General features: G+C 44.1%; 5 protein-coding genes and 1 pseudogene across 15 annotated transcripts; 2 read left to right on the top strand and 4 right to left on the bottom strand.

Annotated features, from left to right (window-relative positions):
- The first annotated feature begins 13156 nt into the window (after positions 1–13156).
- On the top strand, positions 13157–21519 carry GP9 (glycoprotein IX platelet). Of its 2 annotated transcripts, XR_015806126.1 has the most exons (3): positions 13157–13309; positions 14676–18951; positions 20218–21519. XR_015806126.1 is itself a non-coding variant. In XM_088171710.1 (2 exons), the coding sequence occupies exon 2, from the start codon at positions 14682–14684 to the stop codon at positions 15366–15368; it is 687 nt and encodes a 228-aa protein (XP_088027836.1). In that variant the 5' UTR covers positions 13157–13309; positions 14676–14681; the 3' UTR covers positions 15369–21519. The 2 variants fall into 2 exon arrangements, 1 of the variants encoding a protein (XP_088027836.1); XM_088171710.1 differs by having other exon boundaries at positions 14676–21519.
- Positions 21520–26206: 4687 nt separating this feature from the next.
- Positions 26207–40940, top strand: RAB43 (RAB43, member RAS oncogene family). Of its 2 annotated transcripts, XM_014869784.2 has the most exons (3): positions 26207–26499; positions 34661–34844; positions 35735–40940. In XM_014869784.2, the coding sequence occupies exons 1-3, from the start codon at positions 26290–26292 to the stop codon at positions 35986–35988; spliced, it is 648 nt and encodes a 215-aa protein (XP_014725270.1). In that variant the 5' UTR covers positions 26207–26289; the 3' UTR covers positions 35989–40940. The 2 variants fall into 2 exon arrangements, with proteins under 2 accessions (XP_014725270.1, XP_088027835.1); XM_088171709.1 differs by lacking the exon at positions 26207–26499 and having other exon boundaries at positions 26568–34844; positions 35735–35889.
- Positions 40941–42977: 2037 nt separating this feature from the next.
- On the bottom strand, positions 42978–55226 carry LOC106849149 (haloacid dehalogenase-like hydrolase domain-containing 5). 2 transcript variants are annotated; one of them, XM_088171702.1, is made up of 8 exons: positions 53560–55226; positions 51047–51256; positions 50271–50383; positions 49481–49574; positions 48306–48339; positions 47265–47436; positions 46012–46200; positions 42978–45151 (listed from the first exon to the last, which is right to left on the bottom strand). In XM_088171702.1, the coding sequence occupies exons 1-8, from the start codon at positions 53602–53604 to the stop codon at positions 44755–44757; spliced, it is 1254 nt and encodes a 417-aa protein (XP_088027828.1). In that variant the 5' UTR covers positions 53605–55226; the 3' UTR covers positions 42978–44754. The 2 variants fall into 2 exon arrangements, with proteins under 2 accessions (XP_088027828.1, XP_014725063.1); XM_014869577.2 differs by lacking the exon at positions 53560–55226 and adding an exon at positions 53185–53313.
- A 451-nt stretch (positions 55227–55677) lies between these two features.
- Positions 55678–63805, bottom strand: ISY1 (ISY1 spliceosome associated protein). 2 transcript variants are annotated; one of them, XM_088171703.1, is made up of 11 exons: positions 61827–63805; positions 61354–61376; positions 60654–60705; positions 59837–59902; positions 59361–59403; positions 59077–59189; positions 58778–58895; positions 57998–58120; positions 57708–57811; positions 56689–56775; positions 55678–56413 (listed from the first exon to the last, which is right to left on the bottom strand). In XM_088171703.1, exons 1-11 carry the CDS (start codon positions 61827–61829, stop codon positions 56306–56308), a joined length of 840 nt encoding a protein of 279 aa, XP_088027829.1. In that variant the 5' UTR covers positions 61830–63805; the 3' UTR covers positions 55678–56305. The 2 variants fall into 2 exon arrangements, with proteins under 2 accessions (XP_088027829.1, XP_088027830.1); XM_088171704.1 differs by lacking the exon at positions 61827–63805 and adding an exon at positions 61557–61622.
- On the bottom strand, positions 63441–72324 carry CNBP (CCHC-type zinc finger nucleic acid binding protein). 6 transcript variants are annotated; one of them, XM_014869781.2, is made up of 5 exons: positions 72184–72324; positions 66125–66244; positions 65763–65858; positions 65388–65586; positions 63441–64509 (listed from the first exon to the last, which is right to left on the bottom strand). In XM_014869781.2, exons 2-5 carry the CDS (start codon positions 66225–66227, stop codon positions 64392–64394), a joined length of 516 nt encoding a protein of 171 aa, XP_014725267.1. In that variant the 5' UTR covers positions 66228–66244; positions 72184–72324; the 3' UTR covers positions 63441–64391. The 6 variants fall into 6 exon arrangements, with proteins under 6 accessions (XP_014725267.1, XP_088027831.1, XP_014725269.1 ...); XM_088171705.1 differs by having other exon boundaries at positions 65388–65590; positions 65764–65858; XM_014869783.2 differs by having other exon boundaries at positions 65763–65855.
- A 7796-nt stretch (positions 72325–80120) lies between these two features.
- Positions 80121–95368, bottom strand: LOC148222517 (protein BUD31 homolog; annotated as a pseudogene). Its single transcript, XR_015805929.1, has 3 exons — positions 95281–95368; positions 94032–94094; positions 80121–80785 (listed from the first exon to the last, which is right to left on the bottom strand). The product of XR_015805929.1 is annotated as a protein BUD31 homolog (transcript).
- Between the last annotated feature and the right edge of the window lie 31320 nt (positions 95369–126688).

Genomic DNA, 126688 nt, shown 5'->3' with positions numbered 1-126688 from the left:
TGCAAACAATGAAACAAACTCTGTTCAGTGGTGGTTTACCTCATTGGGTTTTTTTTGTGTTTTGAGGTTTTTTTGTGGTTTAGCAGAGGAAGATGTTAAGAATATATATTGTTAATGTCCATTTTTCTTAAAGATACATTATTTAGACAGGACATATATACATAGAACAATATTCACCCTCCATGAAAGAAAACTGCATCTTAATGCTAAATCTATTACTAACAAAATGCCAGAGCATAATATACTGTTACTGAGTTTATACTGAGGTATATGCTAGTATTATATCCTAAAGAGACAGCCTGAGTTGTGCCACAGAGAGTTTCAATGAGCAGAAATGGGTTCATTTGCTGAAATGAAAAACCCCTTTAAGTGTCAGCTTTTGTTTTGTGCAGCTCTCTCAGACTTTAGCAAGAATATGGTGAAGGTGTAAGGAGGGAAAATGCCAGGAAATCATGAAATGAGCCTGATGTGTGTGTTCAGGTGGGACATTCAGGAGTGGGATTCTAATGCAGGTACAGCCCTGGCTCTGGATCCTCATTTACTGCAGGATTCTTGCAGCATTTGGATTTGGAACCATCTGGACCCTTTTTCCTCTTCCCACATCCCCCCAAACCTGGCAGTCTATTTCTCACAGGCTTTGCATTTCCTTAGATCCCCACAAACTCACTTTTAGTTTATTGGTTTTCTATTAAAACCACAAACTGGCCCTAAAAGTTTCCTAAAACGAAACTTGGATATTTTCTCCCCTGACCTCCACCAGAAAGTTTTTGGGCTTTTTCCACAAAACAAACTTTCTGATCTGACTTCATCCTCAATGTCCTTTCCCCTCCCAGCACCCTCTTCACTTCCCATTTGGCAAATTCCTCCCTGGGATAACCTCTGAGGGGTTCACACTTATAGCACAAATTGCATTTTTCAAGGAAAGTTTCCTCCCATTATTTTTTAGTTTATAGGAGACATTAACTATTAATAAAGTCCACCTGATCTGTAAAGTTGTCTAACAATTGTCCCACTTAGTTATGAAGCTGTCTCTGGAGTATTTGGCAGTGAGGACCCATCACAGATGTTGCTGTGAGTCACAGAATTTTTGCAGCAGATCAGAGAGGCAGAGCTGCTCCGAGGGGCTCAGGGCATCTGTGCACACTTCGGGAGGAAAATCCCTTGGCACCAGCACTGGTGGAATTAAAACTCCTCCCTTTCAGGATACTGTCCTTTACTCTGTTACACGGTGACAAAAGGAACTGGGATTAGGAAGAAAGGAGCGTTTTTAAACTGTGCTGCACAAAATGGAATTGCTCAGTGTGAGAGTGACACTAAACCTTCACAGTGTGCATGTGGCATTACCAGCCACAAGGCCTCTCTCAGATTTATATTTCATGGAGTTTAAGTCACTGAATCCTTTAGTATTTGCATTGTCTTCTTTTCTTAATAATTCTATGTATAATTCCCGAAAATACAAAAGCTGTAGAGTATGTTTCCTAGTGTGAAATTAAATTAAAATCATCATTATGTCCTTAATTACACTTTACTTTCAAAAGTCTGGGATTTTGAGAGGTCTTGTGTTTCTATTCTCCTTTTCTGTCTCTTCTTTTTGCCTCAGCATGCCAAAATAGCTCAACTTCTTTTTGCCTCCTCAACTTTTTTCAAATCAGCTTGAGGCTGAAAGCATCACACCCCAAATCTGGACAGAGGTACCCATCGAAGAGCTCAGCTTAGCAAAACAAAACCCCCCCTTGTTTTGTGCAGCTCGCTCACTTCTTCACTTAGAAGGGGTGTCTGAATTATAGCAAACTTTCCTGAAGTGAGAATCACTTCTTAAGTGACATTATTTCCTAAAATTCTTCTATTTTTCTCACTGTAACCATTTGAGAGTCTGTCTGGAGAATTGCCTGCTCCTAGACTTGATCCCCCACCCATTTCCAGACTGTAGGACAAAAGAAGAGGAGGAGAAGGCTCAGAGGAATTATAAAATTCCTAAACTGGCATTTTAGACCCAGTCACCAGCTGGACAGCAAATTCAGTTCATGGCCATTTTTCCTCCTGCCAATACAACTGCATTTTTGTCTAATGAAACTCCCAAAATGATAGCAGAGTGTCAGAACCAGTAGGAAAAGATCTTAAATTCCCACCTCTGCCAAAACCTGCAGCACAGAATACGGCCAGCTTTGGTTTTAATTTCAATAATAACCCAGGAAATAAAGCAGGATTAACTCTGCATGAAGGGGAGGCTTTGGGGAGAGCTGAGAGCCCCTTCCAGTGCCTGAAGGGGCTCACAGGGAGGCTGGAGAGGGTGGGGTGAGACCTTTCCACGGAGGTGTGGGGTGAGAGGGCAAGGGGGATGGCTTTAAGCTGGGAGTGGGGTTAGATGGGATCCTGGGAAGAAATTCTTTACTGTAAGGGTGATGAGGCACTGGAACAGATTGTCCAGAGAGCTTGTGGATTCCCCTGGGAATGCTCCAGGCTGGGCTGGATGGGGCTTGGAGCAACCTGGTCCTGTGGAAAGTGTTCCACCCATGCAGGACTTAAAGCTCCCTTCCAACCCAAACCATCCTGTGATTCCATGAAAATTCCACCAATTGTCCTGTACTGCTCCTGTGAGCACTGCTCCTACTCTGGGTGTAACTCCTCCCTGAGTGGAGTTACTCACTGCTCCTACTTGGTGTAACCCCACCTCATCCTCACTGCTCTTGCTCTACTCAGGGTGTAACTCCTCCTCATCCCCACTGCAGGGATGGGCAGCCCAAATTCTTCTCTCCAGGCAGCTTCACCTGGGTCACAGCGGGCAGGACTCAAACCTCACCGAGTTCTTTGTGCTCCCTGGGGTGCACAAACCAAATTACATTCTAAATTATTGCTTTATGATTCTGCCTCAAAGAGCTGTGAGGTAATTCATCTCTGTCAAGGAGTAAACAAGGACTGCAGGATGACATTGAAAAATTATCAGTATTCGAGTGGTTTCACCCACGTGCACCCTGCAAAGCAGAAAGGTCATGAGAGCTGAGGGCTTGGGCATTACAGTTCGAGATAATTTCTGTACTTCAAGGTTTTATTGTTTGATAGCCTTGGTTTTGCTGATTGTTGTTCATTGATTTTTTTTTTCCACAATTACAAGTGGAAAAATGGTCTCTAGCAAAGGCAAGGTCTAGTCTTCTGTGAGGAATTTTCTACCTCCTAAGGTTGCCAACGACAGATAAAGAAAAAAAAAGAGAGAATATGTGGAGGCTGATACTATTTGACTTAAAATACCATTTAGATAAAAAATGTTGCTTTTGAGTAAAGAACATGCAATACCCATGGGAGGATTTTTTTGTTTCTGAGCTGACTGTGGGAATCAAACACGTTGCACAGGCAGTGCCAGCCCAGCACACAGCAGCACAAATCGCTTTCCTGCCAGGCTCTGCAGCTCCACCGGCAGAGATCGGCTCTGGGGACAGCAGGAGTCAGGACAGGCTCTGATTGCTCATGAACAAACATCTGCCAAGCCCAGGGCTGAGACACAGCCCTGGCTCATCCACCAAAGGATTGATGGGCACCCAAAAACCTCTCCAGGTTTTCAGAGTCATTTGAAAGTCGCGGAAGGATGGGCTCAGGTTTTCAATACCGTTTTCTTCTGCCCTGCCATGACGAGCAGAGCACATGGAAACCATTCCCAGGTCACCCTCACATCCCAGAGCAGGGGAAGCAGCCCATCACCGACCCCACCACCGCAGCACCCTCCTGGCAACGAGGATTGCAGCCACAACTTCACATTCCTGTCATTAATGTGACACAGACAGGGACCCTGTCCCCAGCCTGGCATGGGCAGGAACAGCCCTGCAGGCTCCAGCTCTGCCCTTCCACTTGGAGCCATTCAGGAGGGAAGCAAAACCATTGCCTGCTCCTCTGCATCCCTTTGTAATGGAAATGGAGCAGTTTGGAATTCGTGTTCTCCACTAATTGTGTGGAGAGCACCATCAGCTCTGGAGAGAAGCTACCCAGAGGGAACAGAGGTGCAGCTGGAGCTGCCTTCACTCATCTGACCGTGCCACATATACATAAAACTGACAGAACCTATAATTCAAGTCACCAAATCAGATTTAAGGAGCTATTGAACTGAACAGGAATATATTGAGGGGAGAGAGAAAAGAGACAGGAAGAATTTCAAATCCTGAAATATGGAAATATTTCAGGACATAAGAGGTGAACAACTACAAGGGTGGTTCTTCTCTGCTCAGAAAACACCAAATAACAACTGATGCAGGAAGAAGCAATTTAATTTTCACATCAACTGTTAGTCAACATTAACCTTAAGTATGAAATCAGGATGTCCAGATCTGCAAAGGAAGTGTCTTAACTCTATGGAAAGGGAAGAAAGACAGATTTTCATATTGCATTGATAAACCTGGAAATTTTCATTCTGTGATAATTTTGACCACAATGAGCTGCTCCCAAGAGCTAAAGTCTGAATTTATACTGCAGGTCTCCTAGTTTATATGCAGGGCACAGTTTCCATCCCAACAGCCACAAGTGACATTGTTTTATAGCTACCATTTGTTTTCTTTTTTGCACTTCTACTGACTCTACAAACTCTAGTGTGTTGTGTGCTTTTCCCCCAATAAGGAATAAATAGTGCATCCAGCAACCCCCATTTCATCAAAGGAAATTGTTGCAAGTCACAGCAGACTGACCTCAACCTGTACCAATATTTCATTGACTGCACAAGTCATTCCCAAACTCCCGAGTGCTGGGCATGGCCACGACCACAAACATTGAAATGCACAGGAAGAGAGGAAAACAGCAGGGCTGAGTCTCTGAAATAAATCATACTTGGCAATTCTGAGTCTACAGAAAAGGAGATTCTACTGACAAGAACTGTAAGAGGAAAACCTCTCTAGAAGGAGAGGAGAAATCTAGAAGGATGCAGGAGAAATCTGCATCCCTGCATCACCAGAAACTCTGCCTTTGACAAAACCTCTCTTTCAGTTCAATTAAACTCTTCCACTTCCACTGAATCTCATTGTGTGATGTAAAAAAAATGTCGTGAGAACCTAACCTGGCTTATAATGTAGAGGCCTTTAAAACCTTGGTTTATTTTATTCCTTTGCTCATGCAAGAAAACAGCAACTCCAAGCTTGCTAATCTGTTCCTGTTTTTTAAGCAGAAGGGAACCTAAAATTAAAAGTTAGGAAGGTTTTTCAAATCTTACAGGACATTTGACATTGCCTTGTAATCAGAAGGAGACTTAATTGCAAAAAATCAGCATATAGATCCAGAAACTCCTGCTACTAGAAATGGAAAGAACTAATTCCAGCAATTTTAATGGAATCTCTGGAAATTCCTCCTTGCAGATTCACTTCATTCCTACACAGATGAATAAACACCACAAATAGTTTGAAAGCTGCATCTGCTGTTGAATGATAACATTATGGAGACCTGGTCATAACTCCTGCTGAAAATAAACAGCTGGAGATCTCTGAGGGACAGTGCAATTGTACTTCAAGCTATGGCTGACTCATAAATTGTCACACAAGCAAAGGGCAAATAAAAGTCACACTTTCCTTTCTTTCTTTCTTCCCCATCACTCCTTGTCCAGCCACTGCCAAATAAAAATTTCCATACAAGTTACAGCAGGTATGGACACAGAAATGCTGATTAATCCCTTCATGGCCCCACTACAACCCTGTTACAGTGTAAGAGTGGTAAATAAAGCCTTGGAAAAAGTCTTGGAAATATTTTACACAATTATGAGAAATTACCTCAGTGCAGAGATATGAACCCCTGCTCACCTCAGCAGTGAGGTTATGAGTGCACAGTGTGTACATAGCCAGGGGCTCTGGGGGCACCCCAATCCAGGGCCAGCAGAAAGCCAGGGCACCCTAAAAGTTACCTCAGCTTGTGTGAAAAAAATACATTAATTGCTTGCATTTAAAAAAAAATCTGTCTTGAATAATGAAGAGGGAAATATTTAATTCAGTTCAGAAAGCTGGAAAAAAAATCAAGAAGAGGAAAAAAAATCAAAGTTACCAGACAACAGAGGAGAAAATGATGTCACCATTTCAACAGAGTTGACACTAACAAGAATCCAGTCTGGCAAGTGAGTGTGCCCTAAATTAATCCTGCACATGGCAAGGATTGCTAAGCACATCATCATGGAAATTGGGAGCTCCCAGCAGGAGCTGGGAGTCTGAGAAATGTGGAAAATCAATGCAGTGCAGGCTGGGGAGAGGAATGATCCCAGCAGAGTGACCTTTAAACAAGGGGACAGGTGGGGACAGGAGGGAGGGAGGCACAGGGGAGGCACCAGGGGACAGGGGGAGAGCAGGACAGCACAGCCACACTGTCCCCTTGGACCTGGCACCCCAAAAATCCAGCCTGGCTGTGGCTCTGAGGAGTAAAAATAAGGATTTTTTTTTTTTAACCTGTGTTAGTGGGCAGCTATTTACCAGCAATGCATGATTTGAGAGGAGAGACAGGAGAGCAGCCTGCAGGACGGACCAGAGCAGCCCTGGTGGATCTGGCAGAGCCTGGGCTGTGCCTGTGCCTTCCAAGCACCCTCCAAGTCCTGGGGCAGAGGAGGAGGAGGAGGAGGAGGAGGAGGAGGAGGAGGAGATGATGGTGCATCAGTCCCTCCACACAGCTGGAGCAAGGACAAACCTGCAAGCAGAACAGGAATTTTCCTGAAGTGAAATACTTTGACCAGAAAAAGTGCATTTCATCAAACTACACTCTATGCTGTTGGTATGCATTGCTCCAAGGGCTCTGCAGGCCAACCAGCACTCCAGGGGTTCTCACCCAGGAGGGGAAGATTGGATTTAACTGATTTGGACTCTGGCCTCCCACAGCATCCCAAATTCCCTGCCCTCTGCACTGCTGGCCTGCTGGCTTCTCTTCAGTCTTCCCCTTGGAGCTGCTCCACTTTGCACCAATAACTGCATTTTATGGAATTAACCCAGTGCTGTCATATCCTGAATGAAAGCCCTGATCAATGGGGCATCCACCTCAACTTTGAATCCACCAGTTTAAATCTGCTTTTGAATAAAGAAAAGGTTATCTCTATCAGATCAAACAACTCCAATCTGAAATAATCAGATGGTTAAAATGAACTTCCTATTGTTTCAACTATTTTAAATACTTCTACCTTCATTTACATCTACTTAAGTACGTCTATTTAAGTCTATTTAAATGCCAGTCTGGTTTAGATTTCCTCTTATCTGTAGCATACATGGGGTGTTTCAGGGTTAAAACACAGTAAACATCCTTTAAAATACCTCTATCCATAAAGAAATGCAATTTATTGAGAAGTTTTTCCTTCTCATCAAGAACTCCATCCTGTAGAATTATAATACATGCTACAATCATTTTAAAAGCTTCTAATGTGTATGTTCTAACATGCTTCTAATATGTATTTCCTTTTTGCAATAAAGTACTTTAAATACAGTCTCCAAGTAAGAGCATTGATCTTCACTGCATTTAATAAATGCAAATCTCTGATGACAGAAGTTGTATAGATTCTTATGAAGCTGAGATTTGTAGTAAAAGCTCTGTTCAGCTGCAGCAGGGCTGGAACTGGAGGCAGCACGGAGGGAACTGGCCCTGGATTCTGGACAGGGGATCTCCCTGCTACAAGCCTGGTTTTATTCATAGAGATTAATCAGAACTGCCACTGAGTTGGAAGGAGAAGAAAAGGAAAAATAATTCTGTTCACTAGGAAACAAATTGGAACATCCAAAAGAATGGAGATGATGAGTCAAGGCAAAAAGCAAAGCATGGAAGCAAAACCCCAGGCAAAGCACTCTGCTCTCACAAACACGCTTAGATCACAATGAAAGGTCCTCAAAACCACAAAGTGACACTGAAGGGAGGCAGTGAGCAACATTTAATGGCAAGGGGAATCCCCAGGATTTCTCTTTCCTCATCCTTTTAGCTCAAGACACCTCGTATTTCAGAACAGTTCATGGGATGACTCCTTATTTAAAAAAAAAGTGAAGCTGACAGATTTTCTGTAGTCATAAAACCTGAGCAGTGCCCTTCAGCTGGAGCAGCTGAAGGTGCAGAAACAGCCAAGGCAGGAGGCAAACACTGGGTGAGTTCAGAGCTGCAGCTTGGAGGGGACAGGGAGCTCTCCTCTCTCTCCAGATTCCCTGCTGGAGGCAGAGATGCTGTGCCTGTCACCCTGCACAGAATGACACCACGAGTGGCACTGCAGGATAGCATCAAACCACCAGGATCATCCAAACTGAGCAGGAAATAAATTGTAAATAACCTCCAACCAGCTCCATTAAATGTAGACGTTTCACTGAATGCAGTCATCAACACTGGGCTAGAGACACCAAATGAGGGCAAAGAGATAATTGGATAATGCACGAAGAGCCTTGCAGCATCTTTTAATGAATGTACAATTCTCCTCAGAGCAACTGCTGCTTATTTATAGCCTGCTGTAAGTGACCATGTGATTAATTCAGCTGCTAGCTTGATCAAACTGACTCTCCTAATTGTTTGTATATCAGCATTCACTGATAGGAAATAATAGGATTAGCACAGCAGCATTTTCAGCTCCTGAGATTTTATCACAGGTCACACTCTATAAAGGATTTCTTTCAGAACCCAAGGCACTTGATCAGCTTTCATTAGCAATCTGCAGCCTTAAGGACCAGGACTTGCAAAATGTGAACTTGAATGGCTCAAAATATCAACCTCATTAAAAAAAGATATATCCTACTTTGCTTTGAAATGCAAATATCAGAGTTTGAGGATGCAAAGCAAGAACTGGAAACTGGGGTTGGCAATAATGGTACCTCACATCCTGCAGCAAACCCTGTGTGGTTGGAGAGCTGGAGATTGCTCAGGACTCTCCTGCCAAGCCCAGGACAGCTCTGCACTCTGACATCTCCTGGATGAAACATTCCCGACCATCCAGTTGCTGGCAGCAGGAATTCAGCAGAAGGGGACCAGACCTGTTTGCAGTGACGTTCTGGGGCTCTCCATGGGTGATCAGGAGTCTGGGCAAACCCTCCTGCAGTCCACTGTGCACAGCAAACAGCTGGGCACATCTGCAAGGGTGGGCCCTTGTGTGTAAATCAGGGTGTAAACAGCATTACTGGGGCAGGAGCAATGGGACTGGAGCTGCTCTCACTGGGGAGAACTAATTCATCACTGGATATATTCCCAGAGTTGACTGGTTTATTTCAAAACCCATGAAGTCTTAGCTTTGGAAAGGACAGTATAAAAATAACCATTTTATCAGTTATGGACAGCGAGTGACATTGTACAGTGGGTTCCCATGGTAAACTCCTCACCTGGGCTTTCCCAATGTAGTCTTTTACATCAGACACTAATTAATATCCAATTGATCTCTCCAAGAACAGCTGCTCAGTGTGGCCATAAAGTTCAATGCCCTGCCATCTACATTTCCAACCCTTCAAGCAGAAAACAGCAGGGTTTAGCCAATAATTTATCTGATTTTTTTGTCACCACTCCCCTTCCACCAGGCCCACAGCACTCAGTGATGAACAACTCAAGCATTTCCCAGCCCTACCACAGCTGTTGTGCAATAAATTGGTGAAGATGCTTGGACACCTCTAGCAGGCTTTCCTGAAGAGTTAGCAGAGCACTGGAACAAGGCACAGTGCTGGGCAGCTCCTTGTCACTCTGGGAATTCAACAAACAATGGCCCAAGCAGCTGGAACAGAGCAGTGAAATAATCTGGAGCTGAGGGTACCACGTGCACCCATTTATACCAGGAGAGGAGGGGATGATTTGGATTGTCTTCAGCCTGGTCCAAGCACTGAACCTCCATTAGCACCAATCCCAGGTATTTCCAGAGAGAATGCTGCAATTTAATTTAATATAAAACGCACACATGGAAGATAGAGAGCAGGAGATCTGCTGTGACAGCTCAATCCCAACCCTAAATAAAACATTCCCATAAATGCAGTGCAGTGTTGTGCCTGCCTGCAGCACTGGACTGTATTTTTAATGACAGTGACTGTGCATAAAGAGCTAGGAAAAAACCTGCTTTTCTCTAGCAGGGCAGAGAGGGGCACAGAGCCTCCAGTTTGCCCAGCCCAGGGCTGTGTAAATCCAAACCAACCACGAATATTCTCATTAACAGCCTCAAAACCCTCTGAGTTCCATAAAACACAAACAAGTGTTTTTAGCCCTCTGATTTAGACAGATCACTTAATACACACATTTTTGTACCTCGGATTTATTTGTATTTTAAAGACGACGGAAAATAATATCCTAAAAAGAACTCAATATTTCGTTCTTCAGGCAATTCTTTTGAGTTGAGGAACTATAGCTCAAGGGCCGATTCAGGGAATGCTCAACATTTGAGAACAAAATGACTTGGATGACATCTAGTGGGAAAATAAGCAATCACTGCCTGAAATTCTGAATGGGGAAAACGGCCAAGAGGGAGGCTCTTCATGAAAACAGGCGGGAGGAGAGAGGATTTCTTGATAAAATCAGTGGAGTACAATTTAGGAGAAGAATTTCCTAAATGACAAGACTTGATCTGCCTGTTGAATAATCTGAGGAAATGGGATTTTTGATCTGACAGGCAAAATTACATTAAGCAAAACCCAATTAGGCAAAACCACGATAAATGTGCAGCAGGGAAAATATAGACAGGAGGAAGCTCTGAGTCCTCCTATGTGGAAATACTCAGAAGGCTCTCACAGCCAGTTCTGCAGAGTGAAGTAGGTGAGAGGAATATTTTGGCCTTCAGGCAACTCCTGATTTGAGAGAAACCACAGTTTTTCTTCAATTCATTTCTGCCAGCAATATTCCTTGATGTGAGAATTAATTTTGTGATTGATTTTTTTTACCCTTCTTCTTGCTTATTTGTAGAATTCATTAATTACCAGTGACTCACACCCAATTACAAAGATATATTTTGGTTAGCCTGCTCTCACCAACCTATTTAAAAGTACAAAAGAACAGAATTAATCAAGGTGAGAGGTTTTAAATGAGAAGCTGTCCATTGGCAATGTGAGGTGAGCAGGTTTTTCACCATTGGAGATGGAAACAATGCTTGAGAAAACTTCTGCCTTTTTAGGTCAAGAACAGGTCACTGACAGCAATAAATGACTGTAACCCCTTAACAGTGACTAGAAAACATAATGGCATCTTCTGCCTGAATTTGCTCTCAGCAGGTCACACGTTTGATCTGCAGATTTATCTCCAGCTTGCAGCTTTTATTCTGAACCACAAGGAAAGCACTAATCTCCCCTCAGCCCTTTCCTCCCTGAATAATCATCACAGCCCCCACAGAGCTGACTGGGGAAGCCAAGGCCTCCAGAAAAAAGGAATAGAGAAAGGAAATATTAATGCCATTGAATTGAAATAGATGAAATTGTGTTGAAGTCACTCAAAATACAGTATTTAACTTGGCTTACCTGTGTTCAAAAATGATGACTCCAACTAGTGAAAGGAAGGTTTCTGAAATGATCTCTGTGTGTTTGGCTGCAAAGCCAGTAAAATAGGATCATGCAAGTTTATAATAGTGCTCATGTAAACAAAGAATGCCATGTCTGTGTGAAGGGACAGCAAAAGCGGGATTTACTTTTCACTTTTGACTGGGTATGCAAAGTCCTGGCTAGAAGTTTTCCTTTGCTTTCAGGGGGTGAGGTGAGGAGAGCAGGGTTGTTTGAAACAGGAGTTCCAGAAATCCCTCTCTACTGAGAGGAGACAGAGCCTCTCTCATTCACAAAAACTTCAAATGGATTCTCTCTGTGGAAATAAAAGTACTTTCATACCCTAACAAGATTATAGCAGATTATAACTATTTTTTTTTCAAATTGGCTCTTAATAAATCCTCTTAAAAGAAGAATCCTCATTTGGCCTACAAAAAGCTATAGCCCTAAAATCAGAAATGCAGATGCCTGGTGCTTCTGCCAGATACTCCCTCACCTCCACACATATGTTCTTTTTGGTTTTTTTTCTCATAGAAAAGATCAAAATTCAAATGGGGTTTGAAGTATTTTTGTCTTTTTCCCATGGCACTGTCTGAATTGCCTTTTCAAATGCTAAAAATAAGATATAACAATAAAGCATTTTCTTAAGGAAGTTCCTTACAAAGTTCAGGCTCTTGGTAACTCATTAGAGCTAATGAAGAAAAATTCTTTAAAAATAAGTAAAAGTTACACAACAAGAATTGGAGCCAGGATAATTTATACACCAGAAATTTCCTCTCCTCCCAGGAGCAGCCTGTTATAAAGAAAGGAGAGCTCAAAAAACACAGCTCTGCTCCACATCTGCAACATGAAAACCTCACCTGGGCTTTATTTCCAAAAGCACAACTGAGCTCCAAGCCTGTTCCCAAAACACTCCACAGAAGTGGCCTGGATGAAACATAAGATCCACAACCAGCTGGGTTCCCAAATGTCAGCTGCCATCAGAATTCCTGTGCGTTCATGGCTGGTAACTAAAGCAAAGGAAAACGTATAGTTTATAAACTTATAGTTTATAAACTTAATACTTAGTTAATATAGTTTATAAACTTATAGTTTATAGAACTTTGCATACCCAGTCAAAAGTGAAAAGTAAATCCCGCTTTTGCTGTCCCTTCACACAGACATGGCATTCTTTGTTTACATGAGCACTATTATAAACTTGTATGATCCTATTTTACTGGCTTTGCAGCCAAACACACAGAGATCATTTCAGAAACCTTCCTTTCACTAGTTGGAGTCATCATTTTTGAACACAGGTAAGCCAAGTTAAATACTGTATTTTGAGTGACTTCAACACAATTTCATCTATTTCAATTCAATGGCATTAATATTTCCTTTCTCTATCCTTTAATGATGTCACCTGACTATTATGGTTATTTTGATATTATGCTGTGCTTTTATAATTTTTATTGAAATGGTGAGAAGGCAGATCTTAAGCAAACCTGGCTGACTAATACAGAAAAACTCAATTTCACAGGCCAACTTCATCTCCCTCATCTGCTGGGGCTTGTGTGTGTGAGCAGCTCAGGCCCAAACTATCTTTTATACCTGGAGATTTTTTGGAGAGAAAAAAACTCACAAATTTCAAATTAGTTTTTCCAGATCCTCTCAGATCCAATAAGAAAAACACATTAGGAATAAAACAAAAATCCCAAAGCATTTCCTCTTCCTGCCTGCAGCAAACACAAGACCCAGCCCCAGCACTTCATGCCAGGCACAACCATAAATAGCAGCTTGCTCTGAGATGCTGGCCCATCCTGCACAGGAAAAAGCTCATCTTCCCTGCCACACTTCCCTGGGGACTCTGAGCACTGCCATCCTCACTGCAGCACTCCAGCAGGCAGAGGGAAAGGGATCAGGAGGAATCAAAGAGGGTAAGTGTCAGCCAGGCACTTCCCCAGCTCTCCCTTCTGCATTTCTGCCACAGTTCTTGTTCCTGTTTGAGTTTGGGTTTCTTGCTGTTTCCATATTAAATCACAAGAGTTCATCTTTTCCATAAATATCACTTAACTTTTTTCAGCCAGCTGTCATAGTCTGTCCTTCTAAGATGTTTACTTTGGGAAAAAGAGCTCTGGTAGATTTCTTGAAAAATCACAGATGAGTATCTGGATTCAGAGCAAAGATTCTCAGAATAACTCACTGGCAAAGACATAGGAGATGGTTAGGATGAGTGTTTCAGCTTCAGAAAGATTTTCAGACATTTACAGTTATTCAATCCCTTAAGCTACATTTTGAAAACCGGTTTAAACACACAATTTTAATGCTAGATCTATGATGATATGGAAGCAGAATAGAAACCTTTGCCTAAAACTAAACTGGTTTTCCCCATCATCTCGTGGTGACATTCCGTCCCAGAATTTTGATCGATAATATTTTTTGTACAATTATGAAGGGAAAAGAATGAACCAGAGAGGAAAGGGAAGAACTGTGCTCTGTCTTCAGCATTTGTGCTGAAACTGGTTGTTGGGAAGAATAAAGATTTGACAAGAAGGTTTTATAGATATGTATATATAACAAAAAGATCTTTGAATGTAGAATCTGAAGAAGGAATAGAAATGATAGAAGTTTTGATATAGAAGAAAAGAATTGCTGAGCCAGTCTTACTGGAAGACAAAGAGCAAGTGAGTTAGAAGGGGCTTTTATGACTTAGTGCAAAGGATAAATCCACCTCAAACAAAAGATGTTTTACCATGCAAAAAGATTTTTACAGGCAAACAAGAAAGCCAGTGTTGCAAGTAGAGAAAAGATTTCAGAATTTTTTATTGCAAGAAAACTGAAAAACAGCTTTTAGCTTAAACTGTAACACACTAACTTTTTGTGATTGGAACATAGTAACATGAATATGGTAATGTCAGTGGTTAGGATAGGCTATAGGTAATAGTAAAGGTGTTAATTGGGTGTTATGTTTTAAGATTCTCTGCAATGAAAAGTGTAGAATGCATTGTAACTAAAACTAGAGGGGCTTCAGACGAACCTACAGCTGTGGCTGAAAAGGCTGTGGGCTGAGCTCTGTCACCCATGACCCGTGAATTGCTGTATCATTTGGATATAACAAACAGCATTTTAAAGATTCACCTGGACCCTCACATCCCTCATTTCAGCTCTTACAGCTGGGGAGAGCGGTTCTGTGGGACATACAGAAAGTTAAAGATTTTATTTCACAAACCTAAACCTGGGGAGTGGGGGGATAACTGCCCTTAGACCCAGGGTGATGAACGTGACTCGTTGCTGTTTGTGCAGGTGCGGATGGAGCTGCTGGCCGCGCTAGGCTGTGCCCTGCTGCTGCCCGCCGTGCTGGGGCAGGACTGCCCCTCGCCGTGCAGGTGCTGGTCCCTGGCGGAGCCGGGAGGGATGCTGGAGCCGGGAGGGATGCTGGAGCCGGGAGGGATGCTGGAGCCCGAGGCGATGCTGGAGCCGGGGGCGATGCTGGAGCCGGGGGCGATGCTGGTGGACTGCAGCTCCCGGGGGCTGCGCTCCGTGCCCGCCCTGCCCCGCCGCGCCCGCAGCCTGCGCCTGCACAACAACAGCCTGGCCTCCATCCCCGCCGGGGCCCTGGACAGCCTGCGGCACCTGCGGCACCTGCAGCTCGGCGACAACCCCTGGCACTGTGACTGTCACATCCTCTACCTCAAGCTGTGGCTCCAGGATTTCTCGGCGCCCGCTCTCGCCGGGCTCAGGTGCGCCAGCCCCGCTCACCTGCGCGCCAAGCCCCTGGCGCAGCTGAGCGGCGGTGACCTGGGTGTGTGCACCAGGCTGCTCCCGACACAGTGCCTCCAGTTCTTCTGGAGAGACCTCATCCTCATTGCTGGAGCCGTCATTACCCTTCTTCTGGCGGCCTGGGCGCTGAAGTTCTCCAGGAGGCTGGTGTGCCGGCTCACGCTCGGCGGCCGGCGGCGGAGGAGCAGCGTCCCCAAAACGCGCAAGACACAGTGAGCCCGTCCCTCCCGGCACAACCTTCCCTCTCCTCCACAACAAAACAAAACAAGAGCACTGGTAACACTGGTTGGAATAGTCAATGCTAAAAATGCTCATAGTCTGGGTCCTCTGGCGAGTTTGATGTGATTTTTATGCAAAAAGAAGCTTGGTGAGGTTTGGACAGGCACCTTTCATCCTGCTGCCATCTATTCGTGTGAAGAGCAGTTTCCACGTGTAAGAAATCATTTAACTTAGTGCTTTCCCACTGAATTCTCAGCTCTTACAGAAAGATTTACGCCCCCACATCCTACACTTTTTAATATCTGGAGATGAACACCGACTGTATTATTTTAACAACTCTTTTCTCACTCAGGCTCTGTGAGTTTACAGCCCATCACCATCTCATGGTGTCCCGGTGGGCTCGCAGGACCATTCCTGTGTGCACAAAAACTCCGCGTCTTTCCTCAGGTTCAGGAGCTTCCTGCCACCAAAACCAGCGAGATTACATCGACCAGACACTGAATGTATCCCTTACTGAACGCAGGTAAAGATGGACCCGTAAAGAGAATATAATCTGCAAAATAATTTAAAATCTTACTGGATTTCCTGGAGGGTGAACAGTAATAAAGCACTCTATGTGAAACTGGAATAATGGGTGCTTATTGAACATTCATATTGACCCAAATTTGATCTCTTTCACGATTCTAAACATTTCTGATTAGATTTCTTAGATATTTCCAGAACTTGTCCTCTGGAGACAATTTTAGAATATTTCACTTGCACTGAGCTTGTCAGTTTTTTAAAAGATAACCACCATTCTGTAGGAATGCAGAATATTACAGAAGAAATGCGCTCTGCCATCCCTCACAGAATTTCCTACATGGTATTTCTTGTTTCCCCAAAATGAAATAAATGATAAACACTAAAAGCTTCTCACTCTTTTCTGTGCCTATAAACGAGATATGCATACAATAGTAGAATGCTTTACTCCATGGCTTCAATAGTACAAATATTTTTAAAATGAGCAATCAGCAAACATTTCCGCTTGCACCAACACATCAAATAAGATGCACAGAATGCAGGAAGAAAATAATTGAGAGAATTTTTCTGTTCTTATGAGAGGAAAGAGGAGAGAATCTCCTCCATGCCAGTAGTTCACATTCTACCAAAACAGCGTTGTATTTATAACTTTTCATCCATTTGAGTTTTATCTGAAAAAAAAACCCCTCTGCAAAGGGGACAGCTGGAACTGACTGAGGGCTCAAAAGCAGCACTCAGTGTTTATCTGGCAGGGCCACCGTGTCGTGCTTCAGCCACACACTCCATCAAAGTGCACGAATAACACCACAGCCTCTAGCAACGTGCAAAGGCAGGGAAATACATCAGCTATCAGAATGAAACACGCAGGCAGCACTTCCAAAATGGGTTTGGAACACCCCAGAAACTGTCACTGCATCCTGCCTGCAAGGGACAAACTGCTGGCTGTATCTGTTTGCATGGTCTGGGAATACAGGTGTGACTGCTGGGATGATAAAATATAAAATATAATAAAAAGATAGAAAATAAAATCAAATAAAAATAAAATTAAATTAAATTAAAAATAAAAATTAAGAAAGACTAAAATAAGAAAAATAAGAAAAAGTAAAATAAAATAAGAAAAAATAAGAAAAATAAAATAAAATAAGAAAAAATAAAGTAAGAAAAAATCAAATAAAAATTAAATTAGAAATAAAAATTAAGAAAGACTAAAATAAGAAAAAATAAGAAAAAATGAAATGCAATAAAATGCAATATAATATAATATAATATAATATAATATAATATAATATAATATAATATAATATAATATAATATAATATAATATAATATAATATAATATAATATAATATAATATAATATAATATAATATAATATAATATAATATAATATAATATAATAAGGTTTGCTTCCACACTGGGCAGGACAAGTCATCAGAGTCAGCATTATTGACCAAAACCTCACAGTACCCCCAGGGCAGGTTTGTGTGAACAGCAATTCTGTGTAGACCGAAACTCAATTGATATGAAGAATACTTGCAGGTTTCATTTATTAAATAGCACGGTATGTGAATCACCTTTTTGCCTATAAATTCCCTATATTTTGTTAACACTGGAGCAAACAGCATTGCTCAAGCTGAGCGACTCCAGTTCAGCTCCTGCTTGCTTTCTGCCAGGCTTTAGTCAGAGTTTATTCCAGGTGTGTTGGTTGAGCTCCTGCACCTGAGCATCATCCCAAAACACTGCTCTCCTTTGTGCTGCAAGGCACCATCCTGCCAGAACGGGATTATTATGAATATTATAATCACCAGTCAGCTCTGGGGCTCCCTGAAACACGAGGCTGCTCCTTCCCTAAGAACCACCGTGTATCAGCTCAGAGCAGGCTGAATAAAACAACTCAGGGCAGGCTGAATAAAACAGCTCAGCTCTATCTGATGGAATAAAACAGCTCAGCTCAGGGCAGGCTGAAGAAAACAGCTCAGCTCTATCTGATGGAATAAAACAGCTCAGGCTGAATAAAAGAGCTCAGCTCAGAGCAGGCTCAGTAACACAGCTCAGCTCTGCCCAATAAACGTGGCCCTGCCTTGTGGAGTCCACCTGTCTGGCTTTGCATCACTGATGTCACTCCTCTGGGTGTGAATATTCTTTTCTGTACCAGAACTGAAAGATTTGAAGCATTTCTGCTTGTTTATAAGACAGAAGAATTTCCAAATCCAGAAAAAAAGCAACAGCAGGATTGTCCTTGGGCAGCAGCAGCTGCTGAGATCACTGGAACTCCTGGGAATGCACAGCAGGAGCAGGGGAGAAGCTGCCCAAAGGATGCCAAGCTGGAGCTAAGCAGGTGGGGAAAACAGTGGCATTGCCATGGACACTTGATATGCTTGCTTTTTTATATATGATTTTTATTTTTTAATGGAAAATACCTTCCTCCTACCTGCACAGGGCAGTGGCTTTTTTTTTTTTTTTTTTTTTTTTTTTTTTTTTTTTTTTTTAATTTTTATTGGAAAATACTTTCCTCCTGCCTGCACAGGGCAGTGGCAGCTGCCAGCAGCTCCAGTCCAAGTGCCACTGCCAGGGAGGGCTGGCCACCCGGACAGTGTAGGAAATGACATGGCTTGGGGGATGGAGCCAGCTCGAGCCCTCCTGCCCTGCAGGAGCATCTGCTCACAGCACAGAAGCACAAGTGCATGCCTGTGATGCAAGTTATTTTAGAAGAGATGCTTATTCGGAGTAAAATTGGAATATTTGCGCTAAAAAGCACCTACCACTGGTGTGGAGTCACTGAATTTGCATGTCCTAAGGATGTTGGTATTTTAAGAACATACATTTCTCATGTGTTTCAAATCCCAGCTCCTGCAGCTGAAGGCTAAATGGTGCATGAGATCTAAGTGTACTCCACAGCATTTTTTTTCTCCCACGAAGTAAAGAGGAAGAAATCTGAAAACAGCTTTTTGTTTCACCCTGGAGTCTCCCACATGCTTTGAGAGTCAGCTCAGCCTTTCCCAGGAGCAGCTCCATGATGTGGATACATGGAATTTTTCTGTTTTGACAGTCTTCTCTTAAGGGTGAGTGTAGGAAGTAGATTTGAATTTACACGTCTCCATGGGCTCACACTCGTATATAACCTGAGAGGATTTTGACTGTAAATCTGTCCTAAGGTTTGCTCAGCAGCCATGTAAAATCAATTCACACTAAATTCATACTGGAGACTAAGCACAGGAACAAAACACATTGCAAAGTTAACCAGCTTCTTCTGTATTTATCATTTGGTTAAGCAGCTGTGCATTTAAGGATTCAGATTTAGTGCTCCCTTTCAAAGAATTTAACTACACAGAAAATGAGTATTGCAAAGTAAAATATGTCTTTCTGTTCAAAAGTTCACTGTTGAAATTCTGTTCACTGTTTCTTCCTTCAGTTAAACCTCAGCTATGTCATAAGAAATACGTCACATAATGACAGTAATTTTCCTTTTTTGTTGCACATCTTCTGCTTGCACTGACCAGATATGGAAGTGCATTAAAAACTACTAGAATAACTTATCCAATAAAAAGAGAAAAACTCACCCAAGAAAAAGTTTCAAACAGCAGAAAACCAAGACTATTCCTAGCCTAATAGGACAAGACAGAAAATAGGCATTCCCTCAGGTGAACAGGAAATTTCTTCTAGTTTTGAACTAGCAAACATAAACTGTAAGAACTAAACACAAATCCAATGTACAAAATACACACAGAATGCAGTGAAACAGGTTGTTGCTTGGTCTGTGCTGCCACTCTTGTATTCTAAATTAATTAGCCAATACACATTAATTCTCGTGCTGGTTTATGTTTAAATGTACCCTTTGGGGTATTATTAAGATAGAATTTGATTTTTTTTTTTATAAAACTGCTGTTGTTCCTGGATTCTTAAGATCCACACATTTGCATGTTATGATTTATACCTAATGACAGGATTTTCCTTTGGCTGCCAGCAGGTGAAATGCCAGCACTGAAATATTAACAATTCCAATGACTCCTTTGATGGTGCCAAGTTTACTGCAATGCTTAGTAATGCTAAGTTTATTTATCTTAATGCACAAAAGAATTTCCCAAAGTGCTGCAGCTCTGTTGCTGGGACCCACGTAAACATTTTGCCATTTCACTGACTGCAATGAAATTCAGATTACACTCAATAATGGGTGTGTGTGACAACAAATTGCTCCAGTTGCATAATGTTCACATGGCTGCTATTTATACTGAGCAATATCCAGGGGCAATTTGATCCTCTCCAGTGCCTTCCCAATGCCTGTCCCAATGATGTCACAGCTACTGCCTGACCTGCCATCTTCATTTCAGGCAGAAGAAATGGGATGTGCCTGGCAGAGTTTTGCTCAGATTTCTTTTGGCTTGGCTTGTCTGACCAGCAAGCATCCAGCTCTGCAGCAATCCAGAGTTATGAAAGTTGAATGGTGCTGTTCTGCATCAAGACATTCCCTGGGAAAAGTGGACTGAAACCTCTTGCCTCAGAATAGTATTAAAGAATAGGGCTACAGAAATACAGAGCATTCCTCTTAGTCCAAGGGGAAAAAATTCAAATGAAGCCTTTTCTCAAATGACCTTGATCTCTAGGGAAGGGAGTGTCAGCAGGGATGGATTGCAGTATCACTTTTCTCCTTGAATCATCCTTCTTGTCTCCTCTTTAGGGGTCAAAAGGGTTTTACCTCTTAAGTAATAATTTATTTATTGACAAGGATTCCTAGATTGGCTCTTATGGCCACGGAGAAGGACTCTGGAACCTGACACATCCAAATAAAATCGACTTTTGCCACCCTCTCCCATCAGCAGCAGTGCAAAGCAGAGGAAGGCTGTGGCAATGGCCACATCACCAAAGGTTTCCCCCAAGACAGCAGAGCATTTAGAACTGAGGGCATTTGTGACTTCCCTGAGTTTGCAAGGACACTGCAAAACCCAGTAATTTCACGTTCAGATGCACTCCTCAAGAGCTGGATTACGGAAAGACAAAACGAAGGCAGCAGCTGTCACAACCTGAAGGAAAGGGGCGATGAAAGGACACAAATCGTGCCCAGCAAAATCTCAGAGCCTCCAAGGGACTCCTCTGCCCCCAACGCTGCTTTGAAACTGCTGCTCTGAAACTGGACCAACATTGGCACCTAGTGGCTGCTAAATTCAGCAGGGACAGAAGTTCCCTGAAGTTTGTCATCCTTTCCAAGACCTCAGGGGTGGGCTGAGATTTTCCAAACAAGCTGCCAATTATTGCCAGAGTTTCCCTACAAGTCTTCTGTCCTGAAGTGTCAGAAGCTGCAAGACATAAATTGTTTTCTGTTGGCAGAAACGTGAAGTTTTTATAATTCTGGACACTGGGCAATACAATCTCCATTTGTTTTTTTCACTGTGATTAATCGTTTTTAGACGTGCCTGGAATTTTCTGCTACTGCAACTCCCAAAGTCACAGCTCAATATTTATAGTGAAACTTGACTGAGGTTTTATTCCTTCTGTTTTCCTAAAGTCATTATGAACTTCAATGTAAATTCAAATTAGATTAACGACTTTGGTACTATGGCTTCATCCTACCAAAGTGCAATAAAACAGGAAAAGAAAAAAAATTTTATTAAGTAAAACAAAATAATGAAATCAAATCCCTTTGTGTGTCTTTTTCCCTGCCATTCCCCTACCTAACTGATGTGCAGCATCATAATTTTTAAAGGCTCAATTATATCAAAACAACTTGAGCTCCCTTATCATGTGTATCAGGGAAAAGTTACGATCCAAAAATCCAACTGTTGTGACAATATCAGGAGATCCCAAACACACACGAGGAGAATGAAAGCCCAGATTTTAGGATGTCTGATAAAAAGAATAAAGACCCAGCAAATGCTGCAGATTCCCAAGTGTTTCTTTACTGAGCCTTTAGCACTTTGTGCAGTATTTCATGGCCATGCTGGTAAATCCCAGTTCCCTGCTGCCCTGTGGGACTGGCTGCACTGGAAATGCCTGGCAGGAATCCTGGTGGGTGCAAATGCTGCTGAAGGCACCCAAAAACTCCCTGCACTCCTGAAGGTGCAGCTCCAGCCCAGGAGATACAGGAGCTCAGGGAACTGCAGAGATACCCAGAACAAGGGGAGGTGAGGATTGCCCAAATTAACCCAGGGGTTTGGTTCCATCTTTGGTGTCTGAGACTGATCACCAGCTGGGTTTGGGAAATCAGTTCTGTACTTGGCATGGCTCTGAAGTGGGGTTTGTGTCCTCACACCCCTGAGATAAAACCTGGGCAGTGACTGCCTGCCATCCTCTACAGGGCAGGGAGAAAAGGATGGCTGACCAGGATTGATAAAAGCCTTCAGAAGCCCAGCAGAGGAGGATTTGCACTTCATTCATTCTGAAGATGATTAAGCTGTGTAGATGAATATAGTATTTCAAATGACAAAGAGGCCAGTCTCCACAACTGAAAGGAACTGGAAATAGCTGATGGTTTTTAACATGCAAAATGCCTAACTTGGAAAATTTCATGAATACAATTACAATTTTTTTTGTTCCTCCCAGCTTGTTCTGGAGCTTGGCTGATAACAAATGTGACACTCGTGCAGGGTGAGGAGCATGTCACACTGACAAAGTCACACACTTTCTGAACAGAAACTATTCCATTGTAGGAGTCACCATGAGGGAGACATTTTCCATTTTTCTCTCAGCAAGGGTAGGCTCTGCAGGCTTAGAAGAAGTACTCAAAACAAATCCTTGGCTGGAGAAGTTGTGGACACCGAATTCATCCTTGTTTATTTGTCAGTAATTTCCTAATAGCTTGATGGTTCTGCTGCCACTCGTGCTACTATAGAAAAAGGACACCAGGCAGAGGCAAAATTTCTGCTAAAAGGGTCTAAGTGACATCACTTTCTGAGATTCCAGGAGTCCTCCAAGTGCTGGGACCACAGCTGCTCGGAAGGACAAAGGGCTGAGTGTGAGAAAGAGCACACAAGGAAAACCCCCCTAACAATTCCAACTAAACACAATTCTTACCATCACCCTAAAGAGCATCTCTATCCACATGCTGCTCCCCAATTCCTGCTCACAAACATGGGAAAGAGGGAATTCCAGCAGGATTTCCTGCATTCCTGTACAGCAGGAATATCTGTTCACTGGTGATGGGCTTCAAAACACCCATCCATTTGTGTCAGCCCTCTGGGAGTTAAAAGCTCCACACCCCATCCACAGAGAGGACAAAATATTGTTTCCTGTAAACACAAACACTCACGTACTCTCCTCAAGAAGGAAAGCTCAAAATATTTTAAAAATTATAAGATTGGAACAAGAGCAGTTTGCTTTCAGAAACTCAAGAGTCACAGAGCATGTATGATTTAATAAGCACAAGTAAGAATTTATGCATTAAATCTATGGGGTTATGTCAGGTAATGCTGAGTATGGGAACATGGTTTTATTACTTAAAAAAAAACCAACCAAAAAACCCCAAATAAGTTGTTACATTGCATATATTATATTTATTATAAAAGGTGGTATTTATATATTTAACAAATAGCTCTCTTTAAAAAGAAATTACAATATATCACTACTTTTGTTGTCTGAAAGAACTCAGTCCATTCCAGCTGACTCAGCTGTAAAATCAGCAGGCCATAAAATTATATCAAGAACTACAGATGCTTAAACATTCTCTTAACCAAAATCTAACCAGGGAAAGGCTGTACCACAAAAGGAGCATTACCACATCAAACAACATGCCTGCATTGTAAATACAAAATGTTGAAATTTGGTGGAAAATTTCTTTTGGAACACAGTATAAACAATGTGCCCCCCAAGCCATAACTCAAGTCATCTTGGTTTTCATGAACAATTTTGGTGATTGTTCTACATCCCCACTGGAAGCCACTGGGAATGAATGCTTGCTACTGCAGAGAATTCAATAAATAATAAATTCAGTAAATTCACTGTGTCCTCACAGAGTTACAGAACTTGGAACCTCTGCCCTCGGCTCCTTCTCCAGATTTTAGGATCTTCGTTGTGTTTTTTTCTGGTTCATATGAGATCACTGTAAATGTTTATTTAGAAGGCCAGAACATAATTAATTTCCTTTTTAACTTCAAGAGTCCAGCAGCTGCTTTGAAACATAACCCAGTCCTACCCCCAAATCCAATGTGGAAATTACCAACAACTTCCACCTGCACCCAGGGCTCTGCAGCTCAGTTTGGTGGAGCGGAAATTTCACTTTCCCCATGGAACTGAGAGAACGGGGAACTCTGACTAAGGCCACTTCAGGGGATTTCTCGAGGTTTTAGTGCTGTTTTCTAGGTACTACTAGAGTAGTGCCAGGTAAGAGACTCCTACAGAGTGTTCCCAGCACTCTCAAATACAGCCAGATACAAACTGGAATTGACTCAAACCCCTTTTGTTTTTCCTGATCTTTGCATGAAGCAGGTGTTAACCCCAATGGAGTCTGGGGATTAATCAAAGAAAACCAAATATTTTAACACTCAAACCACTACTTAGAGCTTTCAAAACGTGAGAGCTCATCACAGATCCCTCACATAAGCCTAACAACATAATGAGACAATTTGTGAGTTTTGTGTGAGGAATTTTTTATTTTAAAAGCAGTCAAAGGCTCGTGATGACAAACAGCAACAGTAATAGCTAATAGGAAGATGTTTGCAATGACCTCTAGCAAGAATAATGAAATACCTGATTTATAATTATCTTCACAGAAGTAGCACCTTTAGTTTTCCATTAAAATAATGGGGTACAATGAATTATTAATATTAAAGACTGACATCTCTAGCAATGCTTCCTCCTAACTACCCTAAGTGTTTTTCTCAGCCCTGAAAATATAATTAGCATGAAAGCATACACACAGTGATGCCTCATTATCTCTTTAACACCTGTTCTGTCCTGGCTGACCAGTCCAAGGATGCAGTGTCCTGCTTAATTCAGAGCTGCAGGAACAGAAAACCTTTGGTCCAGCCTGGCTAAGGACACAAACCTCTGCTCTTGGCTGGAAGGTAACTATGGATCACCAAAAATATATATCCAGGCCTGGAAAGGAATAATCATGGAGCCACCCAAAAATAAATGGATTTCAGAAGCAACTCAAGCCAAGCTGGCCTGGTTGGCTGTGCTGGCTCAGAGATTGTCAGGTTGCTCTCCTCCTGCACAACTACCTACAGGACAATTTAACTCCCACTCTTTGCCATAAAACAGTTTTGTTTCACAATTTTATAACCTGAAACGATGAGGATGGAATTTAGCTGATCTTTGGTACAAAGAACAGAATTATGAAATGCGCTCTATCAAAGTATTTAATTAGTAAAGCTTATTTTTATTAGCATCTTGATTTTCCATGTAACCTAAAGGAGAGTAGCTGTTAAAGAGCACTTTGCTTTGTAGATAACCCAGACAGCAGTTAAAACAAGAAATTCCAGACTCCTGAGATATATTTACCTTGATACACAGAAGCAGTGTGATGTAATAGTCACACACATCCGTGTGCAGATGGCAGACACGTGGCTGGATGTTATCAGCCCCGGAGCCATCTCTCAGCAGCACAGGACCTCGAGGGGTGAAAAACCAGAGCCCTGAGCCTCGGCCTGTGCAAACAAACCACACCCAGCTCAAACCTGAAAATGAAAACCCAGCGGGGCAAGGCAGCTGCACTTCCTGGAAGCCTGAGCGGCAGCTGCACCTGCTTATTTCTGTAAAAGGAGTAAAAACACAGACTCGGCAAAACACAACACAAAAATGTCACCTCAGCGAGGATGGGGATGAACACTGCCAAGGGCAGACTGTCCGCCCAGGCAGCGATCAATGGCTCATCAGCACCCCAGAACCACTGCCCATCATCATCATCATCAGCACCCCAGAACCACTGCCCATCATCATCATCATCATCCCAGAACCACTACCCATCATCATCATCATCATCCCAGAACCACTGCCCATCATCATCATCAGCAGCACCCCAGAACCACTGCCCATCATCATCATCATCACCCCAAAACCACTGCTCATCATCAGCACCCCAGAACCACTGCTGATAATCAGCACCCCAGAACTGGAGCAGTGACCCAGCCCCACTCAGTGACCGATCCCTGCCCAGTGATCGATCCCGGCCGCGGGCGGTGCCGGCTTGGGGCAGCTTCGGGCAGGGGCGGTCCCGGAGCGGGGCGGTCCCGGTAGGGGCGGTCCCGGAGCGGTGCCGGGCAGGGGCGGTCCCGGAGCGGGGCGGTCCCGGCAGGGGCGGTCCCGGAGCGGTCCCGGAGCGGTGCCGGGCGGAGCGGGCCGGGCAGGGGCGGTCCCGGAGCGGCGCGGTCCCGGTAGGGGCGGTCCCGGGGCGGTGCCGGCGGTGCCGGCTGCGCAGAGCCGAGCCGAGCCGAGCCGAGCCGGCTGCCCTCGGCCTCAGCCTCCCCGCCATGCCCGGAGCGGCCGCGCTGGGCGCCGGCCCCGACCCTGAGGAGAGCTACGACTTCCTCTTCAAGCTGGTGCTGATCGGCGACGCCAGCGTGGGCAAAACCTGCCTGGTGCAGCGCTTCAAGACCGGGGCCTTCTCCGAGCGCCAGGGCAGCACCATCGGCGTGGACTTCACCATGAAGAGCCTGGAGATCCAGGGCAAGCGGGTGAAGGTGAGAGAACGGGCCGGGCAGGAGCGGCTGCGAGCCCAGACCGGGCCGGTTCCGCCCAGAGCCCCGGTGCCGAGCCCCTCAGCCTGCCTTGCCCCCTCTTTCCCCCGGCTCCCTTCTGGCCCCGGGCTGTTTACAAGGCAGAGGAAAGCTCAGCTGGGCTCTCGTGTTTCCAGAAAGGGATGTGCAACTGGCAGATTGAGAGAAGGTTCTTAAATTAGGCGTGTTTTTATCTTCAGACACTGCTTACAGGGTGTCACAGGAAGTGCCGTTTTTACGGTTCTTCTTCATAGGACCAATAAATTCTAAATTTGACATCTGCTCTTTTTTTTTTTTTTTTTTTTATGCTGGAGGAAATCAGCTGGTTGTTAAGGTTAGAAAGAGCCTAGACATGCAGGATCTATGCTCAGATTCTCGGTGGCACAGATTCCCTAAAACTGCGCTCACCCTCTGAGCACGGCAGTGCAAGTAAAGAAAATGTTTAGAGCATTAAATGCGGAGAAAATGTTTAAAGCATCTAAGGTTTATAGCAGATGCTTTAAACTCGGATCAATCCCTTCACCAGCCCCTCCAGAATGGGGTCGTGCAAATATCCTTACCCCTAGTTAGACTAAAAATCATTTAATTCAGTCACTTCCTAGAAAAAGATGGGGGAAATGTAAAGTTTTTGGTGACACATAAATACAGTGATGCGGTCAGGTTTGGCCTGTGTTTACCAAAGTAGGTGCCAAAGTCCTCTGTCATTTTTTTTTTCTTATAAATTAACTTCGGTGAGCAGAATATTGAAAGTTGCAGGAAGCAGAAGAAATGAAGGCTCGCATTTTTTAGGAAAAGAGAGGGATTAGCAGTTCCACACCCAGCAGCAGTGTTTATTTTCTTGTTGGTATCACACCTTTGCCTGTCAGTCTGGCTGGGGCTGAGGAGCTGAAAAGCAAACTCAGGTTTTCTGTTGGAGCTGTCAGTGCCTCTTCCACACTTCTGGCAAGTGAGGAGTGGGGTTCTGCTTTAGGAGAGCCTCATTTTAAATACCAGGCTCATAGAAAGGGACAAATGTGTCTGTTCCTGGTGCCAGGAACTTCAGGAGTGCCCCAGGAAATCAGCCAAACTTCCTAGGTGTGCTTTTTCAAATTGTCACCACTTACACCTGAATGTCCCTGCCTGTCTGTAACTAAACCTGTGTGTTATTTCTAAGTATTTTATGAAAAACAAGTAAGAAAGTGCAAGGTCTCGAAGCTTCCTTTTTCTTTGGGTTGTTCTGTATTTCCACTTAGAAAAAAAAATGAGGAATGCACATATTGAAGAATTTTAAGTATTACTTTAGGGAAATTAATCCAACACTCTTGCTGATTTACCTTAGAGATTCTTTTGTCAGCTGCTGAGTCAGGGACACAGCCAGAATATGAAAGCATTTACTTGGAGGGGTTTCTTTTGTTTGGTCTGTTAAGGTGTGGGGGGAGTGTGAAGTTTAAATCAGACTTTTCCAGTTGGATTGAGATTTCAGAGCAGCCCATATAACCTGGATTAGGTTTGCTCAGTGTGCTTTTGGAAACAGGAAATAAGGAAGCATTTTCTGACACTTTTTTGAGCTGCCTTACACGCACTACTTGCACTTCTTGCCTTAAAAAGCAGGCCAGGTAATTAATTGTCTGCTACTTTGATTTTGTTAGGGGTTTATACTACTCAATACAGTATTGTTTTCTATTTAGCAAATTGTGCAGGAATGAGAAAATTCCTGGTTTTATAATGTCTTAGAGGCTCATATTTAGAAGTTCCCTCAAAACAAATTGTCTACAAAAACTTTTTTCACCTCCCCAGTGGCCTAAACTTCATTTTTAGTCTGGCTAAGAGTAGTGTTGCAACCCAACAACACTTATTTTGAGATTGAAACAAACAATTTAAGGTTAAACGTGCCCCTTTCTGTTTCAAACTTCAAATGTTCCATCACAGTTACATAATGTTTCTGAAACATTTGGAACCCAAGGATTTTAGATCTCATTTTCTTTTGATGTGTTTTGTTTGTTGGTTTGGTTTTTTTTGATAAGGGAAAAGATGCCTGTTGGAATACTGATGGTTAAGGTGCTCCAAATAACTTTTTCTAAATTATTTATGAAACTTGAGGCTTTCCTTGCACCTTGAAGCTGTATTCTTTCAAGTGTCTCACGTGGTGCTCCATCCTCTGCTGCTGAAGCTGACTAAACTTCATATGGAAAGAGATCAGCTTTATGAAATGTCTGCAGGCTGTCTTCATTTAAAGAAATGTTCTAGTACATGCTGGTTGAAATTGTGGCATGCTGCTTTCTCTAAAAGCCATCCTTCCTAGCTGGCTGAATTCTACAGTACAGACTGTAGAGTCCAAAAGTTGTCTTGTCAATCACTCAGAAGGGTTTAAAAGTGGTGTTAGTCACTTAATGCATAGTGATCAAAGTCCTATTGATAAAATAATTACTTGTTCTTTGAGTGACAGAAAAAATCTGGCAAACAGAACAAAAATGTTTTATAACTGTTATGTCACTGTAAGAAAAGATATTTATAAAATGCTGGAACCAAGACTTTACATAATGATAGGCAAGGACATTTCTAAGTCCAAGTCCATAAATCATGGTTAGTAATAACAAAAGTCTTTTTCTTTTGATGAATTGCCTCCTGTAAGCTGATTAATTGTCTTTAATTTCTACATTATGCTGTCATTTCATAGTGTTTTGCATAAAGTATTTTTTCCTCTATGCCGTAATTTTTCTCTCTCAATATGACTTTCAGAAAGTAGCAGGAGAGAACAGTTGAAAACACATTCCTTTTACAACAAATACTTCTTTATGTACCATTGCACTTCTTCATTTACAAGCTTTTTCAGCCCATATGTTATCAAGATTACTGGCTTTGATTCAGGCCTCGTGGCTGTGAGCTGTGTTCCTTTCAGAATGGCCCAAAATGTATTTTGTGTCATGACCTGGCCAAATTTCCAGTAATACAAAGCTGTGACTTGTTAACTGTCTTGTCTCCTGACTGGGGATTTAATAACTTTGCTGCACAGATTAAAGCAGAGCTACTGGCAGCAATATTCTTTGATATCCAGAGGAAAATGTTGCTCTCTGTTAACTCACTTTGACACTCATACCATGGACCAAATGGGAATACTGCATTCCCAGAAAAGAGGGATTCCTCATTCTCTGAAAATCGTGTAGGGAAACATTTGAATGGAACAGTTTATCCTGATTGTCCTGTCTGTGAATATCACTTTAAATTGAAATACACTGCCACAGAGATGTTGCTTTTGGCAAAAACTGCATGGATTAAGTTACAAGGCAGTTTCAATAAATGTTTTTAGGAGCAAGTGGTGTGATTTGCCAGCCTACAGGAATGTATATTATTGTCTGCCATTTGAGATGACAGGATTCAGACACAGTTTTAGCACAGTCTTTAGGTCCAGTATTTCACTGCTGGGAAATTTTATGGAATATTGCTGCAAAAGTGACATTTCTGTTTTTGTAAAGGAAGGTATCAGCTGGAAGATGTACTTAGTCATTATTTATGCTGCTCCACAAGCAAAAGTACACCTGAACTCCTGTGATACTTTAGAAGAATCAGGAAAGTACTTAATAAATTATGTAAGAAGTAAGGGAGGGAGAAATTATTTAATGTGTCTTGGGGCCATCTGTTAAGAATTAACCTTTGAGCAAGAAGCAGCCACATTGGCCCTTTTGATAATGATAATTTACTGTGCTCTTTGGCCAACCTGTCACTCACCATCTTCAACATTTTATCTATTTCTGTAGTTCAAAATCTGCTTTCTGTGAGCCTGAGCAGACATCCCAGAATGATCTTCCAGAGAACCTCCATTAATTTTATCAACTTCTGTTTTCCTCCTTACATCCAATTGAAACAGTCCTTGTTACAGATTTTTCCTGGTGTCTCTCACTGTTCTTTATGTTCCACCATGAAGAGGATGGCTGTCCAAAAAGCTCCAAGCTAAGAGCAGATCAAAATAATCAACTTCAGTGAATAAATGAGTATTCAGTGGTGAAACAAAGGGCACAAGAAAGGTGGCTCCTTTATTCTGCCATATTCCTTCTGAACAATGAGTATTTATTCCCTGGTCTTTACCCTGTTCTCTTTTGTTCCTAGCAGTGGTCCCCCTGAAGGCCTGCCACCAATCTCTGATTCCAGAGGTGTTTTTAATTAGTAGTTCCAAATGAATTCAGCACAGTTCTCCAGCAATCCCAACTTCTCTCTGCCTTTCCTGCACCAAAGGAGTTTCCTGAGTAATTACAAAATCAGGAGCTGCTTTAAAAGGTTTCTGAGTGACAGACATGGCTACCATCATGTTATTTACAAAGCCTGAAGCACTTTAAATCAAGGAAATAAATAATTAAGAACTTTGTGTCATTTACAACATATGTCACACACTTGTAAAATACAAAAGAATACATGAGTATGTTTTCTTTAGTAACCTGTGGCTAGTACAGCTCTTTTTTATTTAACTTTTCACTTAAACTGAGGGACTTTTGAATGAGAAATACTAAGGCTACATTTTTTGTCCAAAGTTTTCAACTGTTATTTACATGAGTTACATGCTTGTAAATACAGCTTAGCAGAAATACTATATAAAACTTTTACTTTGCATGAGCTGGTTAAAGTTGTAGTTGTGATTGGTATTTCTGTATAGTTGTCATGGTTCTTTTTCAGTAGAATTCGGTGAAATTTGTCTCTGTAGATATGCTGGAGAAAACGGTGTTTATTTAGGATCAGAACTGGTATTTTTGTAATTACTTAAATTTTATTTTTAACCATGTATCAGTCTGATTAATGTTACATGGAAATATTTATCTTAGAATTTTCTAAAGATGCTGTCGAGCAAACTAGCTGTATTTTTCCTTTATACAGCTTGCTTTACATTAAGTAATCTGCTTCATAAAACTTCCTTGCTGTGTCTGTAGTGTGTATTCTTAATGATAGAAGACATTATTTAAATTGCAAACAATGTGACAAGGTTTTCAAGCTTCCAAACTATGGGGGGAGTTGTTCTTACCTCAGTCACTCTGCACTTTTATTTACACCACATGAAAAGTGTGAGTGAAAACAATTTTATTTTTTAATTCAAATGTTTCCAATTTGTCTGTATGCACAGAATCCCTCAGGCCCTTCCCAAGAGTTGAGTGATCATCATTAACCTTTTCTAGCACTTGACCTAATCAAGTATTGAAATTTAACAAACACAAAGGTCTGGTGGGAGATTTGAGTACAGAGATCATCCATAAACCTGGCCCCAATTTCCTTGTCCTTGGTAATTGCTGCTGACTGCTCTGCACTGTTATCTGTTTATTAATAATCATTGCTCTGTGGTTTTCTGAGTCCATTACAGAGCAGTCCCTGCTCTGAGAACACTCTTACCAGAACTGAGAAGTCCTTTTTCCTTGGCTTGATTCCTTTTGGGCTGTACATATATCAGCTGGGATCTGAATGCTTGCTTAGCACAGGAAATGAGATCTTATCAGCACTGCCTTCTCCAAAGTGAAATTTGCTGCTCAAAAATGCAGCAGAGTCAGAAGATACAAAGAAAACACCAATGTGCAGAAGAGATAAAAGGAAAAATGATTCCATATTATTTGGTATAAAATAGCACTGGCACATTGTGTTAAGTTTTTGACGACACTTTCAAATAAGGAGGTTCAGAGAGAGAGGGGAAACCATGAATAAAAGATCCATGCTGTGGGAGGATTAAAAGCCCCAGTAGTATTTGCTTATGTCCTGTTTCAGTGGAGATGCAGAATATAAGGAATGGCACAAAAAGACAAGCAGTGCTCTCTCTGTTATCATTTGGGGATAGAGCATGAAAATGCAACAGAATATAAATTTATAAAAGGAAATTCTTTAGTTTCAATGTGACTATATAATGAAGCCAAGAGCTTTGGAAGACTCAGAAAGAATTAGAGATTTATATGGAGGATGAAAACATCCACAGTTACTTTGGATTAAACGATCCTGGAATATAAGCCATCATGTTCCAGGACATTAGACAACCTATAAAACAACAGGATTTACAAAGAAATTCCCTAGGAGCAGGTGTCCACTCTGAATTATTTGGTTTCCTCCTCTGGAACATCTAGTACTGGGAACTCAAACTCTGGTTCCAAACCCATAATTCTCATGCTGCTGGATTTAGGCAGAAGTATATAAAGCAAGCATTTCTTCTTCCTGCCCAGATGTGATGTCTGTTTTAGCACCCAGGAAAGGACAGGTGATAGACTGACCAGATCCTTGACTGGCTTTAGTGACACCTAGGATTGCTGGCATACACTCTTTTGTCTGTATTCTTGTCATTGTCTCCTGTTTCCTTCTAAAGCAGCATCAGTGCTCTCAGATGATGTGCCCACATCCTGCTCCCTTTGTTCCTGCCCTGTGGCAGAACTGGCAGAAACACAGGCAGTGTGGTGGCCAAAACCCACCTGTAGTTCCAGTGACACACCAGATGAGCTTGGCTGCAGGCTGGCACCTTGTTCTGCTGCAGAGGGTGACAAAGGGTAGGGCTGGGCACACAATAGAATTCCAAAATCTGCCACAGAAGGAGCTCACTGGCAGGAAAAACCAGGGTCCCAACTGATGCAGGTACAAACTTTGAGCAGCCAAGTTCTCAGCATAGATTACTTATATATAATTATTTTATATCTGTTTATATCAAGGTTCTCAAGCACATATTCTCATCCTTAGATCATGAACAAAAGGCTAGATAAGCACAGGGCTAGAATGTATTGGATATACAGGAGTTTTGGATCAAGGCTCCTGGATCAACTCTTCTTTCTTGATGCCTTAAGGGGAGAAATGATACCTTAAGTGTTAGCTTTTTTATTTTCTAGATTCTGTACTGCATTAGTGGATAACTATGAACTTCATATAAAGTGTCAGCGAATTCTCCTCACAGTTCAGTCAGACAAAAGTCCTTTTCCAGCCCCAGAACCAAGGACACTGCTGCAGCTTCAGCCCCAAAAAGTGCAAACAGCAGCGAATTGAGGAGAGAATCTGGGAGGGTGGGACTGCAGAACCTGGAGCTGGGATTGGACAATGAACCCCAAGATGGAAATGGACCAAAATTTAGAAAAGTGTGAAAACTCCTGACTCTGAGTCCATCTTGGGTCCATCCTGGATGTGTAGCCATGGCCAGGCTCTTGCACTGCCCAAGGTGTATCCCTTGAAGGGCTTTTAATAAATCCCTGCTTTATTCCTTTAATTCTGTCCAGCCTACTCCAGGGAGCCTCTCCAGGCATCGCTCCTGGTTGAGGAGAGCAGCTACTGTGTGTCCCTGTGTGCTTGTGTCACCGTGTCCTGTCTCTCATGCTGTGCTGTGTCACTGGTGTCAGTGTGTGCTGTGTGTCACCTGTGTCAGTGTGTGCTGTGTCACTGTGTCCTGTCTCTCACCCTTTTCTGTGTCACTGGTGTCAGTGTGTGCTGTGTGTCACTGTGTCCGTGCTGTGTCACTGGTGTCAATGTGTGCTGTGTGTCACTGTGTCCTGTCTCTCACCCTGTGCTGTGTCACTGGTGTCAGTGTGTGCTGTGTGTCACCTGTGTCAGTGTGTGCTGTGTCACTGTGTGTCACCGTGTCCTGTCTCTCACTGTCTGCTGTGTCACGGGTGTCACTGTGTGTCACTGGTGTCGCTGTGTGCTGTGTATCACTGTGTGTCACATCTCTCACGCTGTGCTGAGTGTCACTGTGTGTCACTGGTGTCGCTGTGTGTCACTGGTGTCGCTGTGTGCTGTGTATCACTGTGTGTCACATCTCTCACGCTGTGCTGGGTGTCACTGTGTGTCACTGGTGTCGCTGTGTGTCACTGGTGTCGCTGTGTGCTGTGTATCACTGTGTGTCACATCTCTCACGCTGTGCTGGGTGTCACTGTGTGTCACTGGTGTCGCTGTGTGTCACTGGTGTCGCTGTGTGCTGTGTATCACTGTGTGTCACATCTCTCACGCTGTGCTGGGTGTCACTGTGTGTCACTGGTGTCGCTGTGTGTCACTGGTGTCGCTGTGTGCTGTGTATCACTGTGTGTCACATCTCTCACGCTGTGCTGGGTGTCACTGTGTGTCACTGGTGTCGCTGTGTGTCACATCTCTCACGCTGTGCTGGGTGTCGCTGGTGTCACAGTGTCACATGTCTCACGCTGTGCTGTCCCCCCAGCTGCAGATCTGGGACACAGCTGGCCAGGAGAGGTTCAGGACCATCACCCAGAGTTATTACCGCAGCGCCAACGGGGCCATCCTGGCCTACGACATCAGCAAGAGAGGCTCCTTCCAGTCCATCCCTCGCTGGATCGAGGATGTCAGGAAGTATGCTGGCTCCAACATCGTGCAGTTACTCATTGGTGAGTTGGAAATGTCACTGCTGGCTTAATATGGCCACAGGTTTTAGTTTTGGTTGAAGTTAAGGTGTGTGCAACAGACCCAATTGGAAATTTTACCAAAAGAGCTGATTCACTGAAGCAGAGATGTTCTGCCTTGATTGACTTCTGTTAAGAAGTAGACAACTTTGAGTTCTTTGCATCTCGTTTAATGGAGAAGTAGGATGCCCAGGATTGCCCAGTTTCGAAGCACAGTTGCTGTGGAGTCCTTTCTTCCCTTTTCCTCTCCTCTCCCCTCCCTTCCCCTCCCCTCCTCCCCTCTCTCATTTTTCATTTCATCATAAAGATCTTTAGGTTTCCAGGGCCCAGGGAAGCTCCATCATAGTAAGCTGATATGTTTTTGTTGGAACACACATCCACTTCAGCAGACAGGATGTTTTGGAAGGACTTTGGGGCAATCAGAGTTTGTCAGTTCTTTGCTGGAAGTTCTGCTTTCCAGCCCAAGTATTTTGGACTCAGATGTGGCTCTTGTAGAGCTGCTAATACAACAGCAGTGCCATTCTAGATTTCCCTAGGAATCAGCAGACAGCTGCTGTTTTCACAGAATGGTTTTAACTTCAATTTCTAGCCTATTCTCTTCGGTTAGAGTCTGCAGCCACTCGTCAGTTCCTTTTCCTGTTCTTTATGGGTAATACAGAAACACAGGTTGGAAAGGGCTGGGGAGATGATCCAGTCCAAGCTCCTGCTCAGAGCAAGGCCAGACTCAGGTTGGTCAGGGTCCTTTCAGTCACATTTTGAAAACCTACAGAATGGAAATTCTTCAGCTTCCTTGGACAACCCAGAACCTCCTGCCTAACGCTTCCTGTGACACAAACAGCCATTAAAAATCCCTCTGTTGTTTCCTTTCCTTGCAGGAAACAAGTCTGACCTAAGTGGCCTTAGAGAGGTTCAGCTGGCAGAAGCTCAGAGCCTGGCTGAACGCTATGACAACATCATCTGTGCCATTGAGACCTCTGCAAAGGACTCCAGCAACGTGGAGGAGGCGTTTGTGAAGATGGCCACGGAGCTGATGATGAGGCATGGAGGGCCCATGATCCGTGAGAAGAACACTGACAGCATCAAGCTGGACAGCAAAGACGTTGGGGAAGGCTGGGGGTGTGGTTGCTGATAAGAGCTAGCTGATATCCCTAACTTTACTGGAATTTAGATGGTGCTTCACCCTAATGCTGAGTAGCATGGTAGCCATATTCTCCTCCTCCTCCTGTGAAACCAGCAGTTTTGTAGAAGTTAGACACAATCCTGTTTGCTTCGGTGTCTTATTTTTAGAAAGGGACTTTGGAGAGGTGGTCCTAAAAGTCAAACCCTCTGAAAAACTTGCTCAACGTTTGTCCCCACCATTTTATTTTCTGTAACCTTCATACGAGTTACAAAAATGGAGGAAACGACTTTGAACTTGGTATTTTGGGGAGGGAAGACATCTGTTTGGGGAAGAGACTGATGCAAACCCAAGGGTCTGAGCATTAACATGGGGCTGGTGGCAAAGGAGGTCACTTTTGGAATAGGCAATCTTGACAGTGTCTCTTCAAGTCCTTAGCACTCCACCAGTGACCAGAAAGTGTCAGTGTCTTTGATAATGGTATTTCAAGGGCCATAATAGCCCAAGTTTGATTACAGGACCAAATAGCAGTCACCTGGCCTAGGACATGTGAATTGCTAGGTGCTGTTGGAGCAGGCCCAGGTGGGGGAGCTTCTCTCAGGTTTTGTTATCATTTGAAGTTAGTGTTTTAACAGAAAGCAAAACCAGCCTGAGCACTATCAGGAGCAGGATTGGACCAGGGTGGTGATTTAAAACAGCCTTGAGGAGAGGGAAGATGCATTTCATTTGTTGTTTGCTCAGTGATAGCTCCTTTTTCCCAGTGGAAGCATCACTAGGATTTTACCCTCAGGTCTCCACCATTTCATTCCACAACTCAAGACCTGCACCACTGGAAACAGGAACTGAGAAACCTTGAAGTGACTGTAGCCAAGACCTCAAGATCTCTTGCCATGTGCCTAACGGTCAAACACAGGGTTCATTCTGGTCACACTTTTGATGGTTTGTTACCAGAGTGCATAAGTGGATTTGAGTTTTTTATTGGTTTTGTTTTTTAAACCTTCTCTTTAAGTACCACATGGGCATATAATGGGAAAGAAGAGCTCAGAATAGCTGAGAACTGGATGATTGCAACTTCTTGGTTGTGAGAAACCAGTGGCTTTTTGAGTGGTTCCCTCCCAGCTTTGTACCCAAATGTTCCCCTCTCCCTATCACGAGTTACCAGTTGCTTTTCATTTCTTGAAAACACTCAGCAGGAAAAATCTCTCATAGTGGATCAAAAGTCTACATAAAGTAAAATAGATTTCATAATCCAGTTCTTTCAGATGCAGCTCTGTAGATTATCTTGTAGATGTGGCTGAGGTCCTGATGGATTCCTCTGCATTTACACTCTCAGGCACCTTACAAAAGTGGATTTGCAAAGAGAGCAGGAGCAGCAATATTTTAAACTCTGCAGATAAAGCAAAGATGTTCAGGGATGGCAAGTGATTTCTGTGATCCTGGTAATATGAAGGAGCTTGCTTTTCAAAAAGCTCTAATTTGAAGTCACTTGACTCTGAAAAATCCAGAACAAAAAGGACTTGAATTGTTTTGCTACTAGGCCTGCACCACTTTAGTCATCCAACATATCCAGTGTCATGAAAATTAGGAACATTTAGGAAAGGGCTAATGGATACCAATTTTAGTACTATTCATCTTCCTGTAGCAAATATTAAACCATTCTCTGCTCTTTCTGGTTTTTTAAGCTGTGAGGTAGATAACTGAGCAGTAATGTGTAGCCTGTTTGCTTCTATCTAAGGGGTTAGTTTTCAAATTTTATAGTTGTGAGAATGAAAAGGCCTTAAATTTTTCAACTAGTATAGTTTTCATAATTCTGGTATTTTCTACAGAAGGGCAGGCTGAGCTGCAGCTCTTGGTAGTGTTTTTGGGTAGTTTTCCAGGATATTCCTACTTCCAAAGACAGTAGGCAATAAATGTCCAGCTAGACATTTGGGGATTTGAAATTGGGAATGAGAATGAAAATGGGAATTTTCCAAATCCTAGAGTTGTTGGTGTGTTCCCTGTGTTCTGCTCTCAGGAGAAACTCTGAAGACAGTCCAAGCTAAAGCTCAGTGCTGGTGACTGCTTCTCCTCCTGGTGAGATCCTTAAGGTTCAGAATATTTGCAAACATTTGACTTTGTGTCATGACCCACTGCAGTTTTTATCTGTAGGTCATGGTCCTGCAGTTCTGCTTGAACAGGGACCCCCAGATGAGCTCAGCCCCCCACTGCCTGCAGGATTAGTGCCAAATTATTTAATGCTGACAAAAATCCACATTCATTTAAGGACAGTATTGCTACTCCTCAGACTGAAACCCATCGTTTACATAGTAACTCGTCTTAAAACTGGAACAAGAAGGAAAGTGAATATAAATCCTGCTTCCAGTGCAGCCAGTGAGTGACTGTGTTTTTATAATAGATGAAGAATGGAGGAATTAGTGATTCATTTACTTCATTTTGAGGTTTGTTTAGTGAATAAGTAGAATTAGACCAGGCACTACACTTTTAATTACAATTTGCCTGGATTTATCTCTTAAACTAGGCTTGAAGGATGGGACTCTGTCTGCAGGTCAGTCTGTTCAGTCACAAAATGTGCAATACAGCAGCAGTGATTTGTTTGCTGTACTTTAAATGAAGGCACCTATTCCAATTAGTTTTTCAGTTTCCTGCAGAAAACTAAAACCATGGCTTTAAATCTTCTTTTGTCTTTTAGCTCTTGGCTCTTCTGTGTTGTAATAAGAGTACAAGTTTGCATGCCCTCCTAACTTAACAAAAGAAATAGAAGACCTGGTTTATTTTTAATGTGTTTTTTTTTCAGAAGAAACCTGAAGATTTGGTTATTTTTAAGGTTAGCAGCTGGTAGTGCTTGGGCTGTCAGTAGTTAAAGTTTATTTTGATTATCAAACCCTTCTTTTTTTCACTGCCCTGCTGAAGACTATCAAACCTGGGACTCACACAGAGCTGTGAAATTCAGGCATTAAAAAGATTGTTGGTTTAACTCCATTAATCCTATTGAAACCAAAAGGATAGCTGGGTGAAGAGAGTGAGGAGCAATAAACCTGTGATTTACTGGTAAAAACCCGGGTTTCAGCTCTCAGGGTACAAATGGGCAGTGATGTACATCAAGTGAATAATGCAGCAGTGCTTGTTCAGAGTTCACAGCAGAAACATTTGCCAAGAAATCTGTTTACTGCCAGTTGAACATTAACAAGACTATGGTGCAGTAATTGCTTTTAAGCAGATCCCCTTGGCTGCTCATGTATTTGCATTAGTATTTATCATTTCTTTTTGGCAGTACCAAAGTGTGCAAAAATATTACAAAAGCACAGGAGGGGACATTGATCTCTGCCTTGTAGCACTTGGGAGTGGAATGCAGAGGCAAATACTGAAATGAAATCATCAGCAGAATGTGGTTCCCAGGAGCCTTTGTTACCCTTTATATTGATTCTAAGCTAATTTTATCTCCAGTTTCTCATCCAGTCCATCACAGATGGAACTTGTACAAATATTTATAATTATGTAAATATAAAACCAAATAAATGTCGGTCCAGAAACCTGCTAACGTTTGCTTTGCAAAACAAAATTTGAGAAAAATGAGAATACTTAAGAACAGAGGAGAAGTCCTGATGATTTTCTTACTCTCAGTGTACTGGAAAAAGGTTTTTTTTCAGGGGGAAAAACCTAAATGAAGCCCAGCTAAAACCACTAACAGCTTTCCTATTAACTAATACTGGTAGATTTCCAAGGACTTCACCAAAAGTGGAGCTCTTGCTCGTTTTGGGTGCCTGGACAATCCTATGTGAAAACAAGGGTTGGGAAGATTGTCCTTTGGACACAGCATGCAAACTTGTATTGGAAACTTGAAGGCATTTTTAAAAAGTGAGCCAAGAGCTGAATTTACACAGACATGAAAGCTGCAGGCAGATGCCTCCCAATGTCTTCTAAAGCATCTCGGTACCATTGCAAATAAAGCACAAAATTTGTGTGGAAATGGTTTTTGCACTAAAGGGAAATAATTATCAGAGAAAAAAAAATCATTAATGTGAAAGGCAGAGCATCCTGATTATTCTGCGTTTTTCATGTTCATTTCCTATTTCAATGCTGTGCATAAGTAAGATTTTTCCCTTTATAAATGTTATTAAAATAGGTAAAAGTGTGAAAAGTTGTTTGATACTTGACAAAATCAGTGCTTTCTTAAGAGAGTGATAATAGTGATGAGGAGAATAATTTTGCTGATAGGGTTTGGTGGTGCAGCATCAGGGAATCCCCACAGAGTTATGTTGGAATGGTGTGGGACACAAAAACCATTCCCAAAAGAGGGGAAGCCAGTGGGGGACACCCGACCCTGTCCTGCCAGACAGAGAACAGATCCAGGCCTGTACTGAGCAGAAGGTGAATTTAGTTCTTTGTGTTGAAAGATTGCTGTTTCAGATTTCTGATAGGCAGATGTGCTGTCTGCCAGCTTTTCCCTCTTCTGTGCCTCACTTGCTGAGATCTGACAGGTAAAAACCCCACAGCTCCAGAGCAGGGAGCATCCCAGCCAGTCTGGCTCACACACACCTCTTGGGGGGGAAGGAAAAAAATCTCTTAATTCATATTGAATTCATTCACTTCATTCCAAAATTATCTGAGGGGTTGGGTGATAACAGTGTTAAAATGGTTCTGCATTTTCTAGGACAAATCTGTTGCTTTTCAAGGTTTCTTCAAGAGATGCAGGCTGTACATTTCTAATCATCAATAACTATTTTGCTTTTAAACTTTCTTATCACAATACTGACTATAAATGATTTGGAATATGAGGAGACAAGGGAGCAAGCTTGCATACTATGGTAATTTTTTATACTTTACCTTCATCTATTTATGAATTTATTATGAAAAGTATTTTTAAACATGAAACCTGCTTTTGTTGTGAATTTTAGCAAAGTAGTGGATACATTGTACTGTGTATCATTAAAAAGGTTTAATTAAAGTAAACATTTGGCAATTAATACCTTTTGTTGTTATTTTATGCACGTACCTTGCTGTGGTATATGATCAGAAACAAAATCAATTTTAAGAAATTATGTATCCTATCCTACACTGATGTATGGTCTACTTTTACACAAGATATGACCTAATGTACTCTTAATTAAACAAATGGTGCTGAACTGACTTCCTCTTACCCTCCCAAATGTCCATCACTTCCAGAAATGCATGCACTTTCCATTGTTCCCAGTTAGCAAACTCTCCAGCAGAGCTGTCAGGAAGATGAAGAATGAAATCCGAAATGCTCGCTGTTGGGGAAGTGCAAATAACTTTTCCAGTGCTTGCAATTAAGTGTGAACAATGTAGTTACAACTGTACCTCCCCAAGGGAACGTTTAGATCCTGGATTTTATTGAAGTGCTGTCAATGAAACAAAGCAACACCCCTTTCTTTTTGCTTGGCTCTTTAACCGGAACGTCAGCAGATGGGTATTTGTGATCCACAGGGGCCAAATATTGAATTCCTCGGTTTGCATGGTCTGCTGCTGCAATAACAGCCTCAGGTAGCTAAAGAGGAGCTGGCAGTGCAATGGCCAGGCTCTGGGGCTGGCTCCTCGAGTGCTGGGGGGAGCTGGATTTGTCACTTAATGCTCTTTAAGGACATGTTTTTACTGCTGAAACATTGTGGCTGTGACTGTACTGGTGAGCTGCAGAGAGTCCCTGTGAGAGGAAAATAATTAACAACCTGCTCTTGGGAGGGACAGACCTGGATTTTCTCATGGCTTCTACACATTTATACTGGAGTTCCTAAATCTGTGTGAGGAAAAAACCCAACTTATCCCTTTTAATGGGTTTTTCTAAGTGCATGTGATGAGCACTTAGAAATTATTTCTCATTTCTGGGAACTCTTCCCTGGAATTCTCTAAGAATGTGAAAGAGTTTGGATACAAGGGATCTACACACACTACAACCATTTTTCATTTGCTGTGATGAACTGACCTTTCATTATGTAGCTTGTACCTGCAAAAAAATAGCTCTATGTTTTATAGTTTAGGTTCAATGAATATTTTTTCTCCACATCTATGGGCAGGAAGTTAGCTGTAAAACCAGCCAAAAGAATTTTCCCAGATACAATTCCATAAAACAAGACACCAATCCCAAATCCTATGGAAAATCTGATTCTGAGATTCTTACCTGTACAACAAGTGCTGCTTCTTCAGGAAGAGGTCAATAAATAAACCAATAAATAAATAACTCAATAACCTGCTGGGTGTGAAACTGTAAGGCATGTTTAACATGGTCCCAGATTCCAATACTGGATTCTGAGCTTGGCATACAAAACCAACACAATGAGGAGAACTTTCAGTTGAGACCAGCTGAGTCCCTGGTGGCCTGAATTGGACAAATGGAGCCAATCTTCACACCAAGAAAACCCTCCTGTGCTGTCTGGAATCTTTTGATTGAATCTTTTTGTTTGATTCCCAGAAGTGACCACACAAACACTTTCCTGAAACTTGTAAGTGTGCAGCCTGTTTCTTTCAAGGTTGAACACAGGATATATTTCATCACCCAAAAATTCATCCTTGTCCAGACAAAAGATTTTAATGCAGACTGTGAGATATGCTGTGATACCTGTTAATACCCATTTCTGTTCAAGTTACAGAGCATACAAGGACACCACTGAATTTCAGAGAAACTCCTGTCATCCCAGCTTCTCCCCTCCACACTGATGGAAAGAGATTTCCACCTCTCTTGGCAACTGCTTTCTGTGTGTAGTGTTATCCAGGTCACTATTTCTAATTTCATTTATTTCCTTCATCTGCTGTTTTTTCCAGCATTTCGGCTTTTGGAGGGTCTGCCAGTCACCAAGCTGGAGGTCATCCATGGAGCTGGAGAATCTGGGATACCCTGAGGCTTGGAGAACTCCATTGGGGGCAAGGATTTAGTATTTTACTGGTGATGTGACAGAGAAAAGGGGACTGTCTTCCTTTTATTTCTATAACCACATTTTATGTTAATGTTTCCATGAGGGATGAGATTTAAGAGGTCTGCATACAGTTCCTTCATGAACCTTTTGAAGTGTTTATTCACATTGTAAAGAAAGGAGAAACAAACAGAACATTTTCTGTTCTTCAGCAACTTCCAGCATTTTTATTCCTTGTTTCACTGATTCTGGTAAAGTTAGAGAGTTCTGCAACTTCAGTACTGAAACAATGTGATTTCAAATCATGGTGACCTTACAAAATTACAGTCTTTACTTGGATTTGGCATTCTCAGCAAATACTTGGTATTTTACAGGAAAGTGATAAAGAAACAGGTGGATATCTGTTTGTTGTACCAACAAAAAGGCAAGAACGTGCTGCTATAAATACTTTTCCAGTGAAGAAGCAGGAAATAAACTGTTTAGAGCAGTGTCCTTACACTGGATCCAGACACTGAAAGCTACTTAGGAAACATTACAAGAGATGAATCAACACTCCTGACAGTGGAGAGGGGATTACAGTGCTTTGCAGAGAGGAAACAACAACAAAGTCTGACTTCACAGCAGCTGTGAGCTCTCAGAGCTGCTGTTGGGATAACAAGCAGTCAAGGATTTGGCCAGGAAGTCATTCTGCCAGCCCTGCAAGAACCTGGGAGAAATGAACACCCAGGTTTTTGTTTGCACAATTTCTAATTTGAAAAAAAAAATCCTAAAAAAAGCCCAACACTAAAAACCTGACTAGTCTCTAACTGATCTTTGTGTGTAAGTTGACTTTGGTTTTAAAACAATTAATTGGGTTATGTTTTCCAATCTTATGTCACAAGTACAACACATACTGTGTTATAACAAATAACACAAATATTTTCAAAGACATTTTTAGGATGAAAACTTTAGAAGTATTTTACAAAAGTAACAAAAAATAAATTACTTTCTTTTTTTAAATGAACAGCTATAAAATCCATGAACCAAACAACATATAACATTGACATGAGATGAAATATATTACACTAAAGGCAGTTAATTACCACAGTGGTATGAGGCTTCAAGTAAATTAGGAGGCACTTTTTGGCCAAGCAGTAGTCACTGATTCAGTGGAAAGTCCCAACTCACAGGAACACCTGAAACAAAACTGCTAAAGCTTCCTAAGATTCTAAATTCAAAAAAAAAAAAAAAAAAAAAAGCGCACACAGAAAAGCAAAGAGCAAACAAAAAGGCCACAGAGGGCACCCAGGTCTGCTGCTTCCCTTCCAGGATTATGGAGTTCCAATACAATTAAGGCTTCAACAGCAGAGAGGAGCAATAAAACTCCAGGGACAGGGGAAAACAGACACAAGGAAAGGCAGCAGCAGGTCAGATGAGAGCAAGTCCCAAGTGGAACAGACTGAACTGCACTCTGAAGGGAGCATTCAGCACTAACAGGTGCTGTGCTCTGTAAGCCCATGTGGAATGGACTGAGTGACCCCAGCACCACAATGTGATCTCCTCAACACCCGAAAGCTAAATCTTCCAGCAAACAAAAGGAGGTACTGTTGTGGAGGGACTGAAGTACCAGCACATGAATAGGCTACTATGAAATATTGCTGTTAAAGTACCTAACAAAGAGGAAGACAATAAAGGGCAACTCAGGCCCGAATCACATATTTAGAAGGGCTATATAAAAAGCATTATTGATATTTAATATACTTAAACACACACATGTACCTACTTGTACTACTTATAAGCATACCTAATACAAGATTGTATTAATTTAGAGGTTAAAAACTTTAGAAAGCAGCAGCTTGTGGCACTCTTGTAAAGCACAGTGTGTTTGGGGGAAGAAAAGCACAGCACTGAGTGGTCCCTGAGAAACCCCGGCACCTCAATGAGGTGCAAAGTTCTCCAGCTGGAAAACCAGGTCCACAGCAGCATCCACATCCGGCACGATGTGATCGGGCTCCACCAAGGCAGGGTCGAAGCTGAAATCCCTGTGCCCGTGGAACACGGTGTGGGTGACGCAGTCCGCGGGCTCCGGGGCCGCCCGGGTGTGCGGGCTGTACACGCCGGTGCACACCAGCACAGAGCTGCAGCGGGCAGCAGCTGCACCGGCCAGCTCCTTCTCCCACCTCAGGCACATCTCGTGGTCCTGGGACAGCGTGGCAGAGCCTCTGCCTGCAGACACCTGGGCCTGGAGGCACGGTGTGGAGCCAGCCCTGCAGCTCTCCTGCAGGTAGCGGTTGTACAGGTTGGCACCGTACACGTCTGTCATCAGATTGTCCCTGCAAACGAGACATTCAGTCAGCACGGCAGCTTCAGCTCTCAAAAGACATCTTTACGGGATCATTTCGCAGTTTATTGTATGATTCACACAACTTTATGTGGAATTGGGCAGACAGCGAGAAATCCAACCCTGCAGCTATTTTATTGCATCATTTTCGTGAAGCATGACACGATAAAAATGAATCACTCCATGTTGCAGACTGGGGTGAGGGGGAGAGAAAATCAAGGTATGAGCAGCCCATGAATGCTGCTTATTATATTTCCAAACATCTTGGAGATTCTGGAACAGTCTTTAATACAATACAGCTTTATCTTCTTCTCTGAAAAGGATTCTATGATGTGGCAGCGTAGGCAATAGCATATGACCAAACCTAAATGACCTCAGAGATAATGTCCAGCTCTACAGTCTCTAAATGTCCTTTCCTCAAAGGCAGTTGCTGTTACACCCCTAAATTTAACAGAATAAACACCCAGGCAAACCCTTTGTGTTAGATTTGCACAGCATATTACAAAAAAAGAAATCAGGGGAAATCTTAGCTGCATATAAAACACCTTTTATGCCTCTGTAGAAACTACACATAAAGAGAGCAAAGCATCATGAATTTTTAAGATCAGAAACATCATAAAAAATATCATAGCACCAAGAAAGTTAGATGATCTTAATGGTAGGAGAAACAAGCTGGTAAGAGTTGTGTGTTTTTCTTGGCTGGCATTTACACTGTGTATTTGTCAGGCTCAGCACACCTGACCCCACAGCACAGAGGGTGTGGGATGTCCTGCTGTACCTGTGGGGCTCAGCACACCTGACACAGAGGGTGTGGGATGTCCTGCTGTACCTGTCAGACCCAGCACACCTTACCCCACAGCATAGAGGGTGTGGATGGGCTGCTCCCAGCTCCTCTGCAGGGCCTGGGCCCGGATCAGGTGCTCTGCATACTGGTATGTCAGCCTGCTGGGCTTGCCCATCAGCGCCTCGTACTTCAGGTCTTTGCCAGTGATCTTCTTGTAAATGTTCTCCAAACAAACCATGAACGTTCCATGCCCAAACCTACACAGATATAAATCCAAACCATGAACATTCCATGCCCAAACCTACATAGATATAAAACCAAATCAAATTTCATTAAGCACAGATTAAAAACATCAAACAAGGCTTTTTATTTTATGATTTTTTAGGAATAAATCGTGTCCTGCAACTACCAGATTCCCCTCAGCATGCAACATTTCTGCAGCTGGTTGACTGAAAATTAAGTGCTGATTAGCTGAACAGTAGACACCACAATAAACCAACATTACTGGGATGGCACAACAGATTTAGCTAATTTTAAAATTGCTCACTGGAGGTATCCTGGCTGCCTTACTATAGCCTGAAGCTATATATCTTTCCACATATAGTTTTCCAGTGTGCTAATTAGAGATGGCCTTCGCTTCCAAAGAGCAGTATCTGAGCAGATCTTTCACCCAGGACTGAGGCAGGAATCAAGAAACTTGTTACTGGACAAGCTTCTATTCCAAATTACAGACTGAGAGAGGAGAAGAGAGGAGAGACAAATCTGTTAAGGAAGTACCTTCTACTGAAAGCAAAATCAAACAAAACCACTTTAAGAGGCCCTGGACCTTGCTCTGTGTGTTCTACTTGTTTTTTCTTGTGTTCCTTAAAGAGCTCGCTGCTTTGTCCTCAGCTCAGAGCCACTCACTGCTTTCAAGCAGCAGGGTCAGCTCTTTACCCTACCAGGAAAAGAGAAATACCAAAGAGTGACCTAAGGAAATCAAACAATGGCCTTGATAATTTTTTCATTTTTTGCCTTTGAACCAAGGCTCTGAGGCCCTCAGGAGAAAAACCTCTTTTTCTCCACTCTTCTGGGAGTGAGGAAACAAAAGGGTTTAGAGCTTAAAAGCAGCTTTTCTCTTGAGTAACTCATTTCCTGGATGCAATAATGCAGCCAGCAGCACAGCAGCATTAGCTGGAAGTGCATTAGAGATGCTGCATCCAAAGCCAAGCCCTGCTGTGAAGCTCCATCAAGCATTCTGCATTCCAGTGTTGACTCTGAGCCCCGCTGGAACAATGAGGAAGCCTGAAATAAATCCCAATTGGATGAATAAAGCACTTACCTTGGGGACTGTGCCTCAGCCACCCACATCAGGTCCATGTTACAGGCAAGCACAGGAATGTGAGGGTAGTTCTGCTCGTAGGGATTGCCAGGGTAGCCACTGGTCAGCAGAACATCAATGATCAGCTGCAGGCTGGTTTCCCATCTCACTGGCTCCCCAAACAGCACCACAGCTGTGACAACCACAGTGACAGAGCAGGCAGGGAGCTGTTAACAGCACTGAACCTCAACACTTGGCCTAAGGAGGCTTAACAAGCAATTTAATACAACCAGGAACTGATCAAACAGTCACATTAATTTAGGAGCTTAATAGATCACATGCCCATCCATTCACAGAAAATCTCAAAAGTAACAAGGCTCCACTGCAAAACCTACAGGTTTAAGAATTTTATTTTACAGGTGAAGTCTCCCCAGAAGTTACAATATTAACTTCTAAAGTGTATTTTTAAGTCTTCCATAACTTCTGAGTTCTCTGTTTACACACAGTATTTAAATACAACACCAGAGATGTTTATTTGTTCATCTTAGAACAAAATTCAGACATTGTTTTTTAAAATTTCTTTGGTCTCTAGCAATAATCTGGCATGGATTTTTTTAAATCCTAAGATCCAGTTTCTACTTTCCTGTAGTTCAGATGAGATGAGAGTGAACACAAGACCCTTCTCACACTACAGCTCCATCCTGACCACTTGTAAGAACAACACCAATTATTTCTGATTAATGAACATCAGTTCATTCCTCCTTTATGAAAGGAGGGCAACAAGAGCCTGTTAAAGGCAGAGGAAAAGGAAAGGAGACCTCATATGCCCTTCAAACTTCAAAACCCAGTGGTTGAAAACTGCATGCATTAAAAAACCAGTTTTACAACACATGATGCTTTCAAATTAATGACAGATGTCACCAACAAAGAAATTTCAGGATCGACTCAGATAAATTTCTAAAGTGCCCAACAATCTAAAAATAATTTCAGAAAAGAAAAGAAATAAAATAAAGATATTTCATTTATTAATGGATAGATGCAAGTTAAATAAAGATAACTGACCCTCAATCTTGGGAAGCTCCACAGCAGAGGGGGACTGCAATAAGAAAAAAGTGAGTGTTTTCTACGAGATGAAACATCTATTTTTAGCTGAATAAAATCAAGCACAGCTCCCACAGCTGCCTCCTGCTGCTCTGACAGGAAATGCACTCTGTATTGGTACATACAAACTTGTGTTTCCCCTCTGAAGTGACATCTCTGGCACAGGGACAGCAGTGACCTGCACCAGCCTCCTGCTCCTCCTGAGCTGCCTCTGGAGTTTTTTAACTCCAGTTGTTAAAATTACTTGTGTTGTCATTTTAGAAGTTTAAATTACTTGTGTTTGAAAGTACAGATGTTTATTTTTCCAGGAGGAGTAAGAGGCCTCCAGTAGTACCAGGACACTTGAAATACAGTTTTTAAGATGTTTTTCATTAACATTTCTAATAAAGAATGCACTGTATAACGTGTAATAGATTTGCTAAAAAATTAAGAGCTTGCACTTCATTATTTACTCTCTGTGGTGACAAACACTTGAACAGGTTCTTGACCTTCCCCATCCACCCGGGTTAGGAGCCCAGCAAAAGGTGACACAGCTGAGAAATGAATTCTGTGAGTCACAGAGAATGTCCTGATTACAGCTGGGGGAAACCCTCTCCACAGGCTGCCCTGAACACGGGCAGCACACCCAGCTATTCACTTCTTTAAATTCTGCACAGTCCAACTGGAACCACTGTGCCTACTGCTGACATTTCAATAGTGCTATGAACATCAAAGGCAGTCCTTTGAGCAAAAATTATTTGTCTTCCAAGCATTCACTTACAATCAAAGCAACCTCATGGCTTAGAAACAATACCAACACAATCATAGAATCAGGGAAAAGCTTATGTTATCTTCCACACTTTCTGAAGAAGTTAATCAGCTTTCCCAGAAAGGTTTTGCATTAGCTTTCTGTATTAGATTGTGATTTTTCCTGCAACAATAGGTTACAAAATCAAAGGCTGGGTTAAAGAATTACTGCTGAGAGAAAAGAGTAGTCCTTGAGAATGCTGCAATAAAACAAATAAGGAAGCAGAAAAGCAAAGTCAAAATACAATGTAAGAACAGCAGCTTTAGCTTGGGAGTTAAATATTGACCCCTGTTATAGGATATCATGCAGTGAGCAAACAGAGAGGTTTAAAACAAAAATCTCCACTCACCAGGACATTGGGTCTCCTGTCATGGTCAACTGCATCGAGCAGAGGGCGTTTCTCCCTCAGGGTGTCAATGGTGATGGGCTGGCAGAAACCAAGGCTGGGACACTCCAGCTAAGGACACACAGCTGCTCACAGGAAAAGCTTTCCAAAATGATAACTCCACTTGAACCATTTAAAGGTATTCTATTTACAAATGAATTAGGAATGAAAGTAACATCAAAGACAGACTTTTCCTTCTGTGAGACAAAACGATGATTGTCCCACTGCTGAGAAATGAGAGACCAAAGCTCTTCTATTTTGTTTTCAGTCCTCTCAGCTACTTCTCTCTTAGCTTAGCCTAATGAATTTTGACCATTAACTGGAACATTCCTTCAATACCCTTCTCTCAGTTTTGTACTTTGAATAGAGCTTATGCTTAAAAGTTGCATATACATATTTACAGCTTATGATTTACACCGACTTTAATGAAAATCCCACTAAAGGAAGAAGTGCAGAAGGGACTTAATGGAAGCCTGAGCAAAGCTTATGCAGAAGTTAAGGTTATTAAGTCACAGTTTGAAACGTTGATATCACCATGATATCAATATAATTCAAGTTCTTTGGCCACTTAGTATAAAACCACATTCAAAACATAAATTTGACTAGGAACTATCCTATCATTGCTATTTATTACTGCATTTGTAGGACTGAAATTATTTGATTTTCACTTTATCCACAGGACCCCCTGAACCTGATTAAGAAAAACACTTTAACAGAAAGCTGTTGGTTTTTTAAACTCTTTTTTTAAAGATACTCTTGAGCAATATCAAGAAGTGGTCCTTGTCCAGATACCAGAACACATTTTTCATGATAACGCTTGAACATCCGCAGAGGACTGTGTGACATCATCACTTGATCTTGTGAAATCTGTTTGGGATTTAAAAGTAAAAGGAGTCTGCTGTTTTGCAGAGTAGCTGTTTATACATAGATTCAATTAACAGATGTGACAGATTCCAGGAATTAAAAACAATCAGCATTTTTCTCCTTTCACAAATGATGCATTGATAATATGCCAGAAAAAAGTACCTTTCTAATAAATTATCACACATACCCCTTTGAGCTCCCAGCTCCATTCAACATGAACAAACTTTTCTCTCCTAGTTTTATAAAATCACTGAATTAATTTGGAAGCAAACAGGGAAGGAGAATCAGAACTGTTTCCAGTCGTAGCCCCTTTGCTAAACTGCAGCTCTGATTCAATTGTACCAGAAGATCACATGATTTTAGTTTACTTATCCCCACCCCTTTAACAGGGTAGGCAGTAACCAGTAAGATTATTATCCTGGAAAGAAGCTCCTGTGAATCACTACTTTCCACCTTTCCAAAGAAATAACTTCAGCTTTACTATTGGAAAAAGCAGCACTTTTACCAGTGGAAAAGCCATTAGCTTTGGACAGCACTTTTTACTTTCAGCATGTCAGGAGGCTTAAGGGAAAAGCAGACCTGATGAACTGAGCAGCATTTAATGGAAGGTAAGACACCTGACACATTCAACATGCAAATGAAATAAAAGGGATTTAGGTGACTCACTGGGACCCCCAGCAGGTGAGACAGCTGGTCAGCTTTGCTCTGCCGCAGGCAGTTCCCTGCGTTGGTGACAAAGACCACGGGCACCAGGAACTGTCCCTGAGCATTGACCAGCTTCTGAAAGGCTCTTCTGGCAGCAGGAATGGGGGTCTTCCCTCGCACCAGCACCCCATCGATGTCAAAGAGAAAGCCAAAGGATGGCAGCACGCTGAGCTGGAAGGAGGGATGGAATCAAAGGGTACATTAGTTATGTCCTTACACACATTTACTAGAGTTTACAGCAGCTACAGCCCCCTGAGAACACACACCTCCAGTGAGAGCAGGGCATCTATAACTGCACATCTTAATGTGCCTTATACACATCTTCATGCTAAATACATGTTGACACAAGGAGCACCACAACTCCCTCTGCCTTATGCATACAGACTCATGAGAGTCTACTTTGTCTTACAAATAGTTCCAGACTATTTCAGAAGATAGGGAAAAATTAACTTAAACTGATGCCAAGAGGTACAAAATACATGCTGCTGTGCCAGTGAGTCACGCTTTAATGGCTTGACCCCCACAGAACACTAACAAAACACACAAAAGTAAATTTTTCAGCAGTAGGCGGGTCTTGGACACAAGTATTGTACTTGGCTCCTGCCTTACAAGGTGTTTATGTAGTAAAACTGTTCTGTTCCCCAGCAGTTTGATTACAGCCAAGTGACTGCTGTGCCCCTATGGCTTCAGCCCTAGCTTCATACAGGGCAGACTAACTGGGAAAGTCAGCACCTCCTTACACAAAGGTGCTGCTCGAGTTACTAAAATCCATCTCCTTGCCTGCCTCTGAGGCAGTGAAGAGCTGGAGTTGGTGAGCAAGGAGAGTGAGGAAAGATGAGCTGGGTGATAAGGCCAAGGAGCAGAGACAGAGAGGAGTGCTGAGCAGTGAAACTCTGACTGGATCAGGCTGGAAAAGTACGGAACAAAATCTATCATCTAAAGTTCATTTCTCTCCCGAGCCCAAAACAGAAACAGGAACCTTGAGATTTATGATCAGTGATGAAAAGGGAGGGGTTAGGGGCCGAGGCTAAGCGTGATGAGGGAAGAGGCACAGAAAGGACTGCAGCCGTGGAGGTGGGACAGCCTTCGCTGTCTCGGGGCACGCACCTACAGCCGCCGTGTCTCCTGTGCAGGAGGAGAAGAGCACTTTGCCTGCTCAAGCAGCACTTTGTTCCACATCAATTATTCACCCGCCACATTTTTCCTGCAGCCGGGCACAGCACAGGGACAGACACCGCTGGGAATGGGGATGCAGCTCAAACGACAGCGAAAATCCCCTCCCCTACACAGCCCGAGCTAACTGTAAATATATGGCATTACCATCCATTTAAATTAGGCTGGGTTTTTGTCTTTACATGCAAGAACTTCCCGTGAAGCCCCCTCCTCTGTAGACTCATCAACCTTTTAATTTAAAGAACAAAACCTCTGAAGTCCTGGTCTCCACATAGCCTGGAGCCGTTTCAGGAAAGCTATGTCAGAAATAACCCAACTGCCGCAGAGATGCTGCTAAAGGCTTGCTAATAGATATACAGCAGTCTTCCAAGACTTTGTGAATGGGTACATGAAACTGCTGAAACTGTATTGGAGTAATTTTGTAGGAGATGCGATTCTTTACGTTAATTTTGCGACATATAAATAGCAGATGTATAGATAAGATTACAAATGGGAATTTCACAGTGAGTAACACTAGCAGAAAGTTTTACAGGGGAAAAAATACTAAGGAAAGAACTGAACATATATATATATGGTAGACAGATAATGATGTTAACAGCTTTGTTTCCCTTTCGACCCTAAAGAAGCTGTTGGTGACAGGAGTGCTGTGCCGCGCTGCACAACCAAAGGACGGACGGAGCCGGCGGTGCTCGGAACGAGTTTCCCTCGTTGGCTCTGTAAGACCAAGAGCGCACACAGCCCCAGGACACGAGTTCCGGCCGGCAGCGCCCGGGAAATCCGTGCCGGTGTCCGGGGGAAGCGGGGATACCCCCGGGCATCCCCGGTCCGGGCAGGGCGGGTGGCCCGGCCGCGCTCCTCCGCTCCCCGCGCCCGTTTCGCTTTCGCTGCGCCCCGGCCCGCCCGCCCCGGGCCCCGGCCCCGCTCACCGCGCTGTGCCCGCTCCGCTCGGCCAAGGGGCCGCACATCCCCCGGGGCGCCGGCAGCCGCGGCGGGCGGGCGGCGCCGAGCAGGGCGCGGAGCGGCGGCAGCGCCCGGCGCATGGCGAGCGGAGTGCGGGGCCGGCAAACGCCCCGCCCGGCCCGGAGTGAGCTCATGGGGCAGCGTCACACGCGTCACGGGCCAACGTCAGCCCCGGGCCAGCGGGGGAGCGCCCGGCGAGAGCTCCGTGCCCGGCGAGGGCTCCGTGCCCGGCGAACCCCGCAACGCCGCTGCCCCGAGGCTCGGCCCCGCCGGTGCACCGGGGCTGGCAGCAGCGCCAAGAGCAGTCAGTACAACATTCCCACTATTTTTTAATTTAGTACCGGATCAGAAGAAGCACTCTGTCTGGTTCTGTCTGGCCAAGGCATGAAGGGACTGGAGCATCTCTCTCACGAGGAAAGGCTGAGGGAGCTGGGCAAGCCAAGAGCATGGAGCAGGCTCTGCTTGGTGGTGCCAGGCATTTGGACACGAGGAACAGGCAGGAACTGAAGAACTTCTTCCCTGTGCAGTGACAGAGCACTCGAACAGATTGTCCAGAGAGAGTGTGGAGTTGTCTCACTGGAGCTACCCCAGAGGTGTCTGGACAAATCCTGTGCCATGTGCTCTGGGATGGCCCTGCTGGAGCAGATGCCCAGGCTGGTCTCTTCCAGCCTGACCCATTCTGTGATTCATGTTTTTGGGAAAAAGTCTATCATGCACAAACACCACAGTCCCTCAGCTCTGCACCCCTGCAGCTAGACTTGAAAGTGAGACAAGAAGAACAAAATGTCATTAGTTAATGGATACTCTGCAAAGCTGTCTCTGTTTATCTTGCTCATCTGCTAATGCAGATTAGGTAAATCTGCATTAGTGCTGGCAACAAATATTCCTCTCCACCTCCGTGGCTGCGAGGAGAAACTGATCCTTCAGCGACTGCACCGTGCTCACCAGAACAAGGAAGGTGGCCTTCAATCTGCACCACTGACGTGGCTGGCATTAAATGAAACACACAAATGCATTTCTAAGAGACAAAAACAGGCCCAAATGGATGCAGCAGACAGAACAATTAGAGTTTATCCCCTTGGTGCTCAAGGCAGGATCACACACAGGGCAGAACTCTGAAGCAGATATGTAAGAATCCATAAAGTACTTGTTTTGTAACCTGGATGTGTTCAGGGCTGAGGCATTCCAGAGCTGGCACCACACACACATCCCAGCACAGATGCACACTCAGAGCTGAGGCAGAGCCTGCCCACTGCTCCATTCTCCAGGACAAACAGGATCCGTTTCCTGGCTGTGGCCACAGCAGCTTCCCCACCCTGACTCCAGCAATTGCACAGCCTGGCAGGACACAGGCAGTTTGCTACAGGCCACTGTGGTAAATGATTACTCTGCAATTTGTTCCCTCAGATGCAGCCAAGAGCACTCAGCTCAAAAATGCTTCACAGAGCTACAGAGAGAGGATCTGGCCCAGCCAGTTTGCCTTGCAGTTACACACTGCATTTCTGTGCATTTATTCCTCTTCTGTGTTGGCTGGCAGAGATCAGCCCTGTCTGATAAACTTGCCTTTTACATCATGATGTTGGTCATACTCCTTTGAACATGAATGTAATTACAATCCTGTTGGTTTTTTCTCATTCTTTCAATTTATTCTTCTTTTTTATTTCTGTTATCATCACTCCATTCCTGATCTGCCTTTACCCTTATGTCTTCTTTTATCCTATAGCTTCTACAGTGACAAAGGGATCTAGGATTGCTATTACCAAGCTGTATCAGGCTATAAAAATTAGCTGTTTCCCCCACCCCTTAAATCTAGTCTGGTTATCTCCAGCATACAGTTTAGAAAATCTACAACGAATTATTACAAGCCATAAAGACATTATTTGCTGCTTTCTTACAAAGCAGAGAAAGCTGCACTGCTGACAGGAAGAGGGAAGTGATGTGTTTGTGATGTTAGTTCTCCACTTGCTATTTTAAATTGAGCTTTTGATTTATTCTGGAGTTTTTTTTAAGGTTTTAATTTGGCAGCTATGCTTTCCACTTTTTCAATTCTATTTTTTTTTTTGTTTATTTGATCACTTGCATCAAGTAACCCAAAGCTTTTCTCTATAATTTAGAGCTTTGATTGTTCTGGAGTGGATTATTCACAATACATTGTAACAGATAAATACAGAGAGCATCCAGAAATGCTGAAGGGTCCCAGACTTGGCTGTTAAACACAGCAATACTCCATGGCTGCAGACGTCCAGTTTCAAATGCCATTCAGACCTGTACAACAATATTAGTCATCCAAAAGACTGACCAGGCTCTACCTTGTCTCTTGTCCCAGGATTCACAAGCCAAGAGCAGTAGGGGATGCAGAGCTTCAAATCCCCACAGGGATGGCTGTCTACAATCCCAGTCTTTGGCTACCATTAGGGAATCATCACAATCCTTTGAGCTAGAATAAAACAGACATCAACTTGTAAATAAGTTTTAATAAAAATATTTGAACAAGGTATTGCAAAGCTTTTTACAGTAGCTGCTGGAATATCCAGCATTTAAGCAGTTCATCCAGGCACAGTTACAAACCACAAAAAAAGGGTAACAGGTTTTAGACACTGATCAAATCTCCTCCAAAGTCACAAGATCTGCCTTCAAGCCATCTCTAGACAGGTTCCAGGTTATTCTGGTAAACTGAGCAGGTGTAATAGTGTAAGTTACTTCTCAGCTCAACAAAACCCAGCATGAGAACATGTGCACCCTTACAGTCAGGACACAGCAGACAGGATGGCAGGAACAATTCCAGATTTAGGTGTGGCTCTAGCTGTAAGAGGCCCCACAGCACAGACCCCTTCCCAAACTGAAAGCACTGAAGACAGCTGTTAGATGCAGAGACAAGCTCACCAAGGTTTGACCTTTTCCAGCACTGGAGTACAAGTCATCCTAGAGGAGAAACCAGAATGATGGTTCTCCTGCACACCACACTGGAACTCCTGCAGTTTGCTCCACATCCAGAGGAACTTTCAGAGCTAAAACTCACTGCTACCAGAACTTGGGAACGTGTTGCTTTCAGAGGGATTACACACAACCCAGGACACTGGTGCAGTGTTACAATCCTAGAAGTGTCTTTGCCTCCTCGCTCTGTGCCAGGAGGGTTTCACTGGCGTACTTCTGGAGCAGCTCCATCTTCTTTCTCCGTACAAGAGCTTCCTCGATCTGCAGAGATAAAAATAAGATGGATTCAGCTCAGCTGAGATGCTGAAACCTCAGATGCTCAGCTATACCACAACACTTGCCAATTTATGGAATTGGAAGGTTTTGGAAATTCTCAGGTGAAAAGGGCTGTAAGCATTTGCAAGAAGACTAAACACTGCAGAGTTAAGTCACAGAAATTACAAATTTAGGGCACTTTTACTGATGACCTGATGTAAATTAAGATGTCTTGCAAAAGCCAGTGTGCACCTCTGCAGCTGAGTGCTGTTATGCCTTACCTCCTGTTGAGTTGGCACTGGAACGTGTGCAATAAATTTCTGTTGCCCGTCTTCACCTTCTCTCTCCTTGCTGCCTTCCTCGTCAGACTAAACAGTGAAAAAAATCACATCAAGTTTATTTTCTATAGAGGTCACTAAAAAACCTTTTTCACTTGCTCTGCCAGAAGGAACAAATCACTACAAACACAGAATGAGTGAAGAGGACCCAGCACAAAAGGAACACAAGGATCACATGCAGATCCTGCTCCTTAACATTTTCAGCATTAATGCTTCCATTTTTTATATGGCCTTTGCTCTGCTGTGCCATGGGCATGAATGTAAAGTTGTATTTCCTCCCCTTCCATAACTCTGGGTGCCACAGAAAAGCTGTGAACAGAGGAGGAGCCAGCTAAGCAAGTAGACAGCAAGTGCTTTAAAAATACAGGTACCACTTCCCTGTACAGCTCTGTACTGCTCTGGTCCCACACCTAAGAGCTGGGCTCATGAACCATGGGATAATACAAATAAAACAGGTACTGGAGGAGCCACCAGATCCACCTGATGGATTCCTCCTTTTTATTCTTGTGCTTAATCCACTTAGAAACAGACTGGGAAATGAGAACTTGTTTCCAGTACCCTTCTCCAGATCTCACTGGGAGCAGGGAGAAGAAACAAGAACCATTTCACAGCAGTGACAGCAGCAGCAGCAGCGCCCTGCTGCATCATGATACAAGGGTAAACAAGGCCCTGCACCCCTTGGGTTTTCACACAGTGGCAGTGTTACATTATTTTTTGACAAAAACAGTGCCACTTCAATCACAGCATGGTGTTTCTCACGCCAGTGAAACGTCTGTCCTCACCTGTCAGCCTCCAGTACTCCCTGAACTTGGGCCAAGAGAACTCTCCTGCTACTGATTCTTACTAAGCTGAGTAGTGGGTCAGGTGGGGAGAGGGGCAGGGCAGCAGCAGACAGGTCCTTTGCAGAGTAACAAGAAGGGAGAAGACACATGAAAAGTCACATCACCTGAGCCATCCCTTACCTCTTCCTCGTGGACAGCATAGATGTTTTCTTCCTCCTCCTCCTCACCTCTTGCCAGTCGTGCTTCTCTCTCCATCTTCCATTTTTCCACTGCCTCTGCTATAACTGGGGAGCAAAGGAAAATGTCAAGTGTGGCTGAGAGCCAGTCAGAGCAGCATGGTCTTATTGCCAGAGCTTTTCCAATGGACTTAAACTTCTTGCCTAAATCCTCTCCATCAGAAATAAAAGGTGCTTTAACTTCAGAGTCCATCATGAGCCCTTCCTGGGCTGCTCTGTGCAGGTCTCACATACCTTTCTTCTCATGTTCCTGCTCCAGGGGCTCCAGAATCCCATCATCTTCATCCCTGTAGCCGTAGTACTCAGCGTCGATGTCCTTCATGAGCTCAGCCCGAGTCTTCCGTGGGGGTGGCAGGGCTGCAAGAACATCACTGTCACCCAACAGGTCACCTCCATCACCTGCTGAGTGTCCCCAGCTTGTCCCCAGCCTCACAGCACCCCGCTGCCTCACGCCAGCCAACACTCAGCATGATGGAGCTGCTGCCAGCACTGGGAGCACTGGGCTGCACAAACCAGTACGTGACCCAATGCTTCCCCCACATCCTGGAGCACTTCCCATCATTTGTCTTTGCTTCACTTTCAGGCCCAAGCAATCCCCACTCACTCCATGACAAATTTTCATCCCCTTACATCCAGTTTTTCATTATGAAAACTCATTCCTGCTTCTAAAATTATGGTCAACCCAACCCTCCCTTTTTCTAGTCCTGAACTCAGTACTATTTACAACTTCTCAATAAAATTTGCCTGTTATATGGAAAGTTTCTATAGCACATCAGTCCTTACCATTTGGAATTCCCAGCAGAAACCAGTTTACTCCTTTCTACATTTCCTTAACTGCAAACAGCCAAAAGTGCTCTTAGCATTTAATAAATTACCTGTGCTCAGTGTTTCACTGAGCTGACCTAAGACATTCAGAAATGCTGTTACCAGCACTCCCCACAAACAACAACAGCATTTTATTCAAGATATTCTCCTACACAGATTCATGTCTGGGAAGAACTGCGTTTTACTTACGTTCCTTTTCAAAAAGTTCCCTAACTCCTGGCAAGTCCTTTGCAGCCCCAAAGTACTTGTAGCCTCTGTTTCCTGGAACTTCTTTCCCTTCATGATCTAACATTTTTGGGCCAATCCTCTGGAAAATAAACAGAGTTCATAGTTTAAAACTTTCTCCAAACACAGCCAGACATTTTAGGGGCTGAATAAAAATAACACTGGCCAAGCCATCCCTGGGTAACTAAATGTTACATATTTTTCTCAGAAATCCCTTCACTTGTAAGCAGAACCACGTAGTACAACACATTCTTAACACTTACAGCATAATCAGGACCTCCCAGCTCCTTTATTCTGTACTCCCAGTGTCCTTTCTCCCTCAGAAGTTTGTTTATTTCATCATTCAGGTCCCGAATTCTGAATTCACCCAATCCAGCTGTTAAAGAGAAAAAAAAAAAAACAACAAATCAGGCAGCTCACAGAAACACCAGAGGAATTGCAGAATTTATGCAATGGAAACAGCGTAGTTCACATGAAATGGGATTTTTACTTTAACTGCTTATGACTGGATACTCAAAAAAATAAAACACAGTTAGAAAAATCTTACCATTTTGGATCTGTGCCACTTTCTTGGAAATCTCCCCAATGATCTAGTCAAATAAGAACACAGAAATTCATTTCTACATCAGTGGGGGGAATAGAGAAGACAGAGCCAGATTGTTTGAGAAGTGCATGGCAATAGGACAAGTAGCAATAAAATACAAGTTGAAACTGAAGAAATTCGGATTAAATTTGAGGGGAGAGAAATCATTAGGAAGATAATCAAACACTGGAACAGCAGCCATAGACACCTGGAATCTCAATCCCTGAAGATGTTAAAGACTCAGCTGGACATGGCCCTGGGGCAACCATACATGATAGGAGCTACTTTGAACACTGAGCTATATAGTCTTAGAAAATGTTCTGTGATTTAACTGTCAGGATACTGACAAGTGTAGAAAACCCTTTGTAAGCAGGCTATCGAGAAAGGAAGTGTAAAGTTCTACCTCCTACAGAATTAGAAAATCCACAGGTTGACATTACCTGTCTCCTCCATTTCTCAGCTTTGGGCAGCTCATTACACTCTGATGCAAGGAAAGGCCTTCGCTCCTGTTAGACAGAAAACCACACACATCAAATTCAGCTGAGCACTGACACACAGCATTTCACACAGCCTTTACTGCTCCACTAACGCCAAGCTATGCTACCAAGCTCCAGGGCCTTCTGCTCCCATGGAGTGGAAAGTGTGTGGAGTGGCGTTAGGAAGTGGAGAACAATAATGATTTACATCACTGACAAATTAAACTATCACAGACTATAAAGTTCTACTTAAATCCACTTTATCCAAACCAAAATCTCTCACCTGTTTTTTTCAAAATATCCCAAAATCCTCTCCAATACAACAAATGTTCCATTCAGGACAGTTTTACCATTTCCAGCACATACCACCTCCTTAAGGTTAAGCTTTCCTCAACTGCTACGACTAAATAATTTAATTTTTTCCAGTTTATACAGAGTACCTTCTTCACATTCCATCAGCTTGCTTACACAAACTAATGCATCATCTTGCTTCTAGGGTTTTATGTGCAGTTATTTTGTCCCTTTCCCCAAAACTTTACCTTTTATTAAAAGGCTCTACCTTTTACTAAAAATTACCTCTGCATAATATGCATATGAAACAGAAAAGTAAAAAAGGTTTGGAGAAACTGTAGTGGAGAATTTTCCTGGCTGAGTGTGAAATAGAGTCAGCTGAAACATTTTCCTTCTAACTGGAGTCAAGCACAGGACACCTGGGCTCTGAACAAGGCCTGCCTTCCTCCCTGACTTCAGCTACCAAACCTCCAGGGCTTTTACATCTCACCTTGACTTTGCCTTCCTCAAGCTGGGCTTGCCGAAATCTTGCCAAGGCCGTCCTACAGAGAAGAAAGCAAAATTACTTTCACGAATCCACATTCCAACAGGAACAAGTCTGGATGTTTATTACGGACTTAATAACAAAAACAAAGGCCTGAACACAGTCACTGACCACCTCCAGCTCTTCCACCTAACCACTTCTCAACACTAGAAATCCTCAGTGGTTTATTCTCAAGTAAAGTAATGCTGACTGATTCCTCCTATCTGGCCTGGCACCTCTGTTCCCAATATGGGAACTCCCTAAAACCACAAGGGTCATTTCTAACACATTTCAGGGTACTTATCCTCCAGCCTGCAGGGGGACAAGTACACTGCTGCAGGGTCTCTCCTGCACAGAACCATCCAGCACAGCCACAGGAGCTCCAGAGCACCAGGTACATGTGTGCAGGTGCCCTCCAACTCTCACTGCCTCTGGGCCAGCACATGTACAACTGAGTACCCAGAAGCATCATTAAACTGTCAGTGCTTTAAAAGAGACTGAACAGCGAGTTCTATGGGACATGCAGGCACAGATGTGTGACATCAGGTATAGCCAGGGCCAGCGACCGTGGATGTGTGAGACCAGGTCTGGCCGCAGCCTCAGCCGAGGGGGCCCAGGCCCTGAGCGGTGTCCCCACTGCAGTGCTCGGTGTCCCCGCCACACTCACATGGCCTTCTCCGCGTTTCGAGCCTGCAAGACACAAAGAGAGAGGCCCCGGTCACCGCTGGCCCTGCCGCGCTCCTCAACCCCAGCCGCCAATCCGCTCCGAGCCGCTCGCCAGGCAGCGGCACCAGGGGACAACAAGTGCCGAGCGGCCCCTCATTCCCACCCTCACCATGGTCCCGCTGCTCTCCTCAGCCCCTCACTCACCATGGTGCCGCTGTGCCCCTCAGCCCCTCACTCGTCATGGTCCCTCAGTCCCTCACTCACCATGGTCCCGCTGTGCCCCTCAGCCCCTCACTCACCATGGCGCCGCTGTGCCCCTCAGCCCCTCACTCACCATGGTGCCGCTGTGCCCCTCAGCCCCCCACTCACCATGGTGCCGCTGTGCCCCTCAGCCCCTCACTCACCATGGTCCCGCTGTGCCCCTCAGCCCCCCACTCACCATGGTGCCGCTGTGCCCCTCAGCCCCTCACTCACCATGGTGCCGCTGTTCTCCTCAGTCCCTCAGCCGCTCTGTCCCGCCGCGCACGCCACCGCTCCCAGCCCCGGAAGTGAACGCGGCCCCGCTCCCCAGCGCGCCTGCGCGCCCCACTCGCGCCGATTGGGTGACCCGCGTGCCGCGCATGCGCGCGGCTGGAGTGGGCGGGGCCCGCTGGGGGACGGGCAGGGGTTGGGGTGCGAAGGGACCGTGGGGACCCTGCAGTGCCACCCCTGCCGTGGCACCGACACGTCCCGCTGTCACACGCTGCTCCCAGCCCCAATGCCCAGCCTGACCTGGGACACTGCCAGGGATCCAGGGACAGCCACAGCTGCTCTAGGCACCCTGTGCCAGGGCCTGCCCACCCTCACAAGCAAAGCAGCTCCTTCTAATATCTGATCTAAATTCAATGTGTATCCGTTCCCCCTTGCCCCGTCACTCAATTCCCAATGAACAGTCCTCTTCTGTAACCACTTCATTAGTGGTTCAATATGAAACATACAAGGAATTGATTTTTCCTATGTCCCGCCATGTATGAAATCGCCACTGCCCCTGTTCACTTGGGAAAAGCTGACTCTGAACAGCAGCACCAATGTTCTCACAGAAAGATGACCAAGGAAGAGACGTCTCCTTTTGAAGTAATTTTCTCCTTCGGGAACTTACAGCCTGGTTTCCTCAGCTTTTAAATCTTGTTTTCTTTGTTTAAAAATATAGATTTTTAGGAAAAAACCCACCACTTTGTAGTCATCATTTAAGTCCCAGAGACTTTTCAGGTCTTTGTAATCAGAGAGGTCCAAACTCTACTGCTGTTTAACTAAGGAACTTTAATTTGTCCCAACCTACCAGGCTGAATCACCATGTGCTGTGTATGTGCACTACCCCAGGAGAACGCACACATTTCACCCTTGCTTCCAAAATTAACGGCACTGTAACCCTGACAGTAACTGGTGATGATAACAGATACACAAGTGCCAGCTCAGTTGTCTCCAGCACAGCTGCAGAGTGCCAGTCTGGAACTTCTCCCTGCAGGGACAGACATCACTGCCACAGCCTGCACAGCCCTTGGGACTGGAAAGGAAAACCTTTAGTGACAATTCAAACTCAAGCCCAGCCCAGCACACCACCCCTGCCCCTAACTGCAGACTGCACAGCATCTACCAGAGCTTGAGCACAGCCAGCAGCTCGGGGGCACTCCAGGCAAACCCAATCTTCACACCAGGACACCCCTCCTCCAGTCCTGCCTTCGGGTGAAGCACTGGCCAACCAAGAGCTCCTGCACACCAAGACTATTGAGTGGATGTGAAGACCCAGTGTTTGCCAGCTCTTTTCTCAGCTGGCCACGGACCCCCAGTGAACCAATAAAACACAACCCCCAAAGCACAAGGGTAAATGCAGATGCTTTCAGTTCTTAGTGTCACTGTGAAAGCTCAAATACCACTGGACAGAACCGACCTACTCAAGAGTTTTGAACTCCCTGCACCTCCAGCAGCCTCCTCCTTTAATGGCTGAACTGCATCAGCACAGATGTCATCAGCCCAGCACCCAGACCCCACCCCCATAAACATGTGCAGACAGGATTTTAACATGAGACAGTACAAAAGAAAAGGCCAAGCTGAACCTCCACATACCCCTTTTAATATGTTGTTTTGCACTGTGTACAGGAAAACCAAAAATAAACAAAAGGAACTTTAGCCAAACTCCCCTTCCTCCTCCAGCTTTATTGATAGTTTAAAATTACATTTTCTATGTTCTAGGACTTCAATTGCTCTTACCATCTTACTTTAAAAACCGATTACAAGCAAATGAAACTCAGTTGTCTAAGTGATATAGTATACAAAAATAACATCTTGATTTCTGTGAAAATGCATTTATTTGCAACTCCTGAATAGCTCCAAATTGTTTATGCTATGAGCACTGATGTCTGGGTTTCAGATTGACTTTGAGATATTTATTCAAAAGCTTCCCATTGCGTTCTGTATCTCCAACATTAACATTCACTGACTGAATTACTGTTACTTTTAGATTTATTTCAGATTTCTCTCTCTCTCTCTCTCATGGCCATTAACAGGCATGTGCATCTTGTTTGTTTACTCCCACTCAGCTATATGCTCTAGGTAGGGCCTGATGCAGATATCACTTGGTGTTAACAGCTACTGAGGTCAGACAATCCAAGGCCATTGTAATAAAATAAAAGTTATGAGGAAGTTTAGACACTTCCAGAATTTCTTTCCTCCTGCATAGGATCACTTCCCTGTAACCCAGAGAGGGTTTTTGCTGGTCTGACTCAACTCTTCCCACTCATCAATCCCTATTCACCAGTGGCACGGAAAGGGGGTTCTTTAACAAAGCATTATACATAACACCTCTACCAAACTAAACATAAACATTTTTGTAGTTAAATGCAGAAAGTTGATTTTTCCACCCCTTTCCTCCTTTAACACGGCAAGTAAAGCTCACTGGCCTGGGAGTAGCCTCTATCTGCCAACCTTTGGCCAGTGAAGAGGATTCAGAGAAAAATAATACAACCATCAATCAGAAAAAGGAGGGGCGACAAAGGAAAATAATTAGGCTGTAGCTTCAATTGTGCATTCCCGTGCAAGGTGCCCTGACTCGCCGCAGCGGTAGCAGTTGACTTCGCTGGTCTTGCTGCAGTTGATGGCTACATGGCCAGTTTCACCACACCTGCAAAAGCAAAGCTTGTGTCAGAACAGCCACAACACTCACAGCAGCAATTCTACTCTGTCCAGGACACTGTCTACTTCAGTTTCGTGCAACCCTAGTTCTGCATTCAAGGTTTCTGTTCCAGAATTCTCTGATGTGAAGCAAGTTTGTCTTCAGCAGAGCCATGAACTGCTCCCAAATGATCAACTCACATAAAGCAATGGATATGCCAGAATCACGGGATGTCACCTTTGTGTGTTTGCAGGGCCTTTTCCAAATTGTGTCTGGGGTTTTGCCTGTTCCCAATGTTTATGGCTTGCAGTTTAGCCTTGTTTTGAGAATAATCAGTTTTAACTCAAACAACCATGTTCTCTCTCCTTCCTCCACAGAAGGGAATGTTGGTGGGGGTAAATACTGCTCTCAGGAACGTGCTGTTTCTGGTATATGCCTGCATTCCAAAACCAGACAACACTCTGAAGATGGCATTTCAAACCAAATTAACACCCACTTCTATTCACTGTTCCCATAACCAAAGCATCTTCAGTGTGCTCCTGCAGGGGCTGGCTGTGCCAGTCAGCTGGGCTGTACAGCTGGGGTTTGTTAGCTCTGGCACAAGGCACAGGGTACCCAGCTCTGTGCTACAGCCAAGTACCTCCTGCTACCTTCTTCAAAAGGACACGACCCTTTCTCTAGAGCTCAAAGGATTGAATACCTGGTTTGGGTGGCCCTCTAGAGATACACCATAGAATTTGTACTCCACCCTGCTAGTAAGTGTTTAAGCCTTAGTTTTGAACAACAGTGGGTAAGCGTTCAAACAAACTGTATTTCCTAATCAAAACCAGACACAGAATGCACCCAGCACGAGGTGCATCTGGCAGCTGCCTCCTGCCAGTCCTTACCTATAGCATTTCACTTTGGTGCAGTCTTTTTGAATGTGCCCAAACTCTCCACAAGAATAGCACTTCTGCTCGTCTGCGTGGTCGCAGTCGCGGGCCAGGTGGCCGGGCTTGCCACAGTTGTAGCAGCACTGCTCCCTCTCCCTCTTGGGCTCCTTGCAGTCCTTCGCAATGTGGCCACCTCTACCGCAGTTATAGCAGGCTTCCACAATAAGAAAAACATACCAAACAAGACTATAAAACCTTGGTAGTGTGAGGGGCAGCATGCTGTCAACAGGGCACACACATAGCTTGTTCCCAGGGAACCCCAGCACCCTCTCTTCAGCCACAGAGCTCTGCCTGTGGCACTGAGGAGATGGAATATTTAGTGATACTTACCATCCTCCTGAAGGTCACAGTCCTTGGCAAGATGGCCAGACTCACCACAGCGGTAACAGATATCCGGCAGAGACGAAGACATGAACTGGAAGCCTGCTTGAAATGGGTAAAAGAAAAAAACAGGCATAACTATTGAATTCAGAATACTTTTAATAATCAATCACTAACTGAATTTACAAGTTGGCTTCACTCTTAGAGCCCCTGGCCAAACTCAGGTAGAGGTGAATTTCCCTGGTTCTTATCACCAATTTGAGTCTCAGCTTCTTCACTCGGGCCTGCCAGAGCCTGTTTTACTCACTACACACAGCAGCCAGCTGGTGGTGTGCTGTCCAAACAAACAGAAGAGCACAGCCACCACTCACCTCTGCCACGGCTCCTCATCCCACGGCCACGGCCCATCCCAGTGGGGCACTCCCGGGCCCAGTGGCCAGTACGGCCACACTTGAAGCACTCGTTGCTGCTCATGGCTGCAGATCACCTGTCTGAACAAAAAAGACATTTCTGAGCACTTTCTGCTCCCCCAGCCAAAGGCTACATTAAAATGAGAGAGTCTCCCAGCCTCTCAGCAACAGCAATGGAAACCACAAAGGGCTTCCAGTTAAGTCAATACTTTCTTGTACAGTGCCTGATCATGACCACACAAACCACTGCAGGGGATAAAAGTTTGCCTCCACTTTGCTTTGAACAGACAGTGTGCCATGTAACTTTCCCTCTAATTATTTTGTAGCCACTCTTTACTTCAAGAACTTACAAATGTTCAGGCAGAGGGAAAAAGAGAGGGAAATCCCTTTAATTATTGTAGTAGCAGCCTTAATGCCATTATCCCTTTCAGTAAAGCACCTCCTTCCTTACTGCTGAGAGTTAAACTCAAAAGCCAGTTACTTAATCTCTACAAGTTATTTCCGCCTTGTAGTCGTTACATTTTCTCTTGAATGATCTGCCTGGCAGCTACTACCTCTGCTGACTGAAGTGTAAGAAGACGTTCTATGTATTAAACCTGAAGCACTGAAAAGCCCTTTAGCTTAACATTTGAAGACTTTAGGTCTTTTATGATCTGAACAGCAGTTTAACTCTGAAAAGCAAAACTATACTTTGTAATTAACCTATAGCTCAGGATGCATATTCCATCCAGGTACACATGAAAGAAATGATTTAATATGTTAAGAAAGCAGACACTTGCCAACTACATCGAAGGCTAACTGGGAAAAACATCCTTAGAATGCTCTGGAAGCATAAGAATGTCCAACTGCACAATCCCCGCTTTGCCCATACTGGGAAGGCAGGTCAGTCCTGCATGAGCAGAGCCAGCCTGCACAGTCACCACTCTGTGCTCACACTGCCACACCCCCCGAGCTGCAGCACACTCACACAACACTTCCAGAACCAGAGAGAGAAGAATGAGAAAGTTACACAATTAAACTGCAGTCTTTTTTAAAGCGTGCCTGAAGACAAGTTTAAAGTACACCGGTCTAAAAATATGCATGTCAAGCTTTGTTTTGATCAAGTCTCCTGATATTTAATTACCTCACATACTCTCTCCCAATTTGTTATTCTCTACCCAACAGAAGTAGAATCATTATCTGGCATGTTTGGCAGTTTACCTGATCCCCCCTTCAAGGTAATCCTCCTGTAACCCTGCAGTTTATTCGTGTCACAGAATGATTCCCCTCCTCCCAGACCTCCAGCATCCCAGATTACAGGAACATCCCACAAGTTGAGTCTTGAAGAAAGCCACTACAGGAGCAGTAGAACACATGACCTCCAGAAGGAACCAGAATTAGCATCCTGACATTTAGCTCTTAAATACAGAACGTGCATCTAAAAGTGAATTGTTATTTAGGAATTTGTAAAGTGCCTTAACGTTTCATAAATTTACTGTGGCTTTTTATCCACTCCTCCCTCAAAACAGTTCTTTTCTCTTCTGCACAGAAGTGGTTATTCCAACCACAGGAGATGGCTGAGAATTTAAAATACAAGAGGTACATACTCTAGCGCGTTAGCTCTGTAACCTCACAGCTAACTTCCAGCGGGACCAGATGATGGTTTTTGCCCTCAAAAATGAGGTTCTGGAGTGAACAGCTGCAACAAGACTTTAGACACAGCTAAACAAAATTAAAACAACTGGTGGTTGGAGCACTTAAAGAGATTGACTTGATTTCATGTAACTGGGTCGGTCTTCTCTGCTTCCTTTCAGTGTTCAAGATTTCTTCTGAGGACACCAGGGCTGAGCAGTGCTTGCTCTGCTGGCAGCAGCTGGCACTCACTGTGCCATTGTTTATGCCTGTGTTCATAGCAACCGCGTTGACACTGCAAAACAGGAAAAACACAGGCACAGCCAACTGCAGGAGCTGGGCTCAGGCACCAGAGTGGATGCTGCTTTTCGTTTGCAAGATGGGGTCTCTGAATTTTAAATATGTATATATGCTTCAGATACACAGTGGGGGAGCTTTTATACAAAGATTAATGGCAATCTACAGCAAGTCTGTCCTTCTGCCAGTCTGGGTCAGGAGCTGCACGAGGGACAAAAGCTCACTCCTCACTGCCCCAAAGGAATGTCAAAAAAGAAGTTTTAAATCTGATTCAGAGTTCTTTCCTTTTTAACTGCCCTTCAAAAGGAAAACCTCTGTATAGCAGAGGAAGTTTCTCTTCCTCTGCTATACAAAGTGGTAAAGATTACACAAACTGAAGCAGAAATCTAAAGTCAAACACCAATCTCTGTGCAAGGATCCTTCTAGACTGAGATTAATTTAAAAACTTCTATCTTCAGAGGCCCCTGTTCCCCTACCAAGCTCAAAGCAGTGGAAGGTTACAGCTGCCATACAAACGTGATCACAAAGCATGCTGCTACATCCTCAGATACCTTAAACACATCCAAACAGAGTTTGCCTGAAGCTTCTTTTTCTCTTCACCAGTATTTCCACGTTAAACTTCTGCATCCTTCCCGTAAAGGATCTGGAACTGCAAAGGGTGGCTACAGCTGCCAGTGGTTTTACTTGCCTACATCCTAACAAAGGACAGAATTTCCCAGCAGTGTGAACTGTAAGGATTCAGTTTTCAGAGAAAGCAAACAGCCACCTTCAAGAAGCAACATCCAGAAAAGGCTGGTTCAGAAGACAAGTCCTTAAATGGAGAGTCTCCAAGCACTCTGGACACCATTACAGTTTTCAGTTACTTGCAAGAGAAAAAAATGAGCACAGTAAAAACCACCCGAGTTCAAACACTGCTCTGTTAGTCAATACTCCTCCATTTTGTCATCACAGGCAAGTTTCCAGCAGTTCCTTTTATCTATCAAGGCCACCTTAAGTAAGCCTTCTGCAAGAAAGCTACCTAAGTCTTCTTGGACAGTTTTCAGTCACAGCTATCAGTGTTTTCCACAGCTCAGATGTGTTACACAAAGCAGCCTGTCCTGTCTGTCCATGTGTCATCGTCCCTTCCCTCCCTACATACCAGAAACACAATTTTACCTCACCAGGGCAGGAAAAGTAGTAATGGAAAACAAATTACAACTATGGCCTCATCTAGCATTTCTGAGACAAGTCAAATTCTGCAAGATACAGCAAACTACTGCCTCCTGGATTAGCTCCCAAACTTGTCCAGAAACTCAAGTTTAGTTGTGCTTTTTCACCTCAAACCTTACCTTTCTAGAAAAGGAAGAAGACAGTCATTTACCTAAATGCTCCTACAGACCTCTGTAACTGCAGCTGGAAGCTGAAACAATTTAAAAATGAATTTTAGACCTTGTTCTGTGTGATGGCCATACTGCTGAACAGCAGGGACTGATGACAGAGATCCCTGTGCCACCACAGCACTTTCCTAGGTCACATGTGAAGTTTCTGAGTGCAACTTGAGCACCAAACTTCAAAGAGGGAGTTTCTTGGTGATTCTCTTAGTTGTAGGAGACACCTCTGACACAAGAAGTTTCCTGTCTCATACTCTGAAGGGGAAGACTGTGTCTTTGTGGCTTTGCAGTTAAAATATATTCAAGACTCTTAGAACAAGAGAGGCGCTATTAATCTTCAGCCTTCATGCATAAGATTCAGCAATATTCAGATCTGTTTTAGTAGCCCTTCTAGACCTGATGATATAAAAACTGCCACAAAGCTCCACTGTAACACTGCTCATTTTACACGGCTTTTAGCCTAGATGCCCTCCAAAGAAGCAGCTGTTTTAACAACTAATGTGGGCTCCACATAGTAAAAAGGAAGCTGAACTTCACCTCTGAGATTACTCAGGATTCTTCTGGATAGCGGCAGGTCCTTAGGATCCAACAGCCCAACAGAACAGGGGCAAGTCTCTTCACTTCAGTGCTTCTTCTGACCTACAAACAGCACTTGCAGCCGATATAAACCAGGACTTCACTCCTTCAATCCAAGGACAGAACAAATAAAAGCCTCTGCTTAAGGCAGCACAGCAAAGCCCTTCAGCAAGGCTGCTCCACCAGAGGCAGGCGTTGGGAAAAAACCTTCCCATGCTGCTGTGACCAACCCACAGCACCACACCTGAATTGGACAAGCCAGAGCTGAGCATGATGAAACCCCCAACGTGACAGGAAGTACAGCTCTGCTGTCCTCTGGAGCACTCAAGAGGCAGAAAATGGCTAATCATAATCTAGCATTTAGTTTCAAAAGAGAAGTCAAAGCATTACTCATTTTACAAGACATACCGTCTGTGGGGGGGTTTTATTTCCCAAGCAACATGTTGTAAGAATTCTTGAACACAGGATACATGACTATCACCAAAGCCACCCAGTATTTAGCAGGTAATTTCCACATTGTAACCTGAAAACCTGCTACAGCACATTAGTGATACTCCTGTCTCTTCTGTTCTCACTAGAACAAGATAAAAACTTAACCATTCTGACCAGCAGGTAACAATACTCCAATTCTGAAGGAAATCAGTCCGAAAATTCAAGGAAACCTGCCAAAGTGAAAAGGCAATCCCTACTCTCCATTTGGGACCTCTCAATACATTTCACAGCCAAGCTGACCCAGGACTGCTGAACATTAACTAAGACTCAAGAGGGGACAGAAACCAGGACAAAAGGACATGATGACTCCACTTCGACAAGTAATTCTTGGATATCTCTGTTGACACAAACAAGAAAGAGAACAAAAGTTCATCGAGGAGTGACTCACTAGTACTTTCTGCCTATCCATACTACTTAATATAGAAAGGAATAAACGCTATTGAAAATGTGCACATTTGACCATCTTCCCCTTTAATTTTAATGTCTGTCTGTATGAAATTTTAAACTTAAACACCACGAATAACATGTGAGGCTTTAAACATAGCATTCAGCTCAGGCATTAAAAAAGGTAGTTTAAATGGCAGGTTAAACCTGTAACTCTCAGGACTGTCGCGAATCACACAAATAATGAACTTATTTAAGCTCTTCACTTTGAGGACGGATGCAGGATTGCTTTTCTAGGCAAGTCTGTACTGAAGAAAGAAACACGGACTAGGTAACCCTAAAGCTGCGTGGCAGTGGGATCACATGGAGTGCACACAGGAAATCAGAACTCACTATTAGGTTTAATAAGCCGCTGTGACAATGCTGGCTCTTAAATGACTAACAGCGGTTACTTGAGAACTACACCCGACAGGAACTCAAATAAAAGGCCGCCCCACAGCCCGCGATCTGCAGATGGCACAGGCTATTTTTCCTATCCATTTATAGGTCACATTTGGATTTAGAGCAGGCCACTATCCGTGCCTGTGGTCGGAGCAAGCAGTTGCGACACCTCGACCCTCTCGTCTCCGGCAGCGCCCCACACGTGGGGAACCACGTGGTGAGCGGGCTGCAGCCCCGCTCGGCCCCGCCGACGGGAGTTCAGCGGGGACGAAAAATTAAATTAAAAAAAAGAAAAAAAGAACAATTTAATGAAGAAAAAATTAACTTCCAGTCCGTTCTCCGCAGTCTCCAGGCTCACAGGACATTCTTTACCCCAAACTCGCTGGCTCACGGGAGGGTCGGCCGGGCTCCCCCTCCCCACGCCCAGGCGGCCACGTGCAGCGCTGCCCCGGCCCCACCGTCCGGGCCTAAGAGACAGACAGTGAGGCCCCTGCGGGCCGCGCCCGGGCGCAGCGGAGCGGCTCTCCCCTCGCCCAGCGCCCCGGCCTCCCTCCCCCGAGCGGCGCAGGCTCCCTGGGCGCTCCCGGAACCCAGACCTGACTCACCCGCCGCCGCCCGCCACCCTCTCCAGGCCTGCGGCCCTCACGGCTCTAACGGCCCCCGTGGCCTCCCCGGCGCGCCACAGGGCCGGGAATGGCGCCCGCGCCCGCCCGGCCGTACTTTCCCGCGCGCTAGGCCGGAGTGCGCCAGCGCCATCACCGTCCCGCGCAGCGCCCTCGCTGCCACCTCGGGGCCCCGCACGACTCCCGGCCGCTCCCCTGCGGTTCCCTCGCGACCTCCCGGCGGTACCTGCGGTCCGGTTCCCCGCGGCCGCGGCCCCCGCACGACTCAGCTCCGCTCGCTCGCTCGGCCCCGCCGGTCCCGCTGCCTGCGCCACACGCGGTGTGCACACGGCCCGACGGCTCACCCCGCCCCACCGCTGTGCGCACGGCTCACCGGAGCCCGCCTCGGCCAATGGGGGCAGAGCGCCGCGGCGGGCGGGCCAATGGGAGCGGCGGACGGGGACACCCAACCGCGGCGGCCTGAGAGTGGGCGGGGCGCGCCTCCCGCGCGCTGGCCGGGGGCGGGCGGGGTGGCCATGGCGGCGCTGGGTTCGCGCTGTTTCGCCGTGACTCACCGCTGCCCGCGCCGTGCACAGTGGAGCCCGGGCACGGCGCAGCCCCGGCAGCGGCGGCGCGTTTCTGCACGCACCCGAGCGGCTGGCGGGAGCGTCGGAGCCCTTGTCCGCCTCATTCCCCGCCTGTTGCTGGCCGGCCCGACCTGGCCTAGTCCACTGCGCTCTGCGCGGTGGCTCCATGTTGTACCGAGCAGCCGCGCTCAGCCCCATTCCTCTGTCCCCTACAGATTCCCGCGCCGACCCGGGCAGCCCAAAGCTTCCGGGGGAAACCCCGCACGCCCGCAGCGAGACCTGCCCGGGATTTGCTGCCGCCTCGTCCCCCGGCAGCCTCCGCCAGCCCCCGTCCCGCTCCCCGCGCCGCCCTGCCCGGACACCGCCGGGAGCCCGTGCCGCACTCGGCACAGCCCGCGGTGCGGGTCGGGGCTGGAACGGCCCCGGGGGGAGCGGGCCGGGGCCGCATCCCGCCCTCAGCCGGCCCTCAGGCGCCGCCGCCATCTTGGCAGGGCGCGGGCGCCGCCGCGGCGCAGGAAATGGAGGACGCGGGGCCGTGAGGGCTCCGGGGCTCCCTCAGCGCTGAGGGCTCCGCTCAACTCCGGGGCTTCCACGGCGACAGCCGACACACCGCACGGGGAAAAAAGTTTTTCGAGTTGCTGAACAGAATTTGCTCTCAGCCTTCGTGAGTTAAGGCGAAGCACAGAAGTAATGTTACCGCTTAGTTCAGAGTTCTGAAGATGTTTTACATAAATCTTCCCCCTTTTGCCTGGGAACTTTGTAAATGGATTAGTGGTCAGTTATTGCCCCAAACTGCACTCCTGCGTGGATTGTGCAGCAAGTACAACACACCGGCGTTACCCACAATTAGTTGTCATCCTTTGGTTTAAATGTCTTTCCCTTCCTGCTCATCAGGTACAAGAAACCCCCACCGAGCCCCCGGGCTCAGGAATGAAACGTGTGAGGCAGATCGTGGAGACGCTTTGGATTGACCTTTCCTCAAGCTGTAAATCAAATATTATAGCACTGTTAAGTTTCTTTAATTAGACGATGAGTAACAACGTGTGTCTTTTCCTCCCTGTTAAGTGCAGCTCATTTAAGATGGACTTGGGTTTATTTGCGTTTTGAGTGCTGTGTTTGCGTGTCTGTGTGGTGTGGTTTATAACGCGCTGTATTTTCCACAGAACTAAACCCATCCCGAGCTCTGAAGGGGGAATGAAGCTCTCAGTAAAACATCAGCGTTGCCAATGGGCTTTGAACTCGTAATAACATTTTCCCCAGTAACAGCATTTCTTCCCATTAATTACTTTTTAAATCTCTGTGTCAGTAGTCCTAGTCCAGCATAATTTTCATGGCCTTTGGTTGCCTTGGATACATTACAATCCTGTTCACAAGTAGTCTCACTTTTAGTTTCAATTACTGCTGTTTTCAGGTGATAAAGGGAAGAAAAATAGTGTGTGGAGCTAAGGAAGTGCTCAAAATTTATAAATCATCATCTTTTATACTGCATGGAAAAAACCCCAACAGATCAATGTGATTCACAAAGACTGCAGAAACAAAATTTTTTTTTTTCATCAAATCTTTACTTTTTCTGAATTAATAAAACCTGGCTTCTCTCTGAGTCTTTGTAATAGGAATTTCAGACTGACAAACCTCTTGTAATAAAACTGTTCTAATAACTTCTTCTGTTTTGCTGGTTGTGCTTCTGGAACTGTCCATGAGCCCAGGAAACTCCAAGCTTAATCTTGGTGGCACCTGTAGACTTACTGTCATGAAAAGTTTTTGTGACTGATACAGCTGATAAATTGCCCTGAGCAAATCAAAACTCTTTATCTAAAAGAACTTCAAATCATCCTCTGGACACTCCCTTAGTTGAAGTGGAACCAGGATGCAGCAGTGAGTGAAAATGCTTTACTCAAGAAGTGTTACTGCTGGTGACACATAAATTAATCATCCTCTCTAAGTGTACTGCCTCATATTCAACTCCACTGTTCTTATAATACAGGATATTTTTAGCTATTTCATTATAATGGAGGAAATTCTCCCCCAGAAGGTAGTAAAAGAGTCTTTCAACAGCATTTAGATTGTGTACTTGCCTCAAGAATTAGTTTGGCTTGTTGTATCTTCATAAAACTTGTAATTCTTGTTTTGCAGGTTTCTCTTTGATATTTAGGCAAAGGATAGTCTTGCAGTTACAGAACAAAAGTGAGGAGCATGACATCTGTTCCTGGCTCAGTACTTCCTAGAGAAAACAAAGGAGACAGAAAGCAAGGTGGAAATACAAAGTCTTTGCACCTCTTGCACACAAGGAAAGTGCAATTTTATGTCAGGTCCACTGTCTGCCCAAAAATACCAGGAGCAATTAGAGAATAGCTGTGCTCAGAGGAGTTCCACTGCCTTCCCAGCTGAAGGTAATCTGTTGTTTCAGAAATATATCTTTCCTTACACAGCCCCTAGAAGTGTTGGGCAAAGAGCCAAATCGTTTTAAGACCAAATAAAACAACAAATGACATTCTGCAGCCCAAGTTGTTGCATTGTTTTCCTCGGAGTGGTTGGAGCTGTGGGTAGAGAACTGGCTGAATGTCATTCTTTTTCTCGTGAGTGTCTACGCTAAATTAGCTATATACAGTCTTCTAGGGCAAAATGGGTCTGGTTGAAGAGAAGCAATCATACTGACTGATTCCTGATGCTTAGTCCATTTTGATTTGTTATAATAGGTGATGAGATTTCCAATAATTACTTACCTAGTGTATATAATAATAGGAGAGTGATGAGTTAGCTCATGACTGTTGCACAGATATCCACATTTACAATCAGGCAAAAAGAACTTCCTTTGCTAACTAAGGACTGCAGCTACACAGTCATCCCTCTTTCTCTAAAGAGATTGAAATCAGCTATTCAGGAAGTCCTGTGGAATAAATAGCCTCACCTTCCATGGTACAAGGGCGGCCCTTCAGCACTCAGTGCCTGGAGCAGCATTGGTGTCCCATGAGAACAGGAAGGTAAAAGTGCAGATGAAGTCACCATGAGGCCATACCCTATAACCAGTGTGGCACAGGCTGAGGTGCTGAGAAAGTGTCCCAATGAAATATCCTTAAAGCATGTTCTGTGACATGGCAAGAACATGCAAACCTCCGTGTGCTGCTCTGTTATTTTTCAAACAACCTATGGGATAATCTGCTGGGTGCCAGCTGTTTGGGATAACTTTTTTACACTATGTTCACTTTCCAGGTGTCATTTCCTTTGGTCACAGGGGCAGTTCAGCACTCAGCCCAATGCTGTGGCTGTTCAGCCGGCTACAGTGTTAAAAATCACGGCAGCATTTGATGGTGTGCCTGGCACTGCAAAGGCCTCTGCTGCAGGATGGCTCTGACACCACACACACCCCAAATATTTTAGGATAGCCTCCAAAACCTGGAGTGCCAGGGGCGCTGTGCCATGAGAACAGCAGAGATGTTTATGTGCATGTTTGTGTTACGTTTATGTGTTGATGGAGTTCTGGTGTCCCTCTAAAATGGGAGATTCGACTAAAGGGGCAGATTTGGTCATTCTGCTGCTTCTGTTTCTGAGCAGTGCCCAGGGTTATCCAGGCCAATGTGGAGCCCCGGTCAGGAGTGGCTGGATTGTCCCCAGAGTGCTGGGCTCGCTGGGGCTGTTATCAGCTGTCTGGCCTCAGGCATCTGCCGCAGTCAATCTGCAGCCCGGGCTCCTCCCTTGCTTCAAATGCTTTTCACACTGCTCCCAGCCACTTACACGAGTGATTCCAAAATTTGAGTTTCACTAATGAGGAATCAGTGACCGAAAATCTCTATGCAGTGTTTATTGCAAATGCAATAAAAAATATCAATTATTAATTTAACATGATTGGACTCAATGAGCCCAGGCATTCCATGATGCTGATGACACCAGTTGAATGCTTGTGCCATTCTGTCTACTTTGGCAGGGCGTCTCCTGAGCTGTGACTGCAGAGGAGGATCAGATTCCACAACTAAACCTTGTCTATGCTGGACAATCCTACTGGGCTGGATCAAATGGATTTTGGAGCCTCCACTTGAGCTTTCATAACCAGCCCATCTTGTATCAGTGTGTGTTTGACATCACTCTGCTGTACCTGGACACCAAAGGCTTTGAGAGGCCATCCCCTCATGACTGTTCCAGTTAACTCTGGGAAGGAAAGAGTGTTAGGGAAAAAGCAGTATGTCAAGAGGGCAGTGGCAGAGCAGAGACATCCCGGTGCTGGAACAGCCTTACCCAGTTTTGCAGAGCTGGAAGCACAGGAAATGGACTAGTCCAGGCTGACTTGACTGAAGAGAGTTCAAGGCAAAGCTGCCTTGTCCTCTCGCACTGCCACAGCTCCCAGCAGCAGGTTCCTAACCTAGTTTGGATGCAGCAATCCTCAGCTGGGATCCAACACTGAAATCAGCCCTTTATCTGTACTTGACCAGGCTCCAAGTGATTTCAGTAAGAGGCTGAGTCAGGACTTGGCTATAGGTGGATCAGAGCCTTTGCAGTTTATTTATTAAATATCTCCCATCTGGTGTCCTGTTTGCAGCCTGCCAAACCAAAAGGGATTAAAACCTTGCCCCCCCCCCCACAACATCTCATTACTGAAGTAATGAGTAGAACTTTTTTTCCTCTCTACATTATTCCTGGAATAAGCTGTCAAGCAAGCAGTTGAGCTGTTGCACCTTACCACAACCTTTGCCAAGAAAGATTTAGCAGCATGATAATTTAATGGAAAATATTATAGCCACATTCCTTTCAGACATAAATTCTCTGCAGAAAGATAGATATCTAATGGGGGAAAATCTGTGTTAATATTACAGTGGTTTATCTGCTTTATTGTTTTTTCCAGTGAGGTGTTTCACCCAAAATAGTGCAGAGGATATAGGAGAGGTTATAAGTGAGGTTATCCCACCTTGGATTGAAATGTGGATATAAACCTGACAGCATCCTTTCAGCTGCATTAAATAATGCATAGAAGTACAAAAATAATGATGAGAAATACTCTTTAAAAAGAGATGTTCACCTAAAGCTGTGCAAAGCCATGTTAGGGATATGCCTGTCAGGAAGGAACAGTGGGAATAACTCACAGGAGAGGAGAAATTATCTAAGAAATGTAAGCATTGCCAACAACAGAAAGATAACTGAATTCCATGGTAATTTCCACCAAGCAACAAGTGAAAACAATTGGGCTCTACCAACAGAGATGGCAAACAGTTCTGTAGTTCCTAGAATATTTGTACATGCTAAAAATAAGCGTGGCTCACTTTAATTGCATGAGAAACTACAAGCTGAGGATGAGTAAAAGGTCATAAAGAGGTGCTGGCTTGGAGGTAGAAAAGCATAGGAACAGGCATATCACAATTCACAGTTGTGACAAAGGTGTGTGTGAGATATGTGTTAATAGAATTGCTTTAATTATGTTATAGACTCGAAGTTGGAGCAATAATGCAGCTGAGGCAGTTTTAAAGCTTAAAAAATCTCCAGATACTGTGGGGTTCCCCGGCAGTGCAAACATACAGTGTTTGGAATTGTAAAGGTGAAAATTTACAGGTGAAAACTCCTATAAATTGCTCTCACTTTGACTCTTTTCATGTCAACTCCATATAAATTAAATAGAAATGAAACAATTTTCTCCTCCTGATTGTATTATCATAGAATTTTTCAATGCTAAATTTACAACACTAATTCTTATTAACAATATAAAACAATTACAATATTGTTTAAAATTTTCAATGCTAGTTGTTTGATTCAGCCAAATCCAAAAAAATCCTCAGCCTAAATGCTCATGGTAAGTGACAACATCCTAAACATATGAAACAGCTTTTTCTCCTCAGTGCACACAGCTGGGTCCTACTCTTTGCTTGGGATGTTCTCAAATTGTTTTAAGGATTTCTGTCTCAGAAATAAAAATGAGCATTGCAGAACCATACTTAAGTCTTAGAGTTTCACTGGTTTAAGCAAGACTTTTACTTAGGAAGGAACTATCTTCGTTTCCTAGGCTTCTCATTAACATGTATAAAGTTTAACTTAGTGAGCAACAAGCAAAGTCTTGAGTCTCAGAAAAGGATTTATTCATGAGCACATATGGCCTGCTATATAAATGCATAGTTCATAATTCCTAAGAGGTGTGATCTTCTCTGTATAAATAAATAATTTTCTTCTGTTTTCCAGCTTTTTGAATTGATTACTTAAAAAATCTTGTGGTGCATTCATAAGGAATCTAGGAATAGCTCTCTCTGGCACATACACTTAACACTGTCATATAAACTCTGATTTGAATGCAGAAGGGGCTTCCACCCAACTTTTCAGTTGGTGGTCCCCCATGGAACTCACAGGCTCCAAAACAGAAGAGGAGAGCCACGGGTGCTTTGTGCCTGTCCAGTGTTTTCTACGTTTGTTGTTGGGTATTTTTCCACTTAATGGTGTGCAGTTTTTAGGGCTTGTTTTTGTTGCTTTTTCCCTCCTCTTTTTCAAGCACAAGAGTTTTAGGGAGGAGAACAGAGGTGCAGGGACACGGGGCTGTGGGAGGATAGTTTATAAGGATAGTGCAGAAGGCAACTTTCCTCAACGAATTACAGCTATTCTGATTGCCAAGGAGTGGAAACAGTCTTGCCTGCCCAGTGAGGATGGGTGTTGTGATAATTGATAAAAGATTTGTGTTAATCACAAAAGCATTGGGGTTTGTATAAACCAGAATACTAAGCTCTGAAGTGAAGCATGGACACTAGATAATGGAAATTCTATAATAAAATCATTCTGTTTAAAATCACCTTGTTATGTTATATTATGTTATATTATGTTATATTATGTTATATTATGTTATGTTTTCCAAATAAGTTGTACCGGCTACCAGCTTGCAAAATCAGACTTCCCAATAGCCCTTCCTGCCTTTGTCTGATCAATGCTGCCTATATCAAGGACCACACTTCCAGAACTTCTCTGGTGGTTGTCTACAAGGACCAGATGACTATCTGTGACTGATTATCACCCAAAGGCTTTGTGAATTTGTGTAAGGATGTTTATTCAACCACCACTGCTTACCTGGCAAAATTATTTCAGGAAAAAAACCCCAAACATTATTGATGACAACGAGAAACCACAGTCTAAGAAGAGGCTGCAAACCAAGGTTCAGTGGAGCGTGGAGTGGGCAGTGACCCCTCACGTTCCCCAGCGCTGCTTGCTCTGTCTATATCAAATCAAACAACCTAAATTTTGCTGAATATCGAGACTTTTGCCTCTCATTTATAACAGAGTTAGAAAAGAGTAGACTAGCTGGTCATCAGTTAGTTGGAGCTGGAGTCTGCTGGCTGTGCTGAGGGAGGGACATGCAGGTGTTGTGTGAGGGATAGGTTGGGGTTAGCTGGTCATGCAGAAAGAAGAAGGAATATTGCAGAGAGAAGGAGGAAAGGAGTCAGTGCTGTGTGGAGCTGCCTGAGAGAAGGCATGAGAAGTTTTTAAGATAATAAGGGACCGGTGATGGTGTCACTTGTGTCCATCTCGACAACTGCAACACGGAGTGGTGCCCTGGCTTGGCCACTGCAACTCTGTTCTTTTTTTTTTTTTTCAGGAAGGCAAGCTTTATTTTAAAATAAATGGCTACACGAATCCCTACTCCAAAGTCCCTCCCCCCATTTATGCATGATCCAGGTGATCACGGTGCTGCTTTAGTTATTATACAGAAATGTCCCATCACAGAAAGCGGCTGTAATTGCACTCATTGAGGAGGGGAGGAGGACGTCTCTCAGTTTAAAAAACAGGTTTGATGGCAAAAGGCTTCACCCAGAGCAGCCTCTGCATCCACAGTGAGTGCACTCAGTGATTCTGCCCGCTTCCAGCTTGCTTTTGGGGACCCTGCAGATGCAGTTGGTCCCAAAGTTGGTGTCCCGAGTCTGGATGCAGCGCAGGCAGCAGAGGTTCCCACAGCCCTGCTTCTGCCACTTGGCAATCAGGTTTGTCAGCATAGCCCTCCTTGATGCAGTACTCAGAGCTCTCTGCTGATGGCTTTCCTCTTGTCGGAGAGATCAAAGATGTGAGTGTTTTCTGGTGGTGGATCCTGAAGATGGGCCAGAGGCACTCCACCACTTTCCTCTTCCCTTCGTGGGGCTCCGTCTCCTCTCCTCTCATCTTCTGATCCAGCTCGTCCAGCGGGGGCTGGATCAGCTCCCAGCCATCTGGGGGAGGTGTCCTGCTCCTCTTCACTTCGGGAACCAGAGGGCCAAAAGGCAAGGGGAGCTGCCACCACTCCTCAGAATCACACCCGCAGCTCTCCTCTTCTCCCTAGATTATGTACAGCAATTAATCTTAAATTCTTAACTAAGTCCTATAACCTTGAATGTTATCTCCAGAAGTTCTTTAAAGTTTAGAAATAATTAGCTCGCGAAAAAGAAATTTACTGATCAAGCAGCCAGAGTTGTTTTAATCATGCACCTGGATAAGTGCCACAACTCTAGAAATTTTTATATCTAAAAGTGATTGCAGCTAGTAATCTTTAATCTTTCATTATACCTGAATCTACAGTACATAAACTTACAATGGAATTGTCATACCCTTTTTCATCCCTCCAGAAAAATAATTCCGTTCACAGATTGTTTGCAGCTTTATTGTTAATGAGTAAACAAGATTAAGGTCCAATATTGTCAGATTTGGGTAATAGTAAGATATGTTCTGTTAATTTGATTAAGGATGAGTTCTCTTCAGTTGATTTTATTAAGTTAATCTCTGTTAAGTTTGAGTGTTACTGAGTATGGACAATGTAAAGTTTAATTGTTCTTCACTTTAAGCTATTTCCTGTTCTATTCCAATTTTATTGAGATTAATTTTGAGTTCTGTTATGTTTTTATTTAGTGCAACTTAGGTGTTGGTAAAATTACATAAAGTTAAGCCCCAATATTGTTAAATTTTGAGTAAAGTCAAGTTACATTCTATTAATTTGATATCCTTTTAGGGCTGAGTTCTGTTAAAACTCATTTTGTTTTGTCAAAATTAATTTCTACCAAGTTTGAGTGTTGTTTAATCTGAGTTTAGATTTTGTTAATCTTGATTTGAAAGACAGGTGTCTGCTAAGGAAAGCAGGTGCCTCCCTTGGAATGGAAATTATAATTTTGAAATTAAGGGGCTCTAAGGCAGAGATATGAGAACATGAATAAGAGTTCTTTAGAAAGTTCTTAGGAAAATTGAAATAAAATGCAGTAATAGAAAACAACAAAATACTGACAGAACCGGAATACAGCCTGGCACCCCGTCAGTCAGGGGGTCGCTGCATCCTCCTGCAGTGACAGATGTGGTTCTGGTGGAGCAGGGCTCCTGGAGAAGGTGCAGGGATGATGTGGAAAGGCCCCGTTTTCCTCTGGGATCCAGTGGAAAAAGGCTGCTCTGATGTTCCATATCTCAGTTTTTTATCTAGGTAGGAAAGGCTTGGCTCCTTCTTCTGGCTGGAGCATCTCCCAATGGGATGATGGAATTTTATCAGTCACACAATAGGACTTAATGGCTCATTAGCAGAAGATATCTTCTGGAGGAAGGATGGGTTGTGGAACAATAAAGAACACTGCCCCAGCTGTGTTTAACAGATGGCCCATTAGCAGGGGATATTCCTGGTAGTTGTGAGGGATGGGTCATGGAAGAGATAAAGATCACTCCCCCACCTGGTTTTAACAGGTGGTGATAGAACACACACTGCTGCTTACATCTTGCATTGTAAACTAAGACAGTTAAATACTACTTTTCTACATTGTAAGATCTAGAGTTGTTTTATTTTAACAGAGAAGACGACTCTGACTCAGCCGTGAGGACACACTGATTAACACCTGTTTGTACATAAAGAAGATGCAGCATGTTCACCCTTGATTTTTCCAAAGATTCTATTGCTCCTTACAATCTCTGCTGTTTCATCTTCCATACATATCACAGAAGAGTCAGTGACGATTCTCCATTATGGCTGTTATTGATTGTGAGCTGTTTTAGTGTTTTTCTTTGTTTCATTGTACTGTCATAGGTACATGGCTGTTTAGAAAGGATTTATCTCAACTACCTACCGCTGATATATTGATTAAATGATGGGAATTTACTGGTTTTAGAACAGGCATCATTCATAAGATGTTATTACTGTATTTATAGCCGGCTTCTTACATGCTTTACCATCTCCTTGTGTAATAATCTAAAGGGCACACACATCATTTCAGGATCCTTCTTTTTTGTTCTCTAGCTGCTTATGCATCTCTTAGCCCAGGTCAGCTCTCTGGCTAGTCCCTGCACTGGCTCTATGGTTTCACCCAATGCTGTCTCATCATTTTAAGTATTTTTCAGAGTTCCAAGGATATATATCTGAGCTTCACTGGAAGCCTCCTCTGAACTACTACTCCTGTGGTTTTCCCCAGTTATTATTACAGAAGGACTCCAGCAGTTTGCTGTGTTTGAAGCATCTCTATCCTGAAGGAAACTTCGGAGGGATCCAACTGCTAGGTGGTTTGATTAGACTTTAACCCCGAAGCCTTTACTCATAACTGCTATTCTTAAAGCCTTGTTTTAAAATATATTTAGGGGATTCCCTCCCAGCTGGAGCTTGGGCAGTAGCCAAGCCTTGGCTCTACCTGGATGGAGAATTTGCCAATAAACCCAGATGTTTTCTACTTCAAAACTAGATTCAAGTCACTTTGACTTGGCAATTTGACCCTTTATATGTGACAGATGAATTATTTTTAGAGTGAGCTTGGGAATTATTATCTGGAAATAATTATTATCCAAGTCCTCACTGAATTGAGATTTGTCAGCTGTTTACAGACTCTGGGGTGTTGGTACAGTATTACAGTGATTAATAATCATCCAATTTCATATGTGTTATTAATTATGTGTATTATCTGAAATCTTCCTAATTGTTGTACCTGACTTATTCCTGATTGCTGTCAGTTTCTTGTTTCACTACAAATACTGTTTTGTTTTGTTATTCCTTTCATTTTCTTAGCAAGAGTCATGCATGCTGCTTTCAAAACATAAAGAAAGGGAAATTAGCTCCTAAAGAAGTCTGAATAATGCAATATTTATAAAAAAAAATTGTAAAGGTTTTTAGGTAAGGGCCCTCAAGCGAATGTGCAATGGCAAGGCCTAATTAATTAATTAACTTAAGGAGAAGATATGCCTGTGTTGTATCATCAACCTGTTCATTGGATCAGACACTGATCACCTCTGAAAAAATGAGAAGTGAGAAGAGAAATAACCTAATCACCATGCAGCCTTCATGGCCAGGACAGGAACAGAAGTTGGACTGCCAAGACACGGCTGTGTCTGCAAACTACAGAGGCAATTTGCCAACAAAAGCCTTATGTCATCACCACGGTACAGTGTTCCTACTAACCTTCTCCAGTTATTCCCTGTTCCAGGATCCAGGAGCACATTCAGTGATGTCAAAGATCAGCATTTCCAGCTAATGGACTATGTGGACTTTAAAACAATGCTCATTTATTTCCATTTCCCTAGGAGACATTGGACATTATTCTTTTGTTTTCTCATGCTGTGAAGCCCCGTGTCAGTGACATGAGAGAATTTGCTAAGTTTTGTTGCTAAGTTAAGTTTAGTAATCGATCTTTTATGTATCTTATCCCATATCTAATCAGTGATAACCTTAGTGAGATAATACCCTCACAAGGGTGAGCTGTTTTAACATCAGAACATCTGAGCCTTTTTTAAATTAACAAAAAGGGGGAGATGTCATAGGCAGGTAAAAGAAAGGCCTGAAATCAGGCCTGGCTCTGCTGAATTGCCAAAGCTGGCCTGTCACTTCTTCCAAGTGCAGTTACAATTCCCATGTGAAGCTATTTTGAGAGTGAGAGCTCGTTAACACAACAATCTATTCTGAGGGTGACAAACAAATGCACCTGCAACAATAAGGGATTTGTCCCATGAGAACCAGTAGAAAAAAATATGTAAACTAATTAAAAATACAGGAGTTTGATAGATATACAAAACACCATGTACACACTAATAAACTAGGTGTAAATGTATTGTCAGCCAATCAAATATGACACAGTGCTTTCTGATAACCCTACAAAATATGACCTATACAATAAAGATTCAGCTTTCTACATGAAGCACATGGAGTCTTGGCTGATTTATTCCAACACTTGATGACTTTTCAATTAAAAAATAGTGATTTTTGGAGATCTTAAGGACTGATGAAGGAATCAGAGTAAATCCAAGTCTTTTGGCACATGTGGAAATGCTGTTTGAATTACCCCCTGCATGAGCAACGAGACTTCACTTTAAAGGCATTTTTCCCCCAGTGCTTCATGATTATTTGCCCAATTTTACATCACTTTGGGTATCAAAGAATCATAGACTGATTAAGCTTGGGAGAGCCCTTCAGGATCATGAAGTCCAACCATTAACCCAGGGCTGGCACGGCCACCACTGCTCCAAATCCCCAGCTGCCACATCCCCAGAAGGAGATAAGCAGGGCTTGGTAGATTTGCAGAGTTTATCAAATTGTGTGTATGGGCTTCAGAGCTGCAGCCACTGGGCTTTCAAAACATCCCTAATTCCCCGTGGATGATACAAAATATATTATATAGGGCTGCTCTGGAATTCATGAAAACACGATAAAAGCAGATAAGAGTCACCTAAGAGAAGGCTGGCATTTGGTTCCAGCCTTTGTTATTCAATAAAATGGAGTATAAAGCCTGTCACTGCTTAGAAGTATGGCTTGTTTTTCCTCACTGCCATCCTATTTTGATAATATAGTAGTTAAATATGCAGTAACTCATCTGAGACTCATATTATTAATATTATCACCAGCATCATCAGGCATGCTTCATATTAAAGTCTTCTTTGAAAAATTCTTCCTTTAAGATTCAGGCAGCTAGAAGTCTACTCGTCATTATATCATAAATATCTGTCTCCAAGGTTAGTCACACTAATGAAAGGAGTCATCTAGAAGGATGTTTTATCCATGGGAGCCTGAAAATGGCACAATACTGGTATCTAATAGAAGATAAGGAAAAGGAGGTTGTGTGTGAAATTAGGAAAAAAATCAGCTGTCCCTGAAAACTGAAGAATAAATAGAGTTATTTGATTTTTTTTTCTTTACAGAAGGAAGACGTTATTTTTCAGAAATTATCACTTGTTTTTGTCTTCAGTGTATACCAGGATAAAACACATTATCTTCTCTGGCCGTGGTTATTTTCCTGGAAGCAGCTCTCAGCCAGCTTCAAACTGGGAAAAGTGATAGAAGCAAGAACAAATGGAAAGTACCTCAAGAATGTGTTTGCATGTTTGGAGTTGGGAATGACCTTGGGTGTTGGCTGCTGCCTCTATTGTTCCCAGGGTTCAGCAGTGAGTAACGTTGACACTGCAGCGTTCAGAAACAAACACACTCATTAGCCAACCTGATGAGCAGGTTTGTGGGCAGGGAACTCCACTGAGTAATGGGAGCTCGGGGTGTTGGGGTGGAAACAAGACCTGAGCTGCAGGGAACGTGTTGTGGGGTGGCTGGAGCTCCCTGCTGTGGCTCTGCTGGGGTCACTGGCCTGATGGCTCCCAAAAAGTGGGTCTGGGCAGCTTTCCAAGCTGAAGGAAGAACTTAAGCAAACAGCTCCTCGTTCCTCACCTGCTGGCCATGGGGATCTCTTCCCCTGTTGGGGTATACAGGGAATGTCTGAGCCCACTCCCTTACATTTTCATTTCATGAAATGGAACCTCCTGCTACAAAGGCAGGAAGGGGGCTTTGGGCCAGTCCATTAGTGCTGGTGAATAAAATTGTAAATTCTTCCTCATACCTGAGCACTGCTACAACTGTTGAGTGTTGGTGAAGCGTGTGAATTCCAAGAAAAAACTCATCCAGAAAACACGGTTATTAGAATATGTTAGAACACAGATCAAAACTGGGACATGCTAGGGTTAAGTTTGTTTTTACAACCTTAGTTTAGGAGCCTTGTGGACAGAATTACAACAGCCCTCAGTGAATAGTTCAGTGCTGCTTTTTCCCTGCCTCCTTGGAGTCAATCAGGATTGTTTGCTAATGGAGCATTTACCTTGTTGGAAGAGCTGGGAGATGCACAGACAGACTACAGGAAGGGGAAAGGACAATTCCATGGCTCAGAAAACCAAAGCTTGTCCAGGGTAGCTGAATTCTGTCCTTGTCTGTGTGACAGATGTCAGGTGTGATGCCACACAGGTCACAGAACCTTTCCCAGGTGGTTCAATGTGTATGTGCCATTTGGAACTCCATTTCCAGGGGCTCTGTGTGTGAGACACTCAGGAGTCAGAAATGAACAGAACTGTCAGCAGCTCCTAACCCTGAAGCACAGGAGCCCTGGAGTTATCAGGAAAAAAGTCACAGGAACTTCCTCTGAGCCAAGGGGCATCACTGGAAATCGCTGAATCAGTTTTATTTGGTTGCCTCAATGTTAACTGAGTGTGTGGCTCACCAGGTGGGGGGTTACATTCATCTTAAAAAATGTATGAAAATGATTAAAATTTGGGAGAGTCCTGAGCAACCCACCCAAGATTCTTCCAGAAGAAAACAAGGTAAATAATCCATAGTGCTCCGTCAGTCTTTGGACTGCCTCTAGAGACAGGAAAGCATGGGAATTCTGCCCTTCCAGTTTTAAAAAGTGGGACACTGGTATAACACAGACTAAACAATGAGGTTTTAGGGAATGTAACAAAGTTCCCACAGCAGTGTCTCCGTGCTGATCATTCCTCTGAAACAGGGGCTGCCCCAGTGCATTTCTGCCAGCACACATCCTAAAAACCCTTTAGATGTGTGTCCTGCAGCCACAGGCAGTGCTCAGCTTTCTGTCTGCTTGCCCATCCCACTGTTGGATCCGAGTGTCCTGATGTTTATTCTACATCCTAGCCATGCCTTTGGCATTCACTGCAGCCCAGGGGATGGAGGGGAGCCGTGCCAAGCCCTGGGTGCTCAGCTGGCAGGGGAAAGCTCCACCTGTGCCATCCCCGGGAGTGGCCCTGGGCACAGTCCCAGCCTGGGCATGTCCCTGCTCCTCCTCCCCACCTCCAGCTCCCTGGGAGCCCAATCTCAGTGCACAGAGAGCTGGCAGCAGCAGCAGCCGCTTCAGGGGCTCCAGCTGGGGGGACCCACCTGGGCTGGGCAGTGGAGATCAGTGCTCACAGCCAGGAGTCCTCTGTGAACCTCTCATTGCCCACTCTGCTGTGGGGAACTCACAGCCTGCAAAACTCCCACGTTTTGCTTTGTTTCCCTTTCTTTTTAAAGAATAACTCGATAGAAAAATTATTCTATCCACAAGTAATTATTGTGGAGTACTTGGAGACTCGTTAGATGAACTGCACATCAGTGATGCCCTGTCTTGGTGTTACAGTACAAGTGGAAACACAGGCTCCTTGGCAGTACTAAACTTGTCAAAATCCAATCTGAAACTCCTGGTTTGTTTTTCTATTTGACATCTCTCTTTCTGGGTTTTACACAGAAACTCAGGGAAAAATACTTGTGGAAAAAGAGTGAATGAAAACCGATAAAAGGTGTTAAGCAGAGCCAGGGGAATCCCTCTCCATAAATCAGCATCCTCTTGTTCTTGCTCTGAGAACAAGACCACTGTCCCTGTCATGCCTTTACTTTTGTGTCAAGCAATCTATTTCTAAAACAAAAGAGGATACTGAGATAAAGACTTTCTTTAACCACTCACTGGCTTCCCCATCTCGAATAAATTTAAACAAACTAAAATCACATCCTGTTTTTTAGAGAGTTCTCTTAAAACACAATCCAGCTTCTTTTCATTATTATATCCTAGAAAGCCACTGCTCTAGTTTTGCACTTGGGAGTGTGACTGGGTCAGGGGAGTGATTCTATATTTGAATAATGACCAGGCAGAACCCCGTGGTGCAAGAGGTGACAGTGGTCCATGAAATCCAGAAAGTGCAAGGGCCCTTTTCACCCTGTTTGTACCTCAGAGAGCGGGCTGTGTGAATTCCAACAGATCCCATTTCAAGTTAACTCCATATTTATACTCCTGGTGCTCATCTGCTCCACTGAGAAAAGATCATCTGAAAAATGTGATGCCTGTTAAAAGCAGCTAAAAGGCTCATTCAGCTCATCAAGTGAAGCAAGCAGAAAGCTGCTGGCAGGAGCAACAGCTGTATGCCTGACCTCTCCCCATTGCCCCTTTTCCCTGTCTGCACTCAGGACCAGGCTCAGGCATTCCTGGGAGCCGTGTATTTGGAAAAAAGAGAGCTATTTTTATTCACTGTGTGGTTTCTCAGCAGAGAGGTCTTCAGGAATATTTCCTTTCACGTCAATCCCTCTAAACATTTTACAGAGCAGAGTCTGTTCTGGGAAGTCAGTAAATTTGAATTCATGTTTTGAAGTTTTATCATGGCTGCGAATATAACGTGCAGAAGGCAGCCAGCAGGGCTGATGAATAAAGCAAATGCAGGCTCTGTAGTCCTGCTAAAGCTATTACCAGAGTATTTTACATTTTCCATGCACCCAAATTAAACCTTTTACACAAGTAGAGTAATCCAAAACCATCTGGCACTAGAATTTGGGATTTCATAATGCTTTAATGCAAACCATGCGAGCAGGATGTCCACAATGTCTGTGTCAGTGGGTTGAATGAATAGATGTGAAGAAGATGAACTTTGCAATAGTTTGGTCCAGTTTTCATGTGTCCAGTCAGTGCCTACCTTGCACCACTGGGGTTGAGCAGGGATCACCTCTGCACTGTCACCTGACCCCAGGCACTTCTCTGCTCCTGGACATGGAGGAAAATCTGGATCAGAGAGGAGGAGCCCAACTCTGAAGCCAGATGTACAACTCCAGAATGAAGCTAAATAGCCACATGAGTTTTTTCCATCTTGACACTGAAGGACAGCTAGGATTCGTTATATAATAGGTCATCAAAAACCTATTTGGCCCTCAGGATGGGGGAGATGCTCCATCCTCTGCCAGTGCTGTCCTGAGTGCTTTCCCAGCCTCCACTGCAGTTTAACAAGCACTGGGAACAGCAGTGACAAAGGGAACTCGGGATTCCTCAGAATTCAGGGCTCCTCTCTCCTCCTCTCGGGGCTCAGGGGTCCCCAGGGGCGATCAGGCAGACCCTGGCTCTGGGTTCTCAGGAGCAGGGCAGGTCACAGCCAAACCAGCTGCTGACACATTCAGCAGGCACCAACTCTGCCTTCCCTGGCTGCTCCTCTCCAAAATGAGCTACAGGAGGCTTTGCTGGCCCCCTTTACCTTCCCAGGCTCCTTGGGGTCCCAGTCCGTGGATTTTTTTATTCTCCTCTCTGTGTGGATTCTTTATTCTTCCCACACATTTTCTTTGAGGGCACTGCCAGAAGTTCCCTGCACTGCCCACACTGGTCCTGAGGGCAGCACCATTCCTCAGCCATTCCTCAGTTTGGAGCTCCACACTCCCCTGGAAGGAGGTGGATCCTAACGAGATGCATCTCTAATGAGAAAGAATTGGGAGATGCCAGATTCCCCTTGCACTTGGATATGCAGAGTATGGAATGGGCAAATCATGGAATCCCAGAATGGTTTGGGCTGTGTCAGGAAAATTAATCCACAAACACCAGAGGTTTATGTCCAAAAAGGAGACAGAGGAGTCCTTTTTGCTTTATTCGAATAAAGGGAGAGGCCATGGGACATTCCCCTGGGATCTCTCAAATTTTCGGAGGACGCAGCCTCCTTTTTATCCTATTTTCCCGGCCGCATTTCCCTCTCTCTTTCCCCATTGGCTGAGGTACTTGAGAGGCACAGACTTCCCGGAACGCCTGATACCTGAAATTCCCCTCTAATGTATAGCCCTCCCTTTTCATTTTTAATTCTTATAGAGTTCATAGTTCTTCCCCATTGCTTCTTTCATCTTTCAATATCCAATTTCATTTATCAGCAGCCCTACAGTTTGTTTGTAAAGGCAAATATCTCTTTCCATTCATCAATCAGTGGAATCCATCCCATTGTTTCTTTTATCTCTCAGTGCTTGCCTAATCTACAAGCAGATCCACAGCTCGTTTGTAAAGACAAATTCAACATTCCTCTCAGCTGGAGGGGACCTCAAAGCCCATCCAGTGCCACCCCTGCCATGGCAGGGACACCTCCCACTGTCCCAGGTGCTCCCAGCCCCAGTGTCCAGCCTGGCCTGGGACACTGCCAGGGATCCAGGGGCAGCCACAGCTGCTCTGGGCACTGTGCCCACCCTCACAGGGAGGAATTTCTCCTTAACATCTGGTCTAAACTCTTCATCAGTGGGAAGCCATTCCCCCTTGTCACTCCATCCTTGTAAACTCTCTCCATGTTTCCTGTAGCTCCCTTCAGGCAATGGAAGGGCACAATTTGGTTATCCCAGCTTCTCTTCTCCAGGTGAACATTCCCAGTAGTCTCAGCCTTTGCTCACAGGAGAGCTGCTCCAGCCCTCGGAGCATCCTGCTGTCCCTGAATGGAACAGACAGCTCTGCCTTGGCAGGGTGGAGCACCAGAGCACAGGACTCACCTGGCACCAAGCCTTTCTAGACAACATTTTAAATTAAAAAACCCGGTAACGGTGCCAGTGAAATAATCACAGCAATTACATTTATTTTGGAATGGCAGGACTGAAACCCTTATGGCAATGGGAAGCCAGGAGAGCTGGAGAGGGACTGGGGACAAGGGATGGAGGGACAGGACACAGGGAATGGCTCCCACTGCCAGAGGGCAGGGATGGGTGGGATATTGGATGAAATTGTTCCCTGGCAGGGTGGGCAGGCCCTGGCACAGGGTGCCCAGAGCAGCTGTGGCTGCCCCTGGATCCCTGGCAGTGTCCCATTTGGGGTTGGAGCAGCCTGGGACAGTGGGAGGTGTCCCTGCCATGGCAGGGGTGGCACTGGGTGGGCTTTGAGGTCCCTCCCGACCCAAACCAGTCTGGGATTCTGTGATTCTATATCAGCAGTCAGTACATTTTCAATTATATAGTGACCTCACCAGCAATGTTTACTGGTAATTTAGCAGTTACTTTGTTCCAAAGTGATTATAAATTCCGTCTGTCAAATGAACAACTTGGAGTATTTTGCAATTCTCTCTTTATAAAGCTGTCTTTCCATATGTTCGAGCACACAAATAACAGCCGGTTTGTCCCTGCTGCCAGGGGTGGCTCGGGACAGACAAATAAATCAGTTTTTGGGGCTGGGAATGCCCGAGTCCACCACGAGAGGGAGGACGTGCCCTGTGCCACGCTGGAATTCCAGCAGGGAGCTCCAGCCTGCAGCAAAGGCACACTCGTTTACACTGAGATTCTATTTTAAATCAGTGCAGCCAAAATCGGTGCAAGATGTTGGCTGACATTTGTAGTCGAGTGTAAGAATAGCTTATTTTGGGTTGCCATAAACACATCCCAAGCTGACATAAACTAAACTAAGAGCCTTTACAAAGTGTTTATACCAGTTTCACTGGGCTGGTTGGAACCTCCGTGGGAGATGAACCAGTGGGACCTTTGTGTTTGGATAAACACTGAGCCTGAAATACACTAATTTAGCTCAGAATGGGAATGAAAACTCTGGTTTATCTTAGAAGTAAACGGTGCACTGTATTCAGCAGCAGCTTCACAGAAAGTCCTTCTCGAAGAAGAGAATCCTCATCTGTATTTGATTGTTTCTTTTTGAATATTTTGCATTAATTTTTGTTGTTGGTTCTGCTTCCAGACAATCTCTTACCACTGGGGCATTCTATGAATGCAGCCACACGTCTGAGGCAAGGGGGAAAAGATGTCCCAGCACTTGGCTGCTTGAGAACTTCGTGTTAAAATCAAAATTAGCAGCAGAAGAATTTACTGAGGATTTGTTTCAAGGATGGTGCTGAGGTTTGTTTGCTCGGCTGCAGGGGGAAATCACTGTTTGGAGTGGTTCAGGTTTGAGATGTCTGGATCTGTACAATAACTTCTGAATATTTTTCCCATCCCTTGCTTCTCTCAGTTAAGATCACCTCGTTCCTCCCTTTCACACACTTCCTCCTGGGCTTTGTAATCTCCATTGCCCCAAGGAAATGCAGCTGTCATGATGGTTCACAGATCAAAATTCAGCCTTTAATGTAGCTGAGGCTTGATCCATTAACCACTTTGAAGATTATGACCAAAGCCTGTAGCTGGCATCTGAAATATGAGACTTCAGCAGGAGTTAATGAGGCCCAGGGAAGCTGCACAGCAGCTCTGCTGTCCTGAGCAGGGAACTGGGGAGAGACAAAAGCAGCCAGCACTGCAGCAGGAGGGGCAGCAGGGCCAAGGAGAGCCTCAGACACCCCAAGCAAGGTCAAAAATCAGTACATTCAGAAGTAAGGAGGGATTTCTTGGCTACAATATTAAACAGACATGGAAAGGAGCAAAGTCTGGAGACAGGAGTGACATGGCTGTGCTGAGATTCCCAAGGCAGGCAGCAGCAGCCAGAGGGATCAGGAGTCACTGAGAGCAGTGGGGACACAGGAGAGGCTGTCCTGAAGAAGAAGGATGCACAGTGAGATTCCCAGGATGATACACAGTGAGATTCCCAGGGATGATACACAGTGAGATTCCCAGGATAATACACAGTGAGATTCCCAGGGATACACAGTGAGATTCCCAGGATGAAGCACAGTGACATTCCCAGGATGCACAGTGACATTCCCAGGGATTAAGCACAGTGACATTCCCAGGGATGAAGCACAGTGACATTGCCAGGATGAAGCACATTGAGATTCCCAGGGATGAAGCACAGTGACATTCCCAGGATGAAGCACATTGAGGTTCCCAGGATGAAGCACATTGAGATTCCCAGGATGATGCACAGTGACATTCCCAGGATGAAGCACAGTGACATTCCCAGGGATGAAGCACAGTGACATTCCCAGGATGAAGCACAGGAGGAAGGCTCTGGTGATATCAATGGCAATAATCTGATTTATGCTCCCTTGGTCCTGTCAGCTGAGAGGGGATGCAGGGAAATGTCCCACACTGAGCTGGGATGGAGCACTGGCATCCCTGTGCTCAGATCTGGGAGTTTCTTTTGAGTGAAGAAAGAGCTCCAGTTCTTAAAACTCCTGTTAAAATTTGTCATGTTGACCAGCACAGCCCTAGAGAGCCAAAGGTGAACCTACTGTTTTCCTGAGCTGCAGGAGAAAATGAGCAAGAAGGAGCCACCCACAGCATCAATTAAACAGGATTCATTTCACATCAGCTTAGGGAGAGTTGCTAAGATCAAGTATCCACCAGAAATAGTCCAAAATGTTTCCACTGAATCAACATTTTCTGATGGAAAACTCAGAATATTCTGTGATTCTGTCCTGTCTGGAAACGTTGCAGCATCTCACATTGTTACATTCAAAGTACCAGTTGCCATTTCTCCATTCCACAAATACCAAATGCTCACAATTGCTGCCTTTTTGAGTTTATTATAATTCTAAATATGATCCTGCTGTGACCCATTGGAACAGAGCAAATGGCAGAAAATGTAAATTGACAAAACTTGGAGATTTAGGAATTCGAATTATTCCCTTCAGTGTATAATTCAGGCTCCCATTACAAAGATAACTTAACATTTTCTTTTCAAATACTCACCTCTACTTGTGATCTTCCCCAGCTGAATAAACATATTTCCATCTGAATAGTAAAGAAAACAGCCTAAAAAGAAAAACGATTAGTCAAGGTTTTGTATTTTCAGTTGGGTAATATATTCATGAACAACCAAATTTTTACCAGCTGGCACAGTGAAAATGGAGATGGCCTTGTTCATACAACTGATCCCAAATTATTCTTCAGCCTTCCCCACCGAGTCAGGCAGGATTCAAACAAGGCACGTCCTCCCCCGACTGATAATGAGCAATTTTTCTGTGATGGGAGGAGCACAGAGCCTGAGCTTCAAGGAATTTCTTTCCAGTTCTATGCCCTGATCTGGGCAACCCAATGGATGAGCTCAGTCTCAGTTGTAGTGAATGAATTAATGAGCAGAGCAGGTTCACAGCAGGTTGTCAGTGCCAGAACAATTACATCACAGCCAGGCCCTCCCTGACCTTCTGTGCAGGGGACAGCTCCCACATGACTTCCAAGAATTCAAACTCCAGTGTTGAATTGGATATTAACTGCTGGTATTTTGGTTTGAGCAGGTGTTTCTTTGGTTTCAGTGTTTGCAGCTCACTGCTGGATCAGCTGTGGCTGGGGAGCAAAATGGGAAATGTGGCTCCATTTGGCATTGTGACTTTTGGGAATTTTTACTTCTTTAGCGGCCGAGGTTTAGGTGAGAGCTGTAAATGTTTGTGTTGTTCCCCAGGCCTCGGCCCCTGGGTCATGACAAAAACATCCTCAGGGTCATGGAGTGGGCAGCTGGAGGGGCAGGGCTGCCCTAGAGCAGCATCTGTGTCCCTGCAGCAGCACAGCCCCTGGTGCCACCGGGCTGGCTCAGCCCCACAGGCTCCAAACCCACCCCAACCCTGCAGTGCCCATTGCAGGTGCAGCTGTGCCCAGTGATGCACTGCAGCACCCCACACCCTCCCCAGCCCCCATGCACACTGGGCTTCACCCATTGCATTGGCTGCAGGAGCTCCCACTCGTCCTTGATGTCCTTGCAGTTGGAATGTTTAGCCCAGAGCCAGGACATGCCAGCTCCAGCGCTCCCTTACACCCTGAGCTCAGCACCGGGGCTGGGACTGCTTTGCTTTTGTTTGCTTAAGCATTAACGAGCCTTTGTGATGCAGGATTTGAGTAAAGGAGAGAAAGAGCCACTGACAGAGAGAGTGAAAGAGTGACTTCAGATGCTGAACCCCTGAGCCCCTCCATCCCCCCTGCCACTGCCATTATTGTCCCCTCTCACAGCCAGCAGAGGAGTTTGCTGCTGCAGCTGCTCGGATGCCCCCATGCTCCTCTGCCTCTGCAGGTATTTGTTTCTAGCTGCCTGCAGATATTTTACAGGACAATTCCCTGCAGGGCAGCAGGGAAATTATTGTTAACTCTTCCCAGTCCAGTGTGTAATCTGGGAGTCAGGCAGAAATCTTGGATTAATACCAGAATGTCAGTGTTTTGTGCAGGAGCTCTGACAACCAAACCCTCTGGAGCATCAAGCAAGGCCCCTGGCATTCTGGATGCTGCCTGTGAGAACACTTGGGAAGTTGGCACTTGCAGGATTTGCCCTCCCTGGTGCCCTGTTTGAGCTCAAATCTGAAACTCTGCCATTTCTGATCAACTTTCAGGCGTGTTTGCAGAAGTCTGCTTGCACTGAGGGTTAGCAGCTCGGTGACTCTCAGGTCTCCAGGACTGCCTGAGGTTGCTTTGGGAAACCTTGTCCCAGCTTTGCTGGGGTCAGTGCTAAGGTGACACACAGCCCTGGGGGTGGATGTCACAATTTCCCAGGGTCAGCCCTGCTGCTCTGCTCTGCACAGACCAGACCCTGCCCCTAGAACCCAAATATCTCCTTCCCCAAGGTGGTGCAGAAGCTCTCCCCTTTTGGCACCTCTGCAGGCAGCTGAGGAAGGGGCGTGGGAGACAGGAATGGCCCCAAACCCCACGGGCTGAGTGTGCAAACATCAGTGACTTTGTGAAGGTCACGTTGGCTCTGGCTGTGAGCATTTCCCTCTGCCAGGCAAAGCTCAGCTGGGGCTGCTGTTTGCTCTTTGCATACCCATAAAGCGTCCAGGATGTGAAATGGGGAGCACACAGAGAGGCAGGAACACCTCTCACCGCAGGACTTTTCTGATTTAATACTGCACAAAGGTGAAAGCTTCACTCTGGTGCTCCCAGTACTTGACCAAGGAGTGACCCTGCATCTCTTCTGAAGGCACAGAAGTGCCCCAGGAGCCCCAGAGCTGGGTCTGAGTCAGCAGCTGCCTGTGGCTGGGTCAGACAGCCTGGCTGGAGAGCAGGAAATGTGCAGAGCACATCAGCTCCTGGCCATATCTGCCAGCTCCCTTTATACAAAAAGCCTTAGGGGTAGGTGTCATTTGGAATTTAGGCCCGGTGTGAAATAGTTCAGGCAATGAATGAGTCAGGGCTGGTGGCTCTGAGCAATCCCTGTGTCCCCACAGGTGCCTCTGGAGGAGCTGGCACTCCCTTTGATATCAGCTATCAGAGCCCATGGATGCTCAGCATGGGATTCAGAGCAGTGAGCTCCCTGTTCAGCATTTTCCGGGGGTTTTTGGACAGCTCTGCCCTGATCTGATAATTCCTGCCCTCAGCCCAGGCAGGGCTGACAGCCCTGCAGGGACATTTCCCAGCTGTGACCCTGGCAGGGACACTGGGGACACTGCTTTGCTCCCCCTGCCTTTTCCTGGGGCTACAAACTGCCCCAAGCCCAGCAGGCTCCTCCTGACCCTCCTTTGGGGATGTGGAACTGGCACCGGTTTAACCCCTGGTGCAAACTCAGCTCTTTCCTTACTGGAAACACCTGGCACAGCTGAGCACACATTTCCTGGGATCCTCCTCCTGTCTGAGGAGCCTCACGGGTGGCTGGAGGTGACTGGAGGTGACTGGAGTCCTGCACAGAGAGCCAAAGTGTCCCCACCAGACCAGAAAAGGTTTTATGGTTGCTGTCACTGTCAGGAATAACAGGCTGGCACTAGCATGGAGGAATCTAAGGATTCAGAATGACCAGAGGCTTTTTATACCATAAATTGGTTTTCTCCTCTGTTCTTTGAGCTTGGGTAAATCTCATTTTAATTAGTATTTATTTTATTCTTTCCTGGATGTTCCATTTTTTTATTACAAACAGCAAGGCACGAGTGAAAAAAGTTGACTGTTGCACGTTTGAACTCAAGAACTGCAAGAAGTTCCCATTGTCAGCTGTGTGCTGCTTACAGTGCTGTACAACCTTCCCAACCCACAACGGGCTTCACTTCCCACCTGTCTGTGAGGAAAGTTCTGAGCAGGACACATGAGCCCCCTAAAGTCACACTAAAAAAGCTCGAGGCTCTGTGGCTTTGTGTGGAATTCTCTGGCTCTGAACCTGTGCAAGCAGCACCGTGCTGAGCTGTCAGGGGTGGCTCTGAGGTGATGGCAGGTTTAGAATGTCTGACTCCAAAAAATAAAGTTCTCATTCTTAAGTGGTTCAATTCTTAGCTCTGAAACTTAACTGCTATTTTAATTTTGATGAGAGTTTCAAAGCCGTGCCCGAAGCAGAGTTCCTGAGTTTTGGAGCCCTGTGCAGAGATTGGAGGCAGCCCCAGCAGGAGCTGCAGGGAAATGGAGCCCTGGAGCTCTGCCAGCTGATAGCAGGAGATGGAGCCGGGCACTCCTCCCTCCCTCCCTCCTCCCTCCGTGCCACATCAAACCAGCTCCCAGCACCAAGGATCCAGTTTCAACCACAAAGCACCGGGTCCTTATCAGCCCCAGGAGGGCCTTTGTTCTGCTGGCTCCGGACCTGCTCAGGGAGGCAAAGGCTGCACAGTTCCCTTTGCTGTGTCCAGGCGCCAGTGAAGAGCTGGGCCAGGCTGGAGTCCCCGTTCCAGCACAGATTTCTGAAGATCCCACTTACCTGCACCTTTCCTGCTGCCCCATGCACCCGGGATGCCCTGTGTGCTGCTCAGGGTGACACCCAGTGCTCTGTTATTTGATAAACTGGGCCATTGGAGAATTCCTCCATGGGCAGGGGATGGTAGAGAGGCCAAACCCCAGATTTCTTTCCCACAAATCCTCATTTTAACCCAGGTGTAATTATTGGCTGGGAGGCCTCTGGGATTCTCTCTTGGTTCTGCCTCTCCTGAGCTGCTGAGTTGCTCTCAGGGCACTTTATAAATCCAAGAGTTCAACATTTCCTCCTGAACTCCTGACACCTCAGTTCACCCCAAACTATCAGAATCATCAGAATTATTCAGGCTATCAGTTTTATGAGGTCAGGAGGGGAAAAAAAAGAAAAAAGAGTTCTTTTTCCCCAAAATGATATTACTTCTGCATCGTTTTCAGGCTCAGCCCTGTCCCAGATGTACAAAAAATTTCCAGTTTTCTATTTAGCAGAATGGTGTGATTGCTCTTTTCTGAAAAAGAGATCACTGGTGATATTCCTCAGTGATGTAATGGTCACAGGGGAGGTCACTCCCCTGCTCAGATTTGGCTCCTGCTCTCCAGTGTCTCCTCTATAAAGCAATTTATGTTACATGGAGGCTTCAGGGGTGTGGGAGCCTGGTGAGAAAGGCAAACAAAATGTTAATTATTGCATGATTCTCCAATAGCCAAATGGCCAGGTACATCAATTCTGTAAGAAATCCAGGATTTGGCTATTTTACTTTTAATTTTGTTGAGTATTAAGCTACAAGAATGAGGGCATAGGGCAAATTTTAATCAATGGTTTGCAATTAAGTTGACCAGAAGGTGAGAGATGTAAAAAGAGACCAGGTAGGGTGGTCTATTTTGTTTCTGAAAAAAAAAAAAAATTTAAGCACTGCAATAAACCATCTAAAATGAATATATTTGCTCGTTTTAGTAGTGACATCCTTAACTGCAGGCAGTATTCTGGTTTGCTGAAGAGATCCAGGCTGGTACCTGCACTTCTGAAAGCACTGGCCTTCCTCTGAGCTGCATAAACAACCAGAAATCAGGCCCCAAAACAGAAAGAAACCAAGTTAAAACACTGGAACATCACTCAAGAAGCAGCTCCAAGTCAGTAACAGAATGGTACTGGTAGGAACCTGAGCTCCTTGAAAATATTCTTTGGATAAAGGATGCTTTTTCATCAGTGAACTAATTCAGCTGATTCCCCTGCACACAAAAAATTAGGTCAAAGGTAATACAAAGTGCATGTTATTAATGGACATTCAGTTTATGGATATGTCCAGACCATGATACATAAAAAATGAGGGGTACACTTCTTGCCTTGTTTCAGGGAACACTTAGGAAAGTCAGTATTTCAGCATTTTGGCTGATGGCACAAGTGACAGGCACATTGTCAGCTGAGATCTGGAAGTGCATGTAAAAAATGTGTCCATGAAACCATGGGTGGAGCAAAGCAGCTCAGAGAGCTGGACCTGGCCAGCATGTGACAGAGGAGCAATTTTTCTTTCCCAGTGAAACGAGAGAGAGGAGATCACAGCCTCCCCAGTCTGCAGTCAAATCTTCATATTGAAGGAATTAATGAAAAATGGTTTGGCTCTGCTTATCCTGGCACACTCAACAAAAAAAAAAAGAGAGACAAGATCTTCCATAAAGCAATTAAATTAAAAAAATGAGAGTGCACTTTTTCCCTGAGAGACCCCAAATGCAGATACTGCAAATCAGACTGTGTGGATACTCTCATACCTTCTGAACAACAAAATTAAAATTGCTCTCTCTGAAGTTACAGCACCAAATAAAAGCCTTTGGATTTGAACTGGAATTATCCACAATTATCTCAGTATAATTGGCTTTAAACCCTGCCTTCTGCCCAGTGAAGATTCTCAGATTAACGGTTTTCACCATGTCCAAAAAAAGAGAAATAATAAATCAACAGAGCAAAGAGCAAGGTGCCTGCAAGGACATGTCAGGGCAAGTAGGAAACAATCTCTTTGTAGAGGTTGGTTGTAAATGAGCTGGTTTTTGGTGGCAGCTACATAGATTAAGGTTTGAATAAAATTCCCTTGTGTTGGAGAACAGAGCAGGATTTCTGTTTACCCTGATGCACAGGACTCACTGTCTGCTGTACAAATATTTACATGGCAGGAGCTTAAGGCTTCTTGTGTGTCCTGCACTCAGGCACTCCCTTGTCCATATTTTTTGCTGAGAGCAGTGCAGAGAGTGGAGGAATGAGTTATGACAGAGGGGGTAACTCTGTGTTCCATCCTCCCCCTTTTGTCCCCACTGCTGCCTCGGGCTGCCCTGTGCACATCCTGGGCCAGCAGCCTGCCCTCCCTGCCCTGCACACACTGCACAGCACCTTGAGCAGGGAAATCTGTCAGACAGCTCCTCAAACATCCCCCCAGTCACACCCTGGGTCTCAGGGCTTAAAGGGATTGTATTGTGGCCATCCATGGAATTTCTCAGGGAATATTCTGATGGAATTTCCCAAGTATGACAGTGTGGTATCCCACATTTCCTATTCTGCTGCTCAGGTCTGCTTTGGGGCCAGTCCAGAGGAGGCCACCAAGAGAGCTGTGAGGAAAGGCTGAGGGGTTGGGGTGGCTCAGCCTGAGAGGAGAAGTTTTGGGGTGACCTCAGTGGTGTTCCAGTGCCTGGAGGGAGCATGGGGCAGGATTGTTCACCAGGGCCAGGAGGGACAGGAGGGAGGGGAATGGGTTTAGATGGAAAGGGATAGGCTGAGATTGGATATTAGGAAAACAGCTCTTGGCTGGGAGGGTGGGCAGGCCGTGGCACAGGTGCCCAGAGCAGCTGTGGCAGTGCCCAAGGCCAGGCTGGACAGGGCTGTGCTCACCTTTGGGGGCTCCTTGGTGCTGGAGAGTCCAGAGCTGCTCCCACTTGCCCAGGGACCAGCCCAGCCTCAGCACTCACTGGATTCTCTGCCTTGGTCCCCTCCTCCAAGCCCTGTGGACCAAGCTGAGAGGTTTGTGAGACAGCTGTGGTATTCCAGAGCTCTGTGCCAGCTGCTGTGCCAGCTCCCATTCCCTGGCAGAGTCTGTGCATCCAGAATGTTAGAAACCAGAAAAATTAAAGAGCAGATCAGAAATTCCCTTAACAAATCACCATTATTCTTCTACCACTTAAAAAAAAAGAGCAAGGCAATGGGACATGGGCAAATTGCCAGTTTTTGACTCATCATTGAGCCTGAATCTTAAGCACTTTCAAGGAGGTGTCTCAGGCTGCCAGCCAGCAGCAGGAAGAGAAAGTGAGGCTTGGGGTCACTTAAGGAAAAATCTGGATGAGAAGAACAATTCTATAGCAAATTTGCATCAACATGAAAGAGCAGCAAGTTTTAGATTTCAGTTGTGCTTGATGTGATGAGACACTGCAGCATCACAGTGGCAGCAGCAGCTCCTGAACTCTGATGTGCAGCACCGAGGGTGAATAATGTCACTTCCCTTGTGGTTCCTTTTAGCAGTTTGCTAATTTGGACAAAGAAAATGAAAGGCTCATTAGGAATGAGCAGGACCAAGGAGAGCCAAGAGGAAATGTGATCCAAAGAGTATCAGAAATCCAGAGGGTGAGGACACAGGAGGTGCACGAGTTGTGTTTTCACACAACTCTGTGTGCCACAGCACACTGCTGTGTGCCACAGCAGAGCAGTGAAGGCAGAGCAGCCACTGCCTCTGTGTGGGGTGGCACCAGGGACAGAACTGCTCCCAGCTAGGTGAGCAAATATGGAACCATGCCATCTTTGCCAAGGAAACATGCTCAGCTTACTTCATTTGCCCAAACCAGTTTGAAATATGCCAGGAATTAAAAAACCCCAAACCTGTAAACTTTATGCAGTGCAGAAAACTGACAGGTCACAATTGCTCTGTTAAGATCTCTGCTTTCAGCTTGGATTGCTCAGCATTTGTTACTTACGAAAGGCCAGAGAAGCTGCCCTGTAAAAAAGTGATTTTCAGGCAGTGCCAGTGTCACACACACTCTGGATGTGCAGGAATCCATCCTGGCAGCCCAGCATTCCTGCCTCCCCACGTGGAGCTCCGTGTGTCCCTTGTTCCACGGCCAGCCCAGTGCTTTCTGTTTTCCTTGATTTCTCCTCTTTCCTGGCAGCAAGCACGGAGCCCTGCCAGGACACAGCCAAGCAGCAAAGTGCAGCAAGGGCAGGATGGAGCATCCCCAGATTTGGAATCTTTGTTCCCTGGAGGCTGCAGCAGGGATGGGGAGGCTGAACACTCGAGGCTCTGCCGTGGCTCATCCCATCACCTTTGGGAAGTGAAATGGCTCCACACACTCGTGTTCTCCTCCTTGGAGCAATCACACCCTGTTGTAGACACGCTGCCCTGGTTACAGGTGCTAGAGTAGTCAGGATGAACAATTTCCCAATCAGATAAATTGGCAATCCTTCACTAAGTTCTCTGCCACGGGGCCAGAACAGAAAACTAAAAAGCAAGTTCAGGTAAGGTGATTCAGACAGATTTATTCCAGTTATAAGAATGTGTGGAAGGGAAAGGTAAAAAACCTGACAGCTGGATGGGAGATGTGGCCTTTATTTATCTGGGGCAGCCCTGGGGGCTGCAGTTCTGTGTGTACAGAACTAAAATGTGCCCTGGGAGGTGGCAGCCAGCAGTGACCTGCTGCCCTGTTCTTACTGATCCACCCCAGCCAACCTTGCTGACAGCAGCCCTTTCTAGAGGCAGCCTGCTCTGTGCATGCCTGGCCTGTTTCTCGGTTACTGGAGTGAAATATCTTGGCTTTTTCTGCGAACCCCTGCTTTTGGAAGTCAGCTCGCACAGACCTCTTTGCATCTCTGGTCTCTGTTTGCTTACCCCTGACCCTGCCCAGCCCTTCTCTCCCTTCTGATGAGGTTCCCCCTGCCTGCTTTCCCAAGGCAGGAGATAAATTGAGGATTCGGGCTCCCAGGTTTTGCCCAGTGCCAGGGTTTGTGCTCTGTGCTGCAATTCCTGGCTCGCAGGGACTCGGCATCCAGTTACATTTGCTGGCGTCAGGCAGAGCGCTGAGAAATGCTGCAGCTAAAAATAAAAGAAACAAAAAGCACAAACCCCGAAGAGAGCGGGATATTAAAATTCCAGGGAAACTGTAGGAAAAGCTGGAAGAGGCTCACGAGCAGCCCCAGGGGGGAAACACCAACATTTTGGGGAGGTTTAAATTAAGCCTCTGGGTTTGCCTTTTTTTAGCCCTGTCACCCATGTGACCCTGCAGGGCTCAGCCTGTGGGTCCAGGGATTTGTGCTGGCACAAAGAATGCATTGGAGCCTTTAGGGAAGCAGAACCATCCCCAGCTCTGCCTGGGAACTCCTGACCCCAGGTACACCTGGCTCAGCACTCCCAGCCAGGTCCCCTTTGGATTTTCCCTGGATCCAAAGCTCTGGGATGGTGCCCCTGGGCTGGCTGGGTGTGGGAACACGGCTCTGGTGAGTCCCAAGGGCTTGGGTGGGTGGGGGAATGGGGTTTTCACAGCTTTTGTAGCACTTTTAATTGTCTGGAAGGTTAATAATGGATCTGTGAATCCAGGCTAAAGGGTCAGGATTAAATACTCACCGAACCTGCTTGAGAAGGTTAAATGGAAAAGCCCCAGTGCTATTTCTAAGGGGAGGTCTATGAATTTTCTATGAAGGATTTGGTGGAAATTTCCACATTTTCTGAGCAAAAAATCAAAATCTAATACTCTTTCAAATTGTCATTTTCCATTTAAATATGAAATAGATACAGGGATTAATGGTTACCAGGTACAAAGTTGTATTTTGAATGTGACTGCCCTTTCCTGGAGCAGCACAGCTCCATTCCAGGCTTCCAGACCGCTTGCCTTTGCCTTGTCTGCAAAAACCCTTTCTAGATTTAATCGCAGCCTCTTTGCAGGAGCCTTTATTTCTGCCTCCTTTTTGGGTGCTTTGAAACAGCAGTGTGAAAGTGAGGTTTAAAGCAGCTGTGTGTTTGCATAACAATGAATTATCTCCACACAGTCCTGGGGCTCCCAGAGTCCATCTGCACAGGATGGGTCAGGAGTAATCCCAAATGATGGCTGAGATTAATGTGGATAAAGGCCTGCGTTTTCCAAGTGTGCCACAGTTCAGTCCTGGCTCTCCTTAGGCTTTTGTGAGCGCTGGGAATCACAGAATCCCAGGATGAGCTGGCCTGGAGAAGAGCTCCAGGCTCATCTGGTTGTGCTGCTGCCAGCCTGGAGCAGCCCTGCTCAGGGATTGCAGAGCCTGGGCTGGGCAGGGGCTCTGGCAGGGATGGAGCAGTGGCCCAGACCTTGCTCTCTTGTGCACTTTGGAGATTTGCTTTGCTTCTTCACCCTGAGAGCAGCAGCTCTTCCTGGGCGAAGCTGGAGGTGGGGGGTTGAAACTGCACAGGGGTTTTTATTGGGATCACAGAATATCTGAGCCAGGAGGGACCCCCAGGATGGTCCAGTGCACCCCCTGGCCCTGCACAGACACCCCAAATCCCCAGCACAGGGTACAATGGGTGTCACCTTCTCAGGCAGCTCCCACCCCTGCCTGGCTGCCTTTGTGCTGCTCCATTCCTTACTCAGCCTCTTCCTCCTGGTCAAAGCTCTGTTGCACAGAAACCAGCTCCGTTTTTGTTAGAAGAGTTCCCTGATCCAGCTCAGGTGTCTCCACATTCATTTTCTACAGCAGGTGCTGGGAGAAGCTTCAAGGTGTGCAGTCAGAGCTACCAACACCCTCTGGTTATTGGATAGAAAACCCCATTATTCACTGAAAATCTGCAATGTTGACTGACCTCTAGATTAGCCCTGGATTGATGTGTTTTAGGCTCACCTCACCTCTCCAGCAGAATTAGAATTAGCCCTCCAAAAACCTGGGCCAGACTCACTTTTACTGCTTCCTGAAGCCATTAATTAAGGCAGCAGCTAATTTTGTATGGGATCCTTTATTTTTTGCTGTGTTTTATAGAATGATTGCTGGAGCAAGTTGGATGTGTTGCATCTTGAGTATTACTGAGGCTGGAAAGCAGCCAGAACAGCCAAGGAGCAAAACTTCCAGGCAGTTTTCCATATCTGCAGTAAAACTCCAGTCTGCAGCAAAGTTATCTGAGGAATTCAGGCTGTGAACAACAAATGGAAAAGGGAATGACACAGATATGAGGGAAAAAAACAATAAATGAAGTATTTTATGATTTTGGACAGCTTCCTGCAGTTATATCACTGCATTGCTATTATTCCTCAGCAAAATCAGGGTCTACAATTGCCCTTGAGCAGCTCCTCTCCAGTTCTCGTTCTCTGGCATCCTGGGGAAATCCAAGTGAGCTGAGAGAGGTGGATCAGAGGTGATTCCCCACCCCAACCCACTCATTCCAGAGTGAAGTAACCAAGGACCAGAATGCTCTGGATATTTCCCAGTATTTTGATTACTTTGTGCCTATTCTTTGGTACAGTTTGTCGAGTATTCCATGTTTTTTTAAGAACAAAGAGACTGATCTTACTGTGTTCTGAATGTCACAGCACATTTCAAGGGGAATAAAACCCCAAACATTGCTCCACAAACAGCAAGACCAAAACAGTTCCAGCACAGATTTCTGTGGTCTCATCCCTAAAGCCCCTCTGCTGTGATAAATAAAGATATCTTAGCTGTGGTTCTCATTTCAGAGGGCAACCCCCTCACATTCAGCCTCAGGTGCAGGGCCCTGGCCAGGCTGCTGCATAAACAGGAATATTTGGTGCCTGGGTTCTTTCTTTCCTTCAGCTGAGGAATGAACATGGTTCCTTTTTCTGTCTTCAGCTGCTGACTTCCAAGAAACTTTAGAAAATTAATTCTTCTGGAGGCCTTGACTCATGTGTCAAATATGTATGAAATTTGGAGCAAGAGATAGACTGAGCCATTCCAAAGCTTCCTCTCCTTAGGAAAGCAACCTAATCAAGCTTGTTCCATAAAAACTCCCCACCCAAATGACTGGAAATGGAGGTTTTTTACAAACACAGACCCGTGCCAAACAATAGCCATCAGAACCCCTTTGCCCAGTGTCCTTTTTCTTGGCAGAGACACCTGCTTGTGTTGGACAATGGAGCACATTTTGTCCTCTGTTTTGAAAGAGGAATTTACAAGTTAAATCTAATGTCAAGTCATATTCCCAATCCAAATCCCTAATAAGCTACCATTAATCAGGCTGGGGGAGAAAGAATCACAAAATGGAAGTGCATGAAGCTTTTTCCCCAAATGTTATATTTGTGGAAATATATTTATATATTTTTATTTTTATATACATATAGTTACATAGTTATATTTATAATATATAAAATATATTTAGTTTTATATACATATATCGATTAGTTCTATTCATATATATTAGTTCTATTCATTTATATTAGTTCTATTCATATATATTAGTTATATTCATATATATGAGTTCTATTTATATCTATTAGTTATATTTATATCTATTAGTTATATTTATACCTATTAGTTATATTTCTATATATGTAGAGCTGTATTTTCCCCTCTAAGCTCCAAGGCCACACAGCATTTCCCTTCACTGACAGGTATCCCATATTTCCTCAGAATCTGAAGGAAAAGGGTTGGGATGGGTATTTTGGGCACTGTGAGTTGGATGACTGCAGTTAATTGATGCAGTTAATTGATGCAGTTAATTGACGTGGGCTCCCTGCCCTGCACGCCGTGGTGGAGCCAGCCCTCCCTCAGCTCCTGCTGGGCCTGGGCTCTCTTGCAGTTGATGTGGTCACTGCCTCCTGCATTTCTGAAGCCCAAATGTGACATTTTTCCCATTTTTCCCTCTGCTCTGGACTGTGCTGCGTGCTCCTTCCCGTGTCTGGGGGAACAGGAGAACTTTGCTGTGCTTTTGCTCCTGAGCACGGAGCTGCCTCTCCACTCCTGGGGAAGCCCAGTGGGTTGGGGTGCCCCGGGAAGCCCAGTGGGTTGGGGTGCCCCAGAAATCCCCAGAGAGGAGCAGAGCTGCCAGCAAAGCCCCAGGATGGAGCAGCAGTGGCTCCAGAATTCCCCCTGCCCCTGCACTCACTGATCCTTGCACAAAACCCTGCTGTGGTTACACTCTGCTCCCATTAAAGATGTGCTTGGGCTTATTTCATTTTCAGAGTGCCCTGGAAGTTGAATTAAATCCTTGTTCATTTTGATACTCAGGCTGATATTAACTTTTGCAATACCAGCAGGTTCATTTTGACACTCAGGTTTAGGACTTGCTCATTTTGATCCCACACGGTGTCCAGGAGTCCCTGTTTAGAGAACCTCCTGTCTGAGGGTCCTAAGCTTGACCCCTCCTCTGAATATTTCCAGCCAGGAATCATCACTCTTTCTCCTAGCCCCAAATATTTTGTTACCCTGGCAGCAGGAACTCTATCAGGGAGTCAGAAGAGAAACCTTTTTACTTTGGAGGCTGCAGGGAGAGAGTCCAGAATTCTGTCACAAGGTTTTATCCTATTCTATCTTGTCCCCTTAGCAAGGAGAGTATAATAGTTCCATAAAGAATGTGGACTTTTATACAGAACACATCCCTCTGGTGCCCAAACACTCTGGTATGTGAAATGATTGTTTGCTTAATAAAAGGAAAACAAAAAATGCAAAGTTTTGGCAAGCGCTGGCTTTGCGTGCCCCAAACGCCAGGTAGGCACCTGCACAAATATTGTTTGCATACAAATAAATCTGTGTACACAGAGGTGGAGAAGAAAAAATAAAACCTAAAAGCTGAACCACTCTGTAGGAGCCAAGCCCCAGCTCTCCAACTCTTACAGTATGTAATTACTGAAATAATTACTGAAGGAACTGTATTAAAGGAAAAAGAGAATAAACATTTTTAATGAATGCTGGCAGGTTCACACTTCACTGGCATTTTTAACTCGTTGGTGAATTTGAAGCAGAGTATTTTTAGCTGCACCTGTAGGTTGTTTTTGCTTTTGTAAAACATCTCCACACCCCCTCCAACCTCTCCACCCACTGTCTCCATGCTGGAGGAAGCACCACACACACACAGTCACCCCACAGACTGGATTATTTTTTTCTCACTTTCACTTCTTAGCACATACCTGGGGACAATTTCACTGGTATCACTTGAATTTATCATCTGTTTATCCACCAATTCACCAATATCTAAACCAGCTGGCTAAAACTTGAGTATCCTCCCATAAATTCCATACTGAAAATTGTTTCACCTTTTTCTTTTTTTTTTGTTAGGAAATCTGTAGTGGATTTGAAATGAACTTTGTAGTTCTGAGCAGTGAAAGACAGGGAAGAGTTTTGGGTACAGAAGCTTGAGTGTTGAGGCAGAGAAAGCAGTGCTGTCACTGTGCCTTGTCACTAATCCTGTCCTTCCTGTGCATCCCAAAAGCCAAACTCCAGGAGCTTGGGACTGATCATTTTCCTGGTGCCACACGTGGAACAAAGGCAGAGGCCACAATGGAAGAAGGGGCTTGGTACCAGGATGCCAGCAGGGAGAACTTTCTCAAAGTGAGGAGAAGGAGAGCAGTTGGTATTTTCGTGTTTCAGTCCAAGCCCTTTTTTTCGGTTGTCACAGACCCACTGTCACTCCATGCTGATCTGCATTCCATCCTCCAGCCTTTCCCCACTTTTCCATGGAATTGGCCTTGACCAGCTCCTTATGAACAGCAAATCTTTCCAACCCGAGGCCGTGGAGGATTCTTGGCAATGCCTTTGCCTAAGTGCAAAGTGCCAAAAGCAAGGACAACCCTGATTTTACAAAAGGGGGAACAAAAAGTGTGTCAGGCTGAAGGTGCTGCATTGCTCAGCAGCACCAAGAGCAATTGTGCCTGATTAAATCAAGTCAATACTTGCTCAATGATCAGAATCTCTCCCAGTTTCAATCTTGTGCTGGAGCTCGATGAAGGGTTTGCTGTTCTTCTCTCCAGAGCTCACAAACACTGCAGAAATTGAGACAGAAGTGATCCAGAGCTCTCAAACCCTGCAGAAATGGAGGCAGGAGTGATCCAGAGCTCTCAAACCCTGCAGAAATTGAAACAGAAGTGATCCAGAGCTCTCAAACCCTGCAGAAATGGAGGCAGGAGTGACCCAGAGCCCACAAACCCTGCAGAAATGGAGGCAGGAGTGATCCAGAGCTCTCAAACCCTGCAGAAATGGAGACAGAAGTGATCCAGAGCTCACAAACCCTGCAGAAATGGATGCAGGAGTGACCCAGAGCAGAATTGGAGGCAGGAGTGACCCAGAGCTCACAGACCCTGCAGAAATGGAGGCAGGAGTGATCTCCCTGCCTGGGGCTGTTATTGAAACCTGGCTGCCTGGAAATTCATCTCTCCTTGGTGATGGCAACTGCCAGCTTGAAGGCAGCTGTAGGAGATGAGGAATTCCTTGGGTGTACCAGATACTTCATTTACCTTTGGGCAGATAGCAGCAGAAATTGCAGGACAGTGAGCCAGTTCAAAAGGGAAGAATCCCAGGGCAATTAGAGAGCCCTTCACAAGCAGGAGAGGAATTCCTGCCAGGCTGCATTCTGGGATGCTGGCACCAGCTCCAGGGCCAGCAGATGACATCCAGAACAAGTGCGAGGCTTTGATTTTGAAATTATACACATAAATATATGCACACACACACACACATATATATATATTTTATCTGAGGGAAGATCGTAATCGTTGTTTAATCAAAGGTGAAAATTCCAAGGTGCAGAAGGAACTCTGCTCTTCAGATTATATATTAAAGTTGAATATTCATTTCTAAATCTTGTTTTGTTGTCTCAAAAGGTGGATATGTTTTTACAAACATATATGGTTGCTGTCCTGAGAAAGCCATTTAATGTATGATAAATTGGGGCTGTGTTAGTTGTGAAAAGCATTTAAATACCACAGTTGATTTTGCACATGGACTGGAGACAGCTCTAGTCCTTTGTGTGGAAACACAAGGTAGGCAAGAGACCCTTGGGACAGTTCTGTGTCCCTTTTGAAGGCATTGAGCTCACAGAACAAATAAATAAATAGTGCTCAAAACGAAGCAGATATTGGAGCCTGTGTTGAGCAGCAGACGTGGGGAATTTACCCAGCCCCTGCAGTTCATTCACACACCCAGGGATGTGCAGTGGCCATTTCAGCTCTTGCCCTGCCCAAATGAACTCCTTCCATCAAAGTCTGCACCCTGCACTGAGGGGCTGATGCTATGGGAGTGTGTGGGCACCTGGAAGAGGGGATTCTTGCAGCAATTTTATTCCTGAGAAAATACTGCCAGATTGCATTACAGCACTCAATGTTCCTATGGACTGAGATTAAAAAAAAAAACAACAATAGATTTGATAATCGTTCCTTTCTCCTAATTCAACTGAAGGAACCGGTGTCTGAAAGGCTACTAAAATGATCAAATTCATTATATGTATTTATTATTAATTTATTATGAGGTTTTCACAGGATTGAGTTCTCTCAGAAGAGCTCCAGCCTAGAACCAGACCAGTGCAGTTTTTTGTATGTGAGTGAATGAAGGAAAATCCTTTCTCTGTGCTATCCCCACAAACCTTTCTGAGAGGACACTCCAGTCCCCAGGGCTCTGGGATCCCATTGGGCCACTCAAAGTGTCCTGCTCCTGTTATTCCCACAAGGCTGCTCCTTCCTCCTGCACATCAGCAGCTGCAGCCAAGGGATGCAGGAGTGACTTGAGCATCTGCTAAGGGGAAGTGGCTGCAGTCTGAAGGAAGAGTTTCCCCTGGCTACAAAAGCCAGGCTGGCAATAGCTACCTCTGATATAGAATATAATAAATAGAATAGAATAGAATAGAATAGAATAGAATAGAATAGAATAGAATAGAATAGAATAGAATAGAATAGAATAGAATAGAATAGAATAGCTACCTCTGCAGACAGGCAGCCCTCATTTTCAAATTCCAGTTGAGAGTATCCTGCCCTGCTGGTTAATGCCATGCCCACTTGCCAGGACCAGCTGTAAGGACCAGCTCAGTGTGGAGCTGTGAAAAACAACCCCAAACCTGACTGAATTCCCCCCAGCCTCCCACCTCAGCCTCCCTGCCAGCTTCCTGGCCTTAATCCCTCTCCCATCCTGCCAGCCAGTGCCTCCCACTGTTTTCCAGCACCTTTGTGAATCTGGTTTCTGTCACAGGCTTTGCATTTGGATTCCTTCACCCGTTGCCAAAAATGCCACAGTCTTTTCTTCAAATCCTCCAAATGCCAGCAGAATGTTTTACCTTTTCCTGGTTCCTTCTTTGACCCAATCCTACAAACACAGAGCTGAAGGAATGCAGTGACAGCCTCAGCTCTGCCAGGAGAATCCCACCAATTAATATTGGTTCAGGAGCTGCTGAAACTGTGGATGAGCAGATGCCACTCCAGTTCAAAATTGATGTGCTAACAAGGGCTTGTGGGAAATCCATTATTTCACCAAAGAATTACTCAAATTCTTGAGTGCAGGCTAATGAAGAACTACTGGTACACAAAGTTCTACACAGTTAGGTCTTAATCAGAAACTTGTGCAATGTTGTTTATAGAATTGCCCAGAATCAGATGGGGCTGTTCTACCACTTTTGTTAAGACTAAATGGATGCCATGGCACAGAACAAACACTGATATGTGATCAGGAGCACTGGAAATGAAGTGACTACTGACTAAAGTGTTTATTTATGGACAAAGATACCAGAGATGAACCATGGAGTCAGCAGGACCATCATTCTCTGATACAGCTGAAATGAATCCTTGGTGTAAAATGAATCCTTCACACTAATACTTCTTATCCAGTGCCTGCCTCTCTTCCTATTTTCCACACCTTTATATTATAAACTATCATTTTATATGAAAAATGTCCCTTAATGTATTGCTCTGTGCCCTTTTGATTGTGGTAGATTGCTCCAAATCCCACTTTTTGCATCCTGCATCTCCAAATGTGAGTGGATGCACACTCAGCAGAGCCATTCTGTCATCAAAAGGCAGTTTTTTATTCTCCTGGTTTCAATTACACACTAAATACTGAGATTATAAAAAGATATGATCTCATTGCTGAAGTGTCTCCAACCACCAGTGGACTGAAATTGTTTTTCTTATTCAACAAGCAAAATGCAGCATTTCACAGCTCTTCTGAACATGGCTGTGGAACTCTTAATTCAATATTAGTAGCTTGCAGACCTCTGTTGTGCTGGATTTTAAAAAGGAAGAAATGAAAGGAAGAGGGAAGATGAAAATATATTGGCCATGTTAGCAGAGGTGTGGTAGTGCCTTTTCTCTGCTCTAGGAATGAGAGACAGGATGTTCAAGTCAGGAGGGAAAATTATTGAAAAACTGGGAATTTATGGTTCTTGTCTTTGTTCACAGTCACTTTTGTACAAATGGTGACCAGAGAACATCCAAGAAAAATGTATTTCCCAAATCTTAGGGTTGGTAGCAGTGCCCAGAGACTGAACTAAGCAGTAAATTCCTGAATTAGCAGTAATTCCTGAACTGTTCCTGCATCACCAGCATCAGACCTGTTCAGATGCTGCCCTGGAGTCACACTTGGAGGATGTTTCAACCCTCCCAGCAATGCCTTCCTGTGTGGAGGCACCTCTGCTTTGATCTTGTTCCATCTCGAGGTCAATGAAACTCACTGGAGTCATCTCCAGCAGAAATATGTGGAGCATCAGGGATAATAACACATATTATTGACATATTGATATTACATATTAATCATATTGACATATTAATACTGGCATATTAATATCATATACATTAGAGCTGCTTTCTAGGTTGCCATTTAAGAAAACTCTTGCTTCAACTTCATCTCCCTGTACCAAACCTGGCAGGGCCATTTTGGGATCACATCTTCTCTTGCAGTGGAGCAGAAATTGTAGCATTCAACTGCAAAAAAGGCCTCTTTATGTATCTGGTTTGAAGTGAGCACAAAGATAATACAAAACATTCAGATTCCTCTAATTTCAGTGCTCAGAGTCCCATAAATTATCACTTGATAGGCCTTTAAGATTCAGCTTCAGTGGAATTTATTGGGCAATATCAAAAGCAAGCAAACAAGTTGAGAATGAAACCCAGCTTCCAATCTAAGGGTAGTGCTCCATGCTGAATTGTCCACAGAAATTGTAATTGCTTTCTAGCAGGAAGCAGAAGATGTTAAATCTCTTTCAGAAGTAGGAATTAGTCATGCACGGATCAAGATCTATTCATATGCAAAGACCACTCATCAATAAATTGCAGCTGTCTGAAAATAACTGCAAGCCAGTGGAGAATGCTTCTGTGTATTTGTCAAGTTAATTACTTACATAAAATTGCATCTGTTGGATGACACTGATGAAGCTCATGATTTTCAAATATTTCCTTGGCCTACAGAGTGATTACTCAAAAAGTATTTCTTCAGAAAAAGAACTCATCAAGGAACCTTTTGACAAAACGCTTTTCATTGGAAAACGAAATTCACACCCAGTTTTGCATGGAAAGTTCAAAGTTCCGCATGGAAACCGATTTATTTTGGTGAAGCTTTTGTCAGGGAAGGTCTCAGAGTTCTAATGCAAAGTTTCTGGTTTGGATGAGGCAAATGTGCCTTCATTCCAAATGGTTACACAGCCTCGGCCAACTGCTCGGAACAAAGAAGTTCCAGGATTTTGCTCCTATTTTTGTGTGTTTATACAAAATGAACCAGTTCCATCAGGAGAGACTTAAAGGTTAAATAAAAAGGAAAAAAGAAAAACCAGGGAGCAGAGGTGTGGGAGCTGCCCTGAGTGACAATTCCAGAGCCCCTCACACAAAGGCCAGACCCAGGGACTCGTGGAAAGCTCAGAGCAGAGCTGCAGGCGCCACCTCAGCCTCTCCAGCCCAGTGCCACCAAATCCTGTGACTTCCCTGGGGCAGGGGAGGATGGAGCTTGGTCTTGTGAGGATTTGAGAAGTTCCAGCTCCTCGTGGGGATTTCAGCTGGCTCAGGACAGACAGGACCCCTGTGAAATGCTGATTTCCTCCTGGCAAGCAGCAGCAAGGCTGGCACAGACAGAATAACCCAGAGTGAAATGTGGGGTGCTGAAAGAGCTCTTGAATTTGAACTGAGATATCCCCTGATCTTCACAAACAGGACTGGACAGGATTATCTGGTTTTTATTTTCTCACCGTTCTGATTTGATGCTTTGGAAGCTCCAGGTGTACAATACAATAGATAATCCCTGGTTTTATTTTTGCTACTTCACACTTTTCCCCAACTGGTTCCCACTATCACTAACAAAGTCATTTTGCCATTCTTGGAAATCTCTTCATTGCTTTTAACTTAATCTCAGAGCCAGTAAAACATTAAAGATCTGCTAATTTCAATTACTCCCTTGAGTGACTTGGCTAAGTATTTTCTGGTAGAGCCACTGCTTTAAATCCAAAGCCTTTGTAGTTGTTCCTCATTATCATCTAAAATTTGCCATGATATTGTTGTGTATATTTTTATTGTGCATTCTATCTTAAAACCACATTATTTCCTTATTAACACGTAGGTCTATGAAGACAATTAAGTGTCATAAAGCATCACACTTGAGTATTCAGGTAGTCCAGAATAGAAAGCTGGAATGGATGGAGCTGGGTAATGAGAGGACCTTCAGCAAGCAGCAGCTGGGACAGGTTCCACAGCCAAACGAGGCTCCTGTGAACTCCTCACTGCTGCTGTCATGTGGGACAAATGCAGAATCCATTTATGGGCTGACTGAAATCCAAGATCAGTTCTAAAAGATGGGCCTGGCAAGTCATGTTCAGCTCACAGCAGAGCCACTTTGGGGTTTTTTTTGTTTTATTTTTTTCATAAAGCACGTTCTAAACCTTTTTTTTCCCCTTTCTGGCCATATTCCATGCTGGAAGGAGCAGTGCTTCTCTCATGTGGTTAGAAATACCCACTTGGCCAATGATCTCATGCAGCAGGGCTATGGAATGATGCTCTTTGCTGCCATCAGTGATTAACACACTGCATCTAGCTATTAATTATCTTGAACCAGCTCAGCACTCTAGTCTTTTCCAGTGTATTCTAATGGAAATCTCAAAAGTTGTATTTTTTTATTACCTTTAACCATTCACAGCTCAGCACTCTGGTTTTTTCCAGTGTATCCTAATAGAAGTCTCAAAAGTTGTTGTATTTTCTTTCTGGCCCACTTAGAAATGGTTTAGGAGTAGAATTTTATTAAATGCTCTTTGAAATACTTCAGATTTTGGAAAGCCTTGTCCTGGAGCACATTACTGTGGGAGTTCAGGCTGGCCACACTGAAATGCCACCACTGCTCTGTGCTGCATCCTGACTGCCTGGGTACCTTCATTTCCAAGGACATCTGAGAGCAAATAAAAAGCCATTTGTGCTAGAGAAGCCATGAAGTGCCTTCCTGAGGGCAGGACCTCAGAGTGGGGCTGCTGGGCACTCCAATCCATTCCCTCCGGGGACAGAAGGGATGAAGAAGCTTTGTGATGATGCATTTAATGAGAAATAAAGGTGTTACCATCCCTTCCGTGCTGTGATTTCTCTGCTCTGCCACAGGACGCTGGTGGAGCTTTGGGGGGCACAGCTGAACTCCTCTGACCTGGGCCATTGCCCTTTTTTGTTGCTTTGTGCTTTTTCCTAGAGCTTGGCTGAATATAAATTTTTCAGTTTAAAAAAAGCAAGGATTTATCCCACATTCACATGACATCACTCCATGTGACTCCTTGGGGGGTTATTTTTGTAGCCTGTGGTGATATCACTGAGTTCCTAGAATCAGGCTGATAAATTTTAGCACTGAACATTTATTTAGTTGGGGAACTTCTGTATTTTTTTTTCTTTTTTTACTGCAGAGTTCCTTATTTTACTTCTCTTTTAAGTGTGGCTTTCTGCAAACTGTCTGTTGGGTTGAGTCTGCTGTTCTCTCCAGAACACCTGCATGGGAAAATGTTATTTCTCTTTCTTCTCCCATCTTCTCTCTCTTTTTTTTTTTTTTTCCTTAATTTTATTTATTTGTGAGAAACCTAGGATGACAACCCTGTGTGTTTTAAACCTCCTCTTTAAAAACATGTTGCACAATTTCACGGGGCTTTGTGTTGCCAAGCTCTGTGTAAACAAAACCTCTGAGTTCAACATCTTTTTATATATTCTATGCACCTTTATTCCACAATTAGCACCCCAAAGGTTTATTTTGGATTTACTTGTCAAGGATTTTCGAGTTATTTGTAGAATTTTTGTGAACACAGCACAGCTTTTTAACCCTTCAAATGAAACTATGTGGGTTTTCTGCTGTACTGTCAAAACTGCTCCAAGTATTGCTCTGTCATACTGGCATTTTTTTCTGTGTTGGAGAAACAATCTGTGTTTATCCTACTTAATTAAATAAAGGTCAAGCATGGCAAAATGTGCTCTCCAGGATTTTGGGAGGGAACAAGAGCATCACTAAAGCTAAGCCATAATTATTTTGGAAATCCTAGGCTGTCCTGGCTTAGCAGATCCAGATTCCAACAGCTATGGAACATTTGAGAACAGATCTGCCTCCAAATCTTCTGTCCTAAATACTTCTCAAATTAGGAGATGCATAAGTAATGTATATTAATAACACATTTCTTATTTTTCAATAATAGAGTATTGATTTTATCAATCTCTGTCTGCATTTTGAAGAAACAGCTAAAGGGATAAAATGCTTGCAGGTTGTTCAGAGATTCAACATAATCTAAAGATTTTTATTTAAAAAAAATAACTAAAGGGATCTTTCCCTCCACATCTAAACAGGATAAACTAAGAGCAATATTAGCTGCCCAGAAGTCATTTGTCACAGTGTAAGCTGTTTCTAAATGACAATTTAAAGGCTCTTGGCTCTGCTATTTCAATTATAAAATCATAGTAAGCTTCACACAAATCCCAAGTGGCAATTTAGAGAAATCATAAAAGAATTTCAAATGCCCAGAAATAGAAAATCAGCCTCCAATTCAGGAAAACCTTTCATCCATTGTGACAACACTGGAGTTCATAGTGGGAGAAAATACACAAAATATTGTGTTTGCATGCAGCTCCCTTCCTGCTCACCTGTCAGTGCATTTGTCATGCTCTGATAGAGAATTCCTACAAATCCCCAGCACAGTCCCTGTCTGCTGAGTTTCTCCATTTCTTACTCAAATCTTCTCAGTCCCCACAGGATGACTACACAGGCATGTGAGAGGTGCTTGTCTTATGAAAATAACTTTATTTATTCTCTCATCCTTCTCCCTCCCCAGCTGGAGAGTCCTAATGCCTTTAGTTGTTTCTGGAGGAGCTGGTTTATACCTCTCCCAATTCCTGCTGCTCTTTTCTGCTCCTCCTAACTGTGTTACACACAAATGGCCCTGGAGGAGCAGACCTCCATGCTGTGTTCAACATGTGGCTGCATCCCTGAATGCCACAATTTCAGTGAATACTCTCTCCTGTTTTGCTGTCAGCTCTCTGCCATCTTAAGCTGCTGATGTTGTTTCTTCTTTTAACCATTGCTGAGCACTCAGTGGCATTTTTAGGGAGCTTTCCCAGTAAATCCCACCTGTCTGTATCTGGCTGACAAGAGCTAAACCAGAACCCCTGACTGATAACACACACACAATTCAGGTTTTTTCCCAGATTCTTGCTTTGCATCCACTTTCGTAAGGTGTAATCAACAACTTCATTATCTAATACTGCACTTTTTCAATGTCTTAGTCTCAACCATCTTGAAAATTTTGTTTATCAGCAAATTTTCTTGCCTTCCAGTTTACTCCTGTTATTCTTTAAACATTTTGAAGAAGTCACACGGGCTTTCTTCAAACCAGTTAATACCTGTGGCAGGTAAATTAATTATAATGTATATGGAATTTTGAACAATAGATTAAAAAATAATTAACGTCTTCAGCTCTGAGTGCACGTAATGATATTGCTGCTCATGTGAGTGTGATAAACAGCTGAGTAAGCAGGGCTGGCCTTTGAGATCGACTTTGCATATGCAAAAGCTGCTTTTTGTGGGATCAGTTTCCAGCTGCTCAGGCTGCAGGTTCCCAGCCAAGAGCTCGGCTCCATGGGCTGCTGCCAAATGGGGAGATTCCAGTCCCTGCACACCTCAGCCTTGCTCGGGGAGTGCTGGGATGTGTTCGTCAGGAAAAAGAAATGAAAAATAAACCCTGACTCAGGGTTGTGAGTGCTGCTCCAGGGTGAGAGGGGCAGAGGGGCTGCAAGGGGAAAAGGGGCTGTCCCTTTGGCACCCTTTGGATTTTCTAGCCTTGGCAAGCCTTCTTTTACAGAATACTATCTTTGGTACGTTGTTATTTTTTGAAAGCCTGCCCAGGTTTCTGCAGCAGCAGAACAATCCCATTTACTCAGGAAATAATTACAGTTCTATGTACTGTTAAACTGCACCTCAGCCCTAAAGCAGAGCACTGCTCCTTCTTTATTCACAGAGGAAAAAGATGAGGTTCAGAGGGTTTAACCAAACCCTGCTTTTCTCCGTGTTGCCTTGGCCAAATCTCGGTTTTCAGAGTGCAGCCTGAGCCTTTGACAAAGCCACGAGTGCTTGTCAGACCTGGGACCTGCTGTGAGCACATCACCTGTCAGCAGGCTCCACTCACACTGCTCGTGCTTGTGCCTGAAATTAAGCCAAAAAATTAAAAGTTCTTTAAGGAAACATGAAGCCTGACTCAGTTAATCTGTGTGAGTCGAGTAGGAATTACTCACCAGACGTTTTTAGCTGAATGCTGTGACTCTCTCCCAGCTCCTGGGTGGCAGCAGCTCAGGCAGGGCAGGGGCTGGGGCAGACACCGATCCTGCGCCTGATATCAGTGGGATCTTTGTTTATACTGAGAATATCAACGGGGAAATCTGAATAACAACTTCAGGGGAAGCTTGAAAATCCAGCAGTTGGGGCTGTGAGGAGGCAGATGGTGGAGCTGAAATAACTGTATGGCACAGCTGCCTCACCGTGAAGGGAGGGATGCTTCACACTGCCTCTCCTAATGACAGCCATTAATTTGGAAATGCTAATGAAGAGCAGGGCTGTTATGCCTTGTAGTGAATAGTTGTGGTAAGAATGGTATTTATAGGGCTTATTGCTTTGAAAGTTTTCTGCTGCATGAAGTTACTGTGAAAGGATAATTCTGTATTCTTGCCTCCCGTGATAAAAGTTTTCTTGGAACTGTTGTTCCTTCAATGGAGAACGCGGTATTGAATGGAAAACTACTCATTTTCATAAAAAATAATTGTTAATTTCAATAACCTGCATAAAGGATGATTTACAATGCTGTTCAACTTTGGCTACCTAGGATTTCATATCTTTGTCAAGTCTTTTCCAAAATAGTATTTTCAAGAATTCTTATTTTTTGAAAGCCAGCCCAGGTTTCTGCTGCAGCAGAACAATCCCATTTACTCTGGATTAGTGAATTCTACAATACCAGCTACTTCCAGCCCAAAAACTGCAAAGTAAAGGTAATTAGGACACGGTGGCTCCTTGCCAAATTCCAAAGCAGCCTTGCTTGGCAATCATCATCCCTGCTGTTTCATATGAGTTGTTCCACAGCAGTTCCACTTTCCTCTAGGAAAAGTGATTTTATAGAAAGGGAGTCTGAGCAATTCCTACCTCTTGCCTATTTTATTATTTATTGTTCCATATCACCACACAGCAGTGGCATATTTTGTGTAAATTCTTTCCATTACTCACAAAGCCACACAAACAGCTTGGAGCTTTCCTCAGAGAATTCTTCACTTCCTGCAAAAACAAGCAACAAAAAGCTACCAGGAAAAGTAACCAAAGACTTTTAATCACTTGAGTCTATTTCCTATCCCTAAGAGAAACTAGGATTTTCCACCTGCTTAAGTTAAACACTCAACTGAATTACATTATATTAAACTAAATAAATCCATGATATTTTATTGTGCCAAATATGAGAACGGATCCTATTTCTTATCCTTACTCAAAGACTTCCAAGGATTGCTCCAGAAACGGCAATTCCTTTTGAGTAGCTCTGTTTTATACAATCTCAATAATATACTTTTCTCTGATAGCACTAAAAATCTGAAATTAGGCATTTGGTTGTAATTGAAATATCTTGAGCTCTCCTGGTATAAACAAAGCAGAGGTGAAAAATTATTTTACAATATATTTAATTCATAATAATAGATATACTGTATATTATATTTGAAATATTATTAAATTTGCACATAAATGATGCCATTTTTATTTTGAATAAAACTATGGCTATAACCATCAATACTTCTTTAAGAATAAGTGCAGTTGACTGTTATCAAAAGATAAATGAAGAGGGAGAGGGGGAAAAAAGAAGGCAAATAATTTTGCTTGCATTCTTGACAGCCGAGAGCGTGATCCTACTTGAAAACTTGACACATCAAAATCCATTTCTTGAGGAAATAAATGACTGCTTTGAACTGAATATTTCACCCCAAAAATTAGCTAAAATCGGTAATTTTGAAGTCTGAAAGCTACAAGAAGTTAGATCATTTACCCAGAGGGTGCTGGGGGCAGAGCATCTGAAGATTGCCTGCACCAACATAAGATATTTTTGGTTATGCTCTTCCTTATTTACAAGGATAATATTTTCAGGAGAGGAGGAGAAAACCCACCCTGGTTTATTTTCAAAAGACAGCCTTGAGAGAGGTGAACCTGTCAGGTGTGTCCTGGGGAGATGTCTCAGCACTGAAGCTCCCCAGATGGAAACAATGCCTTGGAGTTTCCCCCTCCCTGCCTCAGCAGAGCTTTGGCTTTCCTGCAATTCCAGAACCAGCAGAGAGCCCCAGTGCCTGTGACCCTGCAGCAGCACTGCCCAGAATCCAGGTGACAGCACAGAATCCATGGAAGGACTCCAATGGGGGGATGCTCAGGTCATCAAATCCTAGCTGGAATTATAAGTAAATACATTATTGCATACTAACAACAAAATATTGCTATTCCTTTCCATCCATTCCACTTTGCATGTGATAAGGGAGAAAAAAAAACCCTTCTCTTTTCATTTCCTGTCTAGAATTTAGTGTGTGAACATAGAATCACTTATCCCAAGTTACAAATACTTGCTGTATGAAAAGCAAAGGCTTTAGCTTGCTTTAGATTTTGTTTTTTTGGTATTTCTTTGGCCTCAGTATCAAATCAAATGGATGTCTCAGCAATGATGTCCCAGCAGTTACTCAAGCCCTTGTGTCACAGTTCCATTTCTGTGGAGGGCAGAAGAAAGCCTTGCATGATTTGTTGTAATGCAAAGCCTCTGTCTCCACCAGAAATAGGCTTGAAGGTGAGGAATGTCTGAATAAATGAACGTGAATACCTGTGAGTATTAGATGTGTATCTCCAAAGTATTAAAAATACTCAGGTACAAGCAGACATGTCCACACTCATTTCCTTGCAGTTGCTGAGAGATGGAACAAATCTCCTAACGCAGCACACTGGGCTCCTGCTCTGAGCTCCAGCAGGAGACTTGTATGTTTGCATTCCTTTGGCCTGATGTCTTTGCTAATTACTGCTCAAGTAATTTACTTGTTTTGCTCATAGCATTGTTTTGGGTTTTTTATTATCTTGCAAAAAAGAAATTACAAAAGAAGTTCGTTCAAAAATAAGACCAAAGTGAACATCATCGTTCATTTAACCAGAGCTGACTTTTCTCTTGAAGTATATCCTGATATATACAATCAACCTGGTTACCACAGGTCAGTCTGAGAAATGAATATGCAACAGCAAAAAAGTCCTTAACAAATGAAACATCTGACAACAACATCCCCCACCTTTATAATCAGACACCAAATGAGCCATATACATATGCAAGTTTTAAAAAAAATAGCAGAGCTCCACTGGTGTATCACGTTGGAGCTTCCCAGGGGGAATCTCCTGGTGCCTTGTGCTGTGACAGAGCAGTGCTGATCCCTGTGAAGGATCAGCATCAGCCCAGAGTGAGATTTCCCCCTGTGAGCTCTGGAATGTTCTGTGCCTTGGACACAAGAACTTGCCCTTGTGCAGCCCCCAGCCCTCAGCAGCTCAGGACTCAAACCCTGCCCTGCTGCTACATTTCCATGGGGCACTGCTGCTGCAGGTAGGTGCTTGCAATGTGATTTTTAATTGTCCTGGCCCTCAAAGCACAAGTTGCTCTGTAGGACACGGAGGACAAGAATCAAAGGCTGGCTGCAGCAGGGGTGTATCACCAAAAACGCAGCCTTTGATCACCTATCTTTGTTTATCCACATGTTTGAGATGAACTTGAAAGACAATGGATAAATAGGCTGCAGCTGAAAGCCAGGCAGCTTTTTTTATTTTATTTTGCATTGCTTTTTTTTCTTATTTTTCATTGCTTTTTGTACCAGAATCCAGTTAATGAGAGCTGCATTTCTCTTAGTGCAGGAATGCAGGCACATGGCTAAAATGGACTTTTGTCTTGGGGCTGCCTGCATGAACCTTTGAGTGATGCAGGTATTTATGACTTTATACCACATGTTAATTAGCATGTGTTATCTGGGAATAGCAGAGCTGCAGAGCAGTGGGATGGATTCACTGGCTGCTCTGGGTTTCCTTGTCTCTGGAATCTGCCTTTGATAAAAGCTGAGAGTGATGTGAGCAGGGCAGGAGTGAGGCTTTCTGTACAAACACATCACAGTGAGAGCAGGTTTCTCACCAGAACTATCAAAAAACCACTTGGGCTTTTTCGTGAAGAAACAGAACAAAAATGATTGTGAAGAGATAAAGGAAGGTTTTTGTGTTTTTCAGCTACAGTCTGATACCAGCCTCCTATCTTACCCTGTCACTACTCATTCCATACTCACAGAAAAATGAAGTTTTGCTGTCATCCTCTATGTTATTACAATGAACAGCTGTAATTCTTCTGCTTGGAGGGAAACTAAGTATTGAGTGGAGTTCAGTGACCATGAGAAATTGTCAATGCACAGCTTAATGTCACATTAAATCAGGTGATACATCCTTTCTGTAGCTCTCTATCAGGTGTAATTGCTCTGCTGCAGAAGAGGTTTTTTATGATAAGTTCAGGCTGTGTTCTAAAAATGTTTGTTTAGGAAAGAGCTATTTATGCTTTGTTATTTTTAAACTGTAGCACCTAGCTCTGAAGAGATTTTGTTGTGGTTAGACTTTTTCAGAAAGTCAAAATAAACCAAATAAACCAGTTTGGTTAGGTTTCAAAAATAGAATACACGTGTAAATCAAAGTGCTGTATTTATTGTCTCTGCAGTAGGAATGACTGTTCAAATAGACACAAATTATAGCCTAGATTTTTAATTTTTAAAAAAATTGTCCTCTTTTTGGAGCTCAAATAATGTTTATTCAGACTGAGTTTCTATTCCCTGTGCAGGTGGCACTCATCAGTTCAGCATCTCCACATTAAATTTACAAAACACTATTCTAGAATTATTTTCATGCTTTGATATTCTCAATGTCCAGTGCTACCCCAACTCACCTGGTGCATTTGTGCTCTTTGAAACTTCCTATGTTCTGAAAGGAGATTTACCCAGACTTTCAATCCTTCCCAAAATTATTTGGAATTTAACTGCTATTCCTCCAACACATTTCCAGCTATGGGGAAAAACCAGTTATAGTCACCTGATAAAATAAAATACATCTGTACCTGTCAGACACAACAGAGAGCACTGTGAAGCCATGTGGCTTTAGGGATATTTTATTTTATTTTATTTTATTTTATTTTTTAATTTTTTTTTTTTTTTTTGTTGATCTGTACAAATAAAAGAGCACCAAGGTGTGGAACAGCAGGACTCAGAGGATTGGCTGTGTCCTGGGGGAGAGCTGCACAGGTTTCACAGCTCTGAGCAGCATTCTTGTCACAGCAGGAGAAAGTTCAGTCCTGGGCAGAAGCACTGCAAATGGGAATGAGAAATTCAGGAATTCAGGAAAGCCACGGAGCTGAGCCTGTGCAGAGGAGACAGAGTCTGACAGAGCTGCCTGGGGCAGTGCAGTGCCCTGAATTTTCCTAGAAGCAAATTGCATGGCACTGAAATTGGAGAGGCAGCAATGCTCTGCTGCACTGCCCAGAGCCAGGCCAGGGACACTGGACACTGCTGCAGAGCCCCTGGAAAATTCTAAGAATCTTTTGTGTAAGATTATCAGTGAGGAAAGGCCAATATAACTTTATTTTTTCAGTAGGAGATTGATGTTTACTGTTTATAGAGCTGCACTCTCAGAATAATTTAATTATTTCAAGGCTTAATGTAAAGCTGTTTCAATTTATACTCTGTTCTCACACAAACTGGTATTGAAAATCTACATCATTGATATTTTCATCCAACATATTTATTGTTAATTTTATAGAAAGACACCCAAGAGCCATATAAGTAGGAACACCTAATAGATTACAGTAAAGACATTTTCATGTGGAAGAGGGAGATTTGGTTCCCAAGATTTGGCTGAAAAGCTGCTGGACAGGGTGAGAAAGGCATGCACTGTAACCAGCCCAACAGCAAGCACCTCTGGCTGGATATGGATAAAGTAAAAAATGGACAATTTGTTCAGGACAAAGCAACAAAAACGATGCTTTTCATTCCAGAAAACAAATTTACTGCACTGTTAATAGTTTCATGTATAAGATGTCCCTTTGTGGTAAGGTAATTTATGCAATTTAAATTCTCAATGCGTAAAAAACCCAAACTAAAAATTACATTTCCACTCCTTTGAACACTTTAGCAACACAGGGAAATAATAAAGCCTTTCAGCTGGATGATAAAATATAAATAGTTTATGCATCATCATACAAATAAGAGATGCCTTATTTGGCTTCTCTTTTAGGTTGCTAATGCTTGATTTGTTCAAGGCCACTTTCTTCATGGTCTCTGTATGCTGGACTTCTTTTGTATCTAACTCGACTTCAATTTTTTTCCTAAGCAAAAAATCCCCCAAACCAAACAAAAAAAACCCAAACAAAACCAAACAAAAGCTATGAAGGAGTAAGAGGATCATTTGTAGCATAATCAAACCTTGCAGAAGGACAATGCTTTGACTGTGGCTGGATAAAATGGCAAAGTTTGTCTGCAGCAATCCCTGGCTTAAAAAGGAAGGAAGGAAGGAAGATTTGATCCCCAAAATTCCATAGTACAGTGTGTATATGCAGTTCTTCTTCTTCCCAGCCAGCATTCCACTCCTGATTCTTTCTGCTCATTCTTCTGAGGCTTAGAGGTATTAAGGACACAATTAAGGTTACGTGGTGCCACTTCAAACATTTGGTATTTTTGGAGAATCCCCAAGGAAACACTGGGAACACAGGAATATTGCACACAGCAAATGGAATCACCACAGAGAAGGGAAGGTTTCACTTTTCCACGCTGAAAACTCTCCTCAAAGATGGGAATCATCCCTCCTGTGTTGGGCTGTGAGGAAGCTGAGGTGGCTTTGCCTGTGTGACAAACCCACAGGAGAAAAGGGAATTAATGAATGCAGCCCCAGGCAGGCTGGGCTCACACCTCAGCACAAGGTGCTGTGACAGCCTAAAGGCCAGGGCTTGTCATTCTCCTCCTGATGGCTCCCCAGGCTTTTCACCCAGCTAGGAAACCCTGCAGATGGTGAAAATGTAAGATCTGCTGATAGGCCTGGACAAATGAAAGGCTGATACCTGGACATTCACACTTTAAACATCTCACCACAAACATAAACCAGACCAGCCCCGGGAAGAATGCAGATAATTTTCAGTTTATTTTGGAAAGTCTGTTCGGGTTTTGTTTCCCTTCTACTTCAGAGCTTGTAATGTTTCAGTTTCCCTGTTTGATTTTCTGTATCTTGCAATTTTTGTCTTTCTTTGCATATGCTGCATTGTTTAACTCTGAAACCTGGCTTGCTTTTCTCCAGATCTGTGTTTACTTGCTCCATGACTACACTCCTTCACTGTTCTACTCTTCTTTTAAAAGAAGTTTAAAACTTTCTAAAAGGTCTTTGTCAAAACCTCCTCTTCTTGAGGTGGTTTTCCCTCCTTTCCCTCTTTCTTTTCAAGCTCCTCATTGTGTTTATATTTTATATTACAGTATTTATCTTAAGAACCTTTTGCATATTTTGCTAAAATCTGTACTACTCTACCATATTACATGGCCATGATTAGTCTAAAGCCATGTGAATATTTATTGTACACGCTGCTTTGAGTGTATTTTTGTATTTTTTTCCTCCTGGGCCAAGTTTTGCAGTCAGATACATGCAGATGAGTCCTGTTCAAGTTGTAGAAATAAACTGGATGTGTGCACCATGGGACTTCTTCCGTTGAAATGTGGCATTGAGAAGTTACTCTATAAGAATTTGAAAAGAATTATTTAGATTTTAAATTTTGCCCTCAGTGGATACCACCTTTGTCTGGATTTGGTTTTCTGGTAGGTCTGAGCCCATGGCAATGGAGAAGAGGAAAATTAGAGGGAAAGGTCTTTTTAATAGCTGGAATCTCAGTGTAGTTTGTCTTGTAAAAGGAAGATATAAAAGTTTAATTTTTTTTTAGCAATATCCTCTAAATAATGGCATTATTACACTGGAATCAGTGGCAACTTTCAGAATAGATGGGAATCACAGTATTTTAGAGACATGGAAACTTCAGTCTCAGCCTTCCAGAGCTCTTGGTTGCCACCCCCATTCCAATCCCCTACTACTTGGCAACCTCACCTCTTCCAGGAGGGCACCAGGACCTAAGGACTCTCTTGTGTTTTGGGATTTTTTTCTTATTTGGTGCTTAGGAGAGGCAAACCCACCAGTGCTGCTTTTTCATTGTCCTTGCTATGCCTCTCTGAGGTTAATGTGACTTTAGATGTACTCAGGTTTTGGTTTGTATCAGAACTTTCCTTCATAGAGAAATCCAAAATAAGGCTGAGAATTTTGCTGGAGGCTCTTTTTTAGA

The sequence above is a fragment of the Sturnus vulgaris genome, chromosome 11 (assembly GCF_052056855.1).
Source record: "Sturnus vulgaris isolate bStuVul1 chromosome 11, bStuVul1.hap1, whole genome shotgun sequence".
Taxonomy (NCBI): Eukaryota; Metazoa; Chordata; class Aves; order Passeriformes; family Sturnidae; genus Sturnus; species Sturnus vulgaris.
This window is presented reverse-complemented; position numbering and strand designations above follow the sequence as displayed.

Excerpts from the sequence above, each read along its gene's own strand:
- ISY1 (XM_088171703.1), bottom strand. Across the intron at positions 57,812-57,997 it reads GCAGGAACATGAGAAGAAAG|TTATAGCAGAGGCAGTGGAA; the intron begins GTATGTGAGACC and ends TTTGCTCCCCAG. Across the intron at positions 56,414-56,688 it reads CAGTGCCAACTCAACAGGAG|ATCGAGGAAGCTCTTGTACG; the intron begins GTAAGGCATAAC and ends TTATCTCTGCAG.
- LOC106849149 (XM_014869577.2), bottom strand. The coding sequence starts at position 53,298 with ATGCGCCGGGCGCTGCCGCCGCTCCGCGCCCTGCTCGGCGCCGCCCGC. Across the intron at positions 46,201-47,264 it reads GCTGAGGCACAGTCCCCAAG|GTTTGGGCATGGAACGTTCA; the intron begins GTAAGTGCTTTA and ends ATATCTGTGTAG. Across the intron at positions 45,152-46,011 it reads CACACCCTCTATGCTGTGGG|GGACAATCTGATGACAGACG; the intron begins GTAAGGTGTGCT and ends TCTCGTTTGCAG.
- CNBP (XM_088171705.1), bottom strand. The coding sequence starts at position 66,227 with ATGAGCAGCAACGAGTGCTTCAAGTGTGGCCGTACTGGCCACTGGGCC. Across the intron at positions 65,591-65,763 it reads ACTGTGACCTTCAGGAGGAT|GAAGCCTGCTATAACTGCGG; the intron begins GGTAAGTATCAC and ends TTTCTTATTGTG. Across the intron at positions 64,510-65,387 it reads ACCAAAGTGAAATGCTATAG|GTGTGGTGAAACTGGCCATG; the intron begins GTAAGGACTGGC and ends TTGCTTTTGCAG.
- GP9 (XM_088171710.1), top strand. The coding sequence starts at position 14,682 with ATGGAGCTGCTGGCCGCGCTAGGCTGTGCCCTGCTGCTGCCCGCCGTG.
- RAB43 (XM_088171709.1), top strand. The coding sequence starts at position 33,823 with ATGCTGTGCTGTGTCACTGGTGTCAGTGTGTGCTGTGTGTCACCTGTG.